Source organism: Aethalodelphis obliquidens, unplaced genomic scaffold (assembly GCF_003676395.1).
Source record: "Aethalodelphis obliquidens isolate GAN/ISIS:26980383/991018 unplaced genomic scaffold, ASM367639v1 scaffold46, whole genome shotgun sequence".
Classification (NCBI taxonomy): domain Eukaryota; kingdom Metazoa; phylum Chordata; class Mammalia; order Artiodactyla; family Delphinidae; genus Aethalodelphis; species Aethalodelphis obliquidens.
In genome coordinates, this window is record NW_020837990.1 from 14,235,745 (window position 1) to 14,361,295 (window position 125,551).

At 37.5% G+C, this 125,551-nt stretch overlaps 1 long non-coding RNA gene and 1 other non-coding gene across 3 annotated transcripts; one reads left to right on the forward strand and one right to left on the reverse strand.

Moving 5' to 3' along the window:
- Positions 1-41,605: 41,605 nt before the first annotated feature.
- On the reverse strand, positions 41,606-70,454 carry LOC113607185 (uncharacterized). 2 transcript variants are annotated; one of them, XR_003427830.1, is made up of 4 exons: positions 70,346-70,454; positions 66,499-66,562; positions 61,929-62,069; positions 41,606-41,933 (listed from the first exon to the last, which is right to left on the reverse strand). It is a non-coding gene; the product is annotated as an uncharacterized LOC113607185 (long non-coding RNA). The 2 variants fall into 2 exon arrangements; XR_003427829.1 differs by lacking the exon at positions 66,499-66,562.
- An 18,738-nt stretch (positions 70,455-89,192) lies between these two features.
- TRNAF-GAA (transfer RNA phenylalanine (anticodon GAA)) lies at positions 89,193-89,265 on the forward strand. The gene has a single exon. It is a non-coding gene; the product is annotated as a tRNA-Phe (tRNA).
- Positions 89,266-125,551: the final 36,286 nt, after the last annotated feature.

Genomic DNA, 125,551 nt, shown 5'->3' on the forward strand with positions numbered 1-125,551 from the left:
CTGAGCCTGCACGTCCGGAGCCTGTGCTCCACAACGGGAGAGGCCACAACAGCGAGAGACCCATGTACTGAAAAAAAAAAAAAAGAGTAAAATCATAGTTGAAAACAACATGTGTATATGAGTCTTAAACAAGGCCTCGTTCAGCATGGAGTCCCTGGTTATGAAGCACCAGCAATAAATCACTTGTTCTTCATCCAACCAGTTTTTGTGTCTTATTCATCTTTATATCCCTGAGTCTGGAACACTGTAGACTTAGGTGCTTAATATTTGTAGAGGAAATTAAGAAATGTTTAATGAGTGCCTATTATTTGCAAGACACCTTTATAGGTTTGTTTATGTAAATTCATTTACTTAATTCTCATGATAATTCCATGAGCTATTTTTATCTTCAGTTTATCATGGAGCAGTTGAGGCAAAGCAAGATTAAGTGACTTTGTCCAAGATTACAAAAATAGTAAGGGTTAATTTTTCATTAGACCACAGCATTGTGGCCAAAGCATCTGAGTACCTCTTGGATAGCGTGCACACACATACACACAATGTCATATTCACAAGTAGGCATATGGCTATTACCTGTCTCATGGGGATCCTTGTCTTAACTGTACAAAGAATATCAAATCCTAATTAATTCTCAGAAATTACCTAGGGAGGTGCAGCTCTAGCCAGCTACTTTCAGACTCACAGCATGAGATGACTATAGCAGGTATCTCTTCCAGTGCTGGTAGAAATGACAAAGCATTTCAACTTTGGTATTGTACATGAACAAGCTAAATACACAAAAGCCCTTTGTACAACATCAGAGACCACACAGATAGTATTACTGTGTCATTAGGATATAGGAAGAAAACCAGATTTGGTTGAACCAGAACAAAGAATGGAGTATATATACTTCCTCACAGCAGAGTAGAGATGTTTGGTCCTTCTCATCCTCTGTGGCAGAGTGGTTGTGAGGATCAAATGAGATTATAGTTTGGAAGACTGGAGTCAGAAAGATGTGGGCTTGTTTTGCTATTTACTAGCTACATGATTATGGTAATTAATATTTCTCAGCCAAAGATTATTTCCATTTCCAAATAGGGACAATATGGCATTTCACAGGTTTCTTGTAAGGGTCAAAGGTTAATAAACATAAAAAACTTATTTGGCATTCAATTCACAGAAGACCAGAAATGAAACAGTATCTGGAGGACATTCTAGGGAAGGAGGAAGAGGGATAGCATTTGAGGCATTAGTGCTTTCTGGCCCTACCTCCAAGTATATACAGGGCACCATGTAACCTCAGCGAACCTGTGGGAGATGGCTAGGATGAGCTGATAAGAACATTACAACAGGATAGAAGTTCTATTTTGATTGTTTCATGCATCAATCTCTTGTTAAATACTCAGTGAATGCCATGGAGGAATTGGCAATGTCTTATGTACTATCTGATCACCTAGGGTGCCTCACATTGAGCTTTGCTCTAGTACTTTGTTGAATAATTACTGAGTTAGCTCAGAATCTCTGGTTTACCTGCCATGCTCTTGAGGGACACTCAGTGCATAGACTAGGACTCTGGTCATCTCGTTCTAGTCCTTCCTCTGCCATCTCTTTGACAGTTTACAGCGGGAAAATCACATTCTCTTTGGCTTGTGGTTATTGAAAGCAGGGAACTGGGCCACATATTTTTTTGTGATTTCCTCTACACCTCTGAAGTTAACATGCCCCAGAGATGAAAAACATTGTGTGGATTAGAGGTGAGCTCAAATTTCTCCTCTCCTCTGCATTTTCCCTCGAACTTTGGTGTCAGAATCCTAGGAGGAAAATGTGTGTCATTTTTACTTCAACTTAATTTCATAGCTGATCCAGTGAGCCATGAGTTCCCAGTTATAACCAATGCAATGTTGCCTATGGGACAAGAATGTTTTGCTGCATGCAATGGAGTACATGATCCATTTGCTTGTAGGAGATTGTGCCTGTCAGTCTGGCCTTTGACAGGAGCTGGAGAGCAGTCAATTCAAGGTTAAAATTTCTGGCAAGGATAGCATGCTGGGATTCTGTCTGGCTGCCTGAAAGAAAATTTTCATGTGTTGGCTATTTTCATCTTATTAGAAGTAGCTTGGGGAAGATAAAACATATTGCCTGTACAGAGAAGGATATTTTCTTTTCTTGTTTGCCAAGGTGAATCAGTGTGCATCGTGTTAACCCAAGAAATGTAAGAAGCTATTTAGATATATGGAGGTGAGGAAAATAATATCCTTTGAAAATCAAGTTAACAATATTCATACACAATTGATAACTTAATCCACCTGAAGGAGAAATACTCTAAAGATGTAGAGTCTGGAGTTATAATTTAATAAGTAGAATGCAAATAAATAACATTTTATCTTATTTAGAGAAAGACTTTGAAAAGATACTCATATACATACATGCACATAGTTGGTTAACTAATGGATCCATTCTCAGTGAGCCAACAAAATTTGGCTTCAACAAACTGTCAAAATGGCATCCTATGAAACCTTTGGCAACAGACAACTGGCTTTGTCTTCCTAATCATGTGTGTCATATGCCATAATATTTGAAATGTCAAAAAAACTAAAAAAAGACTAAACCATGGTCCTAATTCATAGGAATTGAGACTGGAATATGATAAATTAGGAAATCCTGAAAGTACACTTTGATTCTTGCAGAGTTCATAGAATCAGATGTTAATGATAGATCGTTAATGTCCCCAAATCCTATTAATCTTCAGATCTTTACTCTCAAGGTAAGGAAGAGTAAAGCAATACTTTCATGTTCCTGATGTAGGATACTGTATGGCGAGAACAAGGATGGCAATTTATTAAGAAAATAGTGTCTATTTTTTTTTTTTTTTTTGGTACGCGGGCCTCTCACCGCTGTGGCCTCTCCCGTTACGGAGCACAGGCTCCGGACGCGCAGGCTCAGCGGCCATGGCTCAAGGGCCCAGCAGCTCTGCGGCATGTGGGATCTTCCCGGACCGGGGCACAAACCTGTGTCCCCTGCATCGGCAGGCAGACTCTGTACCACTGCGCCACCAGGGAAGCCCAGCAGTGTCTATTTTTAATGGAGTATCTGTGAGTCTAATGAGTTTATAGATACCTTTACCAATATAGGAGTAGCTATACTTGAGAATTAATCAGAATACACAGTTTAGCAAGGAAGGCAGCACATATTCTGGAATAAAAGTAGCAAAATACTTTATCTTGGAATCTTTCATCAAATCTCATATGGTAGAAAGAATAATACTCTCTGGAAGAATGGTAAAAGCTGAAAGATTCAGATAAATTTTCATGAGAAATAACTCATACATCAATGGAAACCTACATTCCACATTTTAAAAAGAAATGTATTTACATTTATTAAAAATATTATTCCCAAGTTTGAGTCTGTCCATTAAGATCTGTCATGCTCTGGCTTTTTCCCAAGAAATAGAAAACTTAAGAAATAATGTTAATTTCATAAATTTCAGGATGGTTTCTTCCATGTGCTACTTGGGACACACACACACTCACAAACTTGCAGTAATTTCTCCATTTGGAGCTTATCTATCCATGGCATATAGAGGCCTGTCTTATAGACCTTATAGCAAATTTTTGAAGACAAGATTTATTTAACTTTTAGATCAAACTCAACTGATGAACTAAGCAAAATATCACGTAAATCGCAAGGACAAAAGATTACAAACATTGTGATTTATTACTTTTTCTATTACTTGCTTAAGCAGTATATTGGAAGTTTGTAAATTCCCAGGTAAATTTAGATCTAGTCTAATAGTTAGTATTGATATTGATAATTGACCTTCACTTGATTGCTTATTTGGAAAACTGCCAATAGTCCCTCTTTTGGTTTTGCTTTGGTGGCATGGAAACTGCCCATTATCACTTAACACAAGCTATTGTAATCTCCCTCAAGGGTCTATGCCAGGGATAGTAAATTCCTGACACATGACTGGTCTGTGTTCATTGTAGATGTCACTATTCCTTCGAAGCATTCTTTCCTATTGAACCTAGACCTGACCTCAGAATCTTCCTCAACAGGACACTTGAATCTGTCACTGTCAATTGATTGATACTTGTATAAGAGATGAAACTTATTTGCAGTCTCTGGCAAAGCACAAAATATTCTTGTATTTTTATTTAAACTAATATTCCTTGAATATTTAATTATGTATATTTAATTATTTAATTAACATGTTCATAATAAAATATTATGAATATTTAATTATCACAAATATTTAAATATAATTGTGAGCAGATGGCAGCCTACAAGTTATCCACTTATTCTGTGAGAGAGGAAGTAATATCTTGCTTGCAAATCGCTCCTCATGGGATGTATTATGATCAATGCCTAGACATTTTCCATTTTTCAATTTTATGAATGACCTCCTTGCAGAATGCCAATGTAGTGCTGCATGTGTTATGAGATGTCAAATCAATTAGAGCAAGCCAAAAAGATTTGTGAATAGACACTAATTTGTTGGTATTTTAGTGACTTTTGAAAATTTATCTTACATTTAATAGCAAAGTCACTAGAACACAAATGTCTTATTTATTTTTTTCCCCATTGAGAGAATAAAATCTGTGTATTGCATCAGAAATAAACTTCAGGAGGTCCAGAGTTTTAGAGAGCTTTTCCAGAGGCCTTCTGAAAAATGTGTGGCCAGGTATACATATTTAATTATATTTGCTTTATTTTTCTTCCAAACTTTAAAACTACTGGGTTGGGTTAAATGTCAAACCTAAGTAGAACCTGGGGTTTAATTCCTGCTCAGTTTCTAGACTAGAGAAATTTCCTCTGGGGTAATGTGGTGAGGTTCTCCTTAAACCCAGGTGACATTTCTGTTTATTGTGCCTTGTTGGAATAAGTGAATTAAGAAAATCTTTACTAGACAAAGTAGCATGCAGGAATCAGTAATGGAGATCAGGCATAGTCATCTTACACAAAATAGAGATGATATTGCTAAATGTCATAATTGGAGCTGATTCTATTAAAATAGCAAGATAAGGTGCTGATCATGTACAATTTTCCCCTCACTTTTAATATTTGATAATTTTAAAATGTAGGGTTTTATTCTGAATGATGAGTATCTGAATGCAATTATCCTGGTTCCAATGGTTGAACAGATGCTGCTGGAGAAATAGAGAGAGTAAAGAATGAAAACAACTAACCTCTGAGTCACAGATTAATACATTCAATATTTATAATATAATTTAGATTTGGTCTCCAAATTCTAGGATCACTGCAATCTTATTGAATTTTTATTTTGCTCTGGACAAAACTTTGTGTTTGTATGAAGCAATATGTAATTTCACTTTCTTTTTAGGAGAATTTTTACTTGCCAAGGTTATGTCTGTTCTTGTGGATTAATCATCCCAATTTCTTATGTCTCTGGGGAAAGTCACACTAAGCTAATGCCAAAAACTTTAAACAAAATCATTATTCAATAACTAGTCTAAAAATATATTTCAGAGTTTACCTTCCAAAAAACTTTCTGGAGATGGTACGGAAAAAACCCCAAGAATCCATATTTAATTTTTTCAGTGTTTTTGGACAACCTCTAAACACTAACTCCAGAAGTCTTAATCCTTCCTACATCCCCAAATCTAAATACACTTAGTCCTTCCCCATTGGTCCATGAGGGCTGCTCCACCCATTAACCCTTTGTGGTATACTCCTGATTTGTCCTCATGTCAACTCTGGCTCCCTCCTCTGTCTTTACCTCTACTCCCATCCCAGACCCCGACTCCACCTCCAGCAGTTATGAGGGGAATAATTCATCAAGAAGACCAGATTTCCTGCCACCAAGCAGTTACTACCTTCTTAAGGTAGTAACAAAATATACTTACTACCTTACTACCTGCAAAACCACATATATATGTGTTACATCAAAAACTGAAAGCTTAGATGAATGTATACAGATAAGTGTGAAGATGAAGAGCAATCTCCATTTTTAGAAGCCAGAAAAATTTTTATGGCATTACATGTACACACACACACACACACACACACACACACACACACACACACATACTCCTACCTTATGGTATCTGTCTCTGTACAAAAATTACAAGAATTAAGCTGCTAACTGTCTCAGTGAGAGCTCTCACTGTAATTATTTCATTAATTTTACATGATGTACAACAGTGAGTTTATCTTGTACAGTTAAGTATTTTTGCAATTAAAACTCCATCACATTTGTCAGAATAAATGAATAGAGTTCATTCTCCCTTCTGTAAGAGCTTTTGTTTTTAACTTTGTATATTGTTTCTGGACTTCCATTAAAACATAATTTCACAATCTAGAATGAAGGCAAACCAGCTTAGTTTGTGACACAGAATTCACATTCAATAAATGTTTATTGAATGAAAACATATTTGATGGACAAAATAAAACAAAAGCCAGTATGCCTGATGCTTTATCAACGTCCCTGGGTGAGATGGGCACTGTACCTCATTCTCTGTTTCCTGGTGGTAGTCTCTTAATTTTACGTAGATGTTGGAGGCAGAAGCTGGAGAAAGTAGACACCAGGCTACTAAAGGTCCCACAAATGGGGAGGGGTGATCAGAGAAAATAATGCAAAATAACTGAGGGTTCCAGCTTCCTGGGGGGTTGATTTGTTGGGAAATTGTGTCAGGCGAAGGAGGCCTGGGTCTCATTGTAAAGTTACTCAGCTCAGCTCACTTCAATCATTGAAACATACAAATACAGGAATGAAAATACCAATGTTAAACTGTAGTGACCCCTGCATGCACTGAATCTCTTCCTTTAATTAGATTTATATTTTCAAAAGTGTTCTCTGAAAAACTGTGTCTTACTAGTAAAATCAAATTTAAGCAGTTGACTTGTTACAGAAACATTACTGCTTCTTTCTCTTTGCCTCTTTTGTGATTGTTGAGATGAAAAAGTAATATCAAAAGGTATTTGAAAAATGTCATGGTTGAAGGGAAAAAAGTACAGGCCTGAGTTCTAATCCCTTTACTGCCATTAACTAGATGGAGATCTTGGGTGAGTCTCTTCTTTAGCCAATTTTTTCATCATATCCTCAAGTATATGTTTTTTTCAAGAATTTTTTCAAGAATTTTCCTACTTTGGTTATCTTTTCTGTCAAACATAATAAATCTTTCTACCACCATGGGGTCATTCCTATCTGTTCTGGTTTTTCCCATCTTAATTAAAAAATAAAGTGAAACCTTACTATGTCCTCATATCCCTCTAGTTAAAATCCCCTCAACTCAAATGTCTAGAAAAATTCTCTATACAACTAATTTTCCTTTCTCTTTTCTAGTCTAGCTACTGTCATTATCATTCCACCAAAATGAATTTAATAAACAGTATAACAATCTTTATGTTGTCAAATGCAAAGGATGATTTTCTAGAATCATAAAACACTGCATCTTGAAACATTTGCCTATCTTGCTATTCTAGCATCACAGTTTTCTGGTTTCCTCCTACCCAAAGGCTATGCCTTTTCAGTTTCCTTTATTGGCTTCTCCCCTCCTCCCAAAATCTCCCTAGATAATCCTATCCCATTTCCATAGCCCTGTGAATACTCTGGGCAGTAGTTCCTACTCTCCCAAGAGGCTCTTCAAAATTCCTTGCTATGTGAACAGAATCTTTCCATGAATGAGCCACACTGCAAGTCATGACACAACTTACGGCCATCAGTGATGGATGGAGTGCACTGCGCTCTCAACCATGGAGATAATGCAGTGGGTATTGAAGTTTGTGGGCTCTGGATCCAGATTGCTCAGATTCACATCACATCTCTGCTGCTTATGTAATCTCCTAGTATCTCAGTTTCTTCACTTCTAATATAGGGATTATGATAAGAATGCTACCTTTATCAGAGCACTATTTTGACCGTGAGTTAATAAGCATAAAGTGCTTAGACACTTACAAATAGCTTAGACACTGTAGTGAAAGATATTTGTAAGGAACTGTGAAGGGTCTGAGACTGACCTTACTTACCAGCTAAGAAGTTAGCCTGCTACTCTTTCATGGATGATGTCAGAGACACAAGACTCCTGGTGAGAGACAAAGAACTTTAATACTCATGGCAGAACAAAGGCCATGAGTGTCCTGTTTGTATCACTTCCTCTCCAAGTTCTATGGGGCTGATGTGGAGGGGCCCAGGTGGATGTTACTCAGCTTTTATATCAAAACTGAAGAATCCCAAGCTTTGGTAAGATGTCCCTTTATAATGGGTTGTAAGCAGACCTGCTCTTTGTCTTCAAGAGAGACATTATTTTATTGAGAAGTAAGAAAATCTGCCCTTTGCTCAGGACAGAGACACTAGCTCTATCTTCCAAGGGTACTTACTATATAAACCTCTTTGAAAAGATAATCCAGAACAAAAGGACAGTTCCTTACTCACAAGATGTGTAGAAAAATGAGAGACTCCTAGGGGAAACTTTCTCCCAACACTATTATTGTCAGAAAATATTGTGTCATCTCCTTTGTTAGCTATTCCCTATTCCTCCAGGGGGAATTCATTGTTTCCTCCTCTGTGACCCACAAACCTTTGTATCTATTGTAAATATATCATGTGTAATATGTGTAAAGGTGGTTAATATCTGTTTCTCCTGCTATATTGTGAGATTCTTGAGAGCAAGTATTGTAGCTTATCCATCTTTTATGCTCTTACCCCTGCTCCGTACATCCCATCACCTAGAAAAGTGTTTAAAATAATTGGTGCTCAATATATGTAGAATTATTCAATATTTGTAATTTAAAAAATTGAGTGTCATGGGTGGAAGGACTTTTTCTCTGAGTCTGTGATGAAGAACATTGTAATTATTCAAATGGAACATGTGTCATTCAGGACAGTAAAGAGACACGACTCTCATTAAGCAAATGAGCATTTGATTTTTTAATACAGAAAATAAAATTAGAGAGAGAGGCTGTTAGCACAGTGCTACTTTTCAAAGAATTATTTTTCAGACTCAACATTTAACCCCCATAGCATGAAAGATTTATATACACTTATAATATTTTCTAGCTTAACTTATTCTGCTTTAAATGGATATACAGTATAACGGATATTCTGATTTAAATGGATATATTCTGTCTTCTTCATTCTTCTTTAGAAAAGTCAGACAATTTTTCAAGATTCTGAGAAGTTGTGTCCCTAGGGAGGCGAAGAGACACCTCTATATATCTGCATATGGGTCCATGGTTGTAATTTACTTTGGTATCCATGGGGATGACAGGTGCTAAAGAAATGCAAGCTGATATTATGACACAAAGCTGAGCTTTATGATTTAGTGTTAAGCAGTTGCCATCAAGAGTTTGATCTTATCTGAAGTGTGTGGATAAGTTTGGCAGAAGAGTGTTATGTACTTTTTCTGCAGTTAAAGTGGGGTCAAATTGTGCCTTAGGAAGAGAAAAATTGAGGGAGTTCTGTCCTGATGAAAATAATTGAATATTTATTTCATGGTTTCTATTACAGTAATATTTGGAAACAAGGTTAGATTTGTTGATGAGGGTGGAGGAGAATTATCTCCAACAGTGAAGCTCCAGATGGGACTAGAAACGACAAGACCAGAGATCCTGTACTGCAGTAATTAAAGGTCAGAGTCTGGGGGAAAAGTCATTCTGGGTTCAAATTCTGGCTTGGAGATTTCCTAGCTCTATAAACTTGGGAAGTTCTTAAATTCTCAGAACCCCAGTTTCTTTGTAAGATATCTACATTTCAGACTTCCTGTGAAGATTGAAAGAGACGATGTATGTATACTGTTGAGTCCAATGCTGATACAGTAAAAGTATGCTGTAATTTGCAACTTGTGTATGTATTTATTCAAGAAAGAATTGGCCCCAAGAAGAGCATCTATTTATCTAATGGTTTACTTTTAGCTACTAAAAGTGCTTTTCTGTAATTCATGGCTGAGGCTCCTTGGTCTTGTTTCTCCCAGGATTTTCTAGAATTCTAATTTTTAACCCTCATTGCTTTCCTCTCTTGGGTAGGCCATCCTTGCCCTATTTAAATGAGATAATGTATGAAATACATAGCTCGAGGTAACCTCCCTATATTGGTAGAGATGCCGTTAATTATTATTACCATCCATTTTGCAGGGCTTTGCTTCCTTTTTGGAGCAGCCTTATTTACCTGATTCTTTCCGACCACGTCTCTGCAAGTGACAGATCTTGTACAGCTACTCACAGCTTCATGTGGATTGCTCCTCAGAACCCCAGGCACCTACAAATGTACCAAGGTCTTCAACATTCATGTGAGTTGCCTCTCTTCCCACCCGCTCGTCTCTCATAACTGGCCAGTGATCCATTTCTCTTAGTTGTTCCTCCTCAGAACAACAATTGGGTGTCTTTGGGTGGATGAATTTTGTATTTCCTCACTTGGAACCCTGGTGAAATCCTGACCTGATATCTGGTTCCCAGATTTCTTCTCCAACTACTCCATTTGCTCCAAGGAATTTCAGCTTTGTAAGTACCACAGTGAATCAAATCAAGTCCAAAGCCATGGAAGAGAGGGTATGAACCAGTATTCATTACACTGGTTTCCCTGTCTTCTAGCTGGCACAAGGACTCAAATGCTCCCAGAGAGAAAAAGATCTCACGCAAACTTATAATTATTGTCAGAAGCCAGGTCTCAGTAACTATATATACATGCAAACTATCTACTCTTTAGATCCTTATTTGGTTCCTTCATCGAGAGCTATTCTTGAAGAGTTTACTTAAGGCTCACATTCATACAAGTGATTTAAAATGCAATGAGGCAGCTTAAGAGAACAGTAAGTGAACACATCTGTTCTGACAACCTCATCACATTCACCTTGACTTGATAAGGTCAGGAATGTGCGTGATACAAAATGTAGGCTATACAAGACAGGAAAATATTAAGGAGAAGAAGACAAGATAGAAGAATCTTAGTAGTTGGGAAGGGATGAGGTCAAGAGAGATTATGGAAGGGCTAGATTTGGGATGGAGGAAGAGAGAGAGAGAGAGATCATATATCCTACTGAAAGGGAAGGAGAAAAAGAGGGAGAGGAACTGAAGTCTTTAAATATTTCATTAAAGTATTTTGTGTATGTGTATTTTTTTTTTGCCATGGATGTCAAATATAAGATTTAAAATTCTAATTTAATGAGAAAGGAGAGGTACAGTATAAAGGAAAGGTTATGGGTGGCTGTAGGTGTTAGTGAGTTTAATTTGAGCTTCATGATTATTCATGTTGTTATTTCTAATCTTTTCAGAAAACATATGCAATGAAATTCCCATACAGTACTTTTGCAGACTGTGGCTTTTTCTGTTTGCATCTGCCCCTCCACCTTAGTTTTAATTGTGTTTACACAAAGTAGGCTCTAATTTCTGCCGAGAGAGCAACACAATTCTTTGCCTCAGCTGTATTTTGCAAAATATAAGCTACAGTAGGGCTGGAGGGATATTATGCTAACCTTGAAAACCTGTCAGCACACTCCCTCCTTAACTTGACTGGCCAGATGCCTAATGGGAAAATGAACAAGGAAGAGGAATTCAGTGACATATTTAGTCATGTAATGCTATAATTCTCCTTTCCAGAGAAGTGTGAAATTTTTGTCAAATTACAAGCTTAAGAAGACAAAATTGTATGTTTCACGTAGTTCTCAATAACAAGTGTTTGGTCTAAGTGGTCAAATTTTTGTAAGTGAAGGAAATAAAGGAAACTTACATCTCATAAGAGCATTCAAAATGGTGTGCTACTCCCTGGGGTGGTTCTTATTCCCTCACACACTTATTTAATCCTCACAATAATCTTGCAAAGTTTGCAGATGAGGAAAATTGAGACTCAGAGAGGTTAGGTAACTTATCTGAATCTCAGAAGGAATTTCAAACCCAGTTTGGCTTTAGCCCCAAACTCTACATCCAAATTTTCTTAGTTAAAAAAGGACCTCAAAATATGGGAAGACATCAGAAATGACAGGGTCTAGAAATTTCTGTTGCTTTCCTGCCCCATCAATTTAATCTTAATGAAAGAGAGAAAAATAGTGCCTGCTCAAAACACTTGTAATTCATTATTTTGAGGAAGTATTGGAGTAACATGTCTAGGTTTGAAAAATAATATTTGTTATTTCTTGCATTAATTACACATTACTATTTATCCAAAATAGAAATTTGGAAAATGTAGTAAACCATATGCAAGAGAATAAAAATCATTAGTAACCTCACTGTGTTAGAGTTTATGCTAGTTGCTGTAATAAAGTCATCCTAAAATTGAGTAAATTATAAAAATTAATTCCTCTCTCATATAAGAATTCTGAGGAGAACATTTCAGATATGGTGGTAGTTCTGTCATCCACAATGTGGCATCAAAGTTTATTCTAGCCATCACCACTCCAGCCATTAAGAACAGAGGAAAGAACTGTTGTGCAAGAATTTATGGACAAACTACTTCTATTCACATTGTTTTCAAGATCTAAGTCACATGGTCCCTCCTAGACACTCTTCTAGTGTTAAGGAGAGAGGGCAGAATGGATTTCAGATGAAAACTGTCTCCACCCAAAATAACTATTATTATATTTTAATTTATATGTCTATAGAATCTTAATAAGATACTTATACCCACATGATTTAAAAACAAAATTAGGATTATATTATACCTACTGTTTTCTAATATGCTTTTTTCATTAAGTAAGTACGTTGGCAATTATGCCATTAAATATTCTGCTATAACATCACTGTTATATGGAACAGATATTCCATCACCTGGATGTGTCAAATTTTATCATCCAACCCCTTGAAGTTGTGTTCAGTATCTCACTAATATAAAAGTAAGATGGATGTAAAAATCCATCAATTATATAAAAATCTTTCTATGCATCTCGGGACAATCCTTAGAAGTCAATAGGTAAGAATTTGCTAATTTATATTGTAGAAGGATTGTATTAATTCATTGTTCTATCAGCAATGTATGAGAGTAAAGACATCTGGGACTTAATGATACAGGAATCACTTACCCTTGACCTCCTTAAAGTAATTATCTCCATTACTCTTGAAATGCATTAGCTTGCAGCTCTGCCTGTGAACATTTAATTGTCATTAAAAAATTATTTACTTCTTCCTCTGTCACGTCCATGGAAAAAATACACTTCACCACCCTTTGAGTTTGGGCTGGCCATGTGATCTGCTTTGGCCAATGAGATGTCAGCAATTTCATGAGCAGGAGCTTGAAATGTTCTTGCCTGATTGTGTGGGCCCTCTTGTCCCTCTGCCATTGCCACAGTAAAGCATCTCCTGGGTAGCCTTTAGTGCAAGGAGGGTGAGACATGTATGTAGGCAGACCAGGGCCCAGTGGCCGCTCAGAGCCACCCAGCAAAGTCCAGCTTATATCAGCCATATGCGATTGAAATTAACACCCTAATGCTGTATGCCAATGAAATTTAGTGGTTGTTTATTATGCAGCAGTAGCTGATTGATACAGTGAAAACTGACAATACTAGTGACAAAGGAAAACCTACCCGTTGTGAAAAATACAGTGTATCTGTGTCAGGCCTGCTCTATCCTTGGCTCTTTGCACCATTCTTTTTGTCTCTCTGGGTAAGTGACTGTCCCTTAATTTTCAGGTGTCAGCAGGTGAATGAGCTAAAGTTGTCATCCTAGTTGTGCCATTTCAGTCTTATATGTTTTTCCATTTTTACCTTCTCTTAGTTCTAAACCTCAGTGCCAGTCCAGTACAAGAGGCTAATAGAGTGTGCAACAGTGTTTGGCTTTTAAAAGTCAACCTATAATGAGAAAAGGAAAGCAATTATTAACAGAACCAGTCACAGACACCCATCCTTTTACCCTACATCTTACAAGTGTAGTGCAATGAGATGATCAGTAAAGCCTAAACCCAAGAAATATGACTGCAATGGAAAAGCTATAGTGTCTTAAATGCTTAAAAATACAGCTTTACTAAAAAACAAAACAAGGACAACACATAGCTTAATAAATTCTTATGGATAAAATCCAAACATTTTATTTTAGAGAGGCTGCTCAAGACTCTGACCTTATTTTAGAGACACAATTTTGGTATTTTCTTCACTTTGTTAACTCATAGAATATATGCAAGACCATCCCATGGATAATGCCCTCAAGGCTGCAGCTGCTTTATTCATTCAACATTTATTGAGAGCTGACTATGTGCCAGGAATCCTGTTAAAGACTAAGGATCCAAAGATGAATATGCATGTTCCCTGAGCTCAACAAGTTCACAGCCCAGGAGAGGAAGAGAGACATGAAACACAGCTCAGCTTCAGAAGTGCCATAACAGAACAGTGGACAAGGTGCTATCTAAAGAGGAACAGCCAAGCCTCAACCTGGTGTCCTTCTCCCACTCAACCAAAGCACGCCACATTCCACATGTCTTGTCGGTATCATTACTCCTGGCCTCTTTTGCCCAGGCCATATATTGTCATCCCCATGTTCCCACTCCCTCATAACCTCCTTACTTTTAAATAAATTATTTCTAACTTCTGTGGCCCTGCTGGTAGAAAACTTCTTACCAGGCTCCTTCCCTTGCTTTTAGCCCCAAACCTAACTCCTCTTTCCACGTAGGTTTATAGAAGTTGAGATCACCGCTAAAGTTTACAGAATGTTTGGAAGATTGCACTGGAGTTTTGTCCCATACAGAGGTGGTTTAAAGAAGAAATAATTTAGAAGTTAGCCAAAGAGCCTCTTATTTTATTACCTGCCTGAGACAAGAGTAGATTATTTTTATTATGTTAATCTCAGACACGCTATCAGTGTGGGATCCAGGCTGCCACATTCAGTGGGAAAGAAAGCAATGCATGAGCTCTACTCCTTCCTCACCAAGGAGCTCCTGTTCTGCAGCAAAATTGGAGATGATTAATTATTAGGCTCTGTTTTTCCTGACAATTATACCAAGACCTTCTGATTAATGACTGAGGAAACTGATTAATGACTTTCTTATTAGTTATTAAGTAGTCAAGGGCCAGTTGGCTGGGTAAAACTCATTTTTGGGTGAATATAAAATGGTTGCTTTCCAAACCTGCCACAGGGGTTCGAGGGCCCCTCATTTGGAGATTCTGATGGGCACAGAGTGGATCCAGAAACTCTGTATCATTGTTATAAGTCCCCCAGTTGATTTTGATAATCATCTTGACGAGGTGAATTACTGACGTTTTGGGGGATGATATAATTCTTGAGTCATTTAATCTTCACACTCTTTAAATTATCTCCTTCTCTAACTTCTAGTCAGGACAGTGACCTTGAATTTTATTTTCTTAGACCACAGGTGTAGTGGAAAATCAAGGCGTATAGACTTCCAAGCTCCAGGACTCAGCAGGATTCCAGGTTCTTGGGCCTGATGAGTCCTGCAGTTAGTGATAGATATTGATTTTTGTCTTCCACACACATTTGTGTAATCAGAAAGGAGGTAATTTCATGATCCCATCCCTTCTCAGGAAGTCCTTCCAGGTTGGACAATTCCAAGGGCACCACTCATAAGTCACTAAATGTGTTGTCCTTTGAAAACTTTAAAATAATCTCTTCATTTTACCTAATGATGCTTGCTGTTCCCACTCTCCACCCCTAGGCTGCTAAGAATTACAATAGGCTTTGCCATCTGAAGCTTGCCTTGCTCTTTTTCAGGTTATAATATAATATATAATATAACAGGTTACTCTTGTTGAGGGATCTAGATCACTACTCAAAGTAGATCACTACTCTAGATCACTTTGAGTAGTGAACTAGATCTGTGTGGGGGAATTCATCCTTGACTCTACAACTTCTTTTCCCAGAAACTTTATGGTCCATTGTGTGTTGGGATACTGCCTCACTAAGCTTCCCTCAGTGTAGGATCCATTCCCCTTTAACACAAGGAACCTAGCTCTAAGCTAGATTAGTGTGTCACTTGTAAACACACAGTGTCCTTACTAAGACCCCTGATATCCTACACTGAAGTTCCATAATTACAAGGGTGCCTGTATAGAGCCTTGTGTTTCCTTTAGAGAATCATAGGCACATATGTGAGCGTGTGCATGCACGCACACACACACACACACACAGAAAATGTGAAGGGTTGGGGATTGGGTGCTGGGAGGAAACAAGTAAAATAAAAATAGGTACAAGTATTACCTGGTCTGTTCAATATGGAATCTGTGATCACTAGGCAACATGTGAACAGATGCTGTTTAAATCACAGAAGAAACATGTTCTCAAGAAATTTACCAGATTTGCCAAGATTAGCACGTCTGAAATAATAGCAAACTGTATAAGGCAGAATATAATTAAGTGTTAAAATACGTGGAAAAGACTATACAATAAAGAGTTTTGGGATTCCATAGCATTGTCTTCCCTCTGTCCATCAAAAAGTAAACCAAAACAAGTACCACCACGAAAACAATGAAAACTTGCTGATTGGATTATGCCACACATCATTCCTGCTAGAGCATTTTTTATTTAAACTATCTTCTCTCTCTTTTTTTTTTGTTTTTTTGTTTTAACCTAGCATCTAAGCATAATAAATGTTAAAAAAAAAAAAAAAAACTAAACAGGAAAGTGGGAAAGCTGCCTCCCTATTTTAGAGTTTGACAAAGATGTGTTAACTTTTACATTTTGAGCTCTGTAGGATGTCAGGCACTTTACAGCCTGGGTGGCATCTATCTTTATGGTGCTACTTGCACAGACATTCTATTTGGATGTAATCATCCTTTGTTTCATTTATTATTTTTAAGGTCCCCAAGGTTCCCAAAGTTCCTTCTAAAGAGGCAGTATGTCTGTTAGTTTCACGTGTAGATCTGGGTGCTTCACTGCCGAGCAACGTGCTGCTGACTGCAGCATGGCCTCCCATGTGAGCTTGTGTTCCTTTGTTCAGGCTTTGCAATGTGCCACCCGGCAGCTGCAAGCTCATCATTGCCTTTTCTTGGGCTCTCCAGAGACACAGCAGCAGGAGAGCACATTTTTTTGGTCTCATGCCACTTGTCATCACCACCAGATGCTCTGAAATGCCTGCTCTTGTGAGGCAGTGGCTGCCTTTGCTGCCCAAGGGAGTTACCTGGAGAAGCTTTAAAAAACACCAAGGCCTAAGACCCACCCCAGAGATTCTGATTTAATGGGTCACAGCACAGTGTAGCCTGGGGCCCCTGGATAATTCTAACATACAACCAAGGTTAAGTGGCATGGGAGGTGTAGGGTTGAGACTGCTTGTATTGTGGGAATTAAAATGTAGGTGAGGCTAAAATAGGAGAACTATAAAATAAATCATGTGCCAGAATGTGCACATTCAAATCAGCATTTCTCTCTTGGAATTGTCTTTAGGGCCTATTTCACATTCTCTTAAACCTCTGCTGTGGGGACCACACCTTGTGTGTGGAAGTTGGTGATGAGCCTTGGCAATAGCCATGTGCCTGGATGGAGGTGCCACTGAATTCTTTTTAAATCCAATAATAGGAATGATTATGACATGGTGAGACTGGTTGGTTTCACTACATTCTCCATTGACCTGCTAGAATTATCTTAAAAGTACATAAATTGGATTGCATAATTCCTTTCCTTAGGACCCTTCAGTGGCTTTCCTTTAGAACTAAATCCAAAGTTCTTGTCAAGCCTTTCACAGCAATGCAGCTCCTTCCCGTCACCCCCAAAACACGTCAGCCACACAGGCCTCCTTTCTGCTCCTTGAACTCACCAAATATATTCCCACCTCAGGCCTTCGAACTTGCTGTTCCCTTGTGTGGAAGGCTCATTTCCTCAAACCTCTAAGCGAGTTCCTTCTTGTTATTCAGGCCTTAGTGCAGATGTCAGATCTTCAGAGAAGCTCTCCTTCTCACCCTGTCTGCTCTAGTCACCCTCAACCATGGTATCAGTTTTATTGTTTTCATAGCACCTACTGCTATCTGAAATTCATTTGTTTACTGGTACATCTGTTTGTTGTCTATCTCCCCAAACCCAAGAATGTAAGTTCCATGAGAGTAGGGTCTGGTTTGTGCTGACCAATCTCATATCCCTAAGGCCTACAATAGTGAGTACCTGGTACATATCAGGCATGCAGTAATTACTGTTGGAATGAAGGAAGACAGAAAGAAAGGAAGAAGGAAGGAGAATGTATAGGAAGGTAACAAGTAGTTGGTAATCTCTTCCCATCCCCAGTTTTCCAGATACGTGCTCATCTGTCTGCTGGTGCAGTTAACGTTGCTCCTCCCGGGAGCTGGGAACCAATGGAATCTGGATACCAATATATCCATAGTCTTAGTTTGCTCTTTTTTTAGAGCTGGCACCTAACTGTTTTAGTGACATTTCCAGCAGAAGCCTTCATGGGTGGAAGCCAGGATCTCTATGATCATTGGGAGAAGCAGGAACTGTCAGCAAATCTTGGTCAAGTTTAAACATCAGACCTGGTAGTACTGAAACATCTCAATAGTCCATGTAGTTTATTGAGACTTTATATGTCCTACATCTATGCAAGGTTTCTGAAAATAGGAAAAAAAAAAAAAAGAATCCTGTGTATAGAATATATGCTGCAGGAATACATCACAACAGTTACCACCTATCAAGTGCCTACTATGTGCCAACTCTGAGCCAGCTTCCTAACATATACTCTGAGGCTTAAAGGACTGGAGAAGGACTTGGAGAAAGAAGAGTCCACACAGTTCTTATCTCACCCAGGCAGTGATTCGAAATCACATTCACAAGGAGGACCAGCAGCTGCTACAGAAAAAAGAGGCCCCAAATGAAATAGTACAAAGGTCACATGTGCACAGTGAGGTTTGTAACTTCAGTCCTCTCTCTCTCATATGGACTGTCTTGAAGAACATGAGTTAGCTGCAAGAAACATTATGGACCCACATTTGAGTGGGAGAGCAAGCCATCTTCTGGGACTTCTAGTGGTGAGGTTCTGTTCCCATGTTTTCCAAATAAGACACGGGACAAATTTTCTAATTCAGTAGCCAGAACTCCTGGTGTAATCTGGAGTCTACTTTTCAAATGCTGGTACTTATGAATATTTAGATTTTTTTTCATGCCAGTGTGGTTCTACCTGAGAATCTTGAATATCCTACATGCCCAGATGGTTTGCTAGGTCCTTCTGTGATAACATTAAATAATCTTACTGCTTTGCATGAAAAGCAGCATGGCATTGCATACCAGGTGGGAACAATGGAATGCCAGGCTCTGCATGTCTGAAGAATCATCTTCTGACTAAAAGTATTTTCCCACCTCCTCAATTTCCCCTCGGGTTCTTTATTCCTGCTGGAAGAGAGGGTGGAGTGGGGGTTGTAGCAATATTTTTTGGTCTATTTGCTGCTTTTTGTTCTTGTCATCTCTGCTTCTCCATATGCTTTTATCAAGGACTGGAGATGCACATGGGAGAACTAAATGGTGTGATTTTAAGTGTCCTGGGAAGGACAGTCTGCCAAACACAGATTACTATCAGCCCTGTTAATCATGGGGGCCTGTATTACACCATTGGTTAGTGTTCCTTTGGGGTTTGCTTGTGACTTAAATTACTACATAAGCCAAAACCTGCATGTGGAGGAAATGGGAGTGTCGAGGGAGAGAAGGAAGTAAGGAGGGATGGTTGGTAAATGAGATGTTGCCCTTGGGAGAGGTATGGTAGAACAATCAAAGAAAACTAAGAGTATAAGATAGGAGACAAGGATCCAGAAAGGGAAAAGAGAAAGATGCTAAGCATCAGCTCCTGGGACTATACCAAGTCCTCACATATGGACTGTCTTTTCTCCTTGGGGAATCTTCTCTTTCTCAACCCACCATTGACTGTTCTTATTCAGTGCTCTGTTCTTGATCCTATTCTCATCTCTCTCTAAATGCTTTCCCAAGGTGATCTTATCTTATCTGTGGCTTCCATTATTACTTGCGTGTTGATGACTCTTAAAACTCAATCCCCAGTTCAGATGCTCATTCCTGAACAGCTTCTCATAGATGTCCTAGAGCCACTTCAAATCCAACAGGTACAAATGCAAATTCTATTTCTCTCCCTTGCTCCTGCCCTCTACTTGTACCTCCCAAGCAAACCTGTTTCTTCTGTCTTATTTTCTACCACTATGAAGAGCACCAACATATAACCAGGAGGCCACACCTAAGCGGATGTCACCCTCATCGAGTCCTAGAGACATTACCTTTTCATGTCTTCCCCCATGTCACCAATCTTATTGCCACTACCTAAGGTGAGCCCTCCCCATTTCTTACCTGGAATCCTGGTAATCTCACCTCTGTTTCCACCTCTCCAATCCATGATAATTCTTTCTTATGACCTCATGCTTTGCATAGGCTCTCCCCCACTGAAATAAGCATCATTTTACCAACTATCATTTATTGAGATTTTACTATTTTCCATAAATTGTCTTCAATCCTCATAATAATCCTGCAAAGTACCTGTTGTTATTCAGGCAGTAAACAATACATCTTATATTTGCATCCAGGGATTGCTAATTCCAAAGCTTAGCTCTTTCACTTTATTCTTCCAGCATTTTCTCCACACCCTCAACCATTCACTCTGCCTCTTATTTTTCATCAATTCCTTCTCATTTTCAGTATTTTAGTTGGGAGTCAGCTTCTCCAAGCCACCCTTTTTGAATACACATTTAACATGTCACAATCTATTTTATGTGCCTCTTTTATTTTTATTTTTTTATTATTAATTTTTTTTGCGGTAAGCAGACCTCTCACTGTTGTGGCCTCTCCCATTGCGGAGCACAGGCTCCGGACGTGCAGGCTCAGGGGCCATGGCTCACAGTCTCAGCCGCTCCGCGGCACGTGGGATCCTCCCAGACCGGGGCACCAACCCGTGTCCCCTGCATCGGCAGGCGGACTCTCAACCACTGTGCCACCAGGGAAGCCCTATGTGCCTCTTTTAGACTTTCATTCCATTCCCTGTTACCCTCCAAGACTGTGAATACCATGAAGTTAGAGACTGTCCATATATGTCATTTTTTTTAATCCTCTCTATCCATATCTGCCTTCTTCTGAAAGGGATTTAAGACTATCAGGGTAAATATTGAGTCATTTATCTTTTTTTAAAAAAAATTATTTTTAATTTAATTTTATTTTTTTAACATCTTTATTGGAGTATAATTGCTTTACAATGGTATGTTAGTTTCTGCTTTATAACAAAGTGAATCAGTTATACATATACATATGTCCCCATATCTCCTCCCTCTTGCATCTCCCTCCCTCCCACCTTCCCTATCCCACCTCTCTAGGTGGTCACACAGCCCCGAGCTGATCTCCCTGTGCTATGTGTCTGCTTCCCACTAGCTATCTATTTTATGTTTGGTAGTGTATATATGTCCATGCCACTCTCTCACTTTGTCACAGCTTACCCTTCCCCCTCCCCATATCCTCAAGTCCATTCTGTAGTAGGTATGCATCTTTATTCCCGTCTTGCCCCTAGGTTCTTCACAACCTTTTTTTTTTTTTTTTTAAGATTCCATATTTCCACTACTAGAACAGCTTCTGATACATAAAACGTGTCAGGTAAAGTTTTATGAATGAATGAACAATATCAATAAAACTCTGTGAAGTAACAGTCAGGATTAGTAAAAGCTTCATTTCAGTGAAGAGAAAAATGAACCTTGGGCAGGTTGGATGGGTCTGCTCAAGGACCCCCACCACTTAGTGACAAAATCAGGACCTGAATATTGTCTCCTAGTCTAGTAGGAGTAGGGGACAAACTAACGCCACAACTTTTATGTTTTTTGTTGCTTTTACACCTTTGCTTCATTTCTCTTCAGTGGTCCTCTTCTCTTTTTTATCGCCTCTTTTTCTATCAAGTCACTCTCTGAAAAGAGGCCTAGGGTTACTCTTATACTTCTTCCACACCTTGGTGCACATAAACATGAATAAATTTATGTTTTCCTCCATCTCTACTCTCATTTGGCAGTTTGCTCACTCTTCATCTCTATCTAGAAATGGGGTTCTTTTCCAATAAGGCAATAATGTAAGTCTAGCTTTTCAATTCTTCCAACTAAACATCATCTTTGCCCATTTAAGTACCTTACATCTTACCTCTCCATGATAGACCACATGGATTTCCATTCAATCAACATCAGGGACCATCAGCTCTTTAAGAAGCGCCATTGATCTCAATTACAAATTGACTGACATTCAACTCTTGTCAAAAGCTTGATGGAAGTGGCTGATATTTGACAATGTCCAAGAGATTGATGAAATATTAGCTCTTTCTAATTTTCCAAAATTCGTCCCTTTATCCAATCAAGCAAGGGGAAATCAGGCAAGAAGAACCTCTCAGGTTCTTCCTCTATTCATAAGGATAATCATAATACCTACCTTATATGGTTATTGTGAAGGTTCAATGAGTTAACCCACATAAATGCTTGCAATGCCTCAAATAGATTTACATTTGTGAGACTGCAGTTCTCTTTGCTCTAGGCTTTCATAAAGAATTGAAAGCTGTATTTGAAAAAATCTGAATTTTGTAAAATGGAAACTGCCAATGAGAACATTGTTATTCAAATTTCCTTTTGTGAAGAATGGTAGGGAAAAATATTTCACATCTCAAAACAGAAAAGAGTTTGTCTTTCCTATGAAATCTGATGTTTCCTTCTAGAAAGTAAGATATACTTGAACAGACCTCATTGTTTTTCCATCTCTGCTTTAGAAACTAAGAGGTATAGAGCTGGGTTTTTTAAACACTTTACATCTCCTACCACCACTTATTTAGAATGGGACCATGTTCTTTGTAAATTCTATGTAATGTTGTCACGTGCAGCTTTGTGTAACTACCTTTACGATTGAGATAGAGAACTATATGATCACCACAGGGCTCTATGGTTGCTTATAGCCACGCTACCCTCTCCCTCCTAATCCCTGACCTCTGGCAACCACTAATCTCTCTTTTACCTCTATAATTACGTTATTTCAAGGATATTAAATAAATTGAATCATGTAGTAATTAACCTTTAGAGCATTGCTTTTTTCATTTAGCATTATTTCCTAGAAGTCCATCCAAGTTATATGTATCAATAGTTCATTCTTTTTTGTTGCTGAATGATATTCCAAGATATGGATTTACCACTATTATTTTAACCACTTATCCATTAAAGGCCATTTGGGTTGCTTCCAATTTTTGGTTATTATGAATAGAGCTGTTAAAAACATTCATTTACAGGTTTTTTTTTATGAACATAAGTTTTCATTTCACTGGGGTAAATGCCTAAGAGGCACTTGTTCACAAACTATTTTCCAGAGTGGCTGTACCATTTTATACTCCCAGCAGCAATGTATGAGGGATCTACTTTTTGTGCATGTTTGCCAGCACTTGGTGTTATAACTATTTTTTATCTTATCCATTATGACACTTTTGTAATGATATCTCATGGTTTTAATTTGCATTTTCTAATGGCTAATGATATTGAATATCTTAGTGTGATTATTTGACTTTGACATATTCTCTTCATTAAGATGTCTGTTCCTGTCTTTGTTCATTTTCTAATTGTTTTGGGATTTTTTTTTTTTTTTGCTGTTAACAGCTGTTTTGACAGCTCTTGATATACTCTAGACACAAGTTCTTTGTCAGATATGTGATTTGCAAATATTTTCTCCCAGTCTATAGCTCATCTTTTCTTTCTCATAACTGGATATATTGCAGAGCAAAAATTTTTAATTTTGGTGAGGTACAATTTGTTGATTTTTCCTTTAAGAATTGTGTATTTGATGTCAAATCTAAGAACTCTTAACCAAGTCCTGTATCTTGAAGATTTTCTATGTTTTTTTCTAAAAATTTTGTAGTTTATAGTTTTATAACTATAGGCAATACTTGTTTCATGACTTAACACAAAAAATTATTTTGATAAATGTTTCATAACCACTTGAGAGGACTGTTATTTTACTCAGCTGAGCTCTTCAGATCTTTTATATCCTTATTGATTTTTTTGTCTGCTTTTTCTATCAATAACTGAGAGAAGTGTGGTAAAATCTACAATAATGATTGTGCATTTTTCTATTTCCTATTTTACTCTGTCAACTTTGCTTTGTAAATTTTGAAACTATGTTATCAGAAAAGTACAAATTTACTGATACTATATATTGCTAATGACTTGATCTGTTAATCATTATGAAATATACTACTTTATTTCTCAAAATACTTCTTACTTAAAGTCTATTTTTGTTGATATTTATAACTTACATCAGCTTTCCTTTGATGAGTATTTGCATGGTGTATCTTTTTACTTTTACTTTCAACTTTTTTGTGTCCTTAGGTTTAAGATGTATAGCCTGTAAAGTAGCATATGGTTGTATTTTTTTTTATGTCAGTCCAACAGTTGTCTTTTAATTAGAGTGTGTAGTTGTCTACATTTAATATAATTCCTTGTATAATCGGGTTTAAGTCTACCACCTTACTTTTTGTTTTTATGTTTGCCTCATTTATTTTCCTTCTTATAATTCTTTCTTTGGCATTTTATGGACTAACCAAATATTTGTATTATTGTATACTTTTCTTTTATTAACTCCTTAGTAACTACTTCTTTTAATAGTTATTCTGTTTTACTTTTTACTATCTACCTTAAATTAATACTTTAATCATTTCCTGAGCAATCCAATAATCTTACAACAATTTAACTCCATTTGCCCTGTTTTTTTATTACAATGTTATAAATATGATATTTTGTTGTAAACAATCAATATTACTTTATAATTACCACATAATTAACCTTTCTATGGCTTTTAATTCTTTCCTGCAGCTCTGAGCTTCCATATGTTTCATTTTTCTTCAACCTGGAGAATTTCCCTTGGTATTTCTTGTAATGTGCATATTCAAAGATTTCTTTCAGCTCTTGTTCATCTGAAAATATCTTGATTTTTTTCATTTTTAAAGATTTTTCTTTACTGGATATAGAATTGTCTTTTGCATTCCATGGTTTCTGTTTCACAGTCAAAATAAATCTTATTGTTGCTGCTTTGAGGACTAATGTCTTTTTTTCTCTTAAAACTTTGTCTCTTTGCTTTGAATTTAGCAGCATGACTACTATATGTTTAGGTATGGTTCTTTTTGCATTTACAATCGAATCTTGAACAACATGAGGGTTAATCTGCAAATAACTTATAGTCAGCCCTCTGTGTCCATGGTTCCTCCACATTCACAGATTCAACCAACCATGAATTGTGTAGTACTGTAGTGTTTGCTATCGAAAAATATCTGCATATAAGTGGATCCATGCAGTTCAAACCCTCATTGTTCAAGGATCAACTGCGTTTAGCTTGAAATTCCCTGAGATTCTTAAATTTGTGGGTTGAAGTTTGTCATTAATTGTTGGGAAAAAAAAATCATTATCCATGCAAATATTGCTCCCCCACCAACTCTTAATTTTCTTTCCTCTCTTTCTGGGACTTCATTTGCTTATATGTTGGATTTTTTTTCCCATGTCGTTTCACGTATCTCTTATATTCTTTATTCCCATTCTTTTCCTTCTCTGCGCTTCAGTTTGGATTGACCTGTCTTTAAGTTCACTTATTATATATTCTGCTTATAAATCTATCAAATGAGTCTTAATTTCAGATATTATATTTTGCAATTCTAAAACATCCATTTGTCCCATTTTATAGATTTTCATTCTTTGTTGAAACTCTTCACCTATTCATCAAATTTGTCCATATTTTCTTCTAATTTCTTTAATAAATTGGATATAATTAGGCTGAAATCCTTATCTACTTTGTTATCAGAGATAGCCATTAGTCTTCTTCTAATTTTTTTCCTCATGAATATTAATTACATTTTCCTGTTTTGCCCTATGTCTACTAAACTTTATGTTGTATTTCATATATAAAGAAACTGTAGAGGTACCAGATGGCATTTTTCCACTGGGAAAGTTGCTCCTTCCCCCGTTATAGAGTAGAGGCTAGAGGTTGATTTCTTCAGTCTAATCAGTGATTGAGTTGTGTTAAGCCTCGTTTGCAGGTTGAAAAAGACTGCCTCTATCTCTGGTTCTTCCCTGTTCTACCAAATGTGTCCCTCTTTTTTGGGAGGGTGGGGGATTGAGAACCTGGCAATTCTCTAGATGTGAAAGCAGTGGGAGAGACAACTCTGTCCTTCAGAAGGTTTGATCTATGCCCTTTGACTCCCTGCCCAATGCCACTTCCAACTTCAGCAAAATTCTTGAGGAGAAGACAGCAGTATGTTTGAAGAAGGAATCGTTCCTTAAGTGAAACTTTGTTTCCTAAAGACTGTGAGACTGCAGGAGATTTGAATCTCCCTTACAGATCCTGAAAACATTCCAAATAGACTCAAAACTTAGTTAACATACTCTGGAGAAACAAGTTGGGTACTTCCAGTTCTTGAAACTTCCAAATCCATGACTACTAAAAGGGTTTACTGATTTATTTTCCTTCTAGTAGATTCCCTCTTCATGGACTAAAGCTGATCCTCAGCTCATACACAGAATCAGCAAATCTAGTAATGGAAGGAAATGGCTGATGAAGGACTGTTCACATTAGAAGGACTCTTCTCTCTTAGGAATTTTAGTTTATTGAATATTTTTTGTTGCTATTGCTCTTGAATGTCTTTAAAAATACCTTTTCTTTTTCAAATAGTCTCGATCATCTTTTATTTCTTGCATAGAAATGGTGATATGACATAATCCACATTTTATTCACATGTGAAAATCCTATATACTTCTTTTTAAAACATTTTTCTTCAACTAATACTGAACATGCTGTTCAACATCAGGTACTTTAAAGAATATAGTATAGTATCCCTATCATATTTGCAAGATTTATCTTATCAATATTTTCCTAATGATATTTATGTTGTTTAATATTTTTACTACTAAAAATAATGCTTCACTATATAGCCTAACATGTAAGTTTGTACCCATTTTTGGTCACTTCCTAGTGATAAAGCTTCTAAGACATAAATTGTGGGGTTTCAGGTGGGAAAAAATAGTTTTTGATGTATATGTATCAATTCATTAAACATATAATAAGTGCCTACTATGTGCCAGATATTCTTCTGGACAGTTGATATACACATGATCAAAACAGAAAATAATTCCTGCCTTGATGGAGTTTACGTTCTGGTGACCGAGAAAGTAAATACATAAACATAACCTGCAATAAATTAAACAGTATATTAGATGTTAAGTGCTATGGAGAAAAGAACTAGAACGTGGTAAGTGTAAACAGAAGTGCTTGTGGGACGGAGGAAAGTTGCAGTTTCAATGCATAAGAAATCTGCTGCCATCCTTCTCTCTGTTCCTTTTTATATAACATGTATTTTTTGGGGAAGGGGGGCTTTTTGTTTGTTCACTTGCTTCATGTGTGAGTTTCTCTTTAATCACTGGTTGTCGGTAATTTGATGATGATGTATCTTAATAAAATTTTCTTCATATTTATTGTGCTTGGGTTTTGTTCAGATTTTTAATCTAAGTATTTATGATTTTTATCAAAGAGTTTTTTTAGCCATTACTTTCTCAAATATTTATTTCTTCCCTCTCCTTTCTCTCCTTCAGAGATTCCAGTTGCACTCTATTAGGCCACTTGAAGTTGTCTCACAGCTCACTGAGTGTTTGCTACTTTTTTTCCCAGTGTCTTTCCTGTCTGTGTTTCAGTTTGCCTAGTTTATATTGCTATGTCCTTAAGTTTCCCAGTCTTTTCCTCTGTGGGGCAAAATCTAGTGTTAATCTACCTGAGTGTATTTTTCAGTGCAGACATTATATTTTTGAATTCTAGAGGTTCAATTTGGGTATTTTTTATGTCTTCCATATCTCAAATTAAGACGCTCAATCTTTCTTCCAGCTTCTTGAACATATGTAGCACAGTTCTAATAAGTGTTTTGATGTCCTTGCATACTAATTATGTCATCTTTGTCATTTCTGGTTGGTATCAATTTACTGATCTTCTCACTTTGATTTACATTTTTCTGCTTCTTTTCATGGCTAAGTAATTTTTTTATTTGACGCTAGACATTATGAATTTTAGATATTGGATACTCTTTGTTCTTATAAATGTCCTTGTTGTAGTTCCATGATGCAGTTAATTTTCCCTGAAACAGTTCAGTCCTTTCTGGTAATGATTTTAAATGTGGAGCAGAACTCATTTAAGCTAGGGTTAATTTTCCTCTCCCACTGATGCAAAATCTTTTTCGCTTACTCTATATGTGATGGTTAATTATATGTGTCAACTTGATTAGGGATATCCAGATAGCTGGTAAAACATGATTTCTGGGTGTGTCTGTGAGGATGTTTCTGAAAGAGATTAACATTTGGATTGGTAGACTGAATAAAGAAGATCACTCTCACAAATGTGGGTGGGTACCACCACCTATTCCATTGAGGACATGAATAAAACAAAAAGGTAGAAGAAGGGCAAATTTGCTCTTTTTGCTTGAGCTGGTACATCCCTCTTCTCCCATGCTAGGACATCAGTGCTCCTGGTTCTTGGGCCTTCAGACTTGGACCATGACTTACACTATTTGCCCTCTAATTCTCCAGTCTTTGGACTTAGATTGAATTACACCACTGGCTTTCTTGATTCCTCAGCTTGCAGATTGCAGATCTTGGGACTTCTCAGACTCCATAATTGTGTAAGCCAATTCCTATGATAAATTATTTTGGGTGTTTTATTCTCAAGTCTTGGGTAGTCTCTTTGCACACATGTGCTGATAAGTACTCAGCTGAAGATTCAAAGAAGATTCTCTATAGATCTCTGGAGTTCTCTCTCTGTGAAGTTCTCTTCTCTTCAATATGATGTTTTGTGAAATCTAGCCTCCTTTGTTTCCCAACTTCCCAGCTCTGTCTTTTCAACTCAGAGAGCTTGCTGGAATCTTAGTTTTCCCTTCCCTGTGCTATGGCATGTGAATTCTCTCCAGGCAGTAAGTTGGTGTAATCACAGGGCTCACTTATTTGATTCCCTAACCCTCAGAGATCATTATACTTTGTTTCTTTATGTCCAATATCTTGAAAACTGTCTTTTCATATTTTTTTCCCAGTTTTAAAATTATTTCTTTTGGTAAGGTAAACTGGTCCCTGTTTCTCTATCTTGGTTGATGGTGGGAGTCTTGTCAAACAATTTTATTTAAGAAAATATTTACAAACATTGTCTTTTTAAATTCAATTCCATTACAGACAAGTGATTCTTCCTTTCTACATTCTAATAATTATAACTAGCATAAAAATATACTTAGCAATTAATGTTACACAGGGCTCCTCCCAAGTCACTTAAAATCTAATTTCATTTAGTCTAATTGGTTCCCAAAAAAGAGTAAACATTCTTCAATGAACAGTTTTCTCCAGGAAATCTGCTTCTTAAGGATTCATAGGATCATAGCATTTTATTACTAGAAGGTTCATTTGAATTTGCTTTTGGCCAGTCTTATTTTATGATGATGATACTGAGGCCAATACTGCAGAGATGCTTTGACAAAAAACATCAGTAACAGGCATCTGGCCAAAGTAAATGATAGATATATTGTACTAGCAGGCCCAGCTTATGATTGGGTTATATTTAATTTTTAATTTAAGTGGTTGTGAGGCAGGATATATTTTCCGTAGAAACAATGCAGTGAATGAGTCTATATTGTTAACATTGTATTATGAACACAGACAGGTACACTTTAGGTTAAATAGGTTTTTGTAAACTGATAGTTGAATCAGTCACTGATGCTACTAGAGAAAAATGTATTTGGGTTCTAAATCAGAATACAAAGCCATCATCTGCCATTCCTGGTTTCTGTAGGTTCTGTCAGTGGTTTTAGTTGATAGAAGTGCCATTCAAGCATTTTGTTTTTAACAGCAAATTGTAAACTCGCTCTATTTCTTAATCAACATTAAAAAACTCTACCTTAAGTGAAAAAAAAGACATTTTCTTGAGAAGACACAGGGTGTTTGGATTTAGACTAAGTAGGTCTTTCTCAGAGAAATTTATCTATATTTCTATTTGGTATTCAGTGTTTATATGTTGGAGACATCCTTTATCTGTCAGGATGAATTTATCCCTAGACTCTCTGGCTTGCATTTTCTTTGTGCTTAGTTCTATATCAAGTGTTATAGGGAATGAAATGAAGAAAACAAAATAATCTCATCAAACAGTTATAATTCTAGGAATTTATTCTAATGAGAGTATTAGAAAAATATGCAAAATCATCTTTATAACGTTGTTTATCTCAGCGTTGTTTCTAATAACAAAGTTAGAAGCAATTGAATGCCCATCAATGAGAGACTGGCTAAATAAATCATTGCCTATCCATACAACTGTAAACTTCGCAGTCATTATAAATGACGATATAATGCTGTATTTATCAATATGAAAAGATATCCATAAATAATTACTAAATGAAGATTCAAACAAAATAAAAAGAAGGTTAAAAACAGCTTTTATTATGTGAACCAATTTATTTAAAATTTTATATAGGCGTACATATGTATGCGTGTCTGTAAAGGGTGAGTTGTTTATAAACATATTAAAATGTTAGTATGGTTATTTCTCTGGTTGATGGGACATTGTTTGAATTTAATTCCTTCTTCATATTTTATTTTATTTATAAGTTTTACTACAAATTGTACAATAAGATATTTCATTTTGAAAATAAATTAAAAGAATCCATGCCCTGTGAGAATTCAGTGTAGAGAGTCAAAAACAATCAGCAAAGAATATGACAATGTACAAATAAATATATCTTATCAGACAGAGAGCAGTAGGAGCTGAGAAAAGAGGAAATATATGTGAGTTTTACAGAGGAGCTAGGATGGGACCTGGGCTTTGGGAGAAAACACAGAGATTGGGTAGGAAGAAAGAGAAGGGAGAGCCTTTCAGGCAGAGTGCACAGTATGAGTAAGAAAGGAAGGTCTGGTTTGGTGAGCTGGCAATAGGTAGTGGTAGAAACACAATTGTATAGGAAATTTAGATTCAAAGTAGTTTCTAAAATTTAAAAAAAACCACAGCAAGTACACTTGATCATCTTATCTATTTCTGGTTATTTTTTTAAAATTGAAGTATAGTTGATTTACAATATTATATTAGTTCCAGGTGTACAACATAGTGATTCAATATTTTTATAGATTATACTCCATTTAAAGTTATTACAAAACAATAGCTATATTTCCCTCTGCTGTACAATATATCTTTGTTGCCTATTTTACACATAGTAGTTGGTATCTCTTAATCTATATTCCTATGTTCCCCCTCCCCATTTCCCTCTCCCCACTGTTAACCAATAGCTTGTTCTCTACATCTGAGTCTGTTTCTATTTTGTTACATGCATTTAATTGTTTTATTTTTTAGATTCCACATATAAGTCATAACATAGGATATTTGTTTTCCTCTGTCTGACTTATTTCACTAAGCATAATACTCTCTATGTACATCCATGATACTCTCTAGGTCCATCCAATATGGCTGAGTAATATTCCATTGTGTGTGTTTTTGTGTGTGTGTGTGTATAGATATATACCACATCTTTATCCATTCATCTGTTGATGGACACATGTTTCTTCCATATCTTAGCTATTGAAAATAATGCTGCTATGAACATTGGGGTTCATGTATCTTTTCAAATTAGTGTTTTTATTTTCTTCGAATATATACCCAGGAGTGGAATTTCTGGGTCGTATTGTAGTTCTATTTTTAGTTTTTCGAGGAACCCCCATCCTGTTTTCCATAGTGTCTGCACCAATTTACATTCCCACCAACACTCTCACCAACATTTGTTAATTTGTGTTCTTTTTGATGATAGGTGTGAGGTGATATCTCATCGTGATTTTGATTTGCACTTCTCTGATGATTAGTGACATTGAGCATCTTCTCATGCGCCTGTTGGTCATATGCATGTCCTCTTTGGAAAAAATGTCTATTCAGGTGTTCTGTCCATTTTTAAATTGGGTTGTTTATTTTTTTGTTATTGAGTTGTATGAGCTGTTTTGTTTTTTTTCCCCACTGTGTTGACATTTATACTGATGGTACAAAATTAAAAGTGGATAAAAGCACTGGTGGCTTAGCATGAATCAAGGCAGTGACTCAAAATTTTAGAGATATTTTTTCACTGCCACAAATTCACATTAAAAAATCTGTTTTACTGAAGAATGTTCTCAATGAAGCAGTATAAAGTATTAATTTTATTAAATCTTGAACTTTGAGTGCCATTATTTTTAATATTCTGGGTGATGAAATGGGATGTATACATAAAGCACTCTGCTATGTATTGAAGTACAGTGCTCATTTTGAGAAAAAGCACTTGGGCAATTGTTTGAGTTGTGACCTAACTAGATTTTGTGTGTGTGTGTGTGTAACAACATTTTTTTCTTGAAAGTGTGACTGCCAGGCAAATTATAGTTATTTAGACTTGGTTATTTGGCAGATACTTTTCCAAAAATGAACAAAGTAAGTCTTTAAGTCTTTCCCTTCAAGGAAGACAACTGACAAATAGTTTTGTTTGTTGCCAGTGATAAAATTTCAGCTTTTACATGAAAATTAAAATTGTAGAAAACTTTCATCTGCTACTGTGAGTTTGGCTGCTTCTTTATACTTAAAGACTTTTCTGAAAGGATGAGGGGAGACATTAAAAAAGTAATTTTTTTGATAGTGAATAATAAAATGTAGTCAACATTTAGAAAAGTGGCATAACTCAGAGTACAAACATTTTCCGAATGACCAATACATGATGTTACAAAATCATGTGTGTGCAAAAGATCCATTCATTGTGCAAGACAAACCAATAGCTTTTAATGGAACAGAGTAGGATAAGTTCAATGACGTTTCAGATTCCACACTGCAATTGACCTGTAAGACACCATTACTTGTTGAGTTTTGGTATAGTATCAAAGAAGACCTATCCACAGTTCTCTGAAAAAAAAAATTAAATATTACTACATTTTCCAACTACACATTTGTGTAAGACAGTTTTTCTTCATATCTTTCAACTAGAACAGTATATCCTAAAAATTGAATATAGAAGCAGACTTGAGAATCCGGATGTCTTCTTCTTTTAAGTCAGAGAGTAAAGAGATTTGCAAAATGAAACATAAGATCACTTTTCTCAATAATTTTTTTGTTAGGGATAATATAGCTATTTTTTATAAAAATGTTAACATGTAATGGATTTAATTATTATTATTTTAAGTGAATAAATAAATATTTTTAAAAGACCAGTTTTAGCTTCTAACATAGTAAATATCAATAGATGTAATCCACGTAAACAAACTTTCTTTGGGGTGCTCCATAATTAAGACTGAAATAGTACCTGAAACCTCAAAGTTTGTGAATTGCTTGCCTAGGTCATTCTGTGCTTCTTGACTCTTAAATTTCCCTGTGACCTATGGCTCCTATCCAGGATTGATTCTGGGCTGTTTACTGGACGAACTGCAGGCATCTATTTGGTGGTCTTGATCCAGTGACATCCTCAAACATTCCTTGAGGTACCACCTCTTACCCCCTCACCTTCCTGACTTCCACTCGCTAACAGGTGTTTGCCTTTCTTTCTTTCTTTCTTTTTTCTCTTTCTTTCTTTCTTTCTTCTTTTGAGTTTCAGTTTTTAATTTGGATAAAACTTAATTGTCTGACATGTAGGTTGAATGGGGACCAACATAAGTTGTAAGTGTGAAACCCATAGGCTTACACAGCAAGAAAAAGAAAATGCTTCCAACATTCATAACTGGCAATGAAGAAGTACTTTACATAATACAGGTATTATGTATTCTATTCTGAATAGAGAAAACAATTTTACTTGAATCTTCTGTTGAAAACCATAGTGTTATGTAAAAAAGTATCAGCATTAATTACAAAATATTTGTAATTCACCCTTCCCCTATGTTCTAAGAAAAATGGGATCTAAAGAAGATACAATTGTTTCATGGGTGACAGTGGCAATATAGGTTACTTAATTCAATTCACAATTTTTCTGTTGTCAACTAAGGAAAACCAAAAATCTGAAAAAGAGAGGGGATAAAGATATTTGTCTTTTTATGATACTGTTGGTGCCCCTTTCTTTTTTTTCTTTTTCTTTTTTTAAATTTTAATTTTTATTGGAGTATAATTAATTTAAAATGTTGTGTTAGTTTCAGGTATACAACAAAGTGAATCAGTTATACATATACATATATCTACTCTTTTTTAGATTCTTTTCCCATGTAGGTCATTACAGAAAATTGAGTAGAATTCCCTGTGGTATACAGTAGGTCCTTATTAGTTATCTATTTTATATATAGTGGCATGTATATTTCAATCCCAATCTCCCAATTTATCCATCTCCCCCTTTCCCCCCTGGTAACCATAAGTTTGATTTCCACATCTGTGACTCTATTTCTGTTTTGTCAATAAGTTCATTTGTACCATTTTTTAGATTCCACATATAAGCAATATCACATGATATTTGTCTTTCTCTGTCTGACTTACTTCACTCAGTATAACAAACCCTAGGTCCATCCAAGTTGCTGCAAATGGTATTATTCTTCTTAATGGCTGAGTAATATTCCATTGTATATATGTACCACATCTTCTTTATCCATTCCACTGTCAGTGGACATTTACGTTGCTTCTATGTCTTGGCTATTGTAAATAGTGCTGCTATGAACACTGGGGTGCATGTATCTTTTTGAGTTACGGTTTTCTCTGGATATATGCTCAGGAGTGCGATTGATGGATCATATGGTAGCTCTATTTTTAGTTTTTTTAAGGAACCTCCATACTGTTCTCCATAGTGGCTATATCAATTTACATTCCCACCAAATGTTTATTATAATCATTATTACCAACACGAATTTTAAAGAAATTAGTAGCCATTAGACAACCGTCATGTGTGCCAATTTTAGGGAGACGTTACCCTGTGTCTTGTTAATGTCCAAATGGTTTGAGGGGATCAGATTGCAGGCAGAGCAGGAGCTTTTTATTAATTTCAAAGATTAAATTGAAAGAACAATATAATTGAAGGAAAATTTTCCTCAGATCAATAGAATAAAGTTAACAAATGGTAGAATGAATGGCCTGGCAATATATACCTGCTCCATGCTCTGAAATACCTCATTAAAATTTTCTTCTTCCTATTTCTTTAGTATTTTCAAATGAAAGTCAACCATGTGAACCTGGATTTCAAAAAGGAAGAAGCGAGTTCTCATTTTTTAGCTTACAATTCACTTTCCATGTGAAATGCTTTTTTCTCTGTCTGGAATTACATTACAAATATCACAGAGATTTTGCTCATTTTAAGCAACAAGCCCAGGTATTTAGCCTTTGTTCATAAAGAGAACTAATTGCTGCTCAGTTCATGTGCTCAAATGGAAACAGGCATTGAGGTAATTATGACCACTTCTGAGCCATATTCACAGCCAAGTTCAGGCATCCATTTGCTGTGGGCCTGCCGACACCCAGAGTAACATAAACCAAAAAGAACAACAAATTTAAAGTGGGGGTGCTTCTTAGTGGGGAAAGATGCTGGCAGGAAAGAAGGTAGAGCTGTTGCTGACCCAGGTCCTTGGACTCTTTAATCGGTAGAAATTGATAAGAGGCCAGACGAGGAATTCAGGCAAGGCTTTATTGGCACTTGTGCCGCACAGAGTGAAAACATGTAACAGGTTCCCTTGCTCGCTTCCTGAGGGGGGTGAGCAGGTATCTTACATGGGGTGAGGGTAGGAGCAGACCCATGGGTCCAGCCAGAGGGGAGGCTGAGGTGGTCACCACCCCCTTGGTGGTGCCGTGTGCAGGGATCATGCGCAGTACCCTGCTTTTGCTCCCGACACCTCAGAAGCGGCAGTTGGGTTTTGGTCTTTTGTATCTTGTCATTAATTTGCCCCAACTGTGCATGCACGCAGTTATTTTTAGTCCCATATAGTTTCTTTGTATTCTGTTGCTCAGAGATGTTTGTCCAGGTTCAAGCAGTACAGCAAAGGGTCCCAGGTCCCAGGTCTCAGCCTGTCTCAGAGATGCCAGGGCCTAATTCTAGACCGTATGAGTGCTGGACGCCTTTGTCTGGGGAATCTTTACTGGACAAGCCCCATCTGTTGGATCTGAAATGAAAGTGGGCTGGGGACCAGGAAAGATCCAGGCTTGGAAGAAATACCTCTTCATTGTTATTCAAGATTATTATAATAATAATAACTAAAAATGAAATGTTTTGTTATGTGCCAGTTAAAAATTTAACTCTTTAACAAGCACTACCTCATTTATGCCTCACAACAATCCCACGAAGTAAGTACTATTTCCATCATCATTTTAAAGAATAACTCTTGGAAAATGGGAGTAAGTTTTCCAAAGTGATATAAATAGGGAGAGAGGCAAGAATTGAAACCTTGTCTGTCTGACTCCAAAGCCTAAGCTCTTATCCACTGGGCAACCCTACCCTTATTCTCCTATGTCACCCACCATATCTCCCCTAGGCTGTCCTTTCTCTACACTGCAGTCAGCTTTTATCCTAATTCTCAACTCCAATCATATTATTCCTTTGCATAGGACATTCTGATGGCCCCACTTCCTCTCAAGATCCTGATCCTGCCCTCCAGGGCATTCCGATTTGCCTCTCCAAAGTCATCTGATGGACACTGGGTTCTAAGCAAACCACACTGCTGCTCCTGATCATAACGCATAATTCCCTGCCTCTCTGCCCTTGTCCTATAGCCCTCTCAGCCTGGACTCTGCTCCATCATCTCCCCTAGTTAAACCACTGCCACCACAATGTTCTCCTTACTCTGTACCAACTGTTGTAACCAGCCTTTTACACTGTGAGGTAGCTACTATTATTATTCAAGCTCATCAATGCCAGGTTCAAGGCCTCACAGCTAGTGAGTAGATTGGGGAGGATTTGAAGCCAGTTGGCTGATGCCAGGGTCTGAGTTCCCAGCCACCACGCTATGCAGGTGAATGATGTCGTGCCAAAGCTTTGGAGACTCACGTGTGTGCAAAGCACTTTGCTCAGCTTTCCTGATCCCCTAGTGAGAATCAGCCATCAGCTCCTGCTTCCCGCAGGGGACCACAATGTGTGCCTCTGTTACAAAAATTACTCCACTCTGTTTCACTTTAGCCATATGTCTCGCCTACAAAATGTGCTCTGTTTGAGGCCATGCCATTCATTTTGTGTCCTTCATGAACCTAGTGCCATATCTGAAGCTCAGCAGGCACTTACTTGATGTGTACTGAATTCATTCAATGGCTGTTTATTGAACTCCTGCAGAAGTTATCTCACTCCTGCCTGTAAACTCCCTCAGGCAATTGTTCTTATCCTTTCTTCATTCACACCCCCCTTGGACAAGCTGATGAAAGCCATGCATCTTTACAACAGAAAAATGCAACAACCAGTAAAATTTTACATCCTTCTTGTTGGCTCATGGATTCTGGATTCAGAGTCTAATTGATTTGAATTCAATTATCGGTGAATTGAATTGTTCTTGTTATTTCCTTTTTTCAAGTTATAGAAATCCAACTTAAGCCAGCTTAGACAGAGAGAGGTTTTTTTTAGCCTAGGGAGTCCAAGAAATGGTTACATTAAAAAAAAATATATAGATGTGTGAGCTTGGCTTGTGGAACAAATGGAACAAGAGATTCTAACATTTTCAGGATATGCTTCTATCTGAAGATCAGTACTAATCTCTCAAACTCACTTCCTCCACAAATTGGAGAATAAGCTTGCTGATAGGTCCTGTGCCTCATACCCCACCAGAGAGGAGTTACCCCTTCTCCCTCTTAGTAATACTTAAAAAAAAAAAAAAAAAAAACAAGGAAATATTCTGATTGGCCAATTTAAGTGACATGTCAGCTCCCAGACATGGGAGTCAATTGGAGAAAGAAAAGCTCCACCAAAGGAATGATATTCTGAGAAGAGGTGAAGAGCAGAGCATAACCACCACTTTTTTCACCATCAACCCCTGGGCACCTGCCCCTGCCATCTCTCCCTGGAAGCTCTCTAAGCCCCCATTCTTCTGTGCCCTCCCACCTTCATTCCAGCACCATCAAAACTTGCCTGCTCTATGCCGCAAAGAGCAAGGACCCAGCTCTTTGCTTTCTTAGAGAACAGCTAACAATGAATAGATCTGGGCTAGACTATGAAGGAGAAAAACAAAACAAAACAATTACCTGGCTCCCCCTCCTGCTTCGATAAGCTATTTTATCAGTGGCCATTTATAATAATCACCTTAACCTACAGTAGTTCTAACATGGAATTTTGCTTAATTTTATGCATCACAGATTTAAACAACACTGACTTTTAGAGCTGGGAGAGTCCCTTGAGATCATCTTGCCCAATACCTCATTTTATAGATGAGGAAACTGAGGATTAGAGAGTCACTTATTTAGGTCACACAGCAAACTGGTATTAGGCCCTAAGCCAGAGTGTATGGACGCTAATTCCCAGTCTAGTTGTCTTCTTCCTTCATTGTAATGCAGTGAAGAAAATGTTTGGTTTGTCATAGGCCCAGTGAGGCTCACTAATCACTGTGCCTGTGTGTTTCCTTACTGGAACAAGTCATGACTTCAGTATTCCAGAAAACATATAGAATTAGTTGGCTATATGGGAGGCTTGTGCTGGAGGTGTTGTGAATATGGGCTTGGGAGCCAGGCTGGTTATGTTCATTCTAAGCCTTACCACTTACATGCTTGGACAGGTGAGTTAATATTTTTGTGCCTCAGCGTCCTCATTTGTAAATTGGATCCTCCTCCAGCTCTTCTAAAGCAACAGACCCATTTAGCATTTGTTGTTCTTTTGGTTCATGTTCCTCTGGGTACAAGCAGGCCAAATAGATGCCCAAGAGTTGTATCTACCACATTAGGTTTTAGAAGAATAGATTAATTCATGAAAATCACTTAGAATATGGTCTGATGAACTGTAAGCATTCCATGAGTGTAACATCTGTAATTAAAATGAAGTTGTCAGGAAAAAGGGAGTATTTTAAAGGCAAAGGCCATAAAACAGAATTTCCTGTAGGTCAAGTAATTCAAACCCTTAATTAGCCTCAATTTCCTTTCTGTCGCACCTTCTTATGAAAACAAAGCAAAGAAAACTCTTACCAGGAATTTCATTAAAAATAATAAAGCGAACAATCCAATATAAATAAACCTAAAATATTCCTATATTTAGCCCAATGTGCTAAGCAGGTTATCTGGATCAGCTGCCCTTTGCAATCAAAACTGACATTCAGAGTAATGATTTGTGTCCTCAAAGACAAAATAATTATAATTGCTATCATTTGAGGACTGCTTACCAAACAACAGGCATCATGCTGAGTACTTAACATACATTACACACCATGCAGACACAGGCGTGCATGCACACACACACACAAACCTCCCCACACACACACTCATTCATTTAATCATCTTAACAACTTTAGGGGCATGGGTTTATTCTTATTTTACAGTTAAAAGTACATTTTATGCTTAATGAAGTTGAAGCTTGGAGAAGAGAAGTGAATTTCCAAGTGTACAATTGGTAAGTGGAGCTTGGAGTTGAACACAGAGCTTTCTGAATCCACAGCCAGCACTCTCAACAGCTCTGTTTACAGTCTTAATACTCCAGTTACCAAACAAAGAGAATATGGCGATTTATTTTCCATTTTCAGCCAGACAACAACAAAGGTTTCTGCTTGGCTCTTAACTGACTAGAAACTGAAGCAAATTCAAGAACTTCATCCTCCTCTAAGAATCCGCTTACAGAGCTTCTATTTCCCAGTGGTTTTTTGTTTGTTTGTTTGTTTGTTTTTGCACTACGCGGGCCTCTCACTGTTGTGGCCTCTCCCGTTGCGGAGCACAGGCTCCGGACGCGCAGGCTCAGTGGCCATGGCTCACGGGCCCAGCCGCTCCGCGGCATGTGGGATCTTCCTGGACCGGGGCACGAACCCGCGTCCCCTGCATCGGCAGGAGGACTCTCAACCACTGCGCCACCAGGGAAGCCCCTTCCCGGTGTTTTTAATTATTTTTCATCCTACCATTAGCAAGGAAAGCCAAGAATTGACTGGAGACCGTGGACTTTGACTCCATATGCACAAGGACTGTGTTTTATTCATTTGTTTCCTCGAAGGAACCAGGTCAATGACTTATTAGTTTTAACGGAGAATAAATATTTATTGAACAAACAAATGAGTAAACAAATATGCATATCAGCCTTTCCATCATGGAGCTATGTTTGAAAGAGGAAAAATGTTCTGTCCAGAAAAACAGATTGTTTAATGAAAGAAGTACTAACTCAAGTGCTTACTAGCTGTGTCATCTTAAGCAAGTTACATAAACTCTCTGACTTTGGTTTTCTCATTTGGAAACTGAGAGACTGCTTATCATTTCATTTACAGTGTAGGGAGAATTAAATGTGCTAAAAAATTCTAAAATGTCTGTTACACAGTGGCCACTCAAAAATACATTTTGTTTACCCTCATTCCTTATTTTTTTATTTCCATCATAAGCCTATTATTTTCTTACACTTATACCATTGATAAATAGAATCTGTCATTTGCAAAATCCTTTGCAATTTACAAAGAATATCATGTTATCTTTTTTGAACATCACAATAGCCTTGAAAGATAAGAAGGATAGAATAAACTCATTTTATCTCAAGTTACAGAGGACAAAACCTATTCTGTTCTCATTTATACAGTGAGTAAATCATAATACCAAGACTCATATCTAGATTCACTGACATGAATTCTGAGCTTTCCTCAGTTCTCCAAATTGCTTCTGGAGAGAGTGAGAAAAACCAAAACTTAAATCTTTCAATTAACTATTATATATGTTCTAAATGTAGAATTCCATACTACCACAATAATCATAAAGCCATATGTATTCTTCAGGTTTAACCTTATAATACCCTTCCTTGTAGAAATACCTTCAATTGGTTCTATTAAAAACCAAAATTCAGCCAAGTAAATTTGAAAATCTAATTGCTTTATTCAACTATTCATGAATAGGGCAGCATCCTATCTAGCAACTAGAACAGTGATCAGAGGAGTTGTACAAAATGGAAGGCTTTTATAGGAAAAATGGTGGGGCAAGGGAGCTACTAGAAAAACAAAAGAAATTATTCTTTTTAGACCAGGACATCTTTTGTGAAGGGAGGGAAGAGCAAGGGTTTTCTCATACTGATGCCTCTTCTTCCTCTTGGGGATGGAGAGGGTCCCTGTGACAGACTACCTTACTGATGCCTGACCAGAAAATTCCAGACTGGTAGATTAAGATTAAATTTCTGTGAGAGGCTGAAACTGCAGTTAGATCAGGTATTAAATCTAGGTTTGATATCATGGGCTTCTAGCATGAGTGATGCCACTAGGGCACTGTGATTTTCTTTTCAGCAGTTCAGATAACCAATTATAGCAATTTTTCACCAGGTGTCACTCCAATGTTAATACCTGATAAGAACAGATTATCATATGTCCTTAACATAGCCATGAGTAAAATTCAGAGCTCAACTCTAGGTAAAGCCAGCTATTGTTCTGTGGAGCAAACTGGATATAGGTAGGTAGATAGGACAGATTTTTTTTTAATAAACTCTGGTTTTTACACAATGGTCAAGAGAATTTCACTTTTCTTTCTGACTTTTGAAAGTGTAAGAACAAATGGGAAAAATTAATAATAAGATAAAGTTTATTTTGAACTAAAAGGTTATTCCACTTTTATATGCTTTGTTGAAGAGCAAAATGCTTTTTTACAGTTATTAAATTATTCACCACTCCACATCATTCTAGGGTGTCATTGTACAGAATAGATTTCTCTGTACAGAAGGAAAAATAAGTCAACTCTGAGTCACTTCAGGAAACTAACATTTTTAATAACAGCATATTACCAGTATTTGACATCTATTAAACATCAAGAGATGCTCCAGAGTGTCTATTATTTAGTGAGTATTTCAAAGAACAGTGAGTTATGCTAATCCCAGCTTAAAGATAACTCAGGATATAAATTTGACTGAAAAGGACACAAACTGGAAAAGAAGGAAGAGGATTTATAGACAGAGATAGAAATAATGTCAACAACTCCTTGTCTCTGGTGTCCAGTGTGCTGAAATTTCACACTCATGGAATGAGTGCTTCTGTCAGGAAGAATTTCCTCTACCCTTGCAGGTTCTCCTGGTTGGTCTAAGAATTAAATCAACATAAGACATATTAACAGAAGAAAATCAAATTTAATTTCATATATACCAAAACACCACATACATGAGAGGTTCAGAAACAGAAAGATAAAATTAGGAATATAAGCTATCCAAGCTAAGGAATGAGATAGGGGCCTGGGGCTTCCAAGGACAGGAGGGTCATTCATAGGATGATAAGAAGAGCAGATATTTGGTACTTAGATGTCTGCCCTGCCATATAGATGGGGCCACTTAGATAAAACTTATCTCCAGTAATAAGTCTGTTCAGGGAAAAATCACCAATTTAAATTATCCTAAGTAGTTAAGGGTAGGGCAGCAGTTTCTCTTGAACCCACAGGGTCTCAATTGCCTTTAGCACAAAATAATCCTCATACAAAAGTGACACATTCTGGGGAGTTCTGAATCCTTATTTTTCTCTTTAACATTAATCTTAAGAGAAAGTCCCCTTTTAGGATAAGAAAACTGAGGCATATGAATGGATACAAAAACAAGACCTGCAAATATGCTGCCTACAAGAGACTCAATTCAGATCTAAAAACACACACAGATTGAAAGTGAGGGAATGGAAAAAGGTATTCCATGAGACTGCTACAAACAACTATATGTCAATAAAATGCACAACCTAGAAGAAATGGACAAATTCCTAGAAATATACAACCTCCCAAGATTGAACCAGGAAGAAATAGCAAATATGAAGAGACCAATTACCAGGAAAGAAATTGAATTGATATTTTTTTTAAAACTCCCAATAAACAAAAGTCCATTACCAGATGGCTTCACAGGTGAATTCTACCAAATATTTATAGAAGAGTTAACACCTATTCTTCCAAAATATTGCAGAGGAAAAATGTTCCTGAACTCATTCTGCAAGGCCAGCATCACCCTGACACCAAAACCAGGCAGTGATACCATGAAAAAAGGAAAATTACGGGCCAATATCACTGATGAGTATAGATGTAAAAATCCCCATAAAATATCAGCAAAAAGAATCCAGTAATGCATAAAAAGGATCATACACCATGATCAAGTGTGATTTATCCCAGGGATGCAAGGATTTTTCAATATCCATAAATCAATCAATATGATAAACCACATTAACAAACTGAAGAATAAAAACCATAAGTTCTTCTCAATAAAGGCAAAAAAAGCTTTTGACAAAATTCATCATCCATTCATGATAAAAACTCTCCAAAAAGTGAGAATAGGGGGAACATACTCAACATAATAAAGGTCATATATGACAAACCCACAACTAACATCATACTCAATAATGAAAAGCTGAAAGCATTTCCTCTAGATCAGGAACAAGACAAGGATTCCCACTCTCACCACTTTCATTCAACATCGTATTGGAAGTCCTAGCTACAGCAATCAGACAAGAAAAGGAAACAAAAGGAATACAAATTGGAAAGGAAGAAGTAAAACTGTCACTGTTTGCAAATGACATGATATTGTATGTAGAAAATCCTAAAGACACCACCAGAAAACTATTAGAGCTCATCAATTAATTCACTAAATTTGAGGATATAAAATTAATATACAATAATTTGTTGCATTTCTATACACTAACAATGAACTATCAGAAAGAGAAATTAAGGAAACAATTCCATTTACTATTACATCAAAAAGAATAAAATACTTAGGAATATACCTGACCAAGGAGGTGAAAGACTTATATGCTGAGAACTATAAAACATTGATAAAGGAAATTGAAGAAGATTTAAGAAGAGATGGAAAGATAGCCCCATGCTCTTAGATTGGAAGAATTAATATTGTTAAATTTTCCATACTACCCAAAGCAATCTAGAGATTTAATATGATTTCTGTCAAATTACCCATGACATTTATCACAGAACTAGAACAAATAAGCCTAAAATGTATATGGAACCATAAAACAACCAGAATTGCCAAAGCAATCCTGAGGAAAAAGAACTAAGCTGGAGGCATTAACACTCCCATACTTCAGACAATACTACAAAACTACAGTAATCAAGCGTGTGGTATTGGCACAAAAACTGACATATGGAGAGGATAAATGAAACAGAATAGAGAGCCCAGAAATAAACCCACACACCTATGGTCAATTAATCTTTGACAAAGGAGGCAAGAGTATACAATGGAGAGAAGACAGTCTCTTCAACAAGTGGTATTAGGCAAGCTGGACAGCCACATGTAAATCAATGAAGTTAGAACACTCCCTCACACTCTACACAAAAATAATTCAAAATGGCTTAAAGACTTAAATATAAGACATGACCCCATAAAACTCCTAGAAGAGAATATAGGCAAAACATTCTATGACATAAATCATATATCAATGTTTTCTTAGGTCAGTCTCCCAAGGCAAAAGACAGAAAAGCAAAAATAAACACATAGGACCTAATCAAACTTACAAGCTTTTGCACAGCAAAGGAAACCCTAAACAAAATGAAAAGATAACTTAAAAAACTGAGAGGAAATATTTGCAAATGATGCAACCAGCAGGGACTTAATTTCCAAAATATACAAACATCATATAACTCAATAATAAAAAAAACAAACAACCCAATCAAAAAATAGGCAGAAGACCTAAATAGGCATTTCTCCAAAGAAGACATACAAGTGGCCAATAAGCACATGAAAAGACGCTCAACATTGCTAATTATTAGAGAAATGCAAATCAAAACTACAGAGAGGTATCACCTCACACCAGTCAGCATGGCCATCATCAAAAATTCTACCAATAATAAATGCTGGAGAGGGTGTGGAGAAAAGGGAACCCTCCACACTGTTGGTGGGAATGTAAATTGGTGCAGCCACTATGGAGAACAGTATGGAGGTTCCTTAAAAAACTAAAAGTACAGTTACCATATGATCCATCAATCCCATCCCTGGGTATACATCCAGAGAAAAGTCTAGTTCAAAAAGATACATGAAACCCAATATTCACAGCAGCACTATTTACAATAGCCAAGACACAGAAGCAACCTAAATGTCCACCCAAAATGAATAGATACAGAAGATGTGGCATATATATATACAATGGAATACTATTCAGCCACAAAAAAGAATGAAACAATGCCATTTGCAGCAATATGGATGGACCTAGAGATTATCATACTAAGTGAAGGAAGTCAGATAGAAAAAGACAGAGACAGAGAAAGACAAGTCTGTATATAAAATAAACAAGGTCTTACTATATAGCACAGGCAACTATATTCAATACCTTCTAATAAACTATAGTAGAAAAGAAAAAAAAAAGAAAGAAAATTGATGCACAGAGTGACTAAGGATCTGACTCTTATTCACATGGCTCAGGGCTGGTGCCAGTTGGCTGAAGGCACAGCTCACAGGGAAAGTTAATCCCCAAGGCAATTCTAACTTCCCCATCTTCATCTTACCCCTTCTGGTACCTCACACCCCAGCCTCAGCCCCAGAGGTAATTCATCTGGCAAAAGTCCTGTCACTACTCTTCCAAACCAGATTTTCTTATCCCCTTGAAAAGTACAGGGCATCCTCAACCTCCCCCTGATCTATTCAGCTCAAAACAATTGTTAAATGTCTCTGAATATTCAGGCATAGGCAAATAGAAATAAAAGCTGAGAGGTAATTTGTCATTAATTTTGCCTCTGGTTCCTGGTGTGAGTAGAGTTACATCAATTTTGTATATCAGAAAGGTTATTTTTCAAATAAACCGAGTCAGATTTCCCTCACATGTATCTCTGTGGGCCATGGAATCCTGCAGCTGTTAAGGCATAAAGGCATTGCTCAGTGCTGAGAGCTCACCCTAAAGTGATTAAAGCAGACTGCAAAATTATCTGCCAAATCTGATGAGTAGGAAAATGAAGGCTAATGGAAGAAGTGCACAAAGTCATATTTCCAGACAAATCACACCAGATCTCACTCATTAGGGGATGAATCTACAAAGTATGCACTATAGTCAACCACCAGCTGAGATTTATATTAGCCTAATTTAGTCTTGAACCCAGCTCATAGTAATAATGAAGTTAATAGAAAAGATAATGCTATGTGTACAGTATAAGATGCCTGAATTTTAAGTAGAATAGTCACCTATTCTACTAAAATAGTCAGTATAAGTGATGTGACGGTCGGCTTCCTCTGCCCTCAAACATAAATAAGACAGGTGACTTTATACCTGAAATGCTATGATTTGAGACCTATTTCTATTGTTTAGGCATTGTTCCTATAAACAACATTCTCATTTAAAATGCAAGAGCTCCTGCAGGTGGAAAGCAGGAAGTCAGTAAAATACTAGTGTGAATCATTATAGGAAATGTTTTTGTTGTTAGAGGACCTTAAGCACCCTATGAAGCGCTGGACACCCTGGAGAGTAGAGGACCTGAAAGAAGTGAGGGAGAGGAAGACAAAAATGGGGTAATTTTTCATGTGGCTGTTTATCACATCAGAGGACACCCATTTTCTAACTCCTGGACAGAGTCCTAAAGATGAGGTTAACAATATATAGTGTTTACTCATATACAAATTACACTTGCTAAAAGTGTCAAGAAACATAGCTGCACTTTTGTGGCATAAGAAATATATACCTTTTTTCCATATAGATGGCAATGATTTTATGACATTCCTCTTCTTTGTAAACATATTGTCATTTGGGGGTTCTATAAAACAGTTTCAATCTGATTTGTATAATTCCACTTAAAAGCATTAGAGGAAACATCTGATACTGTCTCACAGGCCTCTCTGGAACCATCTGTTTCTCCTTGTTCTTGTTCTTTGAGCTTTTGTTGCTCCTGCTTCAGTGCCTGCAGTTTGTAGCTAAGTAAACAAAACTGCTGTCACTCCTGTCCTCACTACTCAGACTTCCACACCTCAAATGCTGCTGCAAAGGTGTGCAAGCAGCTCACCAACTGCTTGCACAACTTCAGAGATGGCTCCCTGCATGGTGCCAAGGCAGCCTGTGAGAGGGCAGCCCAGGCTGAGCCACGGTCGAGGGATCTGTATCAGCCTCTTAGTTATCAGAGTTTATCAGATGGAAGAGATCAAATTGTTCAGCTGCCTTTTTCATTTTGAATGCTGAGCATCTGGTGGTTGATTGTGTATTGCCATGTAAGAACACAATAATCCTCAAACATTTTGATCACAAATAAATCGGTGGGTGAGGAAAAATGTGTTCCTGCTGGTTAATGTCTCCTTAGCTTTGATAAAAGGTATGGAAGACATTACACAGAACCACAAATTGCCAAGGAAAGCAGTGGGTCATAGACTTTTTGGAGTTTGGAGAAGCCTGCAAGATAATCTAATTCAATTCCCAGTCTAATTTACCTCTTTCAACTTGCAAGTGAAAAAGCTGATTCCCAGAGGGGAAGTGATCACCTCCTTAGGTAATGGTGAGTAGTAGCATCAGCGCCAGAATCAAAAGTCTGCTCCAACTGATAACTGGAAGACCAGGGTGGTCTTGCCTCTGGCTGATCCTGTGGACAAAAGAGCTTTCAACTCCCCCACAGGACAGTGTGAACTTAAGGGACAGGGTAGAATAAAGAGAAACCAGTATTGATTGTGACTGAGGGCACCATTATTTTCCTGACTCCAACATTCCCGGGGATTGTGAAATGGCATTGCTCATAGGTGTCAACTCTTACTCTTCATTAATTGTTTAAATCGGCATGACTGGTCTGAAATAATAAGAAACAAAATGAGATGTGAATTTGAAAACTATTCAAACAGGAGAAACAATACTAATTAAAACTTTAAAGTGGGGAGGTTTAAGAAGTATGGTTTAGTCTCTGAGTTGTTGACCAATAACTATTTTTTTCCCTAGAGACCCAGTGCTAATTAACTAGGGGCAGCATTCCCTAGTATAATAGTGGTGGAGCTGAAGGCTGTTCTGTTGAGAATCTTTTCCCCAACCAAGGAACTCTCAACCTCTGAGCACTTGAGATCCTCCTCCTAAACCTCCATGTCCCACATTTGATGTGGTTAGACTGGATAATCCACTAATTCATGAGTAGCTAATTTTCACAAATTAAATATCTGAGGGAAATGAATGGAGGAAAAATAAGATATGGTGATGTTGTATATATGAGGAGATTAGGAGAAAGAAAAAAAGTTACACATTAATCACATCAATAATGTGCTCCCCCAGTGTAAAAAAATGTAGCCACTATGGAAAACAGTGTGATAGTTCCTCAAAAATTAAAAATAGATTTACCATATGATCCAGGACTTCTGGCTATGTACTCAAAAAAAATTGAAAGTAAGGACTCCAGGAGATATTTGTCTACCCATGTTTATAGTATCATTAATCACAATAGTCAAAAGGTGAAAGCAACCCAAGCGTCCTTTGACAGATGAATGAATGAACAAAATGTGTATACACAAAATGGAATGTTATTCAGCCTTAAAAAGGAATGAAATTCTGACACATGCTACAACATGTATGAACCTTGAAAACATTATGCTAAGTGAAATAAGCCAGGCACAAAAGGACAAATATTTGTATGATTCCACTTGTATGCAGTACCTAGAGTAGCCAAATTCATAAAGACAGAAAGTAAAATCATGATTTCCAGGGTCTGAGGTTGGGAGGAAATGGGAAATTATTGTTTGATGGGTACAGAGCAATTTAGGAAGATGAAACAAGTTCTGAAGATGGGTGGTGGTGATGGTTATACCACAATGTGGATGGAATTAATTCCACTGAACTGTAAAACTGTTTAAAATGATAACTTTTATGTTATGTATATTCTACCACAATAAAAAAAATTGTGCTTCTTCTTCCATACTGTAGAGTTATCATTGGGGAACAGGTATCCAGCCAGTAATGACATTCCCAGATCCCCTTGCATCCTGGTGGGCCTTATGAAAAGCTCTCACCGGTGGAATGTGTGTAGGAATAACATATATTGCTTTTGCATCAAGGCAGCTAAGAAGTAAATGTGCCTTCTCCAGCCTCTCTTTCACCATTTGCCAGATATAGTAAGAGAGTAAGAGAGTGCTGAGACCCTAAAGGAAAAAGGAGCCACAAGGTGGGTCCTGAATCACCATGTGGTAGAGAATTGCATAAGACTTAGGAGAGTGAGAAATACAATTTTATTGTAAGTTACTGTAATTTTGGAGTTTATTGTTACAGTGACTAGCATTTTCCTAAACAATACATCAAAGAATTCGGTCCTTTTCCTTTCTAACCTAGGAAAATGAAAGGTAAACCCTAAGATTGAGCACCACTAATAAAGAAAGGTCAAGAAACACTGCTATGAGAGGACAAAATTAGCTTGAGATCACTGGAAATCAATAGACACAGGATGGACATGGAGGTTGGATTTTGAACCAAGGGGTGGTCTGATCCATTTGTGATATAAGAGGACTTTTGCAATAAAGATGGGACCAAAATAAAAATTAATGTGACTTCGGGAAATGCTAAGAATTAGCTTCTGAATTACAAGAAAGAAGGTGATGGTAACGCCACCAAGGAGGTCAGTCTCTAAAAATGAATTGTATAATCATTAAAGCTACCATAAAAACAACCCCTAAATGTCCTTTCCAACTCTACTCTTATGACTGTGATTCTCACTTAGTTAATACAGAGTTTTAGCTTATTTATAAGATGTTGCTGACTCAGATAAACTGCCTCAAGTTAGACCACAGGGAATTTTGGAACACAAAAGAATTGGTGAACACTAAATTTCACATAATTATAAGTGAAAGTATATGCTGCAATTCTTCTCACAGAATATTATAGTCAACTCTGGAGCTAGGAAGCAAGGCCTCTATGTTTATTGACCCCAAAGCTTCTGCTAATGGGTGTCAGAGTTATTCATTTATTTGTGAGTCACATATAGTAAGTATCTTTATTCTGGAAGAGCTTATATTTGTAGCTTAAAATAACAAATAGAGCACCCATGTGAATCAGAATCAGAGAAAAGAATGCTTGAATTAAAAAAAAGAAAACAAAGCATGACTGGGTGCTGTGATGCCCCCAAGAAGTTTCCAGTGCTGTCTTTCCCAGTGCCTGTCTCCTGTGGTCCTTGGAGAGAAAGTTAACAAAGCAAAAAACAAACAAACAAAAAAAACAGTCTAATTCAAGACAGTAAACCAGCCGGAGCTTCGAAAGATGGAAGTTATGATGATTCTTCCAGGATTCCTTACCCCAGAACATAATGCAGGGAGAGGTAGTTCAGAGATAAAGGAGCCCATAGCATCAGAGATTCCTTTTTTCATTGATACAGTGGAATAGGAATAAGCAGAGACCCAGTGCAAAACTAGGTTTTGATCCCATATCAGACACAGAATTGTACACTCCTTTTTAGCAATGCTCTAGATGTGAAAGTACTCAATAAGGTTGCAGGTATCCAGGTAGGTCACAGCTGAGGTCAGTTATGTCCACACGTGCTGTTGGAGACACTCCACTGATGCACATCCTTGAAATCCAATTTGGCTGGAACACGGGAACCTCACTGGTAAAAACAACTCAAGCCCTGACATTAATAAAGGCTTAGGCACATATACACAAGTTTAATGGATTTGGGGAATTATGAAAAAGAATCCAACTTCAGGAAGAAACAAAGCACCTCAGAATGGGAAATCCCCATTTGTGAGGGAGTCAGGCAGGAGGACCGTAGTCAGCAATCACAGTGAGAGGAAGGGTGGCCATGTTTCTAGGAGCAATGTGAGCTGTTCTTGAACTTACTTTGTATTCACCCTTCTAGGGAATATCCAGGCATCCTGGGGTAGAGAGAACTGAAAGAACCCTGACCTTGGGTGACCAAATAACCACACTGGGGCATCACACACAAAAACCATCCCCACAGGACAGGAGAAGAAGATATATTTCCCTACCTATTAGAAAGAAAGGAAGCATTTATTGTTTGTATAATTTTTTGATGAAGGCCATTGTGACTGGTGTGAGGTGATACCTCACTGTAGTTTTAATCTGCATTTCTGGTGTGGAGAAAAGGGAGCCTTCCTGCACTGTTGGTGGGAATGTAAATTGGTATGGCCACTATGGAGAACAGTATGGAGGTTCCTTAAAAAAACTAAAAATAGAGCTACCATATGATCCATCAATTGCACTCCTGGGCATATATCCAGAGAAAACTGTAACTCAAAAATATACATGCACCCCAGTGTTCATAGCAGCACTATTTACAATAGCCAAGACATAGAAGCAATGTAGATATCCATCAAAAGATGAATGGATAAAGAAGATGTGGTACATTTATACAATGGAATATTATTCAGCCATAAAAAGAAACGAAATTGAGTTATTTGTAGATGGACCTAGAGTCTGTCATACAGAGTGAAGTAAGCCAGAAAGAAAAAAACAATTAACCTATGCTAACACACATATATGGAATCTAAAAAAAAAAAAAAAAAAAAAGAAAGGTTCTGATGAACCTAGGGGAAGAACAGGAAAAAAGACACAGACGTAGAGAATGGACCTGAGGACATGGGGAGGGAGAAGGGTAAGCAGGGATGAAGTGACAGAGTAGCATTGACATATATACACTACCAAATGTAAAATAGCTAGTGGGAAGCAGCTGCATCATATAGGGAGATCAGCTTGGTGCTTTGTGACCACCTAGAGGGGTGGGATAGGGAGGGTGGGAGGGAGATGCAAGAGGGAGGGGATATGGAGATATATGTATACATATAGCTGATTCACTTTGTTATACAGCAGAAACTAACACAACATTGTAAAGCAATTATACTCCAATAAAGACGTTAAAAAAAATTAAGTTAAAAACAAAAAAAAAAAAAACAAAAAACAGCAACAACACAAAGAACATTTATACAGTTCTCACTATATTCCAGGCAATGTTCTCAGGACTTTACATTTTGCTATCTCATTTGATCTTAACCCTAGGAATGAGGTAATATTATTACTCTATTTTTCAGATGAGGAAACTGAGCCATAGGGAAGGAGGTTAAACGATGTGGTCAAGGCCACATAGTTAGGAAGCTATGGAGTTAGGATTCAAACCCAGATTATCTGTCAACTGTATATCTTTAACCACAATTCTATGATAACCGACTTTGTGTTCTTGTGGTTTTGTGTTGCTAGCATGTAAACATCACCTAAACTAAGATTAACAATCACCCCCATAATGGTTTTAATTAAAATTCCACAAGATTGGAAGACAAACTGGATGTCAGAGTATTTCCAGTCTCTAAGATTATTTTAGCTCATGTCATGGAGAGGCTAAGGCCCTTTATTGGAATAATGGACTCCATCTTGTGTTCCTGGCCTTTTAAGTTTCTTTGCCTTCTAGGTAATTTCTTCCTTTCCTCATAGCTCCTCAGATTTCTTTCTTTTTTTGTATTCTCTCACCTATTTTTTTTTGTTCTCCCTGTCAACTTGTCTTCCTATTGCTATTGTGCTGTAGCACAAATTAACCTTCTTCCTACTAATAAGCAACAAATTAACTCTTTAGGAATCATTCTACTATCCTTGGGGTGTGTGTCAAATGTATCAACAACATTTAAACCTATCTAACACCAGCTTCTATGTGTGGGCTCTTTCTCCACACCAAACAATTCTTCAACACCACCTGGGTGTCCTACAATTCAACTCAGTTCTGAAGCTATCTACCTAGAGTTCACATCAGATCCCACAGGTTAAGGGCTCAGTCTCATGGGACTGCTACCTCCTACCCCCTACTTCAGATGTCAATTGAAAGTCCAGGTTGTTACCTGTGCTTCTGACTGACTGGCTATAAATCAGAAATTCCCAAGAACCCCTCTTTGGGTTTGATTAATTTTCTAGAGTGACTCACTAAACTCAGGACACCAGTTTACTTGCCAGATTATCAGTTTATTACAAAGGATATTAAAGGATATAAACCAGGTGAAGAGATACATATGGTGAGGTCCTGAACACAGGAATTTCTGACCCTGTGGCATGGAGTTGCAGAATTTGGGGGCCAGCATGGCAGCACGTTGATGCGTTGTGGTTCACCAACCTGGAAGGTCTCGCAGCCCAATCTTTTTGGGTTTTTATAGAGGCTGAATTCCATAGGCATGATTGATTAAATCATTGGCCATTGGTGCTTGAACTGAATCTCCAGCTCCTCTCTGCTCCCCAGAAGTTGGGAGTGGGGTTGAAAATGCCAACCCTCTAGTCAGGGGGTTGGTTCCCGTGGCAACCAACCCCCATCCTTAGGTAACCTAGGGGTTTTCCAAAAATCACTTCATTAACATAAAAAAAGACACTTTTTGGCTCTCATCACTTAGGAAATTCCAAGGGTTCCAAGAACTGGAAGAAGACAAAATATACATTTATTATAAATCACAATATGACACGTCTATAATATTTTTGCTATAGTGTAGATATACAAACTAGTGACCTTACTAGTGGAAATTTTCTTAAAATGAAAAAAGAAGAAGGGGGTTGCATTGCCTTTAAATCCTGATCTATTACTATTTTTTTTTAATTAAAAGTAATTAACCACATGAATTTGCTTGCTAGGGCTGCTATAACATAGTAGTATAGAATGGCTGGCTTAAACAAATTTATTTCCTTACAGTTCTGGAGGCTGGAAGTCTGCTCTCAAGGTGTCACCAGGATTGGTTTCTTCTGATAACCATGAGGAAAGGATCTGTTACAGGTCCCTCTCCTTGGTTTGTAGGTGGCCATCTTCTCTCTGTGTCTTCATATCACCTTATCTCTCTGTGTCTCTGTGTCCAGATTCCCTCTTTTTATAAGGAGACCAGGCATATTGGATTAAGTCCCACCCTAATAACCTAATTTTCACTTAATTACCTCTGTCAAGACCCTGCCTCCAAATATAGTGACATTCTGAGATATTGGAGGTTAGAACTTCAAAATGTAAATTTGGGAGCAGGGACATATTTCAGTTCATAACACCATACAAAGTAAAAATTGTCCAGTAGATTTACTTCTATCATAAAAAATAAGAGATTTTATGGGGAGATTTTTCTTTCAGTGGCATTAGCAGAATATGTAGAAAAAATGATTGCAAGTACAGACCATGCTGTGTTTCTGGAAATTATCATAATATCACCAGTGTCTTAAGGTGGATTCTTTTTTTCAATAAAAACAGTGCTATAACTGGGGATTGCATTTCTGAAAATAGTTTTGGTACTAAGGTTTTTTCCTCCATTTTCCCCATCTGGTGTAAGGTCCAGCTTTCCAACTCTTTCTTTTGTGCCTTCTGATTCTTTGGATCATAATGACATCTGAGAACTTTTTACTGGGACCTCCCTTTCCACATTTAAAAAATAGTGAAAATAGGAACATCCCTGGTAGACCAGTGGTTAAAACCACACACTTCCAGTGCATGGGGCCTGTGTTTGACTCCTGGTCAGGAAACTAGATCCCACATGCCACAACTAAAGATTCCACATACTGCAACAAAGATCCCTCCCATGTCAAAAAAGATCCCACAACTAAGACCCAGCACAGCCAAATAAATATTTAAAAATAAATAAATAAAATAAAATAGTGAAAATAATGACCTTCTCCAGGGGTTGTTGAGGGTTACATAATATTAACTGTGGAAAGATTCTTTCTCTTAATTGTATATAAATGGGTTTGCTCCCTATTTAAATTGTGAAATCCTAGGGAACAGGGAATGCATTCAACTCCCAATGGATAAAAGTAGGCACTAAAATAAATGTTTGTTGAGTAAACAAATCAATTCTATGATAAAAAGCATTTTACTTTGTTTTAAATTCTAAAATAATCTAGTTTCAACAAGGTATAAGATCCAAGGAGGAATATAAACCTGGGAACAGGCTAAAGGTATGACTTTGGAAGTGGAGGGTTGCAATGACAGGATTATCAGATACGGAGATGGGTCTTTCAGGAAAATGTGTTCCCAATGGATCTAGGAAAGAATCAGTAGTATGGGTTGAATAGTATCCCCCCAAATTCATATGTTGAAGTCCTAACCCCCCTTACCTCAGAATATGACTATGTAAATAAGGTTACTGAATATGGAATCAGTGAGGATGAGTCATACTGGAGCAGAGTATCCAATATGACTGGTGTCCTTATAAAAGGGGGAAATTTGGACCCAAAGACAAGCATACTGGGAGAACGTGATGTGAACGTGTAGGCAGAAATGAAGTGATACTTCCTCAAGCCAAGGAATCTAAAGATTACCAGCAACTCACCAGAAGCTAAGAGAGCAAATTCTCCCTCACAGTCTTTAGAAGGAACTTTTAGAAGGAATTCTGCCAACACCTTGATATTGGACTTCAGACTTCCAGAACTGAGACAATAGATTGCTGTTATTTAAGCTGCCTAGTCTATGGTGCTTTTTTGTGGCAACCTAGGAAATTCAAACAATAGGACTGGCAGCAATGAGGGCCAACTGGATAGGGTACAAGTCAAGGCTCTTGCATCCTAAGAATCACTGTTTTGGGGTGAGGAATGGGACACCAGTAAATCTGAAAAGAATGTGAGAATGGGAGTTTGGTAGATTGATACATGAGGCAGCTCTTGAGGACTTTAGCCCGTTAGTACAGAGGACTCAAAACTATTTAGTGGGGATAAAAACCAACTATAAACTTTTAAAATTTTTGGCAGGATCCTGCTGGGTTTCAGAGGGTTGGGGTGAGAATGGATAACAAGGTTGAATTAAGATGGTTGTTTGACCATTATGGGTGAAGAGATATATCAATGAGGATAGGTTAAATTTTATGTTATGTTGTAGCAACAAACAGCCCCAAATCTTAGTCATTTATAACAACAAAGGTTTATTTTGTGTTTGGGCCATATATCCAACATGGCTTGGGAGGAAACTCTGCTCATCAGTGTACTGGGATGATGGGTTCTACATTTTAAAAGATGCTTCTATGACCACCACAGCAGAGGGTATAATGCACAGCAAATAACATAGTAGCTCTTGAAACATCTATCGGAAGTGGCACATGTCACTTCCCCTCACATTGCATTGATCAAAGAAAAATTTCAGGGAGTGCAATCATTGAATTTGAGGGTGGTCTTAGGGACTCCCAACAAAGCTTCCAGGTGGTAAGAAGAGGCATTAGAAATAATTCCACAGATGAATCCTTTGAAACCAGCCAAGTAAAACAGAAAGGATGCTAAGAGATGCTGGGAGTGGAGGCAACCGATTGACTGCCAACCTGACACTACTTATAAGAGGCCAAGACAGGCTGCTCTGGGATTTAACAGAGGACATTTGGATGCACATTAATGTTGACACAGATAAACATCCGAATAAATAGTTTACCGATGATGTAGCTGAAGGTTATTTGGATGTTAATGTCCACTATGGGAAAGAATAACAGCACATCTCCAAACTGGGTCTAAAAGAGTACTTTTAACCAAAGGTAACTATTTGTTTATTTGCTAAATCACTGCCTTTTCTAATTATTCTGTTCAGAAAAAGTTAATGGAGATTTGCTACAGGTTATAAAACAGAAGACTTGCGAGATGCAAACATGCCATGTTTGAGAAAGTGCAAATGTATTTGCAGCTAACAACTGGCAGTAATCAAGGTTGCTATTTTCTCAAAATTGGTTACTTTTGGGAAAGAGAAGTAGAAACATCATCAGGTTTAATGAATTTGCCAATTGTTCTTACTGCATATTTGAATTTGTATGTCTCTATGTAATCAGTCAATGAATAAAAATAAACTGAATTAAAAAAAGAAAAAGCCTACTCATTACTTTTAAATATATTTTTAATGTACTTTATTGTTGGTGCAAATATTTACCTCCTTGATTGGAGAATGTCTCAAGTGCCAGTTTGTAAATGGACTGTTCTCTTGCAGAGAATCATTTTGCTATTTGAACCTTGAATTATTCATTCAAATTAAATGAGGTATTATGTTAAATTGCTTTGCCTCTCTAAAGTGCTACACAAAAGTAAGCATTACTAGTCATTCTTATGGGCAGTGGCCCACAGTATTCTGTGTGTAATTTCTTATGCACTGTACTTTTTTAAATCTCAAGCATGTCTTTTTGGTAAATGGAGGTGTCAAACCTTGGGGTTTGACTAGATGTGGTCTGGTTGACAAGAGCAGGTTGGGGCAGACAGGAAGTGCTGAGGCCTGGAAAAAGATCTGTCCCTGAGGGTGGGGAAGCCACAGAAGTGCGGGAAATAAGTCAGGGAAATATTTTGACATATAGAACACACAATCCATGTATATATAAACTGACCAATGGGGTATCGGGAAATACATAGACTATGGGGACAGACAGTATAGGATCAGGCAGGATAGAGGTTATGAACTTGGCCCATGGGGTCACAGAGATATAGATTTGAGTTTCAGTTTTACCAGTCAAAAGCTGTATGATTTGGGATACATTAAAGTCTCTTTTTAAGCTTCAAGTTTCTCAAATATAAAATGAGACAATAGTAACCTTCTGAAGGCGTCATTGTTAAGACAAACTTAGACAGTGTATGTAAGGCATTAGCACAGTTCCTGACAAGTAGGGAGTGCTCATTAACTCTTAGCTCATATATATTTTAGGAGAGCTATTTTCAAATCAGAATCAATTGGTTTCAGCTGTGTGGAGAGGGTCACCTTCGTTGTTTAGGACCACACAGATACTCTTAGAGAGGAGGAAGGGGAAGATATCTCAGCCAGATCAACAGGCCACCTGTCATCATGTGAAGGAGGATGCACACTACCTGGGTGGAGGAGACACATTTGCTATTTGTCTTGCTGCTTTGGAGGTGAGTCTTCTCTCAACAGCTGCTGCCCCTCACCTTTGCTCATGGATGAGTCACAGAAAATGCTTCATGGCTTTGCTGAGCACCATCAAAGCACCAGTCTCTTTCTCATCAACCTGATGCATTTTTATGACACCTGGATCACAGATGTGTATGTGTTTTGTGGCGGGGGGCGGGGAGTTCCTGACACACAGGGAGGGAGAGGTGGTGTGGAAGGAAAAGGGCATTTCAGTGGAAATGAACAGAGCAGCTACACACCCCATTACAACGTGTCAGAGGTAACAAGACATTTACAGTGCTGAGGTCCTCTGACAATGTGTTTCAACACTTCATTTGACTTAGAATGATCTTAATTATTCTTCACACTTGAGCAAAACAAATCGAGCCATTTTCAAGGACACATGGACCATAAAATGCATTAAATGAGACCAAGGAAAGAGCCTCCAGACAGTGGAAAGTGTTTGCATTAGGTCTTTACTCCCAGATCTGGGTAGGAACAGCCCCTCTAACTAATGAAGGAGTTGAAGCTGAGTCAGAGTGTCACTTAGGCAGCTAAGTGGGCAGCTCTGAGGCCACACAGTTCATTGTTACCATGGGTGCACCTTACCATGGTAACAATGAACAGCAGAGATTGTGCCTCATGCTGAGGAAGAACTTGGAGAGGTGGAACAGATGGTCTGTCGTCTGTTTCTACTTTGGGCATGACAGATGAGCAATGGATCCAATTATAACACTGGAGGGGACGAACCATCTAAGACATTTGTGGTCTATGGGGCTGGCTGTGGAGCCATGGATCAGTACCAGGTACATTGCCTGGTCCACCAGTCTTGTAGGGCCTGTTCAGGAGTAGCAATGGTAACCATAGCCAACTCTGAGAATCATATCCTGGACCACACATCACTTGGGAAAGGAAGCATGAGGCTAGAAGTGACTACCACCAAGCCCAGCAGATGTTTTCTGTAGTCTGTGCAGACAATATGGATATGAACACTTTACCTTCATCACGAGACTGAATAGTAAAAAAAGGACCTTCATTTTTTAATTCGTTTGTCAAAGAAAAAGTACTCACTTGTTGATCTTACTTAGTTTAGTGATTCTTCAAGTGTTTCCCAAGAATGCTGAGAATTATTTCACGTTTAAGTAAATGACGAGCATATGCCCTAAAAGTGCTTTCTCTAAAGTTGGTTTCGTAAGTGCATTATAAGTGTAACTCAGTAAAAGTTTCCTTGTCAAATAAATTTGACAAGGAATCCAAAATTAAACAGGTCTCTTCACTAAAGGACTTTATAGTCTTTAATTTATGATATGAATTATGGATATGTGAGTACAGCATATAAAATACAGCATACCCAAAGCTTATTTGACTAAAGAGTGCCTTTAGTCTGAAGCATTTAGGGGAAGAGGGAGCAAAGGTATATTTTGGACTAGTGTTTTGCAGATACCCCTTTTGGAAAAGGCCACTGTGCAGTACTTTAGGAATAATTAGGACAAAATCATACAATTTAGCACTGTACAAATGGTTGAGATTAGTTAAATCTCTATGCTCTATTTAAGACCATCAAGAGTTCTTTACTCGTGCTTGCTCCATGTATAAATGAGAATAGTACCTCAGTTTTGAATTTTTTCATCAAACCTCCATATATGTGGTGGGTATTGTTCTGGCTTCCTTCATGTTTCTATTTAGTCCTTCAAGTCATGTGAAGGAAAAAGTAGCTGATTTATGGAAGAGTTTTCTAAATACGAGGCACTGAATGAAAAGTTATCTAGGGATTGACATATCATATACTACCTTGTATTTCAGAAGACTTAAATTCCAAGAGCCTTGATATTCTCAAAAACTTCACTGAAAAACACCATAACCTAAGAAATAAGGTCCATGCTCTGTTAAATAGTTTAAATATTCATCCCCCGTAATCTTTTGCAGCCATTGTATGGCACATTCCCAATCAGAGACTTGATAAAGAACAAGCTCTGCCTCAGAAAGGTTATCCTGAATAATGTAAAATTAATGGCTATATAATTCGCCCCGTGTATGCTAGGTAAATATACTTATTTATGGTATATTTTCAGACCACTAATAATCAGATCAGCCTAGATATTTCTCTGCTTTGTTTGTATTCTTGTGACACCAAATTGATAGCAGACCTCTAGCTAATATTTAATAAATCTTCTCAGGAAATCTTCACCAATAATGAAAAGGACAATGGAGCCTGCAGTGTAGCAAGCTCACAACCCAAAATACTGCAACTGGGCTCGGTGAGCAGGATCGAAAGAGGAACGTGCTCACTCTGAGGCTGCTGGCATTAATGTGTTCACAGGTGAGCAGGGAGCTTCTGAATCTGCCAATCCCATTACACAGTCTCCTCTTAGCACTGGGCAGAGCTGCGGAGGCTGGTTGGGAGATGAAGGAGGAGCATGGTCAGGAGCGGGGAGGGGACACTGCCTAGAGGCGTGATCTGGGCTGAGGGGTCAGGAGCAGAGATCCACACTCTGCTCCAAGCTTTGCTGTTGTTTACCATTCCCTTGGGGGAGTGTCTGGGCTCGGATCCACAGTCCCTGCCTTCCACACTGCACCTTGTAAATCACAACCACGGTGGCCTCGGGGCCACTGGGTCCCTAATGTGCTCTTATATATTGCACTGAGAGCTGCCCACTCAGATGACCTCCACAAATCTTGTTACTTGGAGCTGAGTGCACTGAAGAAATAAGTGTTGTATTTGGAAAGAAAAATTAATCATCCAAATTAAGTGGGGAAGATTGTGGTGTGATGTAGTAAAAGCATTATTGAAAGGGAAGGAAGAGGTTATGGAGGGGCGTGAAGAAGAATTCACATATACCTGTGACTCTATGGTTATATACAGGAGCTCTTTGTACTGTGAATAACAGAACCTAGATGCAGTAATATTATAATAATTAAAATAATAATAACCATTTATTGAGTGCTTATGATGTACCAGGCACTGTGCTAAGGGCCCCACAGACTCCATTTCATTTAATTTTCACTAAAATAGGCACTATTATAATCCACATTTTACTTATTAGGAAACTGAGGCTCAGAGGGGTTGAGTAACTCACTCAAGATCACACAGCCTGTTGACAGTACAGCTTGGTTTTCAGACTCTAATGATGGGAGGTCTTAATTAAAAGCTGTGCTGATAATGAATCATATCATTTGGGGTGTGGGGGTAAAACAGATTTAAAAAAAGCAGAAGACATATTTCTTGCCAACATGGAGTTTATGCTCAATCAGGGAAGATAGACAAAGTATTTCAAATAGTTAATTAGATGTTTATAGAGGTATATGGGGCTGAGAAAGAGAAGTGCAGGATGCTGTCAGGGCATTTCACAGGGGCCCTTGACCAAACCCATGCTCTACGCCCTACATAATTCTGCTTCTGTCCACAGCTTTAGGGACCAGCTTATGTACACCTGTACAAATAGAATGAGTTAGGAAATTCAGGTTATCCCTCCCCTCTCAACTCATATTTTAGAGTGTACACTGATTATCAGTTCAAGAAGAAGAAAATACATTGTCAGTGTGCATATTATCATCTTCTGTGCCTTAAATGTCTACTGGATAAAAAGTATATCTTTTTAGCTGGTTTGTCTACTTGATTTTTATGCCATTTTGAGCTTCTTAGGTGTGCAAGAGAACAGAGGCACATCTAGAATTCTGATTCCCCGTCTTTTTTACCTGCCTGATTGTGCTATTCCTTTGGGAAGAGCCAGAGGCAGAATGTGGGAGTACAGATCTGGGTGCCACTGCTCACTTGGGTTCCAGTGGGGTTGAATCTCATTGGCCAGATATGACTCTGGAAACTGTGCAGTCATCGGTGAGTTCCTTCTCTCCTGGGGTATTTTAGGGATTCCTCCCAACGGAACATTCCTCTCAGCTGAACCCTGCCATCTGCTCTTGTCTGCCCTGGCACTGAAAGGGAATAGTTTTGTCTCAGGTCAGGTTCTCTAGAAACAGGCCCTGGGACAAAGTGCTCTTTGAAAACACCTAATGAAGGGAGCAAACAGGGTCTGGAAAGGGACGGGGTGAGAGCCCAGGAAGGGTGTGGTCTCAGGCCTGATCCCTGAGGGTTCTGAGTCTAAATCACGTGCAGAGGTGCCCCACCTGGAGGCCAGCAGGCCAGGCTCTTATATTCCATATCAGTCCCCTCACCCTGAGGAGAGATAACCTCCTGGGGGGTCTCAAGAAGCCAAGGAGGTAGGGTGGGTACAACAGCAGCAAGATCTGAAGGGAGCCTCTGTTCCAGACTCATAGCAGGGAGCACTCCAACCACCCCTGAGTCCCAGTTCTTCAGTGGGGGTTGTGGAGGTTTATAGCACAAACACAACATAACATATTTTTACCTTTCTGATAACAGCCCAGCAGGTGGAGATTGGGGAGCTCAGGTACTGACATCAGAAGGCTCTCTAGATCCTGTGTTTCCTACTTCGAAGTGGGGAGACAGTGGTCCTGCCAGTGGGAGTGCCTCCAGATGATGATCACTCCTGGAATGCAAAGTTGTTTGAAAGCATCTGCCCTTCAGGACAGACATCCTCTGGTTTGGAGTCAATAAGTGACATTCTATTGCTTAGGGACAGTCTCCACATGGGCCACAGAAAGAGGAACCAGTTTAACACATTTTAAACTTACTCTCCCAAGTAATAAAGATTCTTCCCACCTCTGTACATTTCAAACTGCAAATATGACAATACAGAAAACTCTTATAATTCATTAACTTTTCTATATGCAAGTATTTAATTCCAGTCAATATACAATTTAAATAATTGCTTCAATAATTTGTTTATGAATATCAGTCCTCCCAGAATGGCTTCCTTAAACCAATCACCTGGTCAAATTTTGTAGTGTCTTCCCAAGAGTAAATGATCCCTTTAAAGGAGATTTCTTTCCCAAGTCTTGAGAGGTGTGGGGAAAAAAAAAAAAAAAAAAGTAAGATATCTGCTTTCTAAGTCCTTGAAGCCTATTTTGTGTCTTTGCCAGAAAAAGAATGATAAATGCTGGGTTCCCTTCTGAAGGGTCAGTGTGATTTTTTTCCCTTGGTGTGTGTATCTTCCAGAATCCTAGATTCTGCAGTTAATGTGCGGAATAGCTGTTTAGAACGCCATGCTTCACTGAATAATCTCCTCTCCTCCCATTTTTCATGGAGCGATGTCCAATTAATTTCACATTGTATTTTTGATGGCTGCAACCAATTGGTTGTTTCAAGTCAGAAGTTTTTACCCAGATAGAAATAACTATGGTGAGTAAAGGAGACTATATAACCAAAACAGAGAATCCACTTAGCCTTTGTTTGCATGCTGACGCTTCTAATTTTTATATACCTGACTTCAATCAATCACAGATTCCTTTCAGAAAAGATGTGCATCCAGAGTCCCAATTTATAGATTTGCTGGTTGTTTATATGTTGGAAAACTTACCTGATGTTATGTCTTAAATTTACAATTTATACTCTGTGTCATTTGCTGCTGTTCTCCAATTGCAATGATTAACTGAATTACATGTTTTTTGAGCAGATGAAGACAATTTATGTAAGGAAGCAAATGCCTCCAAAGAAGAAGGATTTATGCATCTGTGTATGGGCCTCCGTGAGCCTTCCTATGTGCCCATGCCAGGCCAGTGTTTTCCTTCAAGGTAGGAGCCTCCACCGTAATGGAATGCATCCCCTTATAATGTCCAGGAGCTGTGGGAAGACAGATCCATAGTTCCTAATTAAAGCAGGGGTCGGTGACTGGTAAGACAACTCTCAAAATACACTGAACAAAGAAAAGAAATTAGATTCAAGGGAAGTGGAAATCAATACTGGCTCAAAGAAACTATAAATCTTGATATTCCATACAACAAGTATACATGCTTATCATTATTCATTCAAACACATGAGCCAGAATCACATTTAATGCCTCCTGGAAAGTAGCCAGATTTCTACCTGCCTGTAGCAAATGATGATTTATGCCAGGTAAATAGTAGAAAAGAACTGATTTAATTAATTTTGTTACCAGGGTTTCTCAACCGAGGAAGGATAAATTGGGAAAAAGGCTAGCAGTGTATTTTCTAATATTTTTTATAAGAATAATTTTAAATAGCCTACTGTATCTTATGTATGCTTGAGGTTAACTATCTGTCTTCAAGTTGTATAACTGCCTTGTTTACTCTGACCATCATCAAATCAGGTCAGTGAACCCACCAATTTACTTCTCCACTTGAATAGTCATGGATCACTTCTTTATGAGCTTTAGGGTTGTTCATTAATTATTATTATTATTAGTGATTTTATGTTCATTATATGACAGGCTGTTCTAGGTGCTGGGGACTTGAGGATGAGCCAAATGGACAAAGCTGCTGCTCTCACAGAACTTACTCTCTAGTCTCTATGATAAACAAGAAAGAAGGAAATGTGTATATGTCCCATGTTTCCAGCTCAGGATGAGTGCTATGAAGCAAATGAAGCAGAGTAAGGAGATAGAGTGTGAGGGAAGGGGGTGCTGTTTTTAAAAGGTTGCCAAGGAAGGCCTCTCTGAGGAGGTGCCCTTTGAGCAGAAACTTTAAATGACATAATCTATATGATTACATTAAGTATGTAAATCAAGGTGAATTAGAAAAGATGTAAGCTACATGAATATTTGAGGGCATAGAGAACACAAGTGCAGAGGCTTGAAGTGGACACGTGCTTGCCTTGGGGTGCTGTGTCACTGGCATCAGCTCAGAGGAGCTGGCTAAATTATTGTCTAGGTTGAGGGTAAGGGAATAAGAGTGGGAGGTAAGGCAAGATTTTAGTGCTGAAACAAACAAGAGATTCCAGAAACATTGTCCTGATGGGGCCAAAGTCTGAGCTGTTTAGGCAGTCCTAAAGCTGGCTGTGAGATTTAACAGATCCAATTGCAAGACGAGCCAGCGTGAGCGGAAACCGTGAGAGGAGTGTTGATATAGACTCACAGGGCATGGAGTAAGGGGATGGTGAACTGGGGACAGTTCCTAAGCCAAAGGCTGATATCTGTGATTACTTAAGGCTTGTATGTCTGTCTCACAGGTGTGCCAGGTACACTGGAAATGTTGGATGGGTGTTCACGGAGTCAGGCAGGATGAGATAAAAGAACCAGCTGAATCCCAGAAGGATCATCTCTAGTTTGGAGCATTCTATAAAAAGCTGAGGTGTGGGAATAATGGGAGAGTATCAGAGAGGAAGTACAGTTTCTAGGCTTATCAAGGGCTTGGGATAAAGTTGGCTGCTCAGAGTGGAAATGGCCACTTTGTTACCTTTGTTACCCACATAACATGGGTTAATTGTCTGACCAATTTTACTGTAGGATGCAAACGTTTTTTAGCAAACATATTATTTGCTTGGTTTGGCCCAGAGCATAAGGATCTTTCCAAACCTTGTGCTCTGGACCTCAGAGCTGTTTTCTCATTCATTCATTCCTTCATTCATCCATTTAACAATTATTGAATAGTTATTTTGTGGCAGGTCTGAAGATACAAAAATAAATAGCAACTGGTCCCTGACTTTAAGGAACTTATGCCTTCTAATTCCAGGCTGAGCTACTTCCTTCAAACCCCTTTTAATTATTCAAGGAACAAGTTCTTTCCTGCTGGACTTCATGCCACCCCTTAGGACTCTGACAGCACACTGCTGTACTTGCAGGTCGTTTGTTAGCTTTTTGGGCTCTGCCCCAGGAATGCATTATTTTCTCTTTCTCTTGTCCCAGAGCCAGGCTCCTAGACCCTATTTAAAGTCTATTCTTCCAAGATTTACTGCTCTCTAGTCCTGTCTTTTCCTATTAAAGTTGACAATATCACACTTGCCCTGCCCATCCCCACCCAGCAACATATAGCCACTTGGAGTTTAAAGCATCCCACTCAGAGATTTTCCCAAACTCTTGGAACTTATAGCCCCTATCTCTGCTGCCTGCTTAATTCTGTCTCATTTTATCTCAGGGGCATTAGGAGGGACAAGGAGAACAAAGAGATATCCATTCACATTGTCCTTCAGGTAGTAACACCACCTTCTTCTTCTAGTAGGTTTAAAATTTAATAGAACAGTTCCTAAGAAAATAATGGTTTGGGCTATAATTAATTAATCTCATTTAGATTTTCTTATTATTTTTCTTTTTCTTGATCCACTTCTTTAAACAAGAATACGAAATAGGATAGAGATAGAAAGTTGAAACAGAAGTATAAGATTTTGAGCTCAAAGAAAATAAGGGTGTTCTTTGATATCTTTCCTGTGATACTTAGGACGGAGAAGAAAATGAAGAGAAATAACACATTAAGCTCCTCCTATGTGCCAGATGTTTCATATAAGCTCCTCATAATAATTAAAAACTAGAGAGCATGTTCAAGGTGGTCAATCAATTTATCAAATGTTATACAACTAATAAGTGGAAAGTTGGGATTTGAATTAAGCTGTTTGTGATGTTGGAACTGGTCATTTATTCTTCACCATATTTTGACCTGGATCTGGAATTGGCTAGCTGCGTGACTCTGGCCTTACAGGCCTCAGCATTGACTTTGCGGAAATGACGAGATTAGACCCAGGCTAATCTCTGTCAGATTCAGAAGGAGAAACAGGTTTAAACAGGTTTGACCATTTGAATAGCAATATAAAGTAAAATTGACAGACAATTGTGAAATGCCTCTGCTCTACTTAGTGATTTTCTAAGATGAACCAACAGATCAGCTGATCAAGAGATTAAAGAATCAATGGGAAATTAGAAGGATAATGTCTATCTCAAAAAAGATGACTTGACACAATGTTGTAATAACTTAGAGCCACCAAAGCACTTTAAAAATTAATGTGAAATTCACCATCGATCATTTTAGATTTTATACAAGGCACTGCATTTGTATAACTCGATTGCTCAATTGCAGAGAAGCATTAGGTTTCAGACCAGAGAAGAGGAATTAGATGAAATGAGCACTGACCTTTGTGACTGATGAAAATGAGAATCAGCATCTCTGGGCACTTCTTGTTTCACATTGTTCTTAACTGGACAGTATTACAGAATGACAAGAAATGGAACTTGATATTGATGGAAACTGCTTTAACAGATGGGAGTATTTTGACACAGTAATTCCAAGGTTTCCTAATTTGAACGTGGCTGAACTGTATTTTTTAAAACTAAAAAGTATTTTTATAAACTAATCTCTAGAGGAGACATATGCAACAAATGTTTAAAATTGATCTATAAAATTTCACTGTCCCAGGGATCCAATTACATGAAAACTCAGGTCATCTAACTATGTGCATGAAAGAGACAATTCGTTGGGTGTCTAACAGCTTCAGACAGAAATACCAGGCAAATCTGAGACTCGTCAGCATCATACATACAGAAGCCACAAATTGGGCTGTCAAAAGCCAGTCCCCTTTGATAATAAACCTGTATACACCAAACACACTGGGATCTACAGGGAGCAGAGAGCCCTGGAAAAAGTCCTAACAGGCTCAGGCAGGAGCTCCAAGCAAGCTGCACTGGCATGAACAGAAATTGCTGAGAGATTTTAGAATTAAGGTCAAACACTGGACTGGACAACCTCACAAGAAATTGCCCATAGAACAGAATGTCTGAAGCTCTGTGACCTTCAAGGTTCTGCTAATCCCCCTCTGTGAGGCTTAAAGCTCTTGCTTTGCACCCTAATCTGGTAGGGTGCAAATTGAGTTAATATCATAACTAAAAGTTTCCTTCATAAGGGGGAATTTTATTCTTTGTTCTACATCCATAACTCCTCCTCACCTCACACTAAGTTAATTTCTTCAGAGCTTAGCTTAAACATTACTTCTTTAGGAAAGTGCTTCTTAATCCTCAAAACAAGATAAGGTATCTATTTTATGTTTGCATATACTACTTATTTCCATTTGTAATTATATATTTACTTATGCTTTAATGTCTATGATTACATGATTCTTCTCTGTCTTCTCCACATGCCCCATGAGGGGACATTGTGGTATCCTCCAATGCATGCTTGTGTCCGTTGCCCAGTGCCTGACAATGAATATTGAATGAATGAATGAATGAATGAATGAACAGAGAATAACTTGGTGTCAGGCACTGTGCTATGTGCTTTTACATATATTATCATATTTAAACTTCACAACAATCTGGTGGCAGACGCTCTGTGATCCATTTACAAATGTGGAAACTAAGGAATGAATATGTAAAGAAACATTGTCAAATGAATATAAAGAGAGAGAGAGAGATCCAGGACATAAAATGAGGTCTTGCTCCAAATGCAGAGTTCCTTTTCTCATGCCACCTTCTAAGAGCCTCTTAAATGTCTATTTGCACTCTCTCCTTTCCCTACAAAATGCTTATCTTGACTCCAGTTCCTACAGCATTATACTCTCTTTTACCTTTCATTAAACTGGTGGTTCATTAGGTTTAACATGTTTCAGGAATATTTTCATCCTTACCTGGAATACTTGAAACACACACCCTTCACCCCAATAAAGCAAGAAAGAACATATTTTAGAGCAATGACCCTGGTTTGGGGATGTATGGGAAGGGTCTGTCTTGAGATTGCCTGTACTTTTCTATATTGGTCAGTGACTTTCATGTATACTCCTAAAACCATCCGTGAGTAAAAAAGAAGAGGTGAAAGAATAAGAGACATTGGGAGAGGGGAGGAGAAAACAGAACCCATCTATGTTATCGATCTGGAATCCCTGAAGTCCTCAATGCTTCAAACCCCCTTCCCACTCACAGTGCCCCAGCCACCCAGCATTTTGGTCGTCTGCACATTGTAATGGTCTGACGACAATATCCATTAAATGACAGAAGAATTTCAACCTAGTAAAGTGATGCTAGACAGCTCAGTGGACATTTATAATACACTTGGTATGTACTGCTCAGAACTGTAACAATGTTTAGATTAAATGCCCAGGCTCAAAAGAGGCTACAGAAAAGGAAGAATTCCAAAGATTTTTGGATGTGCTGTAAAGGCTTATGGCAGTGCTACTCAAAGAAACAAACCTCCACATTCTCTGTTACACATGTGTGACAAGATGAGGAGCTTTCACCAGAGAGTAGACTGATGAACTGCTTCTCTCACTGAGGCAGTCTTGCTATACAAAGAAAATGGCAGCTGAACCAAAGTGTGTAATGACATAGTTGATGCTGGAATAAACTTCTTGTCTCAAATGGCTAACAAGTTCACTGTCTAGCACTAGTCTCTAACTGCCCTTTGAGCAGTCAAGGCCTTGAAAAGTGGTGTGCAAATCTGGCCATATATTAGAAGCACCTGGGAGGCTTTACAATATATTTAGCGATGCATAAGGAACTTATCCAGAGATTCTGTTTCAGTGAGTTCGGGGTGGTATCCAGTATGCTTTAGCATTACCCCTGGTGATTCTAGTGTGCAGTCAGGATCAAGAACTACTAGCCTCAGTTGTAGCAGGACTGGAAGATGTGAATTATTAATGCTGACCTTTGGCAAAGTATTGAGAGATAAGTATAGCTGACATAAGTGGAGGAGCTTGTCTTTGGAAAAACTTCTTGCTTCTTGGATCTTTTATTAGCCATTCAGGGAAAGGAAATAGAACTGAACAGAGTTACTAAGAGATAGGTGATGTTGGGGGAAGGAACACCTACAGGCTCTTTGGAACCTGAGGCTTTAAGAAATCTGAATTTAACAAGTGAATTGGTAGATGGGATGTTACTCCACTGCACAGGCAGAGTGACACAGAGCAGGCAGTTGAAGGCAAAAAGAAAGTCTTAATACTCTCATTATTCCCTCTCCTCTTCCACGGTAGTTTTCTGGGGATAATGGAGCTATCATTGATATCAGAAGGAAAAGTGAGCATTTGGGAGACGAGGGCTATAAATATGGCAGTATGTAGAACAAGGGGGATCTACCATCTATTGAAAATACTTAAGTTCAGAGTTGAGCCTGGAAAATATGTAGTTCAGAGTTAACGAATGGATGGAGCAGACCTCCAGTTCTTCAGGCCATCCATCCCTCTAGCCATACAAGCTCGCAAAGCACCAACCATTATTCAACTCACCCACTAAATGAGGACGGAATAGAAAGATAAACCTTATAAACACTTGTAGCGCAGTTGGAGCCTCTGCTTAATACTAATAACCCCTCAGACCCTACATTCCAGAAAAATTCATTTTGGAGGCCAAACTGATCTCCTTTGCAGCACTGTGTTGCCCACAGTCACTGCCAGATTTCCTTCCCGGCAAACAGCCCCAAAGGAGTTGTTGTAGGATTTTTGTCCCTTGCATACTCATCTACTGGCTTATTACAAGTATTTAACACACTCGAGTGTATTAATATAGGTAGCACAGCATAATGGGAAAAATATAAGCTTTAGACATTGGCCCTTTAACTTGTTAATGAGATCTTGGGTAAATTAATTTACTTTTTTGAACCTTGGTTTCTTTGTAAAAAGGTTTAATAATCTCTATCTCTTTAGGATTACTGTAAATATTAGATGTGAGCTGACCACAGCTGTTGAGCAAGCTGCATTTAGTAGGGTGCAAGTAGGAAGCAACTTTGCTTTTTGTCAACATTGCCTTTCAATCTGGTCTGCTGAGGCTCCCTTTCCCACTCCATTCTTGTCACTTCCTGGCATTAAAATATCAACTTAAGAAATCCACCCCAATCTTACATCAAGCTTTCTTTTCTCCTACAATTTGAAGCATTGCTCTCCCCTGGATCAGGCCTGACCAGTCTTTAGAAATCTGCCTGACTCCTCCTGCAAAGCTCTGGGGCTCCTGTATTCTTCAGGACGGTAATGGGAGAAGGAAAAAGGAAAAGTTTTACTTACTTATCTGGCTCTGGGCTCTCTGTGTGATAGACACTCAAGTGCTAGTGTTGTCTTTTGCGAAGAGCTTTTGCAGACTCTCCAGGGTACCAAAGAAAGCACAAGAAAACAGGAAATGATGGCTTATGTAAACCCTAAATGACTGGTACCTGGATTTAAACAAAGCATGTGATGACAGGTTTGTGCAGACCTAGGCAGAACATTTGCCTGCTCTTTACAGAAAACATTCTTATGGACTATTTCAGAGTTATGCATGTATATTTGCTTTCTCTTTATTTGACAGTTCCCTTCACCATAACATACACAGTAGTTTCCTTGTCTCTTTCTTTTGTGTTGTGACAAGATATACACAACATAAAATTTGACATGTTAAGCAGCTTTAGGTGTACAGTTAAGCAGCATTAAGTGCATTCACATTGTTGTGCAACCATCACCACCGTCCATTTCCAGGACTTTTTGTATCTTCCCAAACTAAGAATCTGTACCCATTAACCAACAACTCCTCATTCTTCCCTCTCCCTCAGCCCCTAATCAGCACCATTCTACTGTCTCTATGAATTTCACTGCTCTAAATACCTCATATAAGTGGAAACATACAATATGTGTCCTTTCATATTTGACTTATTTTGCTTAGCATAATGTTTGCAAGGTCCATTATGTTGTAACACGTATCAGAATTTCCTTCCTTTTAAAGACTGAATAATATTCCATGTTTTTGTATACACATTTTGTTGATGCATTCATGTATTGATGAACATTTGGGTCCTTTCCACCTTCCTTATCTCTTAAATGCCATTTTTAGATAAAAAAAGTTTATGCCATAAGTAATCATCAGTTGTTGGAGACACTTTGTCAACAGAGGATTCCTTCTCTGGCCCATCTCTTTCTCCATTTTTCTAAGTGGTAGACAAGCACTGGGAAGCAGTTTGACTCCTGTTTTCTGGGAACTGCTTACCCTCAGGGAAGGTCCCCGGTAACCCAGACATCTTCTCAGGGTACCTCCTGCCCCACCCCCACTCTCCAAAAAATCAACACTTGACCTGACTTTGGCTGGTCAACTCTGAAATACACAGACACTGGGCATTGATATCTGGGTCCCGTCCAGTGGGAAAGTCCACAAACACCCGTTGCAAGGCTTCCTGTCCTGAGGTATGGTGACCCTCAAGTGGCAGTTCGTGTATTCAGCTGGATTCAGTACTGGAGACTTCTCACACTTTTCTTGATTTAGTTCAGCTCAGAGAGGTCTTTTTTTACTTGCAACCAAATCACTTGACTAATGTTGTCTGTATTCTCTTTCTCACTTTCCTCTTCTCCAATGCATTTTTCTTCTCAGATTTATTCTCTGCTGGCAAAGGCATCCACCAGTTTTGCTCAGGACTGTTTTAGCCAACATCCCTTAAGGCTAAAGGGATTGTAAACTCCAGGCTAGACATTTTAAATTCAGCTGGTTCCTATTCTCCACCCTGGCTCCAGGCTAAGCCCTGGGTAATTTAAACTGACTTGCTGGCCTCCAAAGGCAGGAGACACAAGACATCCACTCAGGTCTGTATAGTGAGAAATACTGATGGTTCTCAGACGGTGGTATATAAAATCCTGGAGCAAATGTCAATAGATTGGGTGCACAATCAGCTTTCAGAAACCATAATTTTCTTTTACTTTTTCAGCAAGTTTTGTCCCTGACTTTCATATAGTAACTGGATGCATTTGACCCTAAAAGGTGTCTGAGATTTCATTCTGCTTGGTTGGATTTCATACTTCAACTGCTTCTTTAATTTCAAGTTCCTTCAGTTTATGTGGGATTCATCTTCCCTCCCTGCTTCCCCCTAATGATTTAGTAGTTTAAGGCTTTTGTTCTTTCTTTCTTTAAAAAATTTTAAATCCACTAGGAACACTATACCAAAACAAAGACTGACTTCTTGATTTGATACTTTGGAAACTGAAACTCTGGTGGGTCCCTGGGCAATCATCCTCCCTCGGCATTTTCTGTAAGTGATGCAGGGGGCTCAACAGACAACCTCTTTCCACTCATTTTACTGCTCTTTTGTAGGAGATGTATCAAACATCCAAGTGTTAAATCTCCCTTTGTACAGTCTGTGCACGCTCTTATATTGGAATGTTTGTTTGCTAAGGCTGAAGGGATGAAGAGCTGCTTTTTAATGATAATGATACTACTTCCTTTTCTCAAGCATCTGATTGTGCAGTATATTTTACTTGCAAGATGGGATTTTCTTATTCCTGTTTATAGATGAGGCAACAGCCTCACCAAAACAGGCTAAAAGATTTGCCTAGAATCACACAGCTACAAGAAATGGGGCAAAGTTTTAAACTGTAATTTTAAAGAAGTACAGGTATGGTATGCTGCAAGATTGGCAAGAGCTGAGCCTTTTGAAAGATATCTTAGAACTCTCACACCAAAAGGCCCAAGGAGGGGGCGTGTTGACTCTCCATCACGTGGGTGTGTCCTGGGACTTGGCTGCACTCTCTGTCCCCCATTATTTATCCAGACAGTCTGCCCTTGACCTGTGTCTACAGGCACTATGAGCTGAGACTGAATAACAGCACAGTTGTGCTGTGCACACACTTCAGGGGTCATCAGTTCTCTTTTCAGCTCTCATTTGTGATTTCCTGAAGCAGATGTGCCTTCCTTGGGAGACATATTAAGGATCTGAAATGTGTATTAAAAGATGCCATTTGTTTTTGTTAAATAGTTCTATGTCATCCATGATACAGTTTTCAGATGTTGCTGATTCTGAGGATTGATCTCAGGCAACTGTCAGTGGGCTGGTTTGGGGGTCATAGCTGCTCTTTGCAACTTGCAAAAATGCTCAACAGAGACATGTATCCCTGGTGAGGAATTTTATTTTTTTATCTTCATTCATGGACACTGCTCAAATCAGCTGCAGTGGAACCAATTTACATTTCCCTGGTTTTGTGGGTTGTCCTGTGTGGATGTCATGTGTGAATTAACTGGCCCCATGTTTCCAACCTATTTCAGTGACGCTTTAGTGTCCGTGGTGTATCGGCACACTTTGTAGCTGGCTTGCCTCTTGAATCCAGCTCTAACTTCATCCTGGGGCTCATTTCTGTATTCATTCCTCCTTCTGGCCTGACATTTTTTCTTTCTACTTGTACTTTGTCTTTTCCCCTCCATAATTCACAGTGCCTCCCTTATCCTCTTGGATATTTTGACAATTCTGTTTTAAGGCCCATAGAAATTCTCTTCTGTGATAAACCTATGTTAAGGTCTCTGTCCAATTCCTGATTTGAAGTTGCCCCACCCATAAGCCACTTCTGAGACCACAAGACCCCTGTTTCTGTCCAGGACTAACTGAGCAGAGTGAAGGTCATAGCCGCCTGATTTTGGGGAACCACAGGGAGGTTGGATGAACCAATGTGATTCTCTCTCACAGGTATTTAGAATTGTGACCCAAAAATTGAGCCAGTTGGATGGTGGCAGACACTCATGCAAGACCAGGTAAAGTCACAGCTGTAACCCCAAGTGGGGTCATGCAAAGGAGATGAAACCAGACTAGGAAAGAAGGAAGAGAATTGGAGAGAAGATGGGAGAAACCACATGCTTTCTGAGAACATGGTGACTTCTGCCATTTTTGGAATTCAGTCTGTCTTTGTCTTGCCCAGACATACTTCATTTTGTCTTTTGATAGTCCTGAGAAATATTATCTTTAATTAATTTCCCCTTTTACTTAAGTTACCTTGAGATAATTTCTGTTTCTTTTAACAAAATATCCTTTAATCAAGTCACTTTCTTCTTTCTGCCATCCTGCCTTGCTGCCTGAGTGTCTTCTAGGGCTCAGCCTTTCTCCTCACCACCTGCTCTATTTGAGGCGGCAGCATTGCCCTAGGGACAACGCTTGTGACTGAGAATCACTTGCCCACTTTGTTAATCAAAGAAATTAATGATAACTGCCTCAACAGACAAGCCCCCAAAGGTACAAAAAGTATATTTCTCATTCACCTAAAATCTGGTGTGGGTTGGGAGGCCCTCCTCCATCCAATAACTACATCATCTGGAACACAGGGCCTCTGTGGTTGCCAAGGTGGGAAAGGAGAGAGATGGAGGAGGCAGAATAACTCTGAATTGCCTTGTGTAGGGATTGACATATGCCACTGGTGTCTCTAATCACAGGCCATTGTCCAGAATCACCTTAACTCTACGGCCATGTGGGAAGCATAAGGGGGCACACAGAACTCTGGGTGAGTCCCAGCTGTTTATGCTGTACTCGTGTTTGCCTACTACATCCAATGGCTTAGTTGGGTGCCCTGATAACTGGCTGTGGGGAATCTTGGAGGGTGAGCCCTGTTCTGGGTTACTGCAGTGTGCTGCAGACAGTACAGCTGTTCGAAAAGACAGCAGGGGAGAATGCAAGGCCTAGAAGGTAAAAGCATGAACTCTCAAGAAGCCAGGCCACAGACTGGCTTGATCAGACCCTTCTTCCCCAGGCCTGGGAAGCTGCACCTCCAGATGTCTGCCCTCCCAGATCACCCCTCACTTGCCCATATCCCAGTCATACTTTCCACACAAACCTTGTAAGGGTCATGCAGTAAAGGAATGACTATTAAGGAACATGGCTTTTAAAAAGAAGTTTAACAGAATTTATACTTTGAAATGGTTGTGGATCAGAGGGAAATATAGCAAACGACTGAGAACATGGGCTCTTGTATCGTTATCCTTGGGTTAAAGTCTCAGCTCTGCTATTTGTCAGCTATGTGAACTCAGGCAAGTTATTTAACCTCTGTGTGTCTCACTTTCTCATTTTTAAAATGAGAATAATAACAGTGCTTAAGCCCAGATTTGTTGTAAGGATTAAGTGTGCTAATATATACAAAATGCTTAGAGTAAAGCCTGACACATGGCATGGGTTTTGCGTTATTGTTATTATTTAAAGCAGGCATGTTGGGAGGCTGTATAATTATTCCACTTCTGCTACTTTGGCGTGAAGCACATTGGGAAATTCCTGCAAGTAGTCTTTCAAAACCAAGTCATAATCATTTAAGATCAGCATCTCACAATACCTTTTGAATTGATTAACTGAAGGTGTCATTCATCCACTTGACAACTGTCTTCCTTACATGCTAGACTCCAGCCTAACTAAACTACTTCCCATTCCTTCAATGCACTGACTTTTGCTCTACACACCTCCATGCATCTGTGCCTGTATATACTGCTTTTTCTCCAATACTGTGGAAGAAAGAACCTTGCTCACATCTAGGATCAGCCTATCTTCTTGTGCCCCAGATCCCAGCACGTCTCATTTTCTCAAAGACTCTGCTTCTTCAACCATCAATTTCCCTTGCCTACTTATTCTTTTTTATTAGCAATAAAGTATTTTGTGATATTTCCTATCTTAAAAAACATCTTTCTGGACCAAACATTCCCCTCTAACGAATACTTCATTTCTCTGCTTTTCTTTGTCACAAAAATTCTTACCAAATTATTTATATCCACAGTGTCCACTTTCTTTCCTCCCATTTTTCCAATCTAGTCAAGCTTTTGCCCCTACCACCTTACCACCACTGCAAAGACCACCAAAGACCTCCATGTTGCTAAAACCAATGGTCAATCCTCAATCTCCATCTTAGAAATATGTGACACAATTGACAAATTCCCTCCTTTCAGAAACACTTTCTTCAATTGGTTTCTAGGTCATACTTTTTTGGTTTCCACTTATTTTCAAGTGCCTTTGTTAAAACTCTCTCCTCTTCCCAGTCTCTACCAGTGGCTGGGGTGGGCTAGGACTCAGTTCTTAGATCTCTTTTTATCCGCTCTTACTTCCTAAGTAATAACATCCAGACCTAGTTCTCTAAATACTCTCTTACTTTGATGACTTCCCAGTGTGTACTCTTAACCTTGACTCTTCTCCTGAATTCCAAAGTTGTATATACTAAAAAGTAGTCAAACATTGGATGTTCAATCAGCGTCTCCAACTTCACTTCTCTAATACTGAACTCATGATTCCCAGTCCTCCTCCCCAGTGCTTGCAACCCTGTTTCTTCTTTCCTGTTTATCTCAGTAATAATATCACCATTCACTCAGTTGATTAGCTTACTAACATTGACATTGTCATCATCATCCTTTCACATCTCACTTTCAGTTCATCAGTAAATCCAGGCATTTGCACCTTCAAGATATATCCAGAATCTGATCCCTCTGTTACAACCTTAATCCAAGCCACCATCCTCTCTGTTTCATGATGCTTTGACCTCTTCCAATCTTGCCTTCTCATCTTCTTATATGTCCTGAGCACCACATTCTTTGCTTTACACAGCAACAAAAGCTATCTTTTTCAAATTTTTACCAATGTCTATAAAACCCTATGTGATCCAGATCCAGGCTACCTTTCCTACCCCCATTTCAACCACATTGCTCTTCATGCTATTCCTCCAACACATCAAGTATTCTCCTGATTCAGAACAGTACTTTCTGTTCCCTCAGCCTGGAACACACTTCACTCACAATATTTTATTTTATTTTTATGTATTTTTAATAGAAGTATAGTTGATTTACCATATGATATTAGTTTCAAGTGTACAACATAGTGATTCAATATTTTTATAAATTATATTCCATTTAAAGTTACTAAAAAACAATGGCTATATTCCCCTGTGCTGTAAAATATATCCTTGTTGCTTATCAATTTTATACATAGTAGTTTGTATTTCTTAATCCCATATCCCTATCTTGCCCCTCTCCCTGTTGGTAACCATCAGTTTGTTCTTTATATCTGTGAGTCTGTTTCTGTTTTGTTATATACATTCATTTGTTTTATTTTAAGTTCCACCTGTAAGTGTTAACATAGAGTATTTTTCTTTCTCTGTCAGACTTAACGCACCAAGCATAATACTCTCTAGGTCCATCCATGTTATTGCAAATGGCAGAATTTAATTCTCTTTTATGGTTGAGTAATATTCCATTGCATGTGTGAATATATAGAATTTACATTCCCACCAACAGTATACAAAGGTTCTCTTTTCTCCACATACTTGCCAACATTTGTTATTTGTAGGCTTCCTGTACCCATTCTGACAAGTGTGAGGTGATATCTCATTGTGGTTTTCATTTGCATTTCTCTAATAGTTAGAGATATTGAACATCTTTTCATGTGCCTTTTGGCCATCTGCATTTTGTCTTTGGAAAACACGTCTCTTCAGCGCTTCTGCCTATATTTTAAATTGGGTTGATTTTTTGATATTCAGTTTTATGAGCTATTTATATATTTTGGATATTACCCCCTTATTGGTCACATCATTTGCAAATATTTTCTCCACTCAGAAGGTTGTCTTTTCATTTTTTCAGTGGTTTCATTTGCTGTGCAAAAGCTTTTAAGTTTAATTAGGTCCCATTTGTTTATTTTTGCTTTTATTTATTTTGTCCAGGAGATAGATCCAACAAATATTGCTATGATTTATGTCAAAGAGTGTTCTGCTTATGTTTTCTTCTAGAGTCTTAGCTTTTCAGGTCTTAACATTTAGGTCTTTAATCCATTTTGAGTTTATTTTTGTATTTAGTGTGAGAAAATATTCTAATCTCATTGTTTTACATATAGCCATCCAGTTTTCCCAGCACCACTTACTGAAGAGACTGTCTTTTCTCCATTGTGTTGATATATTCTTGCCTCCTTTGTCATAAATTAATTGACCATAGGTGTGCAGGTTTATTTCTCAGCTCTCTATTCTGTTCCATTGATCTATGTGTCTGATTTTGTGCCAATACCATTCTGTTTTGATTACTGTAGTTTTGTAGTATAGTTTGAAATCAGGGAGCATGATACCTCAAGTTTTGTTCTTCTTGCTCAAGATTCTTCTGGATACTAAGGGTCTTTTGTAGTTCCATAAGAATTTTAGGGTTATTTGTTTTAGTTTTGTGAAAAATGTCATGGGTCTTTTGATAGGGATTGCATTACATCTGTAGTACACTTTGTGTAGCATGGACATTTTAACAATATTAATTCTTCCAATCAAAGAACACAGCATATCTTTCCATTTCTTTGTATCATTTTCAAATTCCTTCATCAATGTTTTATAGTTTTTAATGAAATAGTAATTCATCACCTGGCTTAATTTTATTCCAAGGTATTTTATTCTTTTTGACACAATTTTAAATTTCTTTTTTTCTCTTTCTGATGGTTCATTATTAATGTATACAAAAGGAAGAGATTTCTGTATATTAATCTTGTATCCTGCAAATTTACTGAATTCATTTCTTGGTTTTAATAGCTTTTTGTGGAGATTTAAGGGTTTTCTATATATAGTATCATGTCATCTGCAAATAGTGACAGTTTTACCTCTTCATTTCCCACTTGGATGCCTTTTATTTTTTTCTTGTCTGATTGCTGTGGCTAGGACTTCCAATACTATGTTAACTAGAAGTGGTGAGAGTGGGCATACAAGTCTTATTCCTGATTTTAGCAGAAAAGCTTTCAGCTTTCACCACTGAGTATGATGTTAACCAAGAGTTTGTCATAAATGTCCTTTATTATATTGAAATATGTTCCCTCTATACCAACTTTGATAAGAGTTCTTTTTTTTTAACATCTTTATTGGACTATAATTGCTTTACCATGGTGTGTTAGTTTCTGCTTTATAACAAAGTGAATCAGGTATACATATACATATATCCCCATATCTCCTCCCTCTTGCATCTCCCTCCCATACTCCCTATCCCACCCCTCTAGGTGGTCATAAAGCACTGAGCTAATCTCCCTGTGCAATGCACCTGCTTCCCACTAGCTATCTATTTTACATTTGGTACTGTATATATGTCCATGCCACTCTCTTACTTGATCGCAGCTTACCCTTCCCAATCCCCGTGTCCCTCAAGGCTTTTCTCTACATGTGCATCTTTACTCCTGTGCTGCCCCTAGGTTCTTCAGAACTTTTTTTTTTTTTTTTTTAGATTCCATATATATGTGTTAGCATACTGCATTTGTTTTTCACTTTCTCACTTACTTCACTTGGTATGACAGAGTCTAGGTCCATCCACTGCACTACAAATAACTCAATTTTATTTCTTTTTATGGTTGAGTAATATTCCATTGTATACATGTGTTACATCTTCTTTATCCATTAATCTGTCGATGGACACTTAGGTTGGTTCCATGTCCTGGTTATTGTAAATAGAGCTGCAATGAATATTGTGGTACATGACTCTTTTCAAATTATGGTTTTCTCAGGGTATATGCCCAGTAGTGGGATTGCTGGGTCGTATGTTAGTTCCATTTTTATTTTCTTAAGGAACCTCCATACTGTTCTCCATAGGGCTGTATCAATTTACATTCCCACCAACAGTGCAGGAGGGTTCCCTTTTCTCCACACCCTCTAAAACTTTTACTGTTTGTAGATATTTTGATGATGGCCATTCTGACTGCTGTGAGGTGATACATCATTGTAGGGGTTTTTTTTGGTTTTCTTTTTTTTTTTTTTTTGCGGTACGTGGGCCTCTCATTGTTGTGGCCTCTCTCGTTGTGGAGCACAGGCTCCGGACGCGCAGGCTCAGCGGCTATGGCTCACGGGCCCAGCCACTCCACGGCATTTGGGATCTTCCCGGACTGGGGCACAAACCTGTGTCCCTGCATCGGCAGGTGGACTCTCAACCACTGTGCCACCAGGGAAGCCCCCTCATTGTAGATTTCATTTGCATTTCTCTAATGATTAATGATGTTGAGCATGCTTTCATGTGTTTGTTGGCAATCTGTATATCTTCCTTGGAGAAATGTTTATTTAGGGCTTCTGCCCATTTTTGGATTGGATTGTTTGTTTTTTTGTTATTGAACTGCATGATCTGCTTTTAAATTTTGGAGATTAATCCTTTGTCAGTTGTTTCATTTGCAAATATTTTCTCCCATTCTGAAGGTTGTCTTTTCATCTTGTTTATGCTTTCCTTTGCTGTGCAAAAGCTTTTAAGTTTTATTAGGTCCCATTTGTTTATTTTTGTTTTTATTTCCATTACTCTAGGAGGTGGGTCCAAAAGGATCTTGCTGTGATTTATGACATAGAGTGTTCTGCCTATGTTTTCCTCTAAGAGTTTTATAGTATATGGACTTACATTTAGGTCTTTAATCCATTTTGAGTTTATTTTTCTGTATGGTGTTAGGGAGTGTTCTAATTTCATTCTTTTATATGTAGCTGTTCAGTTTTCCCAGCACCACTTATTGAAGAGGCTGTCTTTTCTCCATTGTGTACTCTTGACTCCTTTATCAAAAATAAGGTGACCATATGTGCATGGGTTTATCTCTGTGCTTTCTATCCTGTTCCATTGATCTATGTTTCTGTTTTTGTGCCAGGACCATACTGTCTTTATTACTGTAGCTTTATAGTATAGTCTGAAATCTGGGGGCCTGATTCCTCCAGCTCTATTTTTCTTTCTCAAGATTGCTTTGACTATTCGGGGTCTTTTGTGTTTCCATACATGCTGTGAAATTTTTTGTTCTACTTCTGTGAAAAATGCTAGTGGTAGTTTGATAGGGATTGCATTGAATCTGTAGATTGCTTTGGGTAGTAGAGTCATTTCCACAATGTTGATTCTTCCAATCCAAGAACATGGTATATCTCTCCATCTGTTTGTATCATCTTTAATTTCTTTCATCAGTGTCTTATAGTTTTCTGCATACAGGTCCTTTGTCTTCTTAGGTAGCTTTATTCCTAGGTATTTTATTCTTTTTGTTGCAATGGTAACTGAGTGTTTCCTTAATTTCTCTTTCAGATTTTTCATCACTCATGTACAGGACTGCAGGAGATTTCTGTGCCTCAATTTTGTATCCTGCAGCTTTACCAAATTAATTGATTAGCTCTAGTACTTTTCTGGTAGCATCTTTAGGATTCTCCATGTATAATATCATGTCATCTGCAAACAGTGACCACTTTACTTCTTCTTGTCTGACATGGAATCTGTTTATTTTTTCTCTTCTCTGACTGCTGTGGGTAAAATTTCCAAAACTATGTTGAATAACAGTGTTGAGAGTAGACAACCTTGTCTTGTTCCTGATCTTACAGAAATGGTTTCAGTTTTTTACCATTGAGAATGATGTTGGCTGTGGGTTTGTCATATGTGGCCTTTATTATATTGAGGTACATTCCCTCTATGCCTATTTTCTGGAGGGTTTTTATCATAAATGGATGTTGAATTTTGTCAAAAGCTTTTTCTGCATCTATTGAGAGGATCTTGTTTTTTTCTTCTTCAGTTTGTTAATATGGTTTATCACATTGATTGATATACATATATTGAAGAATCCTTGCATTCCTGGGATAAACCCCACTTGACCATGGTGTATGATCCTATTAATGTGCTGTTGGATTCTGTTTGCTACTATTTTGTTGAGGATTTTACATATATGTTCATCAGTGATATTGGCCTGTAGTTTTCTTTCTTTGTGACATCTTTGTCTGGTTTTTGTTTCAGGGTGATGGTGGCCTTGTAATGAGTTTGGGAGTGTTCTTCCCTCTGCTATATTTTGGAAGAGTTTGAGAAGGATAGGTGTTAGCTCTTCTCTAAATGTTTGATAGAATTCGCCTGCGATGCCATCTGGTCCTGGGTTTTTGTTTGTTGGAAACTTTTTAATCATGATTTCAATTCCAGTGCTTGTGATTGGCCTGTTTATATTTTCTATTTCTTCCTGGTTCAGTCTCAGAAGGTTGTGCTTTTCTAAGAATTTGTCCATTTCTTCCAGGTTGTCCATTTTATTGGCATATACTTGCTTGAAGTAATCTCTCATGATCCTTTGTATTTCCACAGTGTCAGTTGTTACTTCTCCCTCTTAATTTCTAATTCTATTGATTTGAGTCTTTTCCCTTTTTTCTTGATGAGTCTGGCTAATGGTTTATCAATTTTGTTTTTTTTCTTAAGGAACCAGCTTTTAGTTTTATTGATCTTTGCTATCATTTCCTTCATTTCATTTTCATTTATTTCTGATCTGATCTTTGTGATGTCTTTCCTTCTGCTAACTTTGGGGTTTTTTTGTTGTTCTTTCTCTAATTGCTTTAGGTGTAAGGTTATGTTGTTTATTTGAGATGTTTCTTGTTTCTTAAGGTAGGATTGTATTACTATAAACTTCCCTCTTAGAACTCTTTTTGCTGCATCCCATAGGTTTTGGGTCATCGTGTTTTCATTGTCATTTATTTCTAGGTATTTTTTGATGTCCTCTTTGATTTCTTCAATGATCTCTTGGTTATTTAGTAATGTATTGTTTAACCTCCATATGTTTGTGTTTTTTACAGATTTTTTCCTGTAATTGATATCTAGTCTCATAGCATTGTGGTTGGAAAAGATACTTGATATGATTTCCAGTTTCCTAAATTTACCAAGGCTTTATTTGTGACTCAAGATATGATCTATCCTGGAGAATATTCCATGAGCACTTTAGAAGAAAGTGTATTCTGTTGTTTTTGGGTGGAATGTTCTAGTAATATCAATTAAGTCCATTGGTTTAAAATAACATTTAGAGCTTGTGTTTCCTTATTTATTTTTAAATTTGGATGATCTGTCCATTGATGAAAGTGGGGTGTTAAAGTCCCCTACTATGATTGTGTTACTGTCGATTTCCCCTTTTATGGCTGTTAGCATTTGTCTTATGTTTTGAGGTGCTCCAATGTTGGGTGCATAAATATTTACAATTGTTATATCTTCTTCTTGGATTGATCCCTTGATCATTATGCAATGTCCTTCTTTGTCTCTTGTAATAGTCTTGTTTGAATGTCTATTTTGTCGGATATGAGTATTGCTACTCCAGCTCTCTTTTGGTTTCCATTTTCATGGGATATCTGTTTCCATCCCCTCACTTTCAGTCTGTATGTGTCCCTAGGTCTGAATTGGTGTCTTGTAGACAGGTCTCTTGTAGACATATATATTGGTCTTTTTTTATATATCTATTTAGCCTGTTTATGTCTTTTGGTTGGATCATTTAATCCATCCATATGTAAAGTAATTATCAATATGCATGTTGCTATTACCATTTTCTTAATTATTTTGGGTTTGTTTTTGTAGGTCTCTTCCTTCTCTTGTGTTTCCTGCCTAGAGAAGTTCCTTTAGCAATTATTGTAAATCTGGGTTGGTGGTGTTGCATTCTCTTAACTTTTGCTTGTCTGTAAAGATTTTAATTTCTCTGTTGAATCTGAATGAGATCCTTGCTGGGTAGAGTAATCTTGCTTGTAGGTTTTTTCCTTTCATCACTTTACGTATGTCCTGCCAGGCCCTTCTGGCTTGCAGAGTTTCTGCTGAAAGATCAGCTGTTAACCTTATGGGGATTCCCTTGCATGCTATTTGTTGTTTTTCCCTTGCTGCTTTTAATATTTTTCTTGTATTTAATTTTTGATAGTTTGATTAATATGTGCCTTGGCTTGTTTCTCCTTGGATTTATGCTGTATGGGATTCTCTGCATTTCCTGGACTTGAGTGATTATTTCCTTTCCCATGTTAGGGAGTTTTTCAACTATAATCTCTTCAAATATTTTCTCAGTCCCTTTCTTTTTCTCTTCTTCTTCTGGGACCCCTATAATTCGAATGTTGGTGTGTTTAATGTGTTCCCAGAGGTCTCTGATACTGTCCTCAATTATTTCAATTTTTTTTTCTTTATTCTGCTCTGCAGCAGTCATTTCCACTATTTTGTCTTCCAGGTCACCTCTCTGTTCTTCTGCCTTTGTTATTCTGCTATTGATTCCTTCTAAAGAATTTTTAATTTCATTTATTGTGTTGTTCATCATTGTTTGTTTGGTCTTTAGTTCTTCTATGTCCTTGTTAAACATTTCTTGTATTTTCTCCATTCTATTTCCAAGATTTTGGATCATCTTTACTATCATTGCTCTGAATTCTTTTGCAGGTAAACTGCCTATTTCCTCTTCAGTTGTTTGGTCTGATGGTTTTTTCCTTTGCTCCTTCCTCTGTTGTGTGTTTCTCTGTCTTCTCATTTTGCTTAACTTACGTGTTTGGGGTATCCTTTTCACAGGCTGCAAGTTCGTAGTTTCCATTGTTTTTGTTGTCTGCCCCCAGTGAGTAAGGTTAGTTTAGTGCATTGTGTAGGCTTCCCCATGTAGGGGACTGGTGCTTGTTTTCCTGTGGATGAGGCTGGATTTTTTATTTTTTGTGGGCAGGAGCGTGTCCTGTGGTGTGTTTTGGGGTGTCTGTGACCTTATTATGATTTTGGGCAGCCTCTCCTCTAATGGGTGGGGTTGTGTTCCTGTTTTGCTAGTTGTTTGGTATAGGGTGTCCAGCACTGTAGCTTGTTGGTTATTGAGTGGAGCTGGGTCTTAGCACTGAGATGGAGATCTCGGAGAGATTTCACCATTTGATATTATGTAGAACAGGAAGGTCTCTGTTGGGCCAATGTTCTGAGCTCAGCTCTCCAACCTAGAGGCTCAGGGCTGACACCCAGCTGGAGCACAAAGACCCTTTCAGCCACATGACTCAAAAGAAAAGGGAGCAAAAAAAGAAAGAAAGAAAGAAGAAAATAAAATAAAGTTATTAAAATAAAAAATTGTTATTAAAATAAAATTTGTTAATAAAATTAAAAAAGGAAAAAAAAAAAAAACAGACAGAGAGAACCCTAGAACAAATGGTAAAAGCAATGCTATACAGACAAAATCACCCAAAGGAGCATACACATACCCACTCACAAAAAGAGAAAAAAGAAAATATATATATATCTATTTATATATATATATAAAAGAGAGCAACCAAATCAATATACTAACCTACAATGATAATGAACTCTAAATACTAAACTAAGATAAACATAAAACCAGAAACAAATTAGATGCAGATAGCAAACCCCAAGTCTACAGTTGCTCCCAGAGTCCACCATCTCAATTTTGGGATGATTTGTTATCTATTCAGGTATTCCACAGATTCAGGGTACATCAGGTTGACTGTGGAGATTTAATCCACTGCTCCTGAGGCTGCTGGGATAAGTTTCCTTTTCTCTTCTTTGTTCGCACAGCTCCTGGAGTTCAGCTTTTGATTTGTCCCCACCTCTGCAGATAGGTCACCTGAGGGCATCTGTTCTTTTCTCAGACAGGATGGGGTTAAAGTAGCTGCTGATTAGGTGGCTGTGGCTCTCTCAGACCGGTGGGAGGGAGTGGTACGGAATTCAGGGTGAGCCTGCAGAGGCAGAGGCCAGCATGATGTTGCAACAGCCTGAGTTGCACCGTGTGTTCCCCCTGGGGAAATTGTCCCTGGATCACGGGACCCTGGCAGTGGCGGGCTGCACAGGCTCCCAGGAGGGAAGGTGTGGATAGTGACCTGTGCTTGCACACAGGATTCTTGGTGGCTGCAGCAGCAGCCTTAGCATTTCATGCCTATCTCTGGTGTCTGCGCTGATAGCTACCACTAGCTCCCATCTCTGGAGCTCGTTTAAGCGGTGCTCTGAATCCCCTCTCTCATGCACCCTGAAACAATGGTTCTTACCTCTTAGGCAGGTCCAGACTTTTTCCCGGACTCCCTTTCAGCTAGTTGTAGTGCACTAGCCCCCTTCAGGCTTCAGGCTGTTTTCACGCAGCCAACCCCAGTCCTCTCCCTGGGATCTGACCTCTGAAGCTGGAGCCTCAGTTCCTAACCCCCACCCGCCCCGGAGGGTGAGCAGAGAAGCCTCTCAGGCTGGTTAGTGCTGGTTGGCACCAATCCTCTGTGCGGGAATCTCTCCACCTTGCCCTCTGCACCCCTGTTGCTGTGCTCTCCTCCATGGCTCCAAAGCTTCCCCCCACCCACCCTCCTGTCTCCACCAGTGAAGGGCTTCCTAGTGTATGGAAACATTTCCTCCTTCACAGATCCCTCCCCAAGGTGCAGGTCCTGTCCCTATTCTTTTGTCTCTGTATTTTTCTTTTGCCCTACCCAGGTATGTGGAGAGTTTCTTGCCTTTTGGGAGATCTGAGGTCTTCTGCCAGCGTTCAGTAGGTGCTCTGTAAGAGTTGTTCCATATGTAGATGTATTTCTCATGTATTTGTGGGGAGGAAGGTGATCTCCATGTCTTACTCCTCTGCCATCTTAAAGGTCTCCTGTTGAGATTTTTTTTATCATGAATGGATGTTTAATTTTGTTAAATGCTTTTTTTCTGTAACTATTGAGATGATCATGTAATTTTTACCCTTCCTTTTGTTAAAGTGGTGTATCACATTGCTTGATTTGTAAATATTTAACCACTTTTTCCTCCCTGGAATAAATTAAACTTGATTATGGTGTATGACCATTTTTATTTATTTTTGGTTTTGGTTTGCTAATATTTTGTTTAGAATTTTTGCATCTATATTCATCAAAGATATTGACTTGTAATTTTCTCTTTTTGTGTAGTGTTTTTGTCTGGATTTGGTATCAAGGTAATGGTGGCCTTGTAGAATGAATTTGGGAGTGTTCTGTTCTCTTCAGTTTTTTGGAATAGTTTGAGAAGTATAGGTATTATCTCTCCTTTATATGTGTGGTAGAATTTCCCTGTGAAGTAGTCAAGTCTTGGACTTTAGTTTGCTGGGAGCTTTTTAAATTAAAAATTCAGTTTCACTACTAGTGATCAGTCTGTTCAGATTGTCTGTTTCTTCATGAATCAGTCTTGGGAGGCTGAATATTTCTAGAAATTTGTCCATTTCTTCTAGGTTGTCCAATTTGTTGGCATATAACTGTTTGAAGTATTCTCTTATGTTTTTTTTTTTTTGTATCTGTGTTTTATTTTTCCCCTTTCATTTTTATTTTGTTAATTTGGTCCTCTCTTTTTACTTCTTGGTAAGCCTGGCTAGAGATTTGTCCATCCTGTTTATCTTTTCAAGCAAACCAGCTGTTTCTTTGATATTTTCTATTTTTTTAAATCTCTATTTTATTCATTTCTTCTCTTTTTTTAAAAAAAATTATTATTATTTCCTTCCTTCTCCTGACTAGGCTTTGTTTGTTCTTATTTTTCTAATTTCTGTAGATGATATGTTAGGTTGTTTATCTGAGATTTTTTTTTTCTTCTTAAGGAAGGCCTATATCACTATAAACAAACCTCTGATAACTTCTTTTGCTGCACCCCATCAATTTTGGAAAGTTGTGTTTCCATTTTCATTTCTCTTGAGGTATTTCCTGGTTTCCTCTTTGAATTCTTCATTGACCCATTGGCTGTTTAGCAGCAAGTTATTTAGTCTTCTCCTGTTTGCACTTTTCCCATTTCTCTTTCTGTAATAGATTTCTAGTTTCATACCACTGTGTTTGGAAAAATGCTTGATATAATTTCTATCCTCTTAAATTTATTGAGGCTTGTTTTGTGACCTCACACACACTCTATCCTGGAAAATGTTCCATATGCACTTTAAAAGAATGTGTATTTTGCTGTTTTGGGGGTGGAAAGTTCTGTAGATATCTATTAAATCCAACTGCTTGGGTTTCTCTGGTGGCGCAGTGGTTGAGAGTCCGCCTGCCGATACAGGGGACACGGGTTTGTGCCCCGGTCCGGGAAGATCCCACATGCCGTGAAGCAGCTGGGCCTGTGAGTCATGGCCACTGAGCTTGTGCGTCTGGAGCCTGTGCTCCGCAACGGGAGAGGCCACAACAGTGAGAGGTCTGCGTACCACAAAAAAAAAAAAAAAAAAAAATCCAACTGCTTTATTGTGTCATTTAAGAACACTGTTGCTTTACTGATTTTCTGTCTGGATGATCTACCCATTGATGTAAGTGCAGTGTTGAAGTCTCCTACTGTTATTATATTATTGTCAATTTCTCCCTTTATGTCTGTTAATATTTACTTTATAGGTTTAGGTGCTCCTGTATTGGGTGCATATATGTTAATAATTGTAACATCCACATCTTGTATTGATCCCTTTATCATTCCATTATACCCTTCTTTTTCTTTTGTTATAGACTTTTAAAGTGTATTTTGTCTGATATGAGTATTGCTACCCTCACTTTCTTGTCACTTCCATTTGCATGAAGTATGTTTCTCCATCCCCTCACTTTCAGTTTGTATGTCTTGGCCCTGAAGGGTGTCTCTTGTAACCAGCATATTAAAAGGTCTTTTTATTTTATTCAATCAGCCACCCTATGTCTTTTTTTTTTTTTTTTTTTTTTTTTTTTTTTGGTACGCGGGCCTCTCACTGTTGTGGCCTCTCCCGCCATGGAGCACAGGCTCCGGACACGCAGGCCCAGCGGCCATGGCTCACAGGCCCAGCCGCTCCGCGGCACGTGGGATCTTCCAGGACCGGGGCACGAACCCGTGTCCCCTGCATCGGCAGGCGGACTCTCAACCACTGCGCCACCAGGGAAGCCCAACCCTATGTCTTTTGATTGGAGATTTTAGTCCACTGACATTTAATGTAATTATTGATGAATATTTACTTACAGCCATTTCATTACTTATTTTCCAGTTGTTTTTGTTATTCTTCTCTCTTCTTTTCTTCTTCTTTTTGTTTCTTCCCTTGTTCACACCAAATATTTTAATGTAGTAGTTCTATGCATTTCATTTCATTTCCATATTCCCAAGCCAATTCACATTTTATCCCCTCAATTAATTCAAATTTTTTTTTCTAATGCCACCTCCTCAGAGCTGTCTTCCATGATGATTTTGTCAGAAATATCCTTCCTCAATCTTCTCATTCCTCTACTCTGCTTTATTGTTTATCAAGCACATATTTCTTTTTTTTTTTTTGGACATGAAAAAAGTCCATGATTTATTTTTAAATGGAAAAAACAGATTGCAGGTCAGTTAAACACAGAACTGAGAAAAGTGAAATTAGTTATTACGTCTAGCTTGTAAACAGGGATCTTACCTCATCATCTCTGAAGGTTTGTTAAATGCCTACCTCCAGCTGACTCTGAATATTGATTTGTTTTTATATTATAAAACAAGTATTATTCCATTATAGTTATTCAGGAGAAGTCACCTGAACAAGCTGAAATAGCTCAGTTGGGAGAGTGTTAGACTGAAGATCTAAAGGTCCCTGGTTCCATCCTGGGTTTCAGCAGTAGTTTTGGGTTTTTGCGCTAAATAGAGTTTCCTGGCAGTCTTAACCAAAATATAAGCTTTAAGGGGAATATTTGGTTATTATGTTTTGAGTGGGTCTATGACTTTTCAGGGAGGGGTGGTGTCAGGTGCCCTGGTGGGCCTTTTTACTAAACCCCCAATACCTTAGTACTTCCTGACTGTAATAATAATAGCTAACTTATCTTGAGTACTTGCTATATGTCAAGCTATACTTTAAGCATTTTCTGTGTGTTAACTTATTTAAAATGACCACTAAAATTCTTGATAACTACTTGTTAAATAAATGAACAGTTTGATGCCAGAGGCCTGGCATGTGGTTGGTACAAAATGACCTTTCAAGCACATATTTCTTAAATATACATTGTAGATATATATGTATATATGTCTATATATCTTCTCTCCCCCACACACTCTTAACTAGTATCCAAATGTGTAGAGAATTTGTATGCTTTATCTACCACTATATTAATGATTCACACAGAGTTTCATCTCTCCCTAGTTCTTTCCTTTCTCTTTTTCTTCTGCCTAACTCCTTCTCATTCTTAATAAGTCAGTTAATTTATTATTCACATCTTTTGGGAAATCTTCTCTAGGTATGTTTTCTATGGGTTCATGAAGCACCATTTCCAATCCTTATCATGGCACTCACTACATTGTACAGCAGTTTTCTGTTTCTCCAGCTGAGCAACACACAGACAGGCTTTCTGGTGTTTGGCTATACTTGTCTCTGAACCATTTCCCTAGGAAGAGGCCGTGAGAACAGCTCCATTTCTCTGCAGATAGGAGGAGACGATACCTTCTCCTTCCCACGGGACAGGGAGAGATGCCTTCTTCTTCTGTGGCCAAGGAGCTCCTTTACAGGGACTCTGTCAGGGCTCAGCCATCCAATCCCCAGAAAAGCTGAGCTTTGTCTACCATCTTGCAGTGACTGTCATGTGAGAGCCTGTGAAGTTGTAGGAAGCAATAAATGCCACTGAGCTGTGAAGGGATGCAAGAGCTGCCTGGATAACAACCCTGTAGCTACTATAATGACTTAGATTAGAGCAGAAGGAAATTCCAGTCATTTTTCAGTCTGTCAGTATTTCTATTATCCTCAAGACTGAGCATGAAACATTCATTACACCACAGCCTTATTGATTCAACTGATGAAAATATATTGGTATTAATAACATGAAACTCTAAGGCACTGGGGATAATAAAACAATTGATTGGAAACATAACGTGTTTGAGAATATTTTTATGTGGTAGTTCCATGAATTTCATTTCCATTCATAACTAAGCCAGCAAGTAGGTGATTTGGGCATCACCTCATCAAGCCATATAACCATCTTTATTTAGTATTTACATGATTATCCAGAATAAATAGTTTGATCGGTTGTTAACAACAGAGTTTAATTTGAGGCAAAATGAAGAAAATCTGTTTGAAATGACTAACTCACTGATTAAAAATATGGAGCTTGGGTTTTAAATGGCTTAAATATGGTCATTGAAAATAATGTTCTTTGGGGGTATTTTTAATTTTGTGTCCTCTTAGGAAGTTTCAAAAAACAGAGTATCCCTTTTTTTTGGGTGGGGGAATCTAACTTAAGTCTTTATCTTTTGGTATTCAGATTATTATGATAAGGCATAGGAAAAGAGAACTTTTTATTATAGATTTTTCTTTGTGGCTACACTTTTACCTTGAGAAATATTTTTTTGATCATTTTCTCAGTTCATATTACTCAATAAGTGGCTACCGTCAGCTTCTGGCAAGAATGAGCTCACCAAGATGTATGATGTCAAAATACACCATTTTCTAATGCATTGAGCAAAATAATTATAAAAATTATGAATTAAAAAATATCTAAATACCACTAACCTCCAATCAATTTTGCCATATTGTTTTCTGGATTTTATTTCTATGTGTACATATTCTATGTCTTCATATTTAGAATGTCATATGTGTTTAGAATACATATTTAGAATGACATTCATAAAATGTATTTTGTTTTATTCTTTTATAATTTTATCACAATTTTCTTGTTTTTATATTAATTTTATGACAGTATAATATTTCATACAACTCTGTAGTTGTCCCTTCCATTTTTCATCTTGTAAATAATATTGCAATGGAAATATTTATGCCTATGTGTTTTCCACATAATTTATTCTTTTATTAAGATATTCCTATGAATAGTTTTACTGGGTCAAATTGTATGACATTTTTTTAACCTCATAAAGTACATTTCCAAATTACTTTTCAAGAGGGTTGAACAAATTAAATTTCCCCTATTGGTGTATATAGTTAAAAATATGTTGGTCAGGATTATGGATTTTTACTTAAAATATTTGTTAATGTACCATGTGAAAAACAATACCCTGTTTCTCTTGGTATTTTTGGTGGTTTCAGAGACTATTAAATGTTGGTTTAGCAATTGTCTTTGCTCTTGTGTGAACTGTCTTTTCATATCCTTTGTTTACTCATTGGGTGTAAGTATTTTTGTGTCAAATTTTATGAGCATTCATGTTTGCTGCAAATATTTTCTTAGTCTTTTGTTTTCTCTCATATTTTAGTTATGTTATTCTTTATTGTACCAGGGATTTAAATATTTACGCAATTGAATCTGTAGATTATTTATTGTTTACAATTGTCATTTCTCTAAAGATGGGCATAATATTTTTAATCCTATAGTCTGTTGATTTTCTTTGATTAAAATTTTATAGTTGTCTCATAATGTAGAATTTATTGTGGTAAAGGGGTGAGATGATTACTTCATATTATGTACTTTTATTCTTACATCAATTATTAAATAACAAAAGATCATTTAAAATGCCCTGTTGGCAGTATTATATTTTTGAAGCTTATTTGATAATATGCACTGTTGAGTCAGATAGTGTTCTAGGCACAAGGAAATGAAAATGGTCTCATTTTGGTCATTAAGGAGCTCAGAGTTTAGGTGAGGATGGAGATCAGGGAACAGTTTCTACATAACAATTTTCTGGTATTTCACACTGACCACTGAGTCACTATGATGGGAAACTGAACTCTGTTCTCCTCTGGTTTCTATTTCCTTTTCTTTTTGTCACTCTCATTTGCTCTTACCTGTTCTTTTGTTCTCCTGCTCTTGCATGCTCTTTGGCTTGCTTTTTCTTTCTCACTCTTTCCCTTTTCCCCTCCTTCCTGCTTTTTTTCTTTCCCTCCCTCTTTATTCTTCTTCCTTCCACCTCCATCAGCACTGCTTTCTTCCTCCAAACTCCCTCCCTCTACCTCTCCTTTACCCATACCTCCTCCAGAAAAAATAAATTTTGTCTCTCTCTGGAGAGACATGCATTTCTAAATCAATGGTAAGGCATTAGACAAAGCATGGTCTTAGGAGCTAAGCCAACTAGAATTCAAATCTTGGCCTTGTCTCTACCAGTTGTATCAATCTAAGCAATTGCAGGAAGTCCTTACTTTGCTCAGTTCTGATATGCATAAATTTAAATTCCCACTGTTTAGTTTAATAATACTAGTCCTTCAACAACATGGTTCAAATTTAAGTTACTTCAGTATATTGACTGTGAGTAATTGCATAACTTATAAAATTCACTACTAGCTTCTCAGACTACAAATCAAGTAGCTGTGTTGACTTCTTGTGTTCTAGTGATAAACCAAGATGAGTTTTTACAAAAATGAATAAGCAAAAGAGGAAACTGACCAAGAAAGATGAAAGTGCAGCAAAGAAATAAAATGATATTTCTGGAAATGAACTGAGCATAAATGGATTTATTAAAAAAACAGCTGACCTTGAGAATACTGACACTGACACCATTCAAGAGACTCCAGACATACAGTCCAAGGAACTTAGTGAAGATGAGCTTATGGACAAAAATGAAGAAATTGGTGGTGATGAAAAGAATAAAGATATCCCAGAGGACATGATGTCAGCAATAAACTTTACATTAAAGGAGTTCTTGGAGATATTTCACAACACGAAATGATGAAAAGGTGAAATGTTAGAAGGTCATCCAAACAGAAACAGTATGACAATTTACGAGGAATAGAAAAGATGCTCACTCTGTATCATGTTATATAACAAGAGGGTAAGCACTGTTCAAACTACTCCGGATACATTTTTTGAAGAAACTAAACACTTTAATTCTCTTAAATTACAGTGTCCTAAATAAATATTGTTTTACTATTTTTCATTTTGCTATACATTTATAACAGACAGTTATAGAGTTCTTAATGTTTTGAAAAACGTTTTTAAAGGTCACAAAATAAGAGTAATATGTTCCATTGATTATTAAGATTGTTTTGCAAGATTTCTTGTATGGTCATTTTTATGACCCCAAACTAGTGTGCAAAGTGGCAACTGCCTATTCTTAACTTCTCTAAACTTTAGTTTCTCTGTCTGTGAAATGAAAGAGGATAACTCATAGGAATATTGTGAGAGTTAAATGAGATAATGCATATAAAGTGCTTGGAGCAGCTGGAATTTGGTAAAGTTTCAATAAAAGGTAGCTATTATTATTATTATTTTTGCGGTACGCGGGCCTCTCACTGTTGTGACCTCTCCCGTTGCGGAGCACAGGCTCCGGACGCGCAAGCTCAGCGGCCATGGCTCATGGGCGCAGCCGCTCTGCGGCATGTGGGATCTTCTCGGACCGGGGCACGAACCCGTGTCCCTTGCATTGGCAGGCGGACTCTCAACCACTGCGCCACCAGGGAAAGCCAAAGGTAGCTATTATTAATGTTAATATCATTACTATCAACCAACAGGTAAAGCAATATGGCATAATTCTACCAAGTTGAGTTTAATGAAACTTTTATTGTTTAAGCCAAATAGCTCATGCAAAATATCAGAATTAAATGAGAAAACATAACAATGACTTAGTAAAAACGTAAATATTTTTCTAGCCATCAGGAACCTGCCTCCCCTCCAAGATACTCACTCTAAAACAAATCACATTGTCAGTCTTGATAATAAAATAAAGTGCTTTAACTCACCTTCTTGGACTTACCTAGACTAATTTCAGGAAGTTCAATTCTTTTCTGTTCAAGCTCTAGTATTTCATTTCTGTTTTCTTTTTGTACTAAGAAACACCAGTATAGAGGAGCCCAGAATTCATTATTAGAAGAGTGGGGAGTTGTGGCGGGTGGAAATTTAATCAGATTGCACTCTATGGTATTTCTATAGAAGCTCATAGCTATTCTCTGGTTGAATTGTACCCACCTATTTATAAAAACATATATTAATGAACACATGGGAGAGAGAATTTCATTAAAATCCATGTCAATTTAGCCATTGTTTTCAGACTTTTTCCTTCTTACATTTTTCATACCAAAGTAAGTATGGTTGATTTAACTTTAATGCTTTCTCTACTTTAGTCTCAAGTCATTACTTAGAAATAAAAAAAAAAGTGTAGTTCTCACAAAGCAGGGAAAAATATAGAGTATATATATAAAGACTCCATTTGTGATTAAAACTCAGTGGTTCCCCATTGCCAATGACCAAGTAAGTCCACATGTGTGAACACAGCACTAAGGCCTCTCTTTTTTAGGTACCGTCTTGCTCATCCACCCTCATCTAATACTCCACCCTACATTTCAGCTACCTCATTTCCTTCCTGTCCTCCAAACAATGTTCATTCCCCACTCACTGTCCTTGCTGTTTCCTTCTTGTCTTAAATGATCTTCCCTCTCTTCTCTGTCCAAGTGATGCCCACTCTTCAAAGTCCAGATCAAGCCACATCTCCCAATGAGGTCTTCCTCACTGTTCCATTTCCCACCAACCTGAGTTTTCTCTGACCTTCTCTTAACACTTATGGTTCACACCAGTGTTCTTTGACATTGAGTCTTTCAAGGACTTGTTATATTGCTCAATCATAGTTTGAGTTTCTGGGGGTCTCACAGCCTACTGTATATTTCCATTTAGTTTACAACTAGTTATACACAGAGTTTGCTAGTGTGGCTCCATGAAGGCAGAGGCATTGTCTTGTCTGTACTCTCTATAGTGCCTAGCATATAGTAGGAGCTCAATAAATAATTATTAAATAAACAAAGAAACAGATATAATTTAGCATTTTAAAAATGTCGTTCAACCTGATTTTTCCCCTCCATGTGGGGAAATATGTCTGCTTTAAGCATTCTAAAAAAAAATCCATCATTTGTTTCTTTCAGTCTTTTTGGGAGATAAACTTCTCAGAGGGATGTGTCAACAAGCTGGGTAACTATTACATAGTGTGTCACCAGCCCCTTTGTGTGGGTCCACGGGGGACTGGTATTCTCCTTAGACAGGTTTATAGAGTCTTGAACCACAATAGAGTTAATTTTTATTTTAAATTACTATAAGATATGGCACAGTCAATTGAAATGTGAAAATGTAATCAAACTTTTTTGTTCTACACAACAAAGATAGCTAGCTGAATATATATATATATTTTTTTTTCTTTCAGAATTGACTATTTTCATATAATTTAGATGTAACCTAAACACTCTCCAATCAGCTAATTCTAGATGACATTGTCATTCTCAAATTACAGCTGCAGAACGAACAGTATCAGTAAGCTGTACTGTCTTTTTAAGTTAAATGTATTTTTCTGTAAGTGCATATGTGTTGACTATATATATATATACATACACATATACACACATATGCATATACACTTTATATATATCTATTTGCCCCTTAATACAATCTGCTACACAATTTCTCTTGAAAATAATATGTACATTGATATAATACAAATAAAAACAAACCACAGCGAAAGAAAATGTAAACTTCTTAGATGTTTTATATTCAGGTAAGAGTGACAGATAGGCTGAGATTTAAAAGTTCAAAAATGGATTTCTGAGGGACTCATGGGTGGTCATTTGAATGTTCAGAGGAGAACAGGTAGGGAGTGTCTAGAGTGGAAGGCTCAGTCATGTCCAATTTTTCAATCTTTCTCACTTTATTAGTTTAAATTGACATCAATAAAAAGAGGCGAGAGGATCTTCAAAGTTTTCCTGAGTTAAATATGTCTACATTAGTGGCGCTGCATTTGATGGACCAATAAAGTGAAACTATAATCAAATACCTATCTTGTCATAAATTCCGTCTTGTCCTAAAGGATTTTCAACTTGCCAATCAGACAAACCCAATTTAAATGATGGCTGCCTGCAGTTTCACACAGGTCGACCAGGCAGAATCATCCAGCTGCGGCCCAGCCCCAGCCAGGTGATTACACCATATACCTTTCAGGATCTTTGTCAAGGGTGCTGCCTTACTGGCTTGATTACCCACCCCATGAAGACCACTGTGCTCAGCTTGTGGGGTAATGAGAAGAAGAAAAAGTTACCTTTTTTCTGTGCTCAATCACAACAGAATGGAGGAGAGAGATTGCATTGAAATAGAAAGTTCATCTTGATCAGACAAAAAAAGAAAAAAGAAAAGAAAAGAAAATGACCCTGTCTTTGATTTTATGTGTTGGGAGTGTGTGCACATGAGTGTAAACATTTCAAAAAGACACTCTTACTATTCTAAGACACTTGTAGGACAGCCTTACACAAATATAGCGTCTTTTTCTTTCTTTTTCCCTTTGATTGGAACTATTGAAACCAGGCATGTCTGATTTATGAGGCCATTCCAGCTCCACAGAACACAAAGTCACGAGGTTTAACATAGTTAAATGGTCTTTCTAGCACATTTTATGAGACAGTGCTAAGCTGCTTCTCAGGCCAGACTATCAATCACCCCCACTATGACCACACTCAGGTAGGACCAAACTGGAATTCTGAAACATTCCCAGCAATTTTTGAGCTGTCACTTAGCATGAGGCCCTACTTTGCCAAAGAAATTTATCAAAGCTTAAATTCATTCATATTCCTTGCAGTTTTCTTGCGAGGCAGCAGCAGCAGGGAACTCCTTATAGCACTCTTTTAGAAAACTGATTATAATTTAGGGATGGCAGTGAAGATTCTTACGCAGCATAAGAAATAACAGCAATAACCTTTCTAATTACAAGAAAGACTAATGCATTGACTGAGAAAATCACTAGAAAGAAGGACTGAGCTCTTTCTTGAGGCTGTAGCTGCTCAGTAAGAGAGTAGACCTTGTGCAGAACATAAGACTCTGTGCAGAGTGAGAGAACTCTTAGGGTGCTTGAATTGGAGGGAAAGAGTGTCCAGCCAAATGAAATTCTATGTCCAGTGGAGCAGTCTTGGGATGGAAGTTTGCACCTAGAATTTGAAGCCTGGCAATGTGCCACAACTAAATGAGGCCAGATGCCAATTCTAAGGTGGAAAACCAGGCAGAGACTAGCCATAGTTATCAAATGGTCTTCCAAGGCCTTCAAAGTTGTGTGGCCAAATTTTAATTAATGTGTAAAATTTACTTTTGCTGCAACCAAGGATATGTACAGTTTGGATATGTACAGAATGCCTGTACATTAGAGCATTGAGATAGGATGGTTGTGTAGCAAGCGTAGAGAGGGTATGAAATTTTCTGCCATATTCCAGTGAATAGACAATCTTCCTTTGTTGCTGGCTTAGTCTCTTCTTTTGCTCATTCTTTAAAATATATTATTCACTTAGGAATGCTTACCCCCTTCTTTTTCCTACACACTATCCTTGGGCTAGTGCGGCTTTGTCTGTGGCTTCATTTAGCACATAGGCACTGATGACTTCTCACAGGTCTTGAGTCATGATCCTACCACTCAGTACCTCAGTGATTAAAGAAAAGCTACTTTCTGTATAAAGTGGGAATTATGCTATCTGTCTTACAGAGTTGATGTGAGAATAAAGTAGTGTAAGTAAAGTACCTGCATGCAGTCAAGTGTAAATAAATATGAGTATTACTATAGGTGAATATGCCTCTAGCCCAGTTCCTCAGCCTCAGATTTACATATCCAACTGTCTGCTGGACATCTCCACCGGATAATTTATACACACATCCCTGGTCATTCCCACAGTTAACATCCTCTCCCTAAACTTTCTCCTCATGTCTTCTCTGTCATCAGTTAATGACTCTCTCATGAACTTGCCAGTCATCTGAGGATCATTTTTGATTTCCTTCTCTTTCATTCACCACACCTAACCAATCATTAACATTGACCAGCTTAACTTTGAATATGATCTGAACCCTCTTTTCCATCCTTTTTTACGACCACATGGACTCAGGATCTTTGCAACTGTCAGATTATTCCAGAGTCTTCCAAACTGGTCTGCTTATTTTAAGCCTTGTTCCCCTCAGATGCATTCTTGACTCTGCTGCCAGATTAATATAAGTGAAAGACAAACCTGACCATGCATTTCCTTGCTTAAAGCCTTAAAGGATCTACATCTCCTATAAGATAAAGTACAACAGAACGCAGAGTATAAGGTCCTCTTCCTACCTCTACAGGTTTGTCTTTGCTCATTCCCTACCATACACAAAACCCACATCCTTCCTCCTTCTGATCTCTTACAGTGAAGGTGTTTCTTTTCCACGTTCAGGGCTCATCCCTTACTCTTATTCCTCTGAATCTCTGCCCATCAACTATTTCCCTTCTGTCCTGTCTAATTTCTCTCTCTTCTCACTTGTTCTCCTCAGAACATTTAAATGTTCTCATGTATCTAAACTTCACTATGCTTTCTCCTCTTCAAAATCCTATTTTCTGAGAGAGATGTCTACATGTATGGTTTCCTCCAACTCACTTCCCAACCATCCCTCCTCTCAATTAAACCTGGCTTCCTCCCTTATGAGCTAGGTGAGCCCACTCTCTCCTGATGTTGCATTCAGTGAAGGCCTCCCAGTCCTTAACTTCTTGGCACATTCAATGCCATTGCCTGGTCACTTCTTCTAAAACCCTCTATTCACTGCGTCTCCATGGTATCCTGCATTCCTGACTTTGCATCCATTTCTTTGGCTTCCTCTTTTGTTTCCTTACAAGATTTCTCTTCCTTTACATTTTGTGTTTCTCAAGGTTCTATCCTTATAATCTGTCTCTGGGGATCTCATTTTCTCCCATCATCTCAACAGCCATTTATGTCCTAATGGCTCCTGATCTCTGTCTATAACCTAGAGCTCTCTTCTAACTTTAACCATGTAACAAGTTGCCATCTGGACATTTCCACTTTGAGATTTAATGGGTACCTTTAACTCAATATGTCACAAACTGAACTCATTTATGATCTGTTTTCCCATCTTGAATGCAAGCTTAGTGACAGTGAGGCCTTTGAAACACTCACTGCTGTTTTATTTTCATTAGAAGAGTGTCAGGAATTGAGTGGGCACTTGTTAACTCTTTGTTGAATGAATAAACAACAACTTTATCTCTGTGAATGACATCATATAGTTGCAGAGGCAGGAAGTTCAGTTTCAATTTCAACTCCTTCATCTCCCTTACTTTCAAAACACATCAAATCAGTTATCAGTTCACTGATTTTACTTTCTAATGAATTTGTAAAAAATGTTAAGCTTGCTCTACTTGTTTGTTACGTGATTTGTCAAATTCAACCCGCAGTAGAGCAGGAGCCCAGTTCTGATGTAGGCCTTTCTTGCCATTTGCAGCCTGTCTCTAGCTCCAGTTGGTTCCTAAAGAAAAATCCAGAAGATCATATGGTGCCTGATTCCAGCAGATTCTGACCTGTGAAATTTCATTTCATGTTTAAAATTCATTGTAGGAAGTAGTGACCATGCTGTTTCTCAGAAAGTAATTTTTAAATGTAAAAATCATCAGTGTCAAGAGGATTTTCCTTTAAATCTAATCTGAGGTGTTAATGTACTTTACACTCATGTTCTTTGTCTGTAATGGAGGAGAGGATGGTCCAAATTAACTTTTTTTATTGTAATACAAAACCAGAATTTCTCTTAGAATCCTTGGAGGCCATGATCAGAGAGGGGACCAAAGAAAGCTTGGGTTTATAATAGCAATGGTTAACATGTATTAAGTACTTACCATTAACCAGGAACTGAGTTATTCTTCATATAACTCCTGTAATTCTTGGAACAATGATTTAAGTACAATTATTTCCATCTCTGAAAGCTAGAACACAGAACGTTTATGTAACCTAGCAATGTGCATACCACTGGGAAATGGCACCCTGAGGTCTGAATCAGTTTAGAGCAGTCTGGTTCTGGAGTCTCTGCCTTGGGCACTGCTATAAAGCTTTTATAAATGACAAATTTATTCCAAACAATGTTGTTACTTCATTTCATATCCATGACTTTTTCTTTTAAAAACAGAGCTAGAAAATATGTCCAAGAAAAGTAAGAGACTGATTTTGGAAGGGAAAAGAATGGTCATTAATCTAAAGCATTCTTTTCATAACCCACAAAACCAACCGTATTCACTATTAAGACATCATGAGTACCTTGGTGCCGGGGGCTACCTAAGGGTTAGAGATGAAACCAATAGGAGATCAGTTCCCTGTATTAAGAAATCTGTGCCTATCATGTGCTTAATGAGCTTATATCCTAGGAAAACAGTTGAATGAAGTTTTTGCCATATACTATGATTGTTTAAGAACCTGAAAGAAAGTTGGGAGAAATATCAAGCAGCCAAAATATTACTTATAAACTTCAGTATTCTCCTTTTTGAAATCCCAGGGCTGTAGCTGGGGAGTGAGAAATGCCCATAACCCAAGTGGGCCCTGACCCCCTTACCTTAAACTATGTAATTAATACGACTCCAAATACTAAACACTGTGCTAAATACTTATAAAAGCCAACCAAAGCCAGTGTAATTATCTAAAATGAAATCATACCATAGCACTCATTCAAAATGTTTCTATGGCACTAACGACCTGAAAGATCAAGTTCAATGTCTCTGATATATTACTGGTATATAAGACCATGTGTAATTCAAGCCCAACCAACATCTCTAGCCCTATCACCTCCCGCTTTCTACCATTCCTATCAAAATCCCATACCTTATCCCCTTAAACACTTGCTACTTTGTGACAGGAAGCCATGCTTTTAGATTTCTGTTCTTTTGAACAAACTGTTTCTTTTATCTAAAGCTATGCTGTCCAGTAAGGTAGCTGCTAATGATTTAAATTTAATTATAAACTAGTTAATATTGATAAAATGAAACATGCAGTTCCTTGGTCACACTATGCACATTTTTAAGTGCCCAATAGCCACATGTATTGGATAGTGCAGATACAGAACATTTTCGTCATCATAGAAATTTTTAAAGGACACCCTTGCTTTAAAGTACCTTGATTTCTTCTCAACCCTCAACTTCTGAATCCTTTAGAGTCTTACTCATTTTCAGGTTTCCACTAAAAAGTGACCCTGTTTGTGAAGCCTTCTTTGATGCCTCCCTATAAGCTATTTCCCATTGCATTTTTCTTATACCTCTGCTACAGTGCATATCAATTCTCTTATGGATGTGGTTATTTAGAAACATGAGAGAAGGGACTTTATGTTCTCATCTTTATATTCTCATCACAGTTCCTGAACTATAGTGATGATTTTTTGGATGAATGAATGGTTTGAGGTTAAAGACAAAGCTCCCTGAAATTAATTTTATTTTTCTTCTTCATTCCTGTAGAGTAGGAAAGAGAATGTTGCATAACCTTTTCATGGTGTTTCATGGAAGGTTGAGAAAGCAGGAAACCAGCTTTCTGACCCCTCTATGAATTCATAAGGTGTGCTGGGCTCAGGGGACTTGAATTTATTGCAACCTGTAAGTCTTCCCTGATTTCTGACAGGTGAATGTGGAGGTGGAACTGGTGTTGCTTCAACCCACTTCCCTGTATCGATATGCCTTAACTTCTGCCTTATCCAATGTTCTGCATCCCAATTTATATAGATTTTCAGGTGAAAGACATATACGTACATGATACCAATTAACCTCTGCAAATGCCTCATGTCCTAGGAATTTTGTAAAAGAAAAAGGTTTAATTGTGTGGTTAATATGAACAATTTTGTAGCAGTCACAATCTCTGGGACTATAAAATTACATTTGTGTGCTTTGAGAGATCATAATCCTTGACTGTTTTTATTCCAATGAAGTCATCAATAGAAACAGAAAAACAGATTCATAATGCAACATAAAATGTTTTAAAAGTTATGAAAAGAATAATTTCCTTACCTCATGGCAGTTTAACAAAGGAAACTACAGAAAGCTATGAATAGATTATGAAAATTATTTTTAAAAAGGACAAATCCATTTGGTATGCTTTTAAGGAGGTCTTTTGAATAGACTAGGGAAAGTGATACAGCCTGGCATAGCAGAAAGAAAACAAGCTAAAGATACTGGAGGACCCATGTTCAAATCTCAACCCAGCCAATATACAGACCTTCCTGAATCAATTTTGTTGAGAAAAATAGGTTCTGGGTTATGCTCTGATAGCTATAGAAATAAGACAAGGAACATTAAATCTCTCTGTTTAATTAATAAAACAAGGAGAATCTTAAATTTCCACAGATGGACTGACAAAATTTTTGAGTAAGATCAGATGCTATCCTATGGACCATTCACATTGGAATTACTGAGGGAGGCAGGTGATTTTATTAGCTTCCTAAGGCTGCCATAACACAGTACCACAAACTGAGTGTCTTAAAACAATAGAAATTTATTTTCTCACAGTCTGGAGGCTAGAAGTCTGATATCAAGGTGTCACAGGGGCCATACTCTCTTCTAACTTCTTGTGGTTGCCAGTAATTGTTGGTGTTCTTTGGCTGGCAGCTGCATAATTCCAATCTCTGCTTCCACAGCCACATGGCCTTCATCTCTATGTGTCAGTGGTGTTCTTCTCAGTATGTGTGTTTATCTCTGTGTCTCATCTCCACTTGTAAGGATACCAGTAATATTGGATTAAAGGCCCACCTTACTCCAGTATTACCTTGTCCTTAATTACTTCTGCAAAGACCCTATTTCCAAGTTTGATCACATTCGCAGGTAGCAGGAGATAGGACTTCAACATAAGTTTTTGGAGAATATATTTCTACTCATAGCAATAATTATTAAAAATTCAGATCCCTAAGGCCCACTTTAGACCTACCGAATGGTCCCCTGACATTTCCGATGCAGCTTTCCATGTGACTTCAATATACTGTAAAGTTTATGAATGCTAGTCTAAGAAAACAATGAAAAGCTGGGATGATGGACCAGGATGAGGATGAAGCAAGTAAGACATTTTCCTCTGATACAAAATTAGAAGGATTACCAAAAAAGTCAGTAATCAAGGTAAATAATATTTTAATGCAATTTAAAAAAATCAAAATTAATGCAGAACAGTCTATGGTGAACAAAATATCAAAAATTTAATAAAGATAGGATCAGTATTATTGATTATTTCCCTTTTGCCTCAGTCTCCAATATAGCTTGGTACTGCACTGGTTACAGGCATGGTCCACTGAGAAAGGCTACCCTCTAGATAGTTAAGAACACTATTGCCTGATAAAGATGTTGTCTTGTAGTTCCCCAAGTTTCTCCAGTGCACATCTGCCTTGTAATAGTGGTATTTAGGGAAATCAATGAAAAGGACTTTGGTCCACATTTGGGTCACAGTAAGCAAGTAAGAGAAAATTCTCATAGAAGTGAGATGTGAGTGAGATGATGAATTAGAGGGAAACAAGAAATCAGCCTGAGAGGTGACTAATTGAAATCCAGGCACCTCAAGAAAAACAACCCTGTCAATATCGGGTGGAGTGATAGGCAGACATTAGTTCTCCCCTTCTATGTGAGATGGGAGATTTAGCCATTTACTACATTTGTTATTGAAGGTAAGGCAATTATAAAAGGCTAGAAACACTTGGCAACTTTGAGTTGAATTTCATGTGGTATCAGGTTAGTTGGATATTATATTCATATCTAGTAGTCATACTGAGACCATAAAGCCATGACCTTTGAAAGCAGACATGTTAGGGCAAATCAACTGTGAAGAGAAACCTCTCAGGGAGTAAGTAGACCCGAAGCAGGGAGACTCAGGGGGTCTGAAATCTTAATGAGCTCTTTAGATGGACACTAAAGTTGACCGAAACTGCTGTGCACACTCAAATGTTATACACTGAATAACCAATAAAGTCCCTTCTGAGGTCCCCCGGGACCTCAGATTTAGTCCTGATTTAGTTTCCCACACACTGTTTGCCATCTAATTGCAGATCTTGCAGATCTTGGACTGGGCTGGTCTCTCAGTTACCACCACTACACTTCCTATCTTTCCACTGTTTTCCTTTACTCATAAATGAAATATAAAAGGTTTTTAAAACCTTTCTTTTGGGGAAGTTACCTTTATTTTTTGATAATTATGCTTCACAGCTCCACCAAATTAAGTTGTAGACTTTCTGGATTCTTCTTTGTAACAGTCGGGTTACCTAAATTGTATATATGAGGAGAGGCTTAGTCCTTATCAGAATGTTATAGATAAGAAAGATGCCAAGACAATGGCAGAGGTATTCTAAATCAAGAAGTTGGAGGGTGGGATGGGAGTAGGCCCTAAAAATAAGACCTCTGTGCAGATTTAGGGCCTTTCACAGTTACTATGCCTAGAGATGATATTATAACCCAGGAAGTGTTGGCAGGGAGAAGTAAAATATTCTCTTGTTTATCAGCATTATTTCCAATTCTATTAAATATTTTATTGGGTCACTTCCCCTTGACAAATTCATAGATAATTAAAAAAAGATAAATATATTAAAAATTAAAATTGAATAAAAAGAAAGCAATAAAAGAGTAAGGAAAGAAGACTTTGACCATGTCTAGAAGTAGCCCTTCTCATTATTTATGATACAGAACAGCAGGCAGCACACTGAAATGGAGCAAAACCCGGGGTCAAATTCTGTGATCTTTAGCAAGGATCTTAATCCATTGGTTTTCTCATTTGTAATATGGCAGCTTTAATACCCTCTTCATGGGTTTGAGCTGAGGACAAAATGGGATGCCCTTTATAATGTGTCTGGTGTAGTGTTTGTAGATTCCTTTCCCCTACAGACTCCGGTGATTATGGCTGCTTCACTGATCTTCCCCCTTAATAGTTTGGCTCCTCGTATGTGCTCAGACCTCTGGATTTTAAAAAGGCCTATTTTTAACCAAACCCTTTAGTTTGTGTTGCAAAGAAGCAGATGCAACTCTCTAGAGCTTCTCCAAGTGCTTCTCTTCAGAGACTGGGCACTGGCAGCAGAATGAGATGTCTGGATAAGCCAGAAATCTGGATGCAGAGTTGAAAACATAAGGGATCTTGGCCCCAGAAAGGGTAGAAGAAGAAGGTAGCATTTGTATTTCCCAGGGAAGGAATCAGGGAAACTGGATTTATCCAAGCTCTCCCAGTCACTAGCAACTTAGGTAAATCTCTTACTCTTTCCAAACAATTTGAGGATAATATATAAATTGCTCATCTTAGAGTAATTGTGATGGTTGAAATAAATAATGCATGTGACCATAATGTTTGACATATAAATCTGTATTAGTTAGAGTACATTTTGGCAGCTACAGAAAAATGAATTAACCAAGATACAAGACAGTCTTGAATAGATATTTGTTAAATGGATAATTGGCTCAAGATACCATCTCTGCCCACATTGCTAGATGTTTTCTATAGACTTTATGTATCTTCTTCAGCTTGCAAATTAATTCTTTGTTCTATTCAGTTCTACAAACATTTAGTGAATGTCTACAATACTCAGTGTTAGAGATACAGAAATAAGTATCAGCTTCTTCCTGGAGGAAGCTAATTTTTCTGAATATGTGTATATATATATATATATATATATATATATATATATAACCCAATGTATATATACATATATATGCAAACCAATATCATGATATTCCACATATTATAACTAAAAACACATCATACCCCAAATGGAGGACTATTCCATTGCAAACCACTAAAGTATTGGAAGGTGTTTTCTGAAAGTGAGTTAGACATGTATTTCAAGGAGTTTGTGTTATATAAACTTTAGCTGTCAGAAAACTAGGAGGAGATCATAAAGTGAATGGACTGTGCTGCTACCAAGGGCAAAATCCTTTTGAAAATGGGCTGCCCTTTGGGATCTACCAAGTGGATCACACAGTAAATGCAAACTGATAATCCATCACTGGTGTCTCTACTTACAAATAACATCACAATCTACTAATATAGCCACTTGTGACTAGAACCTTACAGCATTTTTCTTACTCAATTGAATCTTGCCTTTATCTCACTGGATTGGCTGAATACTTTTTTTGTCTGTGACCCAGAGATAATGACTGACACAGAGCAACATCAGCCTGGAATCCCAACCAGAGGAGTTCAAATTAGGTTAACTTTGTGTTGCTAAGGCTTACTCTCATGAAGTCTAGAATTACAGAGCAAGAAGCAGTCATTTTATTAGCTAAATACTGTCACATTTAAACCTTGTAGAAATGTGGCTGCTTAAAAGCCAGTGCAAAGGTAATATTGTCCATTTCATTTTTCTTGTGCAGTATCCAACACAGTGCCATGTAAAACCAGGTGCTTGATAAAGACCATTAGCCTCATTGGGTGAATGAAGTCTGGTTTATGGCATTCCTTAAATAAAGATAGGACTTAGATCACATAAGTTGACCAATATACAATCTCATTATCCAGCTGGTGTGTAATCGATGTTTACCTAGTTCACAATTGTTCCTTAATATTTTCTGTGTCATTATTTAAATTTTCTTCACTCTTCCACAGATGATAGGTTGAGAACAAGCTTCCCCATGAGCATTGCTCTTTAAAGGGCTCTGCTTCTGCCAAGACTATGAACAGGAAACATCCCCTCAGGGTTTTGTGAGGTCTTACATCTGGGTCATCACCTCTGCGGATGTTGCTGCTGTGGTCCAAAGATACAACCTCCTTCCTTATTCTTTGGTTTTCAGGACCATCCAGATCCCTTGTTCTCAACACTATGATACTTATTGCCTGCAATAGGTTGAAACACATATGTTATAATATTTACTGAAATGAAATTTCACCCATAATTTTAAAAAAATCAATAATGTTCTCTAGTCTAAAAAGAACTGAGGAGAAATAAAAGTATACAATTAAACAAATTTATTATAAAATAATACACATTTAAATATGTAAATGTGGGGAAATGACTACACTAGAAAACAAAATGAGGTAGTCAGTTGCATTTGCATGAAGAATTGCTGTGAATGCCACAGCTACAAATGTACTTTGACACAAGTTTTTTGCATTGGTTACTCAAATAGTGTGAGTGATGTTGTTGTCAGTGACAATTTTCTCAAATGATGAAAAACTCTTGGTACAGGTCCAAATAAAACAAAGTATAGTCTTCTTTCAGGTTACATGGTAGTTGTATTCCTGGAAATTCAGCATATATTGAAATGAATCTGCAAAAACATATTTTGAATTTATACATAATACAGAGTTAGATTCTAGGCTTGGAAAATCATCAATGGTTTTCCTTACATGAATATTGAAAAGGGCATTCAAAAGCCATGGACATGGGTCAAAAATGGAAAATGGGATAATTCCTTGTTGTATAGGACTGTACTATGCCTTACAGACTGTCTAGTACCACTAGCCTCAGTCCACTAAATGCCTTTAGGACTTCTTAATAACTGTGATAGCCAAAATATCTCCATAACTTTTCAAAACTTATTCCTTTGAGAACTACTAATTTAAAGAAGTAAAAAATTAAATTAGTCAAAAAAGAATAAGCAGAGGAGAATCCTGGGAAGATGTCTGTAGGAGCAGCATCACTTTTGAGTCTCTCTAAATTCACCTGTAAAAGTAGACAGAGGTGCTAGAAGAAACAACATAGGTAAAGAACAACTATCAAAAACAGAACAGGGAAGGTGAATGGGGAGAGAATTTGAAGTTGCTGATTGGCTTACAGTTGTTAATTTAAGAATAAAAAGATATTATTTCAAATCAGATGTTAGGAAAGAAAAACGGGAAGGAAAAGAAGGGTTTTAACTCTATTTCAATATATTTATGGTGGGGAATCACTAGATAATAATCAAAAAAAGAGGGCTTAAGATGGTGAGTAAAAATATTAGTGTAAAAATAACCATTTGAGCAAAAATGCAAACACTCCTAAATACCAAAAATATACTTAAGAAAAAGAGGACAAAATAGACATGTAATTAAAATGCTGAGATAATTGGACATATATAAATATATGAAAAAAGGTAAATTTGCATCCATCTTTCATATCATTAAAAAGGAAAAAGTTCAAAAGGACCTGAAATTTAAGTTAACAAAATAGAATCCATAAAAGTATTAGACACAAACATGAATGAATTCCTTTATAACCCAGAAATAGGGAAAACATTTATACCATAATTCAAAATCCAGTAGCAGTAAGAGAAGAGAGAAATAAATTTAATTACATAAAAAATTTAGCATGGAAAACAAAAACTGTAAATGAAGGAACAAGACAACAAATTGGGGGAAATATTTTTAATTTTATATCACAAAGAAAGGATTACATTTTTTTAATATAAAAAAGTTCTAAAAATAAAAAGAGAAGATAAAAAAATAAGGTAGAGAAATAGTTTGTTTTTTTCTTAATCCAGCATCATTTATTATTTTTATTTATTTTTTACATCTTTATTGGAGTATAATTTCTTTACAATATTGTGTTAGTTTCTGCTGTACAACAAAGTGAATCAACTATATGTATACATACATCCCATATAACTTCCCTCTTGAGTCTCCCTCTCACCCTCCCTATCTCACCTCTCTAGGTCACCACAAAGCATTGAGCTGATCTCCCTGTGCTATGCGGCAGTTTCCCACTAGCCATCTATTACATTTGGTAGTGTATATATGTCAAAGCTACTCTCTCACTTCGTCTCAGCTTCCCCTTCCCCCACTGTGTCCTCAAGTCCGTTCTCTACATCTGCGTCTTTATTCCTGCCCTGCCACTAGGTTCATCAGTACCGTTTATTTAGATTCCATATATGTGCATTAGCATAAGGTATTTGTTTTTCTCTTTCTGACTTACTTCACTCTGTGTGACAGACTCTAGGTCCATCCACCTCATTACAATTAACTCAGTTTTGTTCCTTTCTATGTCTGAGTAATATTCCATTGTATATATGTGCCACATCTTCTTTATCCATTCATCTGTCAATGGACATTTAGGTTGCCTCCATGTCCTGGCTATTGTAAATGGTGCTGCAATGAACACAGTGGTGCATATAGCTTTTGGAATTATGGTTTTCTCAAGGTATATGCCCAGTAGTGGGATGTCTGGGTTATATGGTAGTTCTGTTTTTAATTTTTTAAGGAACCTCCATACTGTTCTCCACAGTGGTTGTATCAATTTACATTCCCACCAACAGTGCAGGAGGGTTCCCTTTTCTCCACACCCTCTCCAGCATTTATTGTTTCTAGATTTTTTCATGATGGCCATTCTGACTGGTGTGAGGTGATACCGTATTGTGCATTTGATTTTCATTTCTCTAATGATTAGTGATGTTGAGCATCTTTTCATGTGTTTGTTGCCAAACTGTATGTCCTTTAGAGAAATGTCTATTTAGGTCTTCTGCCCATTTTTGGATTGTGTTGTTTGTTTTCTGATATTGAGCTGCATGAGCTGCTTGTATAGTTTGGAGATTAATCCTTTGTCAGTTGCTTTGTTTGCAAATGTTTTCTCCTATTCTGAGGATTGTCTTTTTTTCTTGTTTATGGTTTCCTTTCCTGTGGAAAAGCTTTTAAGTTTCATTAGGTCCCATTTGTTTATTTTTGTTTTTATTTCCATTTCTCTAGGAGGTGGGTCAAAAAGGATCTTGCTGTGATTTATGTCATAGAATGTTCTGCCTATGTTTTCCTCTAAGAGATTTATAGTGTCTGACCTTACATTTAGGTCTTTAATCCATTTTGAGTTGATTTTTGTGTATGGTGTTAGGGAATGTTCTAATTTCATTCTTTTACATGTAGCTGTTCAGTTTTCCCAGCACCATTTATTGAAGTGGCTGTCTTTTCTCCATTGTATATTCTTGCCTCCTTTGTCAAAGATAAGGTGACCATATGTGCATGGGTTTATCTCTGGGCTTTCTATCCTGTTCCATTGATCTATATTTCTGTTTTTGTGCCAGTACCATATTGTCTTAATTACTGTAGCTTTGTAGTATAGTCTGAAGTCAGAGAGCCTTATTCCTCCAGCTTCATTAGCAAAGATATGCAAGTTTCTCTTAACTAGATGTAAGGTAATCAACCTCACCCATCATAATATAAACACAAATTAAAACTGTGCTTAAATACCATTTATCACCTATTAGGTTGGTTAATATAGAAAAGCTAGACAACATAATATTTTGGCAAGGCTGTGAGGAAATAGATACTTTCATACACTGTAGTAGAAATAGAAGATGAAACAAACCCTATGGTAGGACATTTTTCAATACCAAGCAAAGTAAATAATTCACTTACCCTTTAGCCCAGCAGCCAAACTTCTAGGAATTTCATTCCAAAGATATACTGGCAAAAATATGAAAAGATGTAGGACCATGACTAGTCACTGCAGAATGATTATTAATAGGGAAAGACAGAAACAGTATTAATATCTATCAAGGCGGAACTGGACAAACTATGGTATATCCACTTAATAAATTTATATGCAGCTGTAAAGGACTTAGAAAAACTGATAAACTACTGTGAAATATGTTGCAGAATATATGGTTTTGTGGAGAAAAAGAAAAGCACAGGAAATACTTATATAGAATGTTTAATCTGATGCAGGAAGGAATATGGATATACTTTGTTTAAAAAAAAAAGAAAGGAAAGGATAAACTATAAAAAGGAGGTTGTCTATAGAGGGAAAGGGAATAGAGTAGAAGGGACAGGGATAAAAGCTAGACCCATTTGTTTGTATTATAGATTTGACTTTGGAATACATATATAATATATTTTGCATAATTATGAAACAAAATTAAATTAAAAAATCAATCTCAAGACTTAAATATGTACTGAGTTGATAGTATAACCACACAGAGAAGAACTATTCCAAGTGACCTTGAAGCACCATTATTTGCATGTATTTCCTAGTGGGATATAACCTAAGGATAACATTTGCTGAAAAAACAACTAAAGTATTTACAATGATTGTATTTTTGGTGCTAGTGTTGGTATTGCTATCCTGAGATTGGTGTCTGTGTAGTGTAGGACAAAACAAATGAGTACTTACATACTATTCTACCTTTCTCATTCCCAGTGTTTTCAAGAATTGAAATTCTTTGCATAGAAGAAGGAGATATAAATGTAAGCTATAAGAAATTATGTAAAATCTCTATGATCCTCAATTTAATCATAAGTATAAGTTTAAATCCATGATTTATTTTAACTTGCACATATATATAATTTTTATTTCATAACTCTGTTTACTCAAAAGGCCTGGAAACAATGATTTCTCTGTAGCAATAATATTCCTGACTTCCAGATTGTGGTATTAAAAATACCATTTTCCACTACAAGAAAACCAGGGTTTCTTGGAGAACTAACTGATTCCAGGTTTGGGGCAGAAAATGTACCACATGAGCTTGGAACATTTTGTCATTAGTAGATCAAGAAAACTATTAAAGACTACAGAGTCATGTCAAAAGGATTGAGGAGGAAACTTAGACTCCTACTGGTTAAACTTGAGACAATTTGAGCATCGGTAAGGATAAGAACTATAAATTATTGGAGCTTGTCAACGGATTTATGGTTAAATCACGAGTTCACAAAGTTATTTTTTAAAAAAATTCCCATTGATCACTGTTGGGAGATGGTAGTGGACCAAATCGTTATTTTGAAATCTGGCAAATTAGGTAAAGAATAAAACACTTATCCTATCATTTCCCCTAGAACTAATTCACCACATGAATGAAAAGTTGATGAAATAGTTTCTCTTTGTAGAAGTTTTCAGCTCATAAAAAAGAGGGATCATGAAATTTTATTACCATTTTCAACCTCTACTTAATTAATGGATCTAGACATTGATCATTAATGTCTGTTAACAACCTCAAAATGGAGACCATCACACACAATATGTTTCCAAGTGGGAGAACAAGGCACAATCTATGAAACAGCCATGCCAAAAATCAAATCTGAATTTGATCAAATCTCTGTATCCAACTATCAATTTAAGTAATACAAAGGAGAGAGAAGCATATTAAACAGCATGATGGAAATGAATGAGCAAAATCCAAAATGTAGGAAATTCTACACAACAAATGAATGGTTTCTTCAACAATAAATTGCAAGAAAAATAAAGAACTAAAAGGAGAATGCATAGGTTAAAAGAGACTTAAAAGACAGATCACCAATATCTAAGGGTCTTATTTGGATACATATTCAAGAAACAACTTAAAAACTTAAAAAAATATAAGCATGGACATTTATAAGATGATTAGAAATTTCAGTGCTGATGTTTTGGTATTATTAGAAATTGGTATTATATTTTAGATGTGATAATAGTATTGTGGTTATATTTTTTAAAATACATTATGTCTTAGAAATTCATACTGAAATATTTGAAACGGATGATGTCTAGAGTTTGCAAGAAAATAATGCAGGAGTGGAATGGTGAGTGAGGAAAGAGATGGACCCAGTTTGGGCCATATATTGGTAATCGTTGGGGCTGGATCACAGCTTCACGAATTTAATTATATTATTCTTTCTATGTACATTTAAAATGTTCTACATAAAAAACTTTTCAAAGTACATTAAAAAAACACAAATATTCAGAATGGTAGTAGATGAAATTAAATTGCTACTACTTTAGATAGATGGGCATGGCAACATATATACCTACAAAGTTCCTGAGTTTCTCTCCCCTTACCAGATCCTGTTCTGTATCCACTTTCTTCCCAGGGTCTCTTTCTCTTTTTCCTCTTTTCAGCAATATTCTTTTGTTCTCTGTTATGTCTACTGTGTCCTTCCCCTACTTTTCTATCTCCCTTTCTATTTCTTCCACATTGTGCTCTCTTCTCCTTTCTCTACTACATCCTCTTTTTTCCTGATTCTGCTAACAACTGGCCATGACACTGAACTGAGATTGTTTTCTTTTTAAAATGGTGAAAACAATGGATTAAAGTTTTATGCTTTTGATCTTGTTTGAAAAGTAGGTGAATTGACTAATTTCCTGATGGGGAAGTTGCAGGTTCTTACTCAAACCTGATAGTGGAAAAGTTGAAATCAAAACCGAAACTGTTCCAACTCCCTCTCTGTCCATGGTAGCTGAGATGAGGGGCATCCACACTTATGAGGTCTCCTGATAAAGAGGAAAGACTAAGGGGTACCGAACCTTCCCACTCTGTAACCCACTCGAGTGAGATCTCACAGCAGCGGTCCTGGATGTGCAGAGCTCTGCACTGACCTTCCTCCAGGAAACAGAATTTCTTTGGGAGCTGGTGTAGGGTGTGTTTCTGGTGCCTCCCTGTCAGCAATATGGTTGATCACTGCTGATAAACAGCCGAACCATCAAGAAAGTTCCTTCTTTTTCTACTTTATGTCTGCTCATGTGAAGTCAGTTGAAAGCTTTCCTTGATCAAAGGCTGCTGGCAGAGGACTACAGGACTTTTATTATTTATTATTTATAGAGCATCACAAGTGTTACACAGTGGTTTGCAAAACATAAAACACCAGAGAGAAAAGCCATGCTGTGAGAAGGTGACAATTTAAATGAAATGTAAACATCATCATGGACAACAGTAAAACCCTTCAGAGGTAGAAATATGGGGTCTTTAATTTGGGGGGAATCTGGGCAGAAGCAGATTCTAAGAGGAATGCACCTACAGAAAACCCATGGCAGAATGCCAATTAACATGTATTCCACAGACCATGTATAATTTAATGCTCAGTGGACCTATAAAATCAATGCAAATGAGAATGAAGTATTTCTCATTAAATTATCAAAGGTTTAAAAACTTATACTATGTAATTTTTGTGAAGGTGCTGAAACAGTGTCATCATCATACTCATTTCTGGAATATTTTATATTGGTAGAACACTTTAGGAAAGTAATTTAGTATTATGTATCTGTTAGGATTCTTATGTAAGACTTTAATCCTTTTGCAGTATTTATAACTTTAACATATTGCAGAAGACAGTACAGTACAATTCAGCCCTTATGTACAACACAGCATTGAACATCCTGTATTCCTATTATCAAGTGCATTTCTTCTCTCTGTTATATCACACTTTCAGGCAATTTATTCTAGTCCCCATGAGCTTTTATTCACCGCAATTTTTTTTGTAACACCCAATATCTCCCTATTATATCAAGAGGTATAGAAGTAGTTTTCCTTTTAACCCTGTATTTCAATTTCTAGGATCATACTCTAAAGAAATTAAACTAAAAGAAGCAAAAGTAATCTGTATAGATAAAGATATTCATAGAACTATTTATAGTATAAAAATATAAACAACCTGATATCAAGTGGAAGATTCAATAAGTAATTATGATACATTCAATTGATATAGTATTTTTATAGTATTTAAATAATGATTTTGCAGATTATATAGTAATGTAAAGGATACTTAGACTATAATATTAACAAATAAAAGCGAAATATAAAATTAAATGTCTAAGACTCTCCTGGTGGTGCAGTGGTTAAGAATGTGCCAGCCAATGCAGGGGATACGGGTTCGAGGCCTGGTCCGGGAAGATCCCATGTGCCGCATAGTAACTAAGCCTGTGCACCACAACTACTGAGCCCACGTGCCACAACTACTGAAGCCTGTGTGCCTATAGCCTGTGCTCTGCAACAAGAGAAGCCACCACAATGAGAAGCCCACGCACCACAACGAAGAGTAGCCCCTGCCTGCCGCAACTAGAGAAAGCACACAAGAAACAATGAAGGCACAATGCAGCCAAAAATAAAAATAAATAAATAAATAATTTTAAAAAGAATTAAATATCTAATGTTACTATAACCAAATCAGAAAAAAAAAATGGTCCAGACGAAGAGGAGAGAAGCCACTATAGTAACCTGCTAAATGTGGTCAGAGTAGGGTGGTGGGGTTACAGATGATTTGTTTTTGTTTCTCCATTATTTAATATTGCTTGATATTCCAATAAATGTGGGTTTTGCTAATATACTTTTGAAATGAAGGAAATAAAGAAAGTGTAAGTGACAGAATAAACATTGTGTGTCATCTTTTGTGTAAATCTCTACCTACAGTGCAAAGTTAATAAATCTTTTTTTATTTTTATTTATTTATTTTTTTTTTGGCGGTACGCGAGCCTCTCACTGTTGTGGCCTCTCCCGTTGCGGAACACAGGCTCCGGATGCGCAGGCTCAGCGGCCATGGCTCACGGGCCTAGCCACTCCGCGGCATGTGGGATCTTCCCAGACCGGGGCACGAACCCGTGTCCCCTGCATCGGCAGGCAGACTCTCAACCACTGCGCCACCAGGGAAGCCCAATAAATCTTTAAAATTGGTCAGAAAAACTATTCCAAGGCTTTCTGGACCACTGTCCATGCAAGAACTCTTTGTGGAACCCTATGGAGCAGACTTCTCTAGGGAAGGAATTTGATTTTTCCTATTTTATATTTATCTTAATATTTGTACCGAAAATAAAAAAGATGCCTGTTCCATAATAGCTACTTTAGGATTTTCTGTGTGGTACTTGTATAATCAAAAATCCATAGCACTAAAATGTCCCTATATAAAGAGATCTTGTGTTTAATAATACAACTGATGACAAAAATAAGAAGGAAGTAGTGTAATGAAATTTGTAAAAAATAGTCAAGAAACATTCAAAATGAGATATGTATGTAGGGAAGCTTAGCCCAAGCTTCCTCCTATTAAGCTCCCAGGGGCTTGAAGAGGTATTGCTCAGATTCTGAATGACTAATCAATATTGGTCAATAATGATTCTATTTTGATGAAAACAGCACTGCATATTTCTATTTACTCTTCTGACATTTGATAGCACCTGGGCCTCTTTTGAAGTGCTATGTCCTGGGCAGAATGTGAATTTTGGAGACAGATAGATCTCAGCTCAAATCCCAGCAACACTACCACATACTGGCTGTGTGACCTTGGGCAGGTTACGATGATGTTTATGTAACACAGCGACTCACAAGAGGTAACAACAGCCCCTAGCTGGCTGCAGGAATCAGGGCAACAGCTTAAATATAAGGTGTTTTCTATTGTTGGTGAATCCCCTGCAGCCAGGTAGAAAGCTTCCTGGCCTCTCACATTGTCACTTTAGAAGTGGCAAGAACTGCCCATTGGTGGGAGCAATGTGGTTAATATGCAGCAAGAAAGTCTCCCCAGTGTCCCAGCAAGAATATTTCCACTACTCTGCTCTGAACTTCGACGCTCCCCCACCTCCTGCCCCAACTTCACTCCATTCTCAGCACCATCTGATTCTGTCCTCCTTTAAATCTTCAATCAGCCTCATTTATCAGGATCTCCATACACTTTCATATCTAAATCTACAGTGTTTCTTTGGAACAGACTTGTTTCACCCTTTGTTTTCATTGAAGTTAAATCCTCTAACTGACCTATTTCCACCTATCCATTCCCACATTTTCCTTAACAGATCCCACTTATCACCCCCCTGTGCTGCCATGCTCCCCTTGTAAGTTCCAGCCCTCCCATAAGCCCAGCCAGCCCCTTAGCTGGCATTTGGCAATAAATCTCACAAACCTATGCCAGGAGCACATGTCTCTCTCTTCCTGGAAAGGGAAAAGCAATGATCAGGCCAAAGGATGCTGATGTTCGTAACTGTGTGCTAATTATCAGCTAATAAATCAGTCCCCCCACCCCTTTCACATCACCCACAACCAACTTCTCAGCATGAGACAGTATTGCAAAGTGGATATGAGGTGAAGGCTCTGGCATCTGACTCCTCAGGTGAATCATGACAAAAAAATGTAAAATTCTTAGTGCCTGGAATTTGGTAAGCACTCATCAAATGTGAGCTATTGTAACATCTCCACATCCTCTGCAAGGAAGCTGTGGCCAGCTGTTGTTTGACCTCCTCATGGAGGTCACTCAGTGCAGCTTCTAGGACCCTCTATCCTTCACAGTTCTCACCCTTCTTCTCCCTGCTTCTCTGAATTTCCCAGTTGACCTGACCAGAGGCTATTTACTGTTGTGGAATTCTAAACCTCTTAGAATGCGAAAAAGCTATGGGCCCATAATTTTGCATGTCACTTTTGGAGTTCACAAAACTTCTAAATACTATCTCTGGACCTCAAGGTTTTTTTTTAACTTTTTATTTTATATATATTTTTATTTTATATTTTATATTTTTAACACAATATTGATTAACAATGTTGTGTTAGTTTCAGGTGTACAGCAAAGTGATTCAGTTATACATATAAATGTATCTATTCTTTTTCAAATTATTTTCCCATTTAGGTTGTTACATAATACTGAGCAGAGTTTTCTGTGCTAAAGAAGATGTGGCACATATATACAATGGAATATTAGTCATTAAAAAGAATGAAATAATGCCTTTTGCAGCAACATGGATGGACCTGGGCCTCAAGTTAAGAGCCCTAGGTTTTAGGATTAATTTGTCAAGTGGAGATTTTTCTTTAAGTATTACAAATCACCATCATTTAAGTTATTAATATATCTCTGTTGGTGTACGTATATTTTTACATAAAGTAAGGCATTTCCTTGATGGGGGCTAATCAAGTCAAATAAGCAAATCATTTTGATCTATACAGGCTGAATTGGATCAACTTGTAGAAATGGTTTGCATTGCCCTCGAGGGCATCGATAGATAGCCAATCTAGATTCCAGCCCCCAGTGCTGTCTCTTACTGTGTTATCTGACAGTAAGAAGTGCCTAACTTCTCTGGTTTTTGTTTTTCCATCTATAGAATAAGATAATAATTCTAACAGTATGGGATCCCTCAAGTGGTTAATGACTAAATAAGATAATACTTATGAAGCCCTTACCATAGCACCTGGCACATTGTATGTTTTCAGTAAGTGTTAGCTACCATTAAATGGCAAGTCTATCTCCTTTTCCTGTTTAAAATCATTTGCATAATTTGGCAATGCTGCAGATCTTGTGGAGTTGTGATAGCAAATAATGATTTGCCCAAAGCTTTTTAGATGGACAGGCACAAATCCAAGAACAATATCTTGGGCAGTGAAGTAAATCTCCTTCCATCCTTTCTGACCCCAAAAAGAAATCAGTGGGCAAGGATAAATGTAACATTTGCTATATTTAGGGAAACTGACTTTGGGGACATTTTCTCTTCAGCCATAAATGCTTTAATACCTAAGTACTTAAAAATAAGCTGTCACCATTCTGTGTTTGTTTAATGGCATTCTTAGGTTTCACCTTTGTATTAACAAGTCTTGTTGTGGGGAAGCTGCCTTTGAATAGCAGGATGGACCACAGTGCCATGCATGACATTTATTTACCCAGCTCTGGTCCATGGTAATAATTAATTTTATAATAAGATTTAGCTACTTTGCTAGGCAGAAATAAAATTTCATGTTTAGTGGCTTATTTCTTATTTAATTTACACTAATCACTGTTTTAAACAAAACACATGACATACAGAATGTGTTTTGTTTAAAAGCACATCATAGCATGTCAGCATGTGACATACACCAGAGACCCAAGGTCTTCAATCCCCCAGCTTCGAGGCGTAAGACATATACATTTTCTGAGTGAATCAATATTTCATACAGTGTGCCTGTGATTTATAAATAAATTAATCCATATGTGTTGAGGCTTTTCTTACTGTGATTTGCATTTATTTTCTAGCTCTAGATTCCTTAAAATTTGAATGGAGAAAGCCTCATTGGGACTTTCATTTTATTTGCAAGACCTAGAAAGAGCCAAGATAAATCTTTCCGTGACTAGGAAGCAAACTTTTATTTGAGGAGAAATTACTTTACATCTAAATTAGCTTGTATCTCCAGAACTCTTGTCTCAGGTGTGATAAGCCATAAATAATTTCCAATGTCATGTTGGTAAAATTAAAAACCATGAAAAACTATTTGAAGCAATTTACAACTTGACAGAGGAAAGAGATTCTGTTTAAAGGGTAGTAAATTTTTCCTCCACTGAATTTAGACTAAGGTGCAGAGAGGATGAGAATTCGAAGAAAACAAAATAAAATTTTGTCCTTTCTTCCCTGGAACTTTAATATTCAGGTTGAGTGTATGCCCATTTTCCAAAGTGAAAAACCAGTTTCCACATCCTTTCAAACATTTTCTTTCCTTTGAATGATTTCAGGAACATTGCGAGGTCATTTTTTTGGATTTCTATTTCCTAATTTTTCTCATTTTGGTTTGTGCTTCGACATGGGTGCTAAACTACAGTATCTTTGGAGAAAAGCACCTTAAGGCTTATTGCAGGTTCTGGTCACATAGTAAATGTTCCTTTCTGGAGCCGGCAAACTGTTATCTTGACTCAAATGCTAAGCTTCTGTCACAAGCCATCCATTCACATGGATGCCAGGCATGGCTGGACAGTGCCTCACAGTGAGCAATGTGGATCATATATCTGCCCTGAAAGAGAAATTTATTTGTCTTAGGTCTCTCCTGCCAACACTCGATTACAAGCCAGGCTCCTAACACTGCAGAGGCTCTCACCAGACAGGCAAGCAACCAGCTTAGACCAGATGCAAGAGGGAAGAGATATGGGAATATATGTATATGTATAGCTGATTCACTTTGTTATAAAGCAGAAACTAACACACCGTTGTAAAGCAATTATACTCCAGTAAAGATGTTAAAAAAAAAAAAAAGAAATCAGTCTTTTATTCCAGTCTGCTCTTGCTGTTGGCATTTCTTCCATTCTTAATTATCACACTTGTCACCTAGACCCTGGTAGGATGAACGTCACATCCCATATCATGCTGCAGAACCATTTTCTGAGCAAATATCCTCTTGCAGACATCGGAAGTACAAAGAACAAGAAGGGAAAACATCAGCTAAGGGCAAACGAGGGAAACAGCGTCTTGAGGTGAGTGAGGTAGGCTCTGCTAGCTCTTTCCTTGGGTCACTGAATCTTCCTGGGGAACTTAGATCCATGAGCCTTTACGTTTACTCTGCAGGGTGCAGTGTCAGCAGGAAGGTGTCCCATGTGACTCCCTGGGAGTCTTGGTCTAATCTTGCAGTAATCTGCTCTTAAAGTTGTTAAAGTGGGTCAAAATAGCATGACAGCCAAAGTTGGCCAAAGGAAAACACAAGGTCTGAGTTTTAGTTGTCCACAGGCTACTTATCTCTATTTATTATTATACATGTATACATTTTATTGGAATATAGTTGATTTACAATACTGTGTTAGTTTCAGGTGCATGGCAAAGTGATTCAGTTATATATATATATTTTTTTTTTCAATTATAGTTTATTGAAGATATTGAATATAGTTCCTGTTATTCAGTAAATCCTTGCTGCTTATCTATTTTATGTATAGTAGTGTGTATCTGTTAATCCCATACTCCTAATTTATCCCTCACCCACCCTTTTCCCCTTTGGTAACCATAAATTTGTTTTCTATGTCTGTGAGTCTGTTTCTGTTTTGTAAATAAATTCATTTGTATTATTTTTTAGATTCCACATGTAAGTGATATCATATGATATTTGTCTTTCTCTGTCTGACTTACTTCACTTAGTATGATAATCTCTAGGTCTATCCATGTTGCTGCAAATGGCATTATTTCATTCTTTTTTATGGCTGAGTAATATTCCATTATATATATATATATATATATATATATATATATATATACATATACATATATACCACATCTTTTTTATCCATTCATCTGTTGGGTGGCACTTATGTTGCTTCCATGTCTTGGCTATTGTAAATATTATTTTATATTTTTATTTTTGCTGAGCTTTGTTTTCTTTTTATCTGTTCTGATCTCATGTTCCTCCCTATTTTGTTCACCTCAAGTAACTATTGTTACAAATCCCTAAACACATATAGCAACAGAATGTCCATGTTCACTGATCTGACATCTTGTTTTGAAGAAGACTATTTTTTAGAGCAGTTTTAGGTTCACAGCAAAATTAAGAGGAAGGTTCAGAGATTTCCCTTATGCCTCCTGCCCCCACACATGCATAGCCTACCCAGTTATCAACGTCTTCCACTAGAGTGGTACATTTGTTATAGCTGATGACTTACATTGACATCATAATCACTCAAAGCCCATACTTTACATTACAGTGCACTCTTGGTGTTGTATATTCCATGGGTTTGGACAAATATATAATGACACATATTCACCATTGTATATCACACAGAGTATTTTCACTGTCCTAAATATCCTTGTGTTCTGCCTATTCATCCTTCTCCACCCCTGCAACCCCTGGCAACTGCTGTGGCACCTCATTTTTTTATAGATTTCCATTCATAATTCATTGTGTATAACAAGAAGGATGTGTCACTTTTCAAAAAAATCCTCCCCAACCTCACAGAGTGAAGTAAGTCAGAAAGAGAAAAACAAATACCATATGCTAACACATATATATGGAATCTAAAAAAAAAAAAAAGGTACTGATGAACCTAGTGGGAGGGCAGGAATAAAGATGTAGACATAGAGAATGGACTTGAGGACAAGGTGGAGGGGGGAAGCTGGGGTGAAGTGAGAGTATCATCAACATATATGCACTACTGAATGTAAAATAGTTAGCTAGTGGGAAGCAGCAGCATAGCACAGGGAGATCAGCTCTGTGCTTTGCAATGACCTAGAGAGGGTGGGAGGGAGAGGGTGGGAGGGAGATGCAAGAGGGAGGGGATATGGGGATATATGTATGCATATAGCTGATTCTCTTTGTTGTACAACAGAAACTAACACAGTATTGTGAAGCAATTATACTCCAATAAAGATCTATTAAAAATAATATGGCTGTTTTTGTTTATTTATGACTTCATTCCTATTTTCTATGGCTGCAGGTCTTATATCTTATTTTGCCATACTGGGTAGAATTTTATGAGCCTGTCACTTCACTTTCTTTACTGTTTTTCTTGACTGTAATGGGAAATGAGCTAATATATAACTAGAGGCACATCATTATGGGAATAGTTAGGACAAATTAATGGTGATTAACTAAGATCGTGTGGTTCAAAGTTAAATTTGATGGTAAGTATTTTTGCCCCTATGAAAATTTTTGTAATTAAAGCATGAAATATTAAATTGGCTATTAATGATATTCAGCTACCATGAATCTGGAAAGTGCCACGTTCATTCTGTAGTTTTACATATGCTTAATGACTTTTACTAAGAAAAATTAAAATTATTAAAAAAATGTAATAATACATCCTTACATCTCCATGATACTTCAATATATCTTGACATATATATATTTATTCTCAATATCATTAAACCATTTTACTTTCTTGAAAAACAAGTGATACGTTTAATTAACAATATAATTCTTTAACAGGTGAGTGAACTAACTTCTGTTAAACCCTGATTCTTTCTAGCTATTTCACATACGCTATTTAATTTAATCCCATAGAAGCCCTGAACATTTATCTCTACTTTTCGGTTACTCTCATTTTCCAGAGGATGAAATTTGAGGCTTAGAGAAGTTAAGCAAGGTAGAAGGCGGTAGGGCTAGGATCAAAATTCAAATCCACCTAGATCTTAAACCATTGCCTGAAAACTCATGTTCATCACCTATGCTATTAATCAGGATTTGTGGTTTATTGTAATTGTAAATAAATTCATTTGGATTGGCTTGTAAATATTGTTTCATGGTTTGTCATGTCTGAATGTGGTGTCTATGGGTCTAGCTTTATGAAAAGTTCAGGTTGTTGAATCATTTACCTCTCCTGGCAGACTAGAGGGATTAATTAGTTGTATCTGAGGGAAGAGCCTCTAGTAGTGTAACAGGCCGCTCAGGCACTGAGAAGGGAAGAGTAATTCAGAGGTCTGTGGTTTCAGGGAGATCAGAGAAGAGACAGGCTGATGTAGAGAAAAGGCAGAACAAGGAGATCGATGGCTCTGTGTTGTCATTTGGTAATTCAGAGAAGTAACAAGGTAGTGTCTCTTGGTTTTTAAATATTGGGACTTGTTCTACTTGATTGAGAATAAACTTAGAGAGAACCAAAACAGAATAATTAAAATTGAGTTAGGAAGATACAAAGAAGCAAAGAAATAGGACTGAAGGAAAATACAGTACTTCAAAATATTATCAGTAGTTATGTCTGGGAGTAGAAGGACAAATTATTTTTCTCTTTGTTTTTTTTTTGTTTTTTTTTTACTTATGGATTCTTTCTATTAAATATGCACTGTAAACACAATTTAGAAAAAAGTGCATTATTACTATCATTTTTTGGTAACATAGCATGATGATTTTTAAGTACTCTGGAAGCTAAGCCTGATTGAGTTTTAAAACTAGTTTTACAACTTATTAGCTTTGCAACATTGGACAAGTATACACCCTCCCTGAGCATTAGTATTTTTACTTATTAAGTTACTACTGAGTACTATTTATTGAAAAAGTGACTGCTTTATAATTAATAAAATTACAATTATTATTTCTAGTGTCTAGAATGTGTTGTTAGTTATTAGTAGAATTATTTAGTTTTCTTCTTTTTATGAGTTAACAACTTTATTTTAAATAATTAATAATTAAAAGTGTGATATTTCCTAAAGATTTTTTCCCCTAAAGATACCCAGGTCGTAACTTCAAGGTTCCCCTCAGTACCACCCTGCAACATCACAAACCAGCTACTGGCTGTGCATAGACAGCAGGGAAAGCTTAGATGAGGGAGAGCTCTTGCTCAGCCAGGATATTTCAAACCTTCAGTTGGTGACTGTAATACTGGGAAGCTGTAGGAACTGTATATCTGTGCTATCAGCTCACCCATGTGGCCTCAGAAGTTCCATTTCTATCTTAACTTTGTGAAACTCAGTAAGCATTCAATACATGTTTAAATATAAGACTTTGACTACATGTAACCCAAATACATTCCAGGGTCCATGTGGCCCACATTTGTCACAGTGTCACAGGAGAAGAAATACAGTCCTGCAACTAAAAGTAATAAAAGTGATTCCAATCTTTACTTACTTCTCTCAAAGAACATCACTATTATCAGTCACAACACTGACATAGCACTAAAAAATCCATTTTTTTTGCTCAAGAGGAATTTCTCAAGACTTAATTTTTCTTAAAATTCTTTTCCCTATTTATCTTGCTCTTCCCCTCTCATATCCCAGGGCTTCCTCTAAGACTCTCCCACCCACAATATTCACCTTCTCTTGTCAAAACTGCCTCTCACCTTATACCAGTCAGGTTTCCCTTGTGTTCTCCCACCCCAACATTTTTATTCTTATTTTTACTCTGGAGTAAACCATGGCCTTTTTGACTAAAAATATTCTAGTTTTCTCCTTTCCCACCCGCCACAACAATACACCCATCTACTGAATATGACCAAGGGGCCTGAAGAGGATATGGAGAATAAAATAATCTGTATACCCATTACACATGACAGCTATATCATGTTTAAAACAAGCACAGGGATGCTCTAGTTTCCAAAGATATTTTATTATATTAAACGACTATATATGCAGCAAATTGCCTTAATCCCATTATACTTTTCTATTATCAATAGTACTAATAGGTACAATTAGTCAAACACCTACTATGAGCTAAGTATTGTATAACCTACTATGTTATCTATTCTTCATAACAAACTTCTGAGAGTTTAGCTAGCTTGCCTAAGGTGATATAGTAAGTGGTAGAATTAAGATTTAATCTGAAAAAAGAAAGGGATTTAATCTTGATCTCAGATCTACATAACTCCAAAGCCCATGAGATTACCCACTATACTATTTCTAAGTAATTATAAGAGTACAGCTTCTGGTTAAAGAAAATAATCATCCATGGTCCAAGACTGGATTAGTACCTGAGCTTATTAGCAGCTGGAAGACACTACGTTCTATTCCCTCATATAGAATTAATTTGATGATTTTATGGGTGCATAAACAAAGGCAAAAACAGAAGTGGATTGTGTTACATCTGTTATATCCGATTTCTCCTCTAAAGGTTTATGACTCTGATAAATTTCTGAAGAAGAGTGTTAAGGACAAAATGACAACACTCCTTTGTTGACTGCTTCAGATTTTCTAGTTCTGAATTTTACTTTTATGTGAATAAAGCCTCCTCAGTCATAAATCCTAGAATATTTGAGCTCCTGGGTTTAGATGCAAGTATGTTTGAGCCCCTGTTGCACAAGTTGGCTCTTGCTTTTGACACACTTTGAACATTTCCTTATGGGACAAGCATGTAGAACACAGACCTGTAAAACTCAATCATTCTGAGTCCAAAAACATGTGTGGAGGAGACCAACATCAAATGCATCAACATCTTTTTGTTCATCCTTTCTGCCAGCTGCCACTAAAAGTTAACTTTGTTTTAGATTGCTGGCTGGTGTGTGTGTGTGTGTGTGTGTGTGTGTGTGTGTGTGTGTGTGTGTG